We start from the raw sequence: 102,701 nt of genomic DNA on the forward strand, positions 1-102,701 counted from the left end.
AATCATTGCAATTCGACTTTAAGAAGCAGAGCAGGTTAATCCAGATAATTACACTTTATCTGCAGTTAAGTACATGGGAATAGGACTATAATTCTACATGGGCTTATTCAGAAGTAAATTACTTTGAGTTTAGCAGGACGTAGTCTAATATTAGGGAGCTTGTCTTGCAAAGTATTGATCTGGAGATCTAGTCCTCAGTATTCAGCCTTGGTTCCAAGTGACTGGATCCTGTGAGGGCCCGAGTATGAATGCCAGGTTGGTTTGAAATATGTCTGCCCTTGCCCTTGATTGTATTATGGACGAGAGTGCTGATCTGGCATGTGTAAGCTAAATCTGAGTTGGCTTAAAGGGAGGATGTCCCATTTCCCCATTTTAGCTTAGTGTACAATCTGGATATTCTCCTGGACATGCAGCTACTGCTCAAAGAAGAATGGCAGCTTTGACCAGGAAAAGCCTTTGCACAGGTCCATCTTGTGTACCAATTGCAGTTCCTCTGAATTTCCTCAAATGGTAATTAAAAATTACTACAATTACTGAAATTAAAAGCGATTGTTTCTGGATGACATTCAGAGGCCAAGGGTGGGTTTTGCACAAAACTCCCAGTGAAGTCAACCCATGAAGTCCTCAGCTTGTGGCCACAATTGAGCCCCAAATTTCTGTTGCTGAGACAGTTGTTAAGTGAATTTTCCCGTTTTGTGACCTTTCTTGCTGTTGTTAAGGTGAAAGTGCCTTTCACCATTAAATGAATCGCTGCAGCTGATTCACTTACTAACATGGTTGTTAAGTGGCATCCCTATTGACTTTGCTTGACCAGAAGACTGCAAAAGGTGATGACCAGAGGTGGTGTTCAGCAGGTTCTGACCAGTTCTGGAGAACAGGTAGTGGAAATTTTGAGTAGTTTGGACAACCGGCAAATACCACCTCTGACTGAAGATTTTACAGTATACTTCCCCTGCCATGCCCACCAAACAACGCCCACCAAACCAGTAGTAAAAAAATTTGAATCCCACCACTGGTGATGACATGACCACAACCATCATAAATAAGAGTCAGTTGCCAAGTGTCTAAATTTTGATCACAATGGGGATGCTGCAACAGTCATAAGTGTGAAGTGGTCATGTCACTTTTTTCAATGCTGCTGTAACTTCAAAATCGACACTAAATAAACGAGGACTACCTGTAGAATTTCCACTGAGAAATCTACTTTTTTAACAAAAACAACTAAACACAAATTCCAATGAGCTGCCTTGATTCCAAGTAATAATCCTCTTATTATGGTGGCCTAAACTTTCTTAGCCTGATCTCCTCTGATAAGCTTATCTGCAATCATGGACTGTGGTTCCTTCAGCCCATTTTCTGAGTTATTGGGACACCTCGAACCCTAAGCATAGGGGACCATGGGGTTTATCAAGAAAACATAAGGCCAAAACTACGGTTAACTCGTTCCATGTGCTATGTGAAAAAAGAAAACCAATCTCAGCATTGTTGCAATACCGGAACCACAGGTGCAGCAGGTTCTGACCAGTTCTGGAGAACCAGTAACCAGTAGCAGAAATGTTGAGTAGTTCAGAGAACCGACATATACCACCTCTGGCTGGAGATTTTACAGTATCCTTCCCCTGCCATGTCCACCAAACCACGCCCACAGAACTGGTAGCAAAAAAATTTGAATCCCGCCACTGACCGGAACTATACTTGACTTGCATTTTATGAGATCCTTAAATGACCTATTTCCACCTCGGTTTTCATCCTCTAGCTTCTAGGAGGATTTATCGCCTGCGCACATAAGATGGCCTGATACACATTCGATTTTTTAAAAAACCAAAACCCAGGGCCAAGCTCAAGATTTCTACCTTTTCTACACTTTCCCCAATTTCCCCCTCTTTTCCGCGCGCGGTGACGACCAAACGTACGCACTTCCGAAGAAGGATGTTCCTCTGCAAGCTTATCGTTCGCGGCCTGTCTCTTTAAGAGGCGGGAACCTCACCCGCCCGAAGCGCGCGGGGCGGGACGGGGGGGGGAATCCCGGAAGCCTTTGGAATCGGAACGTTGTCGCTTGTTTTCCTTCCAACCTGCTGCCCTCCCGCCAGATCCGATGGAACGGCCGCTCCATTGAAGGCTACCTGAGCTTCTACAGGCGGCGTCCCCAACCCATCCGGCCAGCAACTGTAGGGAAAAATTCACCGAGCCTATGAATCTTCTTTTTTTTCCCCTCGAAAGAAGCCAGAGATGAAAACAGGAGCGCTTTGCAAATTAGCGTAAAGAGAAAAGAAAACAACGATCGGGGAAAAAGAAAAACCCACCTTAGGTGAGCAATCGGAGACACGTGTATTCACAGCTTGAAAGGATTTCCGCTGCGCGCCCTGTGATTACCAAACCCGCGGAGGAGATTGCATATACGCCGCCTTGTTCTGCTTGGGGTGTGATACAAGGATGCAGGAGAGTCGAGGGCTGATGCTCCTTCCAGCAAAAGTCGTAGGCTCTCCGACGGGAAAAGCCAGTCTTCTAATCCTCCCGCGTTAGACGGCCGGCCGGCCTGCCTCTTGGAAAGCTGAGTGCTCCACCTTTACCTTCTCAGATGGTTTCCTCAAGTCCAGGAGATGAATCCGCCTTCTTTCCCAGATCCTTAATATCTCCATTTCGGGAAGGATGAGTATATTTTGTTACTGGACTGCCCGGAACTTCTTTCCCAGTGTCAGAATCCTCACTGTGAAGAAAACTCTGTGTTTTGTAAGAAAATGGAGGAAAACACGGGCGACTCGGTTCACTCGTGTTCATATTCAAAACTGGTCTGAATGCCAGGCGGTGGCAAAGATCTTATTTGTATGCTGGGGGATTGAAGGATTGTCTCGGAAGACAAAGTGCGAAGGTGTCGCTGGTCAAATTACCAACACCAACGTTAGTCAAGCAAGACTTTCTTCAGTGGCTTTCCTTCGGGATCTTGGATTTGCCTTCTCTGTAATTATTCGAGGTTTCATCTTGTTGTTGAAGTTTAGCCCTTTGATTTGGTTTTATCCTTTTATCTATTTTTCCCCAAGCTTTGCTACACTCTGGCTCCACCTACTTCTTAAGTTTACAGAGTCCTCTGGTCCCACGTTCATCAAACTGGGGCAGTGGGCAAGCACCAGGCGGGACCTCTTTTCTGAAGAGTTTTGTGTCAAGTTCTCCAAGCTTCACATTAAAGTGATTCCTCATCCATGGGATTACACCAAACGCTCCTTAGATAAAGCCTTTGGAGAAGTCTGGGAGAAGATATTCATGTTTGAAAGCAGAGAACCTATTGGATCTGGGTGTGTGGCTCAAGTATACAAAGCGTATGTAGATAATTCCACTTTAAGAGACCCAGTGCTGAGTGAACGCACAAAGATTTCTGTGTTGGATTCTGCTCTGGAAGTCTGGAAGATCTCAGGTCTTAAAGGAGTTTTCAGATGGTTCTGGTGGAGGAAGCACAAAGATGTTTTGGGAAGTGATGGTCAACCACTTCACAAATATGATTTCTCTGAAAGCATCGTACAGAATTCCAGCTCTGGAAGTCAAAGCCAACCCTTTTTTTCCAAGGGGAACCATATTTTCCCAGTAGCCATTAAGGTAATATGGCTACAGAACTATTCATTTCTACTTAGCAGCGCATAACAAAATGGATAGATGGATTTGGTGAAGGTTTAAAACATAAAAACAATTTGCTAATTCCCCACCCCACCCCCAAATGCAAATTGTAGTAACAAGTTTAGAAGAACTTGGAGAGCTAAACAGGCTAGGCCCTGTTTGGTGCCTGGTGGAGCTTAGTTATTGGAGGGGCTATCACATAATCCCAGAGTGATATTGGATTGGGAAATTCCAGAAATGGCAATTGGCAACAATTTTTGTTCCCAAGAAAACTACATGGATGTGTTTATGTAGTCACTGGATCTACTACTTTTAAAATAAATTGTAAGCATTTAAAGCAGGGCTGTCAAACTCGCAGCCTGCGAGCCGAATGCATCATGTACTGGCCACGCCCCCACCCGGTTTAGCGAAGGGGGAAAAAGTCCCGATATGTCACGTGATGCCATCTCGACAATACGAGTTTGATACCCCTCATTTAAAGCAAACATTAAAATGCAATAAAATGTCCACCGAGTACATATAGCAAGAACCAAGGAGTAAGTTTCATTGAATATAAGTGGACTAATGTTAACATAAACTTGTATAGAACTGTTGTAACTTGCCCCTTGACTATCATTTCTTTTCTCCATTATGAATCACAGATACTTTTGACCTTTCCTGAATAATGTAATACATCTGCAACTAAAATAAATGTTACAGTTTTAGTATGTAATAATGTATTTAGTGAATGATGTGATTTCAAATACCTATTTCAAAATAAGTTATGATTTAATACTCTGTGTCTGTACTCAGAACTATGTTCTGTTGAATTCAGGAGTTTATATGCCCAAATCAATTGTAATATGAATAAAGCCTTAGTTCATTATCCCTTATGGATCAATTAAATATGCATATGAGTGAAAGGACAAGATGGCTGAGGAACAGAGAGAATATATTTGTTCCTCTGGTATGTTTCATTGTTTCCTCCAAACGTTATCATTCCAGCAATATCTTTTGCACTGTTTTCTGAATGCCCAGCCATCAAAGCAACAGTATTTGTGCAGGTTGTTTATTCTAAAAATTTTGTGAGCATTTGTTGATTTTAAATAAGATATTCTTGAAATCTTCTCGGCTTATTCAGAGGGATCTTTTTAGCTCGTTTTAAACTTATAAATCTATTCCAATAATTCAGACCACTGTTTTTCAGCCTTCCATTGGCTGGACAATTCTGGGACAATTTTGGAAGTCCACACATCTTCAAATTGCCAAGGATGAGAGACTTTGTCCCACAGATAATAAAGACTAGAATTCACAAGAACAGAGAAACTTCCTGACGGCTTTACAATTATATTCCCATACAATAAATAATAAAATCTGGAAGTATCGACTATATCATCACAATACCTGAATTGTTGCAATGAGTAGATGTTTGTTCATAAGAGATTGTCTGCCTTGTGTCTTACTTAGGTGCTGCATCCTGGATTAGTTCAGCAGGTCCAGATGGATTTATTTCTCATGAAAATTGGCAGTCGACTTCTTGAGCTTTTCCCTGGAATTAGGTGGCTCAGTGTGACTGAGATTGTGGAAGAGTTTGAGAAACTCATGATTCAGCAGGTAGAAATAGTTTGCCTTGAACTTGAGCTTATAGTTTTGTTTTATTATTTTATTTTCTGCATTTATGTGCCTCTCTAATCCAACATCTCTCTAAAATGTTTCTCATTTTCAGGAACTTTAAGGTACGTGGATTTCAAATTGGGTTAAAGTTGCTGAGGTTGAGAAACACTAAATGAAGAATTATGCTTCACAACCTTCAATTTGTGGAGTTTAATTTTACATTATTGCAACTGACAGGATTAATATTTGTAATAAGTAGTGCCTATAAAGTTTTAGAAGAATTTTATGTTTGGTATTCCAGTCTCTGTACTCCTTAATTTTGGTTTTCTTCATCTTCCCCATCAATCAGTACCTTGCATAGTATCAACTTTTTGGCTGTTCTTTCCATCCCTATTTATTGGGGTTTTATTAGTAAATAATTACAAATTTGGCCTGCTGAAAACCTGTAACTTCCCCCAGACTGGTTTTAAAACTGCATATTTTATTTCATGTAATTGTGTTTTGAACTTTCCATATTTTTAAAAAACCTTTCAGATTTCAGTGAGAAAATACGATCAAATGTTTTTTTGTGTTTTGTGAGACCAAAACCAATATAAATGTCTCTAGAAAAGAGAAGGGAAGACATTTGGACAATTTTACACTTGTAATCCTGATGTCTCACAAGGCAGATTTTTTGTCGTGCTGCATATTGAATCATTTTTGTCCTGCTGTAGATGGAAACAGAAGCCTATGAATCCAGCTAATGTATTCCACCTATTTAACCTTTTATCAAGATGCATTCTGTTCAGCAATCTGTAAGATAATTCAGCTTTGTCATCCATATTATTACTGATGGTAGCACAAGAGAATACCAGTATTTGATCATAAGATTGTTTTATTTATTTTGTTATTTTTATTAAGTATGAAAGCCAACAATGTTCTAAAGAAGGTTAGACTATTAAGTAACATTGGCCCACAGCTCCTGCATAATTTTAAGACTAAATGAGGATTTGCATATGGTTATCTTAGATATTAATATAATATAATATAATATAATATAATATAATATAATATATAATAAGAACGTGTAATCTTTGTACTTATCCTTTTTTCTTCACTTCTTTTAGATTGACTTGCGCTATGAAGCAAAAAACCTAGAACACTTCCATCTGAATTTCAAGGGTACAGATTATGTGAGGTTTCCCGTTCCTCTTCATCCATTTGTGACAAAAAATGTCCTAGTGGAAACTTTTGAGGTAAGAATACTGGTTAGATGAAGCAGGGAAAGGCCTCTACCCAGCCTAATAAAGACGCCGGGAGTTGTGGTTCAGCAACATCTGTAATTTCGACTGAGACTTTGGGTGATCAACTGTTCCATCTCTGTCAGTTAACAAAAATATATGTTAACCGATTTTATGAATAGTTAGAAACTGTTAATCTCATGAGTCAGGAAAGCTCATTATTGCATTGGTATCAGTGGATTCTCACTTCCCTTCCCCCCAAATTTTGTTACCTGCCTGAGGTAGGAAAGTTTGGCAGGATTGCAGAAAGTTGAGAAACTTAACAAACTTTCCTCTGTTTAAATACAAGAGTGTTGATTAAATGCTTTAACTGTTTCTGCATCCAACTTTGATGGAAGATCTCTCTAAGCTGGAGACGGTTACAAAAAAAGAGACAGCCTGAAAAATAACAGCAAAATAATAAAAAAGGACAGAGAAAATGTTTAATTTAAATTAAGTTTAATTAAATGTGAATAGTGTCTCCCATTATTTAATACTTTTTCTTCTTCTGTCACTTTGATGGCTACTCAGTGGCAACATTTTCAAAGATAAACCAGTGTTGTAATTAAGCTTTTGAACGAAACAAGGTATCCTTGGCCTCAAAGGTTATAACCTTGGCCCAAAGATCTCCGCCCCCAAAGGCAACTGGACTTTCTTGGCATTTTCTCTGAAAATGTTTAGCTTCTCACTCCAGAAGCTGCTTCTGAAGAATTGAAGCAGCTTATTGGAAGAGAAGTGAAACGTTTTCAAAGAAAACACCAGGAAAGTCCAATTTCATTTTTTGGGAACAAAACAGGTTTGGGACAACCATGACCTGGATCAAAGGTCGCCAACCTTTTGGACCTCAGGGACCACCAAACTCATAATTTTAAATCCCGCGGACCACTAATTTGAATTTTGACTGACAGTGGCTTGCTGATGTTGATGGGAAAGTCGGTCCTATATTCCAGAGCTGCAGTCATCACAGGGCTGACCCTTTGGTCATCCCGGAGCAGTTGCTCCTCTACCCGGGTGCACCAGCCTGCCATGGACTGGAGTAGCTGCTCCGGGATGACAAGGACCAGTCCTGTGACTACTGCAGCTCTGGAATATGGGACCGACTTTCCCACCAATGTCAGCAAGCCACCACGGGGTGGATTTCCCTTCCCATTGGTCTTACCTTCCAGTTCTAGCTTGAGTGGCTCTACTCAAGGTTTGTGCTTGGCTGAAGGGTGGGGGCCAGCAGGTGGGTGGGCGATGTGGGCGGTGCAGCCTTGTGTTCCCGTGCAGTCTGGATTAATTGCTTTGGGGGGGAGTGCTTTGGGGAGTACATTTCTCTGTGAACCACCACAATTTTCTTGCAGACCACCAGTTGGTGACCACTGACCTGAATGATTGAGAATCTCCACAGATATTGGTGCACCCTTGGCTTACATAGACTTCATTATGTGTGATTGGGGATTGGGTGTCTTCAGGATGAAATAATTGTTTAGCTCCTTGAAAGAGGATCGCAAGATTAGGGATACATGAAAGAAAAACACTTCTGCAGAAGTAGATCTATAAACAACTGCATTCCCTAAAGGTTCTTAAGCTTTTAAAGGCTACAAAACCACAGTGTGTTTCCACAGTGAAAATGAGTGCCATTATAACTGCATATGTTTAGTGTTGAAAGGCAGCATCCTTGCAGTGCTGACAATTAATGACTTATATTTTGATGAAGAAGCCAGCAGCCCATAGTCAATGATGTTTATACTAGATGAGAGTTTTCGAGCTTATGTTGCATCATAGAGAATATTCTTGAAATATTTGTTGGCAAGCGTGTACAGTTTTTCCTTATTTTCCTGATCTTTGTTTAAGGAGAGCAAACCCATATCCCACTATCTGCACATAGAAACCAAAAGGGAAGTAAGGCAAAAAATAGCCAAGATGGGAATGGATATGCTTCTAAAGATGGTAAGAGAACATTGTTAAGTTAAGCTTGGGCAGTTGTTTTCAGTTTAGCTTGTATTGTAATAAAGCATAGGTTGTATTTTTAAAAAATCAAGTCACCTCAATGATGCAATCTGAATAAATTATATTGCATAATGAATTCTTCTCTTAAAATTTGCTGGCAAGTACAAACCAGGCATGATATATCTTGTCTGGGAGCTGGCATGACAAAGCAGTAATTCCCTATTTGGGGAGGAAAACATTAAATGGATGTTAAAGAAACAGCCCATTGACAATGAAACATGTTGTTGGATGGGGATAAGCACTGAAAGGGCAGGGACTAAAAGAGCATTTGGAATCTAAAATGAAAATAGACATTTTTATGGCTCCCATTTGTTTCCTCTGCTACTCGTGCTTAAGTAGGTGTGTTCTTATGTTGCTAAAACAACTCCACTTTTAAACCCACACTCACAAGATAGAGATCACAGACCTGGAGGAAATTGCTTAATTTCCCAAAGGAAATTTGCTTAAATACATTAAATATTTAGCAAAAAGCCTTAAGAGGGGACTCATCAAATCAACTAAAAAAAAAACAGCATTCAATGGCAGTGGACGTTGTTGAAAACAGTGATTCTATGCTAGATAATGGCTTCTTAATATGATTTACTTGCCATGAGAAGTTATACCTTTTTTTTTTAATAAGGTGTATTTTTCAATCGTTCAGGTGTTTGTTGATAACTTTGTCCATGCTGATCTGCATCCTGGAAATATCCTGGTCCAGGGAGCAGAACACTTTGGTGATTATCCTGAAGAGGGGACAGTCATAGTGGATCTGTTGGATACACTAATTGTAGAATTTCAACCTTCTCCCTCACCACTCCGATTAGTGCTTCTGGATGCAGGAATTGTGGCTGAGTTGCAGAGTACAGATCTAGAGAACTTCCGGGCAGTGTTCACTGGCATTGTATTAGGGCAGGTGAGTCCTGAGTTTAAATGTGACTTACAAAGTTTGGAAAGTTCAGAAGAAAATATCTAGTCTTTGAAAAGTACAGCGTGCTTTTCATGATTCACCTCTCCACTGTTGTACCTCATAAAATTTTTATTATGTTAGAAGCATGGTTCACACATTGTATTGAGACACAGGTTTTTGAATATATTATACTTTGCAGGGCTGGCACACGATAAATCCTGAGTGCCAGAATTATTAGTTGGATTTCCATAACAGTCTAATGAAAAGCAAGCAAATAAATGCATGTTATAATTTACTAAAAGATGAGGATCCAACAAGTATTTGAATGAGTATTAATTATGGTTAAACTAACCTAAAACCCTTCAAGTAGAGTTAGAAATCATGAATTTTGGATCAGGATTTACTCCACAGTTAAAAAAAAAAAAAAATCCGGGGTAGCTATGTTTGTACCAAAACTCTTAAGGTTCTAAAGGTGCTTTTTCAAGAGGCAACTGGACTTTCTGGTTTTTCTTTGAAGACGTTTTGCTTCTCATCCAAGAAGCTTCTTTGGCTCTACTTGGCCTGTTATATTTTGATCTATGTTGGAATAAGAACTCCAATAAAGACAAATATTGGAGAGCAGCAGGGGCTGCGGGAGAAATTCCTTGAAAGTGGCAAGCTTTGCTTAGCAAACATCATGCCTTGAATCCACCTCCATAAAATCTGATTTATTCCATAGGGGGAAAAAGTGGCTGAGTTGATTCTCCATCACTCCCGAGCTAACCAGTGCAAAGATGTGGAAAAATTCAAGGCTGACATGTCAGAGCTGGTGACAAGGGCCAGAAACAATGCTGTCGCACTGGGGAAGGTCAGCTGTCTATTTCAGTGTGGTCTTTTGTTGAATGTATCTCTGAGCACAGTGCGTGGCCTGCACCATTACATATGGCAGAGAAGGCATGCTTTGGGTACAATCTGCCAGAAACCTAGAGTATATTTGGTGATTCCCAGGAGACATGCCTTTTCTGCTGTGGAACATTTCCAGGGGTGGGATTCTACAGGTTCGGACCAGTTTGGGAGAACTGGTAGTTCCAGTGAACATTTGGCCCCACCAACCCACCCCTACTCTTTCCTGTACTTTATTTCCTTGTTTGGAGCACAGCTGATTTGCATAGCAGAGTGGTTTTGCCATGCTTCAGATGTTTTACTAACCGGGCTGCGGTAGAAGGGAAGTATTATAGTTGAAAATGGGCTTTTTTAAATGGCGCATACAATCACCGAACCAGTTGTTACAACAGTTGAATTGCACCACTGAACATTTCCCATCCCCGCCCCCCCCAATTAATTAGCTCCATTCCTTTGGATATCCTGAAAGTCCCTGAAGACCTGATTGCGTAATTAGGCTTGGGCTTCTCAGGGAAACAGAGATAAGCTCAGATGGCTCCATTGCTAGGTGCCAATCCTTATCCTCATTTTGCCTAGGGTTGGTTAATTTGATTTCCTATTTTTTTTTCATACTTTTTCATATTTTCCCCTCTCCCATCTTTTTCTCCTTTTGGCACTTTCTATTTTTTTCTTGGTTATAATCTTAGTTTGTATTAATTTTTTTTATCTTCATAATTTTAAACTTCAATAAAAATATTTTAAAAAGGATCATTGCCAGTCAGTGTCAGTCATACAGGAGCACACAGAGCACAATCTGATAAGAGTGTACGGTAGCTTCCTATAATCTAAGTCAGGAATACAAAAGCACACACCAGGGGTGCCACTTTAGAGTCAGACAATTGCCCATTTTTTTTTTTTGCATTTGAGGAGGGGGATTTAAGGGCTTAACACACTCCTCCCCAAAGAAAATAAAGCCTATTTTGGGCCCTGCTCTGGGAGTTGAGTTCAGTTGGTCAGAATGATGCAGAAAGCCTTCTTTGGCTCTTCGCCTGATAAAAATTACACATACTTAATCTAAACACACTTCAATAATGCTGAAAATCTGCTACCCATGGCATGATTCTAAGCTATATTTGAATTGGTGATTCCTTGTTATGGTGCCTGATTAATTGAATTGTATTTTTAATTTTTTTCTATTAGTTTCAAGTTGGAAGCTTATTGTCCAGTGTTTTCAAGCTACTTATGACCCATCAGGTGAGATCATTTACATGTAAGAACTTTTTCACAGTGGCTTAAAGTCATGTAACAAGCAGGATGTGTATCTCTAACGTAAAGACTGCATAGCCAGCATTTCTGGATTCTGTAATTCAAAATCTGAAAGTACCAGAAAATGTTGACTGTTGAAAATAATCAATACAGGTAGCCTTCAAATCATGACTGGTCGTTTAATGACTATTCACAGTTATGATGGCCTGGAAAAGGATGCCTTAGAGGCCATAAAGCACTTGTGACTGGCATAAAATGTCACTGTACAGCCTCCATCCCATAGTCATGGGATTGAACAGGGAACCTGTTTGTGTCTAGGACAAGTCGCTAAGACCCCCACGATTATATAATTGCTATTTGCAATCTCCCGTTAGTTTCCCCAGAAAGTAATCTACAAGGTACTGTATTTGTTTTGATTCCTATTGTAAACATTTTTACAAAAAGCAGTCTGAACAGTGTGAATATAATTTTTATTTATAACAAAGAGTTCCATTCCCCCCCACCTGTTTATTATCTTTATTTGTGCTTTTAGGTCAAGCTGGAAAGCAACTTTGCCTGTGTTGTTTTTGCCATAATGGTTTTGGAAGGTCTTGGTCGCTCCCTAGACCCGGATCTGGATGTTCTGAAGGCAGCTAAACCCCTTCTCATCAACCCACCAAATTAGAAAGAAGACTCCTCCCCTTAGGGAGAAGCTGCTTTCGGTGTTTACATTTGAAAACTGAGAACCTCTTCAGATGCTAAGCACTTTTGACCTTTGAATTTGGAAATTAAGGTCTAATCCTTTAAGGAATAGTCATCTGCTTCAGTTCGAAGGAATCGGACTGTTCTGGTCATCTGGTAAGAAAGAACTGCAAGAGTTTGATTCAGGATGCTGATATTAAATGCATCTCTAGGTGCATTCTACAAGTTTTTCTGTCAACAGATGATTTGTTCTGACTCCTGGTACACAGAAAAATCCCTTACGTTGCACCAGTGTCAAGGAAATCAAACCCATTTACAGCTTCAATACTTGTCCAGCTCCCATTTCAAGACAATGGAAAACAAGATGGCATGTATCGATCATATCTCTCTCTCCTTCCTTCTCTCCCTCCCTCTCTCCCTCATTCCTATCAGCATTCTGCTTTCTTAGCTGTAGAGAACCTGGTCTGGAAAGCATCAAAGATTAAATGATTATTGTAATTTCCAGTGAATTAGTATGCAGTCATTTATGTTCCAAAATATTATTCGTTAAATTTGTTTTTACTAATAGACAGACATATTTTAGAAGGAAATATGTCTAACTCTATCTACTGATGTTGGGAAAGTTGGATGAATTAATAAAAAATTTTTGGGCAAGAGATGATTTTTCATGGTGCTTCTGGTTTTGGGTAAATGAAAAAAAACCACTTTCTAAATTTTTCCTTTTGAATTTTCCTTTTTCAGGTCAAAAGCATGATATTATAAACTCATTCCAGATATGGCAAGAAGTTAAGGAAATTAGTCTGATACATTTAAATATATGTATTTAAAATGAATATTCCACCTTTCTAACCAAATGTGCATATCTGGTAGACAATAGAAACCTAAAAATGCGCACCCATAAAAATAAGATTAATATAGTAAACTGCAATGAAAACAGTTATAACATGGATACACAGTCTAGTATAGGCCTTAGAACAGAGATTCCTAAACTTTTTTTGCTATTACATCTCCCCTAAAAACCCAAACCCAAAAATGGACACAAGTGAACAATGAAAGCAGTCTAATGAAATTTTATGAACCACTCAGGGACGTGCAGTCAAAGTCCAGGGAAGGCACCAGTATAATATATGTCACATTAGAAATCTTTAATCTAAATTTTGGCTTTCAGGAAACTACTCCAAGGCCCAAAGGACCCACTGATAAGTCCAAACCAGTATTACCCTGAAGAGACAATTGACAACCAGAGCAGCACAATTTCACCTAATTGCTAGGAAATTGCTCTCTATGCTGGCTGGGGAATTCTGTAAAAGTTACTAATACTGAGAAACACTGGCCTATAGAATTAGGGATAGGGCTATGTCTTTTTGCTCACAGTCAATCCTATTTGTGTAGAATTCTGTGTGCTTGGTGATCCTGCTCACAAGTATGGCATGCTCTCCCGTGACAGAGAAGATTTTACTTTTAGCGTAGAAAATAGAGAAAAAGATGAACACTATTAAAGATCTGTAACAATGAAGACAATTCCAACTCAAGAGGCAGCATAAAGCTTTGTTGCCAATAACAGCTTGAGTAATCTCCACATGCATGGGCATTAGACTTATGTCTTGACAGGTGATGAAATTAGTCCATTAGGTGCTTCTAATCTCAAACCATTAAGAACTTTGCAGGTTAGCATCAAGCTTATGGCCTGGCATACCCTGTTAATTTTAGTACATTTTAAGGTTATCCTTTTTTATCTGCTGTTTGGTTGAGAGAAGTGAAACAGGCTTAAGGCTGCTTAATGCACTTAGTGATTGGAAGGGAATATTATTTTTAATCACCCAGTTTTACTCCAGGCAAGTTACTTTAAAATACCTTGATGATTAAAAGGATAATCTGAAGGGGAGAAATAACTTTAATATAGTGTGGGAAGGGAAAAGGAAATACATTTTTAAAAAACTCTTACTTGTACATGTATATATGATCATTCTTCCCAAAAGAATTTTAAAAAGGGGAAAACAGCTGAACTGTATTGGCAGCAAATAAATCTAGTCATATAAATCTGAAATATTTACTTTTAATTGGGATAAATTCTAGTCAAATACATCTGAAGAATTTATTTTTATATTGGGATACATTTGTAGACAAGACTAAATTTCAAGAGGTTGGTGCTATTCTTCCTAAATTTAATATGTATTTCAAAGGTGCTTCAGGTGGTATTGGAAAGAGCAGGAAGTTTTGCAGTTTCTCAAGAAGTAAGCTGAAGCAAAACTGAAATGAAATATGAAAATCAGAAAAAAGTGGCTTGAAGATAACTAAGATGAACCAGAAAATTAAAATTGGGGTGAAAAGCAATGATCATTTGATACATCCTCTCCAGTTCTTAAGCATCAGCTTCAGACTCAGAACTATTTCACAATGCATTGTCTGTGAACACTTTTAGTAGCTTGGTTGCAGAAATTGGTTTATTCTATGGTAGCATAGAAGCACGGAGCAATAAGAGATCATGTTCCCTGAGATACTGTAGGAGTCCTTTCTGCATCTGCATCTCCTTTTCTTTATTCTGTAAAACCTGCTCTCGCTTATGGGACAACTGGCATTTGACAGCTTCCTTTTTCTTATTTTCTGCAATCTGTTCCTTCAGGGCAATTTCTGCATTCTTTTGTCTGACTTCTTTTCTGTTCCTGAGAAGTGCCTACAGAAAAGAACACAAGATTATTTAAGATAGATAGATAGAATTCTTTATTGGCCAAGTGTGGTTGGACACACAAGGAATTTGTCTTGGTGCAAATACTCTCAGTATACATAAAAGAAAAGATACATTTGTCAAGAATCATCAGGTACAACACTTGATAGTCATAGGGCACAATAAGCAATCAAATCATACTAGGAAACAGTCAATATAAATTGTAAGGATACATGATTCTACATACTTGCAGCTCTTCTATCACATCTTTTCAAAAAACATTTTATTGCATCAAACTTGTTAACAAAATAATGTGATTTCATGAGAGGTATGGTTAAGGTGCTAGAAAAAAGAGACTGAATTCTAGTCCTCTTTTAGGCATGAAAGCTGATTGAGTGACTTCGGCCAGCCTCTCTCTCTCAGTCCAACTAATCTCACATAATCCCTACAGAGGAAGGAATATTGGTATGATTGCCACATTGCTTTGTATATAAAAAGGGCAAGATAAAAATCTTTTAAAAATTACTGAAAGAAAAATAAATGAAAAAAAACATAGCATGGAAGCTTAACTGGTGAAGAAGACAACTCATCCCAAATCGGCTAAGCTGCTTCAACGTTCCAAATAATTCAAATGCTGCTAGAACATAACAGAGTAGCAAATTTCAGTAATAAGGTATGCTTTGGAATAGTAATTAAGCAGGAATTTGGTTATGCTTACCGCGCTGTTCCTCCCTTCCTTCTCCTTTCCTTTCTCTTTCCTACCCAACAGGGAAGTCATTTATCCTCAGCAGGGATTATCAGATTGGCTGGGAAACTCACAGAACTTTGAAAATGAAGATCACGTGACTCCAGCAGCAGCTTGTAGCATTGAAATAGCCACAACTGCCTCAGATTTCAATCCCTTGGGAGTCGTGGGTCCTGGATTTGGGATGCATTCTTTAAATGAGTCTATTGGTTAATTTAGGCAGTTCTGTTCAAAAATTGTTGCCCTATGATGCACCATTTTGCATGAGAATTAGAGTACAGATATTTATATACATATTTGTAGTTGTATATATGTGCATCTGTGGGTACACACAAAGACACACACAAACAAAATTTGCTTAGTTCTGAATAATTAACCCTCAACATTTCCAAGCATGGGGTTCTGAGCAGAATTTCTGATTAAAAATTAAGAAAGCCACTTACTTCTTTAAATATTCATATCATTTAATTTCTTTCCAACATTTCTAATCCACCCCACTTTCAACTTCTGAGCCCTCAAATGCACTCAGATTGATCTATACGAATGAATCTGATTCTCCATATATTTACCTCATAATATTTATCTGAGTAGAGAGTTACATTTTCTTTGGCGAAGGTAGCAACTGTTCCTGATTATGCCTGATCCCTAATTTATCCCCCGCTTCCCCCAAGAAAATTTTCAGAATTTTGGAAAAGACAAAACAGACTTGTGCTCTCACCAGCCTCTTTTTTTCCTGACCATCAATCATTCGATTATGTTTTGCCAGCTGCTTCTCTCTCTGCTTGTGCTGTGCCTTTAAGAATTCTCTCCTTTGGTTTTCTTTCTTTCCTTCTTCTTCCTGAAAATGGGATTCCTGCCTTCTTCTCTCTGTCTTTGCCCCTCGGAGCTGCTCCAGATGCCGCTCAGCTCTGTCACTCTGTTCCTGAAGCCTTTGTGAGCTTTGCAATGTCCTCTGGAGAGATTGCTGCCTGTTTAAGAAATGAGCTAGCTTTTTAAAAAAAAAAATAGATCCTGTTTATAAACACATCCTAGCATGCTAAATAAAACACTGAGCTACGAAACTTTACTCCTGAATTCCCATTTTAAGTTTTCAAGTCTTTGTAGTGTTAGGCTCACATGAGATCATTTCAGAGAACATAATTATGTTTAATTTTTCACATGATCTAGATTCATGCAATCCCACCAGGAAAGCATGCATACATAGGAAAATACTAAATAGGAACAGATCAAATCTAACACCATTGGAACCATAGTAACCTTATTCATGGACAGCAATTGAAACAACGGATTACTATTCCTTTAACAATTCTCCATTTTCATATATTTTTACCAACAAATGAATGATGTGTGATGAATACTGTTTCAATTTTTACAGTGAGGACTAAGAGATCTCAAGTTTTTGACTTAGGTAGAACTTAATCTCCCATTCTATGGCTGAAGCAAGAACATACTATTTGTAAAGAATATTATCTCCCATAAGTCACAAGAACTGAAAACAAAAGACACAGAACATCTATGTCAGGGCTGTCAAACTCCCGGCCTGCGGGCCAGATGTGTCATGCGCCGGCCACACTTACACCCAGTTTAGCAAAGGGAAAAAGTCCCGATATGTCACGTGACACCACCACGATGCTGTGAGTTTGACACACCAGATTTATGTAGCTTCAGTTTATTGTCTTCTACCCAATCTGGGAGCTACATCGCTCCATTACCTCTTATTTTCAAGCTGCATCTCTCTTTTGAGAAGGATTTCCTGTTGTTGTTGCTCTTTCCTAAGCTGTCTCTGCTCCCACTTCTGCCGTTTGAAGCCTATCTTAACTGGGTTGGCATTCACTTCTCTGGGACTATCCCAAGGGGCTTCCTTCTCCAGTAATTTCTGAAAAAAAGAACCTTTTATAGCAGGGTAAGTTTTTCCAAGTCTTAGTCTTCATCTCAAAGCAAAGCTAAGGTGTCCCTCAGACCAGGGGTCCCCAACCACTGGGCCGCAGACTAGTACCGGTCCGTGGAACATTTCCTTCCGGGTCTCCGGTTTGCTGGGCACTGCCATCTTGTTTGACAAGAAAGTGCTTCCGGGTGAGCTTTTCTGGTTGGAAAGCGGCGTTTGGGTCCTGAAGGAATCCTCGTGCCTTAGTTTCATTGAATGGGGGGGGCTTCGAACGAAACTAAGGCGCGAGGATTCTTTCAGCACCCGAGGCAAGGCAAGCCAAGCGACTGTCCCGAAGCCGTCCCGAAGCGAAGCCCATCAACAAAGGTACAAAGGAGGAGTTGAAGGTGGCGGGGAGAAGCGGGGGACGGCTGGCTGGCCGGTCGCTCGGCTCGCCTTGCCTTGTCATGCGTGCTGATGCCGGTACCGGGCCACGGATCATTTTTGATGGCGGTACCGGGCCGTGGCACAAAAAAGGTTGGGGGCCACTGCCTCAGACAGTTTAGGCCTAGTATTTCATAAATGAACTGTACACAATTGTGGTCTTCAAAAGTTGCCCTTCCCTGCAATATATAGATGAAAGGAAGAGTGTTCTCACCTGTCCAGATGGTGGTGCACTGTAGCTCCTTCTCATGTGCAAAACAGATTCAATAGCTACACGATCTTTCTTCAGTGACTTGTCCACCCAGTCAAGCTTTGCTTGGAGTTTGGAATTGTTGGCCAAGTAAGTTTTCTGAGAAGCATTTCTTTGGGAAAGCTGGGTTGAAGATCCACTCAAGTTGGGTTGTAAAAAAACTGACATAGAAAATAATTATATTCATTGCACAGGTAAATAACAATAACAGTGTAGATAATATGAAGACATTGATCTGAAAAGGGGAAACATCATGGAGCTATAGATGTCTACTTGGTCTAAGGTACGCTCCTTTTATGTGGTTGATGTCTCTGAAGAGATGAAAAAACTGGCTCCTCAGATATTACTCTGGTAACAACCACCAATATTCCTCCCCTTTGGTTTTGCTGTCTTAGGATTTAGTTGATAATTGAAGGTTGTGTGTCTCCCACTCTTGCTTACAGTAATCCCTTTAGTGTAGTTTCCCCTTTTTTTAAAAAAAAATGAGAGTGCTTCTACAGTACTGGTTATTCTTGAATGTGTTGTGTTTTTAATGAAACATCCTTCCCTTGATGTCTTTTAAAAAACATTGAGGTTAAGGACTGATTCAGCAATAACCTTTTTCTCAGGGATAATCATATCTTATAATTCATCAGAAAAGAAAATGAGTACAAAAAGTATCACATAGGACAGCACTCCAGAGGGTTAATGTCATTGCCCAGAAGATCATTGGTTGCCCTCTCCCCTTTTTGGAAGAGCTTTATAGCTCCCGCTGCCTTAAGAAAGTTCAAAACATTCTCAAAGATCCATCTCATCCTCGGCACCCTTTTTTTGAACTATTACCATCTGGCAGATGGTACAGAATAATAAAAAACAAGGACAAATAGGCTGCAAAACAGCTTCTATCCCAGGGCAGTAGCTTTGTTGTATTCTACTGTATAGTGCAGTGTTGGTGCGGTGTCGGGGGTTTTCAATTCAATGTGTGCAGTATGAAGGATGTGTATTTGTGTTTATTTTCATGGTCATGATATGCACTGAAGATGGTGCTTGATTTCGTTGTAAGAGGTGCAATGAAACTAAACTAAACATCTGCATCAATATGTGATGTAGCCATGGCAACATTATATGTGTACAAATCCAAAGACAAAGGGATGCTCAGGCTAGCATCCCTGGAGCCTCGATACTAGATACACAGAAATATTGTTCCCCTGAGAGAGGGCAATAGAAGCCCTTCTGTTGATTAGTGACATCAACAGATCTCCTGACCTTCTCTTTATATTGGCAGAAAAAAGCTGAACGAGTCCAAAAGATTAGAGTAAAATATGCTGATACGTTAGTTTCAATATCTATCAATAAGTCACCAAAACTCCCCACATCTTTTTCAATATAGTTGCACACATTTCTGGTTTTGTTGAGTCATCCATTTGCCTGCATTGGTCGTTATATCAACCATGGTTCCAGTATTGTTTGTCGTATCTTCTGAATCCATCACTTTCTCATCCTATCAAAAATTAAAAAGCCCCATTGAATACAGCAAAGTTGATAAGGATGGAAATACTTAACTATCCTAGGATGTTCAGCTTAGGAATTTTTTTAACAATATCTGGCAATTAGCTTATAATTGCTTTGGGGAATGGGGAAGTGGGGAGACTTCTTGCCGGAGAAGCGAGCTATAAGCTAACCAACATAATCTTGTACCTCACTGGGTTCTGCAACTTTGGTTTCATTCTCTTCCCAAGATTTGGCACCTGCTAAATTTGTTTCCTTCTTTAGCTTGCTGCAATCTCCTTTTGCATCCTTATCGTTTTCCAAAGTGGGAGGTCTGCCTATTGAAAGTTGGTCTTCTAACTTCTTGCTCGGCTCCTCTTTTGATGAGCTGACTTTTGCTATCCAAGTATCCTCTGCCCGTGTTGAACTTATTGAAGATGTATTATGATTCTGTAGTGGGCAGCAGAAAGACCAAGGAGGGAAACGGGTATTGCTCCCGCAGACTCCATTACAATGGGTTTTTTGAGTCTGAGGCCAAGGCATCCAAGTTAAATGCTTATGCCTGCAAGCTCCAGAAGCCCGGTATCCAGGTGGCACAACAGAAGGATAATCTGGATTCTGCTCCACCAACATCTGCCTGGCTCTCAATGGCATCTGAAGCTCAAGAACAATGCGCTCATATAACGGAAGAGAGATCCTCACAGCGACATCTGCTGATATTGTCTTGGTCCGGCCATTCCAGAAGTTAATCAGCACTTCGCTATGTTGGAAAGCTGTAAAGGGAAACACGGAGCCATATTTTAGAAGAAAACACCATCTGTCTCGTTACTAAGTTAGAGGTGGGCTCCAGCCGCTCCTATCAGTAGATATTACTCCTCTGTGTATTCATCTCTCAGCTGGCAGCTTTCCAGGGATAGTCAACAAGGGAGAGACAGCTGTCTTGTACTGTAACATTTTTTTCCCCTACCCAATATTGTGTCACCAGAATCAATGGGCAATTTGGGGCGAAGTGGGGGGTTCAGAATGAATTGTTTAAGTTTTCACAAGGTTTAAGTTAACTGTTTCAATCATTGACTTGCCAACCCCTTTTCCTCAGCAAGAAACAGGCTGAGTAGTTTTGCCCTGGTGACTATCTACCACTATTTTAGAGTGTAATTATTTTATCATTGGTATTTCCTACCCAAGGATATATTTTCTTTATAATTAAATTATATAATAATAATAACAACAACAACAACAAGAAAAGTCAGCTATTCTACAGTTGGCTATTTTAAAATCTATATAACATTTGCAAAGAAACACCACTGTCCTTTTCTTTCTTTTTTAAAATATATTTTTATTGTTTACACCTATAAATATCAAACAAGTGCAACCATTCTGGCATTTCTCGGCCATACATACAAAGATATTGCTAAACCATGAACATTCATATTATTGGTACAGTATTCACAGTCTAGGTCCGTTTCATCCTAACTATTTTTTGTTCCGACCTTCCCCTCTCTTTTGTAACCATTGATAAAACTTATTCCAGGTAACCGCTGTCCTTTTCTGAATGCTCTTGTAAACTGAATACATTTTGGATGCCTGCGAGGAAAAGTAACAGGAAAGAAAGTAGCAGTTGCAGTCCCATTTCCCCACCTTCCTCTAATTTCTTTTTTCAAGCATAGCCCTCCCCTTTTGGAAAGGAGGCAAGGGTAGTCATGGATTGTTAAAAAAAGTGCAATGGATATTTAATGGAAAGAAGGCAAAATTTTGCCATACCTGAATAATCTGAACTTTCTGCTACTTGGAGAACGATGCCTGGGCCATATCGTTTGCTGTTCTTGTCCCATGGAGCAAGGGTCCCATCTCCTGCAGATAATGGCTGCCACCTGGCATCATCATAATGGATGATGTCATAGAGAGGTGTTTCTTGTCTTCGAAATGGACCCTTACCTTTTCGTGATCGCTGGCATCTTTCAAACTCAACTAGGACATGTTCATTGGAATTCTGTGAAATGAAGCCAGAAATAGCACCCTGTAGACCTGTATAAAGGTAAATCTTTCCCCTGTCCAGTCATGTCCAACTCTAGGGGGGCAATGCTCACCTTCTTTTTTTAGCCAAGGGAGTGAACATTGTCCAAAGACGCTTCCATGGTCATGTGGCCAGCATGACTACATGCTGAGGCACACAGAACATTGCTACCTTTCCGCTGAAGTGGTACCTATTCATCTACTTACATTTTCATGCTTTCGAACTGCTAAGTGGGGAGGCGCTGGGGCAAGTAATGGGAGCTCACCCTGTCATGCGGCACTCAGGTCTCAAACCTGGGCTTTCAGCTTTCCAGCATCTCTAACCATTGAGCCATCGTGCCCCTTAAGCCTGTATAGCATTATACTGACCATCTTCATTTTGAAGCACAAGTCCCCAATATATAAACAGAGATATTTATGATATTTCAGTTTCAAAGCAAAACACACACTAAGTTTATGTCTTTATAGTATATTATTCTTAAAGCGGTTTGCACAGCCCAACCATCAAACTGAAGAAATGTAAACAGAGTAGGTGACATTTCACCTGAGCCTTAGCAAATAACTTTATCCTGTAGTTTTTTCATTGTTGTTGAAGCACTTGGGGGTTTATCTGTGTCCTGTCTACTCAGGTGACCCTGAGGACACAGATAAACCTCCAAGTGCTTCAATGACCCTCTAAAAGGATGCAAATGACAAGCTGTCTGCAAGGAGTATACATCCTTCCATTCCGCACTATCCTGTCAAAGCTGAAGAAGCTTCCTGGATGAGAAGCGAAATGTCTTCAAAGAAAAAAACAAGAAACTCCAGTTGTCTCCTGAAAAAAGCACCTTTGGGACAATCATGGCCTAGATGACTGAGAATCTCTGTAGACTTTTTCTAGAAAGATTATTTCTCTTGAATGGCTCATGGCAGTTCGAGGAAGAGAAAATGTGCAACTTTCCTATTTTACCTTCCTCAGTAGTAGCAAAAGCTTTGTCTAGCCTGGCCTTTAATACAAATACAGTCCCCCAAAGCTTTTATGATATGCACTGTGTTTTATTCATTAGGTTGCTATCCCAAGAGCTCCCATTTCCAATTTGATTTCTATAGTGTCAGGCCTATGAAGAAAGTTGTGTTGTAAAATAATGGCTAATCCAGCACCTTTTAAAATCATACCACCCTGGTTCAAAGAGTCACCTATAAAATGGTACTCTTATATAAGACACAAGACAAATAATTAATCATGTCTGGAAAAAGTGGAAGAAGTCAATGGAGCAGCATCTATAGGTCCTCAACAGAAAACCAATTATGTATTGAGATGATTAAGTGAAAAATATTAATTCAGGCAAACCAGTTTACCTTCACCTTTTGGACAATATGACTGAGATAGTAATAGCCATCTGTCTGTTTTCTGGCAAGAACTCGTGTCCCCCTCAGCAAATGATGGCTGTTTGTGGTACCGTCCCCTAAATTCTCTTGTACGGAACTTCTTAGACGTGTGTTACAAGTATCTGGAGCCCACGCACCCAAAGGAAACCTGTCACAGAGGAAAGCAACAGGCATTAGGAAGTGCAAGATCACTCACCAGAGAATTGGGATTACTGATATAAATGGATTACTAATAAGTATCAACCCTATTGGCTCCATTCTAACAATGATAAAATAATTAATAATAACATTAAAATCCATTGGTGCCCAAACTTACAGTTTTGTGCAATGATCCGTCAGCGGAGGGAAGCCGAGATGATTGCCGACACTACCAGGATGATGAAAACCTAAATTACAGCCAGTCTTATCCTAAAAGGATGGAAGACATTAGAGAGCAATAATTTTGCATTCTTCTGGGAACTGAGATTGGTAAAACTACACAGTATTTGAGTCCTTTCCAACTATTTGATTTCATGTGTTCATTCCTTCGTGACTAAGAATATCAAAGGGTCATATTATGAATGGCAAGACAATTCTTCTCTGCAATATGTCTGAATGCTTTCCTTTGACTCCCTGATGCTTATGAAGGATTTTCTATCACGATTCATAGGATTACTCCTTCAACCAGAGCTTCCTATGGTATTACTATTTTTTTCCTCCTCTTTCCCTCCCATCTTTTAATATACACACAGTATCTTTATATTTGTTTTTTAAATTAAATATGAATTTTATAGCTTTTACCTTTTTTCATTAATTATGATTTTATTTTCTATTTTAGTGATTATTTTTGTTCTTTATTTTTGTTCAGAAAAGCATCAAAATAAGTCAAGGAAAGAAAAAAAAACGAACCTTTGTAGAACTAACTCAACAGATTAAATTTTAATGTTATCAAATGAATGTAGTTTAACAAGTCAGACTACTTTTCTTTCCCTAATCAAAGAGTCACAATAGTTATCACAGTTCCCCCAAATCAAGTGATCTGATTCAGCACGACCACACTTATCTTTTTACCTCACAGGAAGCTCCATCAATTGCTTGGAGAGTACCACCAGACATCTTGGCTACTTTCTCCAATAGCTTTTGACCGCTAATTTTATTGCTGTCTCTATTTTCTATCAATTGCACAATATGCACTGGACACAATTGTTTTGTGTCTTTAAGGTGGCTACAGATTTCTTCCACAGAGCCTTCAGCCAATCCACTGGTGAACAGATATATTGCTTGGCAGCTGGGATTTTCTATTGCTTCTTCAATGGCATTCCAGGCACTGGCTTTTCCCTTGCTATTCATCTGCAGAGTTCTGATCCAAGAAGCTGCATCCATGATGTTGGTGAGGGAACATTCTACCAATTCATTCTGCCACTTTAATACCTGGAGAAGAAATTAGTTGCCTCTTCAATGGATCAAAACAGAAATGCTATTGCAAAGTTGCATCTTTCAAACATTACACCCTTGAATAAAATGTTGTTATATTTTGAACATATTTTTAAGCGAGTCCCCCAACTCCCCACCCTAACCAGAGCCTCAGTGGCGCAGTAGTTAGAATGCAGTACTGCAGGCTACTTCTGCTGACTGCCAGCTGCCTGCAATTTGGCAGTTCGAATCTCACTAGGATCAAGTTTGACTCAGCCTTCCATCCTTCTGAGATCTGTAAAATGAGGACCAAGATTGTTGGGGACAATATGCTGACTCAGTAAATGGCTGTAAAGCACTGTGAAGTGGTATATAAGTCTAAATGCTATTACTATTGCAGTATAAACCCACTTAGAGTAACAGTTATGTAGCAAATGAATTCACAGCACATCCGTATGCTTAGGAGGGCGCTCAGTTTTTCAGCACACTTTTTCTACCAGTTCATGTTATATACATGGCAAAATCCCATTGGAGGGTAAACCCACTTAGGGTTAGAATTAGGTCTCCATGAACCGGGAGAGGAAAATGGATGTTGCCAATGAATTTGCAGCACATTGGCATACTTAGGAGGGCTAGAGATTTTCAGCCCACCTTCTCAATCTGTTCTTCTTAAATACGTTGAAAAATAGCATTAGAGCAAAGTTCCTCATCCTTTCCATCCTTGTGGACCAGCAGGGAAGGAAGAAGAGAGGGGATAGTTATGCACGAGCGGTAACAGCCACACACATGCATTCCCCAAACTTCTTGAGCAAGTGGGGATGTGCGTGCCTGTTCTGCGGCCCGGTTGTGAATGACTCAAGGCCCAGTAGTGATCTGTAGCCTAGGGGTTGGGGACCCCTGCTCTAGAATGAAAGAGCTATTTTGTTCCACTTCATAACTTTTACATTACCTTGCTGGAACACCAGATGATATTGAACATGGAATCCATTAGTCTGCTACCCAGTGAATATAGAGTTCTTATAAGAAGTTCTTTCATGATACATGGATTGCAAGGATTGCATTCTGAAGTATATATGACAAAAACCACATTATGTTCATGAATGCCAGCCAATAATGGTACAGTAGCGTGACAGAGATGAGGCATCCTACATCACAAACATTAATTACAGAAAATAAAAGTTAATGACAAATTTATAAATATGTAAACACTTGAATAATTTTTCAAATATTTGCACAATGTTTTTGCTTCCAAGAATGGGATGAATCCAGGCTTACTCAAGTTCTGCTGAAATTCATAGAATTTATTATAAATGTAACTTAGATTCTACTCATTTCTCTCTGCTCAACTTAAGATTAAATCTAATCCATTACTCTTAATTATCCTAAATTTCCTGCGTATTTATATTATTGCAAATTCTCCCTATTTCCCCTAATAGTTTCACTATAAATTTAAATAGCATTGACATGCGTTTTTCTTCTTCTTCCAAAAAAGAGAATTCCTGTAAATCATTTCGAATACCCATAAAGTAAGGTAACTTGTAATACCAATAGTGATAAAAATTGTCTCCTTTGAATTCATCTATGTAAATTATGGAAACATGGAATGATAAAATAAACTTGAAATTTATTGCCACAAGACAGTAAGATTTTATGTACTGATGTATTTTCAAGTCGGGGAGCAAAAACAGGATTATATTGGTTTAAGTCTGGTGTATTCATGCAGCATAGAAATTAAGCTTCTTCATCCATGCTGAACCATGGATGAAGTCAGCCTTGAATCTGCTGGGAGGGAGACCAGGTCTGTGCACCTCTACACATTCTCTGAAACTATTATAATTAATTTCCTTGTGTTTGGAAATTCTTATCCTGAGTAGCAGAAGCTCATGGGCTGTTTTTGGATCTGTCACTTGATTCTCTCTGTTAGGACTGCTCCATTCATCAGTCAATAACCATCAATCAAGTAAGTGGAGCCTTAGAATCAGGGACAGGACTGCTGTGTGTCAATAGCAAAGAGGCATCTTTCATTATTGTGTCTTGTTTTAAAGCTTCTAAAAGCACCTGCCTGGATGCTTTTAGAATCACTGTGAAATAATCTTCACTGGTCCTGGGTGCTACCAACACCATAATCCTTGACCATTTCTTCCACAGGGAAATGAGGGCCTATAAGTAGATTATACAAAGTAACTTCCATTTAAAGATAAAATAGAGATTAATTTTTTAAAATCCACCAAAAATCATTTCAGAATATACAAACATACTAACTGTGATGACCCAGGATGGGCTACAAAATAAACACAGTCACAAAAAACAGGTAAATCCCCTTTAATTCTATCACTTTGCTTCCAAGCTCCAAATATCCTTGATTGAAGACAAACTCCCACACAAGCAGTTACAAGAAGGAGGAAATGCAGTTTAAATTATAAAGAGTAAAAGACAACACAAACCAGGCAAGCTAAGGGCTGGAAGACGTCCACAGATATCAGGACACACACTGGGAAGGACGCTAAACTCAGAGAGGAAACATAAACTAGAGATATTTCTACGCTTTGTTTCCAGCATTGGCCTGTTCGCAGTTGTCACAGCTGTAGCCCATGAAGAGGATCAAGGCCCTCTCCGCCTGAGTAGACCACATCTCTCCCTTCTCCTCTCCTCCCTGCGTGCCCTAGGATGGATAGGGGATGGGCCTGGGTCCTCCTCTGACTGCTCAGCCAGCCTCTGCCCTTCCCCAGCCTCCTCCACAACCTCCAGAGCCACACTTCCACTCCCTATCGGCTGTTCCTCCTTTTCCTCAGAGTCAGTCTCCACCAGGGGCATGACACTAACTAACTAAGACAGTGTAACAGAATTGGAAGGGACTTTGGAAGTCTACTCCACCTCCCTGCTCAAGCAGGAGACCCCAAACCATTCTGGACAAATGGATGTCCCTCTTTTCTTCAAAACCTCCAGTGACAGAGCACCCATTGATTCATTGTTCTCACAGTCAAAATATTTCTCGTTAGTTCTAGGTTCTCTCCTAGATAATTTTCCATCTGTTACTTCTTGTCTTGCACTCAGGTGTTTTGGAGAATAGGTCCACCCCCTTCTGCCTGTGACAGCTCCTCAGATCTTGAAAGACTCTGCTCTCAAGTCACTCCTAGTCTTTCTCTTAGACTAGCCATCCCCGGTTCCTGCAACTGTTCACCATGTTTCATCCTCCAGAATAACCGACTGACTGACTGATTGACTAAGTAATGCAATGCAATGCAGTGCAGTGCAGTGCAGTGCAGTGCAGTGCAGTGCAGTGCAGTGCAGTACAATACAATACAATACAATACAATACAATACAATACAATACAATACAATACAATACAATACAATACAATACAATAGCAAATGATACTATCACTTAAAAGAAGCTACTGGAAAGTTTCCCTATCCATAACGATTATATACCTATATCTGTATCTTTTTATTTCTAAGAAACAAACCGGTATCTTGTTCTACTGTGCCTACTGTTCACCCATCATATTTGCACATGGCACATTTAATGCTTCTCACCTTCTTGTAGGCTGCTGTTCTCGGTCACCCCTTTGCTTTGCCTGTCTCTCTCCCAACTCACCGGAATCCAAATCACAACCTCGCTGCCTAGCAACCGTCTGGCACCGCGGACTACTAAACCATTTCTAGCGCCTCTGGTGGGGAGGACAACCCGCTGCACGTTTTGCAACACGTCCCGCCCCGCTGCAGAACCAGCCTCTCGACGGATCCCCAGAAAAGCAAAGCCGAATATAGGACCGGGTTAATGGTGGGATGGGAGGAAGTTCTAGGGCTAGAATGAAATCGTATTGAAATGCCTTCGAATATTAGTAGCTCGGGTTGGTAGTTATGTTGTTGGTTGGCAATTTGGTTTTCGTGGAGGAGACCTCTTTCGGCGCGCTTTAAATTTTATTTTTAAAAAAATGATCGGAGGTGGCTTTTAAAAATTTATTCAGTAAAACGACTTGAGCTTCAATGGAGTTTTGTATCCATGCAGTTCCAGGGATCCAAAGCCAACTTGGAAGAAACTTTGCTTTACTTTCTATCACTTAGTTCCCCTGCTCCCTCCAGCGGGACTGGGGGAGGGGAGGGGTGGGGATAACCTCTTTTTCCTGGGCCAGGCTCGAAAAGAACCCGCGCCCAATTCCATCAGAAGGAAACCTTCCCTTCTCTGTTCCGGGACTCCCAGTGGAGCGCGCGCTAAAGACGGGCAGTCCTTCCAGCCAATCAGAGCGAGGGTTACCGGGAGCTTCCGGCAACCTGGCCACCGTAAAGTAACCTTGGCGGCAATAGGAGGTGTCGGCGGCCTCCGGGATGGCCGGGCCTCTGTGCCGAGCGACGGGAGGCCTGAGCTTGCTGAGTCGACTGGTTCGCCCCGGAGGCAAGCTAAGCCCGCGCCCTGGAGTGCGGCGGTGAGTGGGGCAGTTTGGGGTTGGGCCAAGGGGGGAAAAGGGGAAAGGCTGGGGCCCGGGCGTGAGTTGCTCGGGGGCTTGAACGCGGAGGTGGATCCGATGCAGGGCGCCTGAGCTGCCCTTTCCCAAACCCTGCATGAGCTTTTAAGGCAGATTCGCAATTCACTACTAAGGCATATAAAAAATGGCATAAAATGTGGCTTTCATTAAGGAATATTAAAAGGCATCTTTAAAACTTTTTATTAAAAAAACCCTCAATACGTTTTAGTAAAAAGAGCTCGCTGGGCAAGCTGCTACTGGACTCTTACCTGATTTTTTTTTGGTCTTCATAATAGAATAACATGACCATCCCTATAATTTTGAGAAAAGTACTCGAGGTTTCCCCCAGGATCAAAATACCAGTGACGTTGCTATCATTCCCATTCTCCACCCCCATCTTTTAAATCTTGTTTCCCACTTTCAAAACATCTTGCTACTTTTTTTTAATTGCTAAGAATGCTAACGAGATGCTGCCCTGTTGTAATTGGGCAGCTAATACATTCAAATACATTTATTTATTAAACTTCTACCCTGCCCGTTTCATGGAAGCAACTCTAAATACCTGTGGGCCCAGTTTTGTTGAAAAGGGGAGATGAGTGTTAATAATTTCAAATAAATAAATTCTTTGAAATACATTCAAAGAAATACATATAAACTAGGCCTAGGGTTATTGTTGAAAAAAGAAAAACACAATGACAGTAGAGATCAGTGTTCTGCTTCATGGATTCTTCTTTTGTTTCTTGTAAGCATTTGAAGGGATTAATTTTTAACATTTCTGGTGGGGAAGGAAAAAGCCAGAGTAGGGATTCCAGAAATGTATTGTAGATGGTAAACTTGGAAAGCAGGGGACCTAGTTTACTCCCCTTGAAAAAACTTTTTGTATTAAAAGAGGAGAACACCAGTTTTGTGCATGGTTAAAGCAACAGGCTAGAAACTGGGAGACCAGAAGTTTTAGTCCTGCCTTTAGACACAAAGCCAGTTGGTTGACCATGCCAAGTCACTTAGGGGGCTTAGGAATAGGAATAGTACTATATTAATTTAATTTATTTGATTCTTTTTGTTAGTTTTATTGTTTTAAATGTGGTTTTATGTTCTGTAAGCCACCTTGAGTCGCCATAAGCGAATAGGCGGCAATATACATTCAATAAATAATAAATAGAATAGAGCTGGAAGGGACCTTTGAGGTCTTCTCGTCCAGTCCCTTGCTCAAGCAGGAGACCTTATACCATTTCAGACAAGTGATTGTCCAGTCTCTTAACCTCCAGTGATGAAGCACCCTGATTTCTGAAGGCAAGACATTCTATTGATTAATTTTTTTCACTACTAGGAAGTTTCTCCTTAATTCCAGGTTGCTTCTCTCCTTGAATAGTTTCCAACCTTTCTTTGTTGTCCTGCACTCTGATGCTTTGGAGAATAATTTTTAATCTCTTCTTTGTGACAGCCCCTCAAATATTGAAATACTGCTATCATGTCACCCCTAGTTTTTATCTTCTTTAGACTAGCCAAACCCAAATCCTGCAACCCTTCTTCATAAGTTTTAGTCTTCATGTTTTAGAGTTGACAATGGCAAGGCATTCCTGAAAAACCTTGTCAAAAAACCCTTCAGCAACTAGTCCAGGCAGTTGGCAGGAATCAAAGTTGGATTTGAAGGCACACATACACACACACAAATACATCAGTTAATGAATATTAAAAGGCATAAATGTTTTGGATGTCAGATATATGGTGATTGTTTCTCTGCCAAAGTTATGGAGGGAAATATGCATTTAGACCTCGTTATGCATCCAGGGCAGCCACAAAGTAGAAGAAACATCTTGGTTTGCACAAAGAAATGACTTTATATTTGTCTTGTAGGGCAAGTGAAGGTGTACACGTTGATACTCATTACCGCCAATTTGTACCACCACCACTGTTCTCAGTAGTCCTTGGTGAAGCAACCCCTGGTCTTATGTGGTTCTGGATTTTGTGGCGCTTCTGGCATGACTCAGATGAAGTGCTGGTAAGAGCTCTTAGAATGTCTCTAAAGCACCTGTAAAGCAATAGCTTTCTTAACACAGAATATATTGTAATATAATACTTGGGTGAAAAGCCATTCTGTTTTACTTGTGTCACATGTTTATTTTAATACATATGAACCACAGGAACATGTTCTATCTCTCAAGAGCTTTGTAGAATCCTGCTGCTCAGACTAGGAGCTCAATTAATGCAACATGTTATCTATTTAACCTTATCTGGAGCATCAAGCTAATAATCATCCCTATGCACCTCCAATGTAACCTGATATATTCCTCACTAACAGTCTTTCTTAGGAGGACTTTTGGGGCATTAAAGACAATTTTCTAGTGAAGTTTACCCCAATTTAGACCATCTTTGGATTATATTCAAGTCTCATCAGCATCAACAAGGATTGTCTTTTTTGACAATTCTGTTGTCAAAAATTCTAGAACAACTGACATGTTGGTAACATGGTTAAGTGAATTTGGCTTCCCCATTCACTTTACTTATAAGAAAGTCACAAAAGGTCCAGGTCACTTACCCTGGACACTGCAACTGTCATAAATGTGAATCTGTTGCCAAGCATTCAAATTTTGATCACATGATCATGGGGATGCTGCAATAGTTGTAAGTGTGAAAAACGGTCATGTCACTTTTCCCCAGTGCTGTTGTAACTGGTCACTAAATGAACTGTTGTAAGTCAACAACACTCAAGGACTACCTGTATGAGGTCCAGTCATCACTACATGTTCAATGCCATCTTAAGCTTGAATGGTCACTGAGTGAGTGGTCTTTAAATGGGGATCACTTATGTACACACAAGAGTATAAGAAACAGTGACCTGAAGTATACAGGAAAAAAAATCCCAATCAGCTGAAGAGTTTTGTAGTTGCAGGGCATTCTCTTAAGAGATGGCACACAAGCAATTTATTGGTTTACGCACATAAGATTCCTTTTTCCTGCATATCTTATTACCAACAGTGTTAGATTTAGGAAAAGTCTTTTGCTTGATTATATATGGATATTTCTTGCTTCTTTCTCTGGGAATTTGTGAAATACCAAAGCGTGGACAAAGTTTGTTTTCAAGTCTTGCACGCCATGTCTTCTTATTGTTATCCCCATACCAGCTAGTATTTTGTTTTATTCCTCCTCCTACAGTGATGGCTTCTAGCTGCTTCTATGGTGTTCCTTACCTATGGCTTGGATTGTGTTTGCTAATTTTTATTAATGGGAGAATTCAGCAGATAGCATTCGGACTTGAACATTTAAATAATCGTTGCAATCCTAGTTTTTAGACACTTGCAATACTAATTGGAATCGGCCAATAATCCCATTCCACAGACTTTATGTAATGTAGTTTGTTCAGACCAAGACTGACTAAACAAGACCACATCTTAATGAGAGAACTGCTACTGAAACACAAGTTGGAGAATTGTTATGCTTCTAACAATGCTGAATATGGCTTTTTAAGATTATTTAGGCACCCTAAAATTGGAATGCAAAATAGATTTAGACTTTTTTCCTCAACATGCCAATTTTGTCAATACTGAGTGATCTTTTGACAGGAGTTCTAAAAAACCCAATTTTGGTTGGGAGGCTGTATTTGGAAGGGGAACAAAGCTGTATACAAGCTTTTATGGATCTTTGAAGTATTTTTGGATTATAGCTCCAAAGCTAGGACTATCTGATTTTGTCTGCTTTGCAGAAATGCTCGATTCAAGGCTGTGAAACAATTTTCTGTTTGAAAAATAACCTAAAATGTTAAACTTTCTATTTTTCCCTAACAGGGTCACTTTCCTTTCCCAGATCCTTCTTTGTGGACAGATGAAGAGCTAGGAATTCCTCCAGATGATGAATAATAAACATGTGATTTCAAAGTGGCTCTTAAAATAGGATACTTTGCTTAGTAAGAAAGCATTAAGATCTACTGTTGCAAAATAAGGAATATAACATTAAAATTGAACTACACCAGAAATATCTGCAGTGCTATTTCTTATTTCCCACTTGTAGGGGCATATTTCACCATCTTGTTTCACCTTGTATTTTGTTTCATCCTACTTATTTTCCTAATAACACTAGGAATTAGTCAAATGTGGAACATCAACATACATTTTTAAAAAATTTAATAGCAGTAAGCAGACTTAAAAAATACTTGAATCAGTATTTAGAATCTGTCTCAAGAATGGAGTTGTGTCAGACTGTGCCTGTCTTGTTCAAATGTAGTTTGAATAGTTATTTAAATGTACTCAAAAGAGATTCATCTAAATTATTTGTCTTAATTGCTTATAGACTTCTGGAAAGATATATACAGAAAATATTTTGCTTTACGTAAGGGTGTGAATTTTAACTAATAAACTATAAAGCCAGATCATGTATTTTATTTTACACTATGTTTCTACCAATATATTACTATGTTGCATTTAAGAACAAAGACATTCAGAGCTAATTCTCTGATTATACAACCAGTTCCTGCTTAAGAGTTCAGTTTCATTGATACAATTAATGCTCTGAGGTTCCCATAATGTAGTTGCAAATTCTTTTATATTATATGATTTCATGCAAAGTGTTCTCCATGCAGTCAATCTTTATTATAGCAGTATTCACATCAAATACATATAACTTTTAACCTTTTATATAATACAGAGTTCTTTAAATAACTTTACACAAATAATTCTTCAGTCTTAATTTTCAGCTGTCATTTTTTTTTAATTGTATGTCTCCATGCTCGCTGAACCAAACTGGACAATATTTCCCACTGTACAAATTTACATGAGAGAAAAAAGCTCAAAATACAAATGAAAGGAATTTACGCTAGAGGATTCTAACAACTGAAATCTGTATAAGCTTTTACAGTCAACAACTGGAGAAAAGGAAAGGCTGGGTGATGGGAAAACACTGCAGTGATCAATAAAACAAAGCTGAAAATATATTTCCCTGTGAATTAAAAATAAGTGCAGTCCTCATAAACATGGTTTTTAACTGTTACTTAAAAAAAAAATCCGAATATTGTCTCTTCAAGAGGAAAAGAGTCAAAATTGCAGTTTGGGAGGATGAAACATTGTGGAAATTTTTTTGAAGTAATACAATGTTAAGATAAATTTTCACTGCACTAATTAAACACATTTCTCCTTTTCAGTAACTTGTTAGAATAACCTTGTTCAACATTTTTTTTTGGTTGATCTTTGCAGTCACTTCCATAGGATCTAACTTTACAGTATTTTAAGCTGGACAAATTCTACACAAAGGTTCTTGTTCATCACTTTAAAGGTTGTAAGAGAAAGCCTATGGAAAGAACTTAGTTTCTATAACATCTCTACACTCCTTTATAGACATTTCCTATCAATACAACAGTCCTAATCATGAACAACTGTTTTCCATGACTGTAAATCCCTGAAGTGATGATTAACACAGAGAGAGAACACTTAGTGCAAGTGGTAAGAAGTCATTGGAATGAAATTCTCCAACGATGCTCTCACCACCCAGTTAGTGCAATTTCCCTACCTAATTGAAGAGAAGCAGCACAGTTGAAAAGGGGGAAAGGTCAACCGACATAATCAAGCACTTAGCAGTTTTTATATAAATTCTTTTAAGAAAATAGTGTAAAGAAGATAAAGCCTTTTTGTATTCCAGAGACAACAGAAAATCGGGGAATTTATGGTTTTCAGCTTCTTAGAAATCTTTTTACCCATCACTGGTCCCTAATAGCCCAAAGAGGTGCTGGTTACAAAAGCAAACTTCCTCTATTTAGGCCAGAAGGGCTATTGCAGTCCAGTAGTTGGGCCTCTAGTGCTCAGTCTCAATGACTACGTAATTCAGTCACAATATAACCTCATATGCTCTGTACTGAAATATAGAGCAACACTATTTAGGAATACAATATGCTCAATTTTATTCTGTAAAAAATTGGTGTTCAGCACATTCTTGACAACCAACAGGCAACACCAGCTTTACCATATAGCAGTTATTTGGGACGATAGGTGCTGTCATACAGAAACAGATTTTATAAAAAAAAGTAAAAAGCAAGGATTGGGGTGAGCCAGAGTTTGGTTGTCATGAATGTATGAACTCTCCCCAAAGCCGGGAGAGAATGACCCTAAATAATATTGATCACTGCCACTTTAATCACAGAAAACAAAAGGAAAAAAACAATCTGGAAGGAATGAGGTTGATTTCTTTAACCTTTCACAGCTTTAAATTTCAAAGTACACTTATTGCACTTATGTTTTTATTTTTATCTTTTAGATCAAAAGTTATCTTAAACTCAGACTCTGAATGCAAATAATAGTTCCCACTGTTCCCATTCTTTCTCTATTGGTTCATTTTTTTTCCATTTTAGCACAGGCCTGAATGAATGTTTCCCTATCAACTTATCCTCTATGTAGATACTAACATTCTAGCAGAATCCCAACACACTACAGAAAAAAGTAGACAGCTATAACTAGGCTGAACATAAGTAGAATACAGAATCTGGGAAAGCCTAACAGTTCAAAACTGTCACCCATTTAATATTTTTCTAATCCAGAAAGGAAGCAGAAATAATTCTAACAGATTTACTTTTTAATATATTTTAACTGGACTATAATAAACATAATCACTCTGACATTTACAAAATAAATGTCCAGGTTCAGAATTCCATCTGTCAAAATAGGGATTACAATACGTAATTGCTGCAATTTATGCTAATTTATTTTGAAGTAGGTCCAAGAATAGTGGGTCTTACTTTCACATTTTAAGAAATGCTTAAGATTATGTTTCAGAAGGTTTATTTTGTTATTTTAAAATATTTTGGCCTGTTGATATTAAGTATTTGTAAAATTTAATGTCCCAGTGGATTTAATATTTCTTAAACCCCAATGAGGGTGGGTAGGACCAATTAAAAAACTGTGAAACGCCTGTCTTCACAAATATAAAATTTGGAACAGGATACCAAATCACATTAGCTCTTGTCTTGTTTCTTGGCTATTTATCCATATTTGTTCAAGTTTATTATCTCAAAATAGTAACTATATTTAGGTTGGGATTTTCAGATTTCCAGTTCAACAAGTTGCCTGAAGAACAAGTGAAGCAAATCTGTGATGCTTTTCTCACTAAGAGCCTTGACAACTTTCAGCTAAATATAGTAATCTCCAGACCTCCTTTATTTTTGATCAACGTAGTAAGAATTATAGCCCAACGTATTTAGAGGGGTAATAGCACATATAACTGCATGAACTATTTTACCCTTCCTCAAAGGTATGTTTAATGTTCTTTCTTTATAAAATGGTTTTTTTTATTTTTCCTACAGTGTTATAAATAATAAGTTTATTATTTCAATTAACTTTGGATATAGTACTGATTTGGGGAGCAAATACTACACAAACACAGTATATTTGGAACATTCCTGAAAAGACCAATGGCAGTCATGGGGATCCAGTCGCTATTCATTTTATTGAGATTTAAACAGGAGATTTTGCTTTGTGCACAATTTCCTGTATTTCTACCGAAGTTTGAAACTGTAGTGTATTGGGAGTCAAAGTAAATTTGCTGTCCTGTAATATAAGCATCTCAATATTGTGGTCATTTTTTCTTGCTTTTTAAAAGGCACAACCATTTGGCAAATTGTTAAGGAAAATTTCTCAGATTAAACATGAAAGATCCATTATAAAGCAAAATGTATTTACTAACATTTGTGCAAGCATAGACAAGGCTGATACAATACAAAAATAAAGGCAAAATAAATGTTTTGCTGATCATCTAATTCTGCAAATAAAACTTACTGAAACTTCATGAAGAAACCAAGAATAATGCACCAAACATTTTTAGTTATGCCCACAGTTGGAAAATTGAATCAAACTTCAATAAAATAATTCACAATCTACGCACCATCCTGTTCTTTTTGAAAGGCTACTAAGCATTTTACAGTTAATCTGAAAATTAATATATAACTTTCAGTTCTATGTGTTACTGAAATATGTAATGTTTTGATGAGGTTTCTTACTAATGAGGTGAAATAACGACATTCTAAAGGATAAAAAGCTGCCTGGTTTAGCGTACAGTAACTTTGTGGAAAAAATGATGCCTTTCTCCTCCATATACAATTGGTGATTAAACGTGAATTATATTTAACAGTACAAATTCCTATCCAATGTGATATGCTTACAAAAGAAATGGAACTCATAGAATAATTAAATCTAGACTAGATTTAATTTCTCTAGTGAAATAAATTTAGATTGAATCCAGAATAAATTCTCAGGATCAGCTGTGCAGCATTCTCTCTGAGCAATAGTTCCTCTCTTCCAATGGATCAAAAGTTGCTTAGTCTTAGAACGATGTACTAAATTAATGGTTCAAAAAAGAATACAATGAGATAGAAGATGTGCATGCTTACCTAAACTGTTTGCCTCCTCCAAAGCAAAGCAAAAACTGAAACATCTAATTTAAAAAAATAACTAAAAAACAAAACATGATGAAGTTTCGCAGTGAAAATTGCAGCATAAGACTGGAGAGAAATTTCTTTCACAAAGACCACCAGCTGGATGTTAGGATTGATAGCTGTCTAGTGTTTTTTGGTGAAGTACTGCCAGAAATAATATCATAATGTTGGAAAGCCTTTAAAGTACAGTAAGGATGGTAGTCAGAAACATTAATTCACAACATATTAATCTAAGTATTTTCATAGCCAGCCTAAAAACGGTGCTGGGGCTTTGCTGTTTATGGCACAAAAACAAAGGTCAGGTGAAGCCTAGGAATATTATCATTCTATCATTTGTTGTGGAATTTCTCAACTGGATAAGCCTTTGTTGAGGTAAGTGCTGCCCCTGGGATGATTAGCTAATGAACACAATTTCAACACAGCATATTAAGAAAAAAATTAATTCTGGAATGGGTAGCCCTCCATTTTGTTCAGCCACAAGAAAATTTGTATAAGGACATATTCCTATGATCCTTTTGTTTCTTAAGAAATTTTAATTTGGAATTAACGTATTGAATGCAGTTATTCTCATTCAAAAGACCAAGATGATTTCTGTTTAAATGCAATAATGTTAAAATCAATTCTTACTCAGAAATCAGTTTTACTGTTCTTAACTGAACTAATTCTCAGGTTAAGCGTGTTTAGAATGGCATTTCTAATGGCAAATGCTAACAAAGGATTAAAACGATCTTTCAAATGTCAATTGAAGGGGTATTATAATGAATCTCTTGATTAAAGAACAAGATATAATATTATGCTAAAATGATTTTACTGTGTACATTATTTACTGCATCCAGAAAACAGGATCATATTGTGCTAGAAAATTAGAATTTCATGTCTGAAGTAGATCTTTCTGGATGGACAATGATTTCTATAGGAGTTTAGTTTACCAATCTGACATAATTGCTTCAAACTACTCTTTTTAAATGCAGGACCTGAATCATTCCCATATTCCGATTCCAATTTTGTGTTCAATTAGATTAAGTTCATTCAGTAGAAGATAAACATTGGGGGAGGGGGGGAATCAATGGCTTGCATTATGCTTAGATGGACAAAATCAAAGCATACCCATGCTTATAACTCCGTTATAAGCAATGACTAAATGACTTGCAAGGCAGTATCTAGATTACAGATCTTACCTTGCATTGGAGTAAACCTAGAATCTGGTTGTACTTCTGGCATGTATGTTTTGGTCAATATGACTGAAGTATTATGCAGAAAATGGTGCATGCTCTATCTGACTCCATTGCTACAGCCTCAAACCCTCACAGCTTCAAGCTCAAATGGTCTACTGTGGACCTCAACCCATTCTTAAGAGGTCCTTAAAGCGTACCAGCGTGCCTACGGCCCCTGTCTTACTGTCCCCATTTATCTGTATTTACTTCCTTTGGTCATGTTTATGTTCATACCTATACTTGTTATCTTGCACATGTTTGACAAATAAAATTTAAAAAATAAAAATAAAATATGACATGGGCACAATTAATACATTTGATTTAGTCTTATTCTATCACATTATAAGGCATCCTAGATGGTCCAATACTATGAAGGGGATGAACTGCAACTTGGAATTAAGGAGTAAACCGTAAAGAGCATGAATTAATAAATGAAAAGAATGAAAAAATGGTATATTGTTATGTCTTAAGAAAAATGGAAATGATATATTTTTGAGTAATCTGTGTGAACTTGTGGAGTTGATAAAGATGGATTTAATTATGAATTAAAGGGACTAGCACAATCTGGGTTATTGAAGATGTATATAAAACATGGATCCATAAATTTGTAATAACTCCAACTTATGTACCAGTGAATACTCGGAACCAAGGGGAACTGGAGGAGAATATATATTTTCGTTAGCATGAATGGAGGGTGAGAGAATATACAAAAGGGACATCCTTTCTGGATGTCATTATGAATAAAAATGGTGAATATCTACTTAGAAAAAAATATGTTTTGAATACGAGATTTAAACAAAAATCTAAGATGTAGAAGTCATCTCAGATACCTAGTTAAAACAAGTATCTATGTCAGGGAGCAGCAATATAGTTAGATGCTAGAAATACATGAATGATTTAGTGAAAACAACAAACATAATTTCTTTATTATCTAGTCGTAGATGTTGCCACACAAGAAAGGAAAATCCAAAATTGTACAAACAGAATTTCAGTGAGAATATGGAATGTAAAAAGCATGAACATGGAAAAGCTCAACACAGAGTACACACTAAAATCCTAAGCATCAGTGAGTTAAAATGGACAGGAATTAGATTGCTTTAGTCAGATCTATTTATCACCCAGGCCATGAAAAACAAAGAAGGAAAGCAAAGACAGTACTTGGATATAATGCAGTCAATGACTGAATAATACGAGTTAGTCTTCATAGACAGCCCTTTAATAATAACATTATTAAACAGTGATGCAGAAAAGGATATTATGGAATTCCTGCTTGAGCAGCGGGTTGGACTAGAAGATGAGAACGTCCCAACTCTATTATTCTCTTAGAACATGCAAAAAAGTTGTGCTATTTATGGTTAGAACACCATAGTTGGCAACAGTGGGGAAAACTACAGAAGCTAATGGCCAAGAAAACTGAAAACAGAAAAATAATTTAGCAGTTTCTGACAGTCCAGTAATTTCTTTGCTGCTAAGACATTCTTCAAGGAACAAAATCCTCTCCTATGTTTAGGGACATAATCGGAGAGAACACAAAGAAATCAAACTGATTGCATTGCTGGCATAAGGAGGTGAATTAGCTCAGCAAAGACATGGTTAGGTGCTGACTACAGAACAAATCACAAACCGTTGCAAGCCAAGATAAAGTGGAAGAATAAAGACAGCCAGATCTGGAAAAATGATTTTGGGCGTGTACCTATCATTTTCAAGGAGAATATCAGAAATTGCTTCGAAGTCCTGGACCTCACTGATATAGATCTAGAGGAATTGTGGAGTGAAATAAAGTTACTGAACATGAAAAGAAACTGCCCCTCCCACCCCTGGTAAAAAAAACCAAAAGGAAAAAAATAAAAAAGGGGAAGGAAACAAAGAACAATTTTTTTTAAAAAAAATGAAGCGTCAAAACAAATGGTGGACTTGCCAAGAGAAGTCAAAGCCAAGATAAAAATCTCAGAAAACTTAACAAAGAATTTTAGAAAGCTTTTTAAAAAGATAATGAGTGTTATTGCTATACTTGTAAAGACAATGAAGATGGAAACAAATACAAAAAATAAGAAAAGTTTTTCAAGTTCGGACTCCAAATAGCTACACGTAAAAGATATCAGTGGCAGACAGTAATTTATTTAGAGAAGATCTAACGAGGATGGAAAGAATATACTGGAACCCTGTATAGAAGAGATGTCAACATCCAATATTTTAAAGAAGTTTATGGGAATGACATGGATATGCTACTTGGAGGAAGCAAAACAATTGCTCTAAATCCTAGCACCTAAAGATGAAACAAAACACATAAATGCAGGAAAAGATAAGGCTGTAAGTACAGCCAGCCAAACCAACCAACCAACTGAAATGTGATTGGTGTATAGTGCTGCTTCTTTGTTTTTTTGATGCACACAGAATATCTAAAATCAAACCATTTGGGATTCAAGAGTGAAGAGGCATTGATAAATGTTATCTTAAATTTATTCTTTTGGAGCAATAATATAGTCAGTGTAATTAGAATTTTCATGAACTGCTTTTATCCTCTAACCCAGTGTTGCATAATTTGATGAAGCAACTAGATTACTTATATTTTTCAGACTTCTTAATGGCATGTAAGCAAAACATGGGTATTTTTATTCATGCCAATATTTAATAACCCCCACAAATCATAAACCATAAACTACTGGCCAGCTTTCCTCGGGAAACACAGAATATTTAAGGAGGAGGAGGAGGAGGAAAGAAGTCTGAAAGAATGTTGGTTTTGCCAGCCATCAATCAACAGAATATGAGTGGGCTGAATATTCTTTAGCAAATGATCCACACTGGTCTGTATTGAGTGTTATGGAGCCAAAAATGCTCTTTGTTACCTAGCATGCTATATGTCATCTTGAGCTGTACAAAATAAAAGTAGGATATAAATCTAATAATAAATAAATGTTATTGGGATCTGAGAAAAATTGGCTTCAAAGAGTTTACTACCTTATCATGTTTTCTCTGCATGAATTTAGGACAGCAAAGATTTCTTGTAGTTTTCCTCTCTTCAAAACACAATATACTGTAGATGCTTCAACATACTGCATATGATGTTCACTCTTTAGGACAGATTACTGATGGTGGGGGATGGTGAGGTGGGCTGAAAAGAGAATCTGTATTCTGAAAACTTAAAAATTACTGCAGACCATCATTAGAGTTGTGCTTTACATTCGTAACAAACCTTGTATACTTTTTGCGAGATATCACAAGTTGTTTTAAAAATCTCGTTCTGAATAAATTCTTAGGAAGCTTCCTCAAAGCAGACCAATTACTGAAGTGAAAAGGAGTCATTCAAGAAAACATCTATAACTTCCTGCATCACTTCACTTCTTATGCAGAAATGCACCTTCCCTGAAATAATGACAATTTTTTTCACTATCCTATTAGTGTCTGAACTCACAGTATTTTTTCATTACGCTTCTTGCTCCCATTTCTTGGTTCAAAAATAAAAATAAAATACACTACATAGTTCCTTGACCATGAAGTAATTTTTTTTTTAAAAAAATCCAAGTTTTATGAACAAAGCTTTACTAAAAAATATTTCATTGGCTTTTTTAGTAACAGATCTGCAGTATTGGAGAATCAAAATGTGATTTCTGAATTTTGACTTTTTCATAGATAATCTAGTTTCATCCATCAGAAACTATACTAGCACAGGGGTTGTTCCAGCCTCCTACAGGGGCAGGACAGAGTAATAAGGCTTCTTTTCTTATGAATTTTGTTCCAGTGGCATGCAACTATCCTTTGCCAAAAAAAAGAAAAAAAAGAAAATCACCACACCATAGAGAATTCTGCTTACTTCATAATTCATACAGCTTCATAATTCTGCTAGACATAACCTAATGTCTGATTTTTGTATCATTTTCTCTCGTTTGGATAACAACAAGAAGTGGAAACCATTTTGCAAATTAGATTTAAGGGCAAGGCATAAAGAGAAAAGCAAAATGCAATCACCAAGGATACAAAATAAGGGTAAGAAAAGAAATTGCATGGGAAAAGGTGAGGATAGGCAAGGTGAGTGGTGTTGATCCAGCAAGTACCATTTGTATAGAAAAACAACAAAAGAAACAGCAAACTGCCATTAAAGCCAATTTGCTGCATTTTCTCTCTCTCTCTCTCATGCACACAATGTTCATTCACAGTTTGCTGAGTTAACATGATTAAAAGTTCTGCTTTTTTTTAAAAAAAAGTACCAAAGCACATTTTTTGGAATGTCTAATTTTTGGGAAGGTTGTGGCTGGGTTTCATTTTTGAAATGTATTCAATTCAACCTGAGAATGTCTGCTTATGAAACGTTAGGTACCTCTCACTACCTTGTACCTTTTAAAATAGGTACACTTGTTATTCATAGTCTGTATTAGACTTTCTGGGCATCCCCAAAAAGTTCAACACACAAAACATAGATTCAGATTTGCAATACAAAATGAAAAGAAGCCACGCGTGTTGAGCTTTGCTACAGTTTTGTAAAAACACTTGTTGCTGGACCGACAAAAATATAGCTCCTAACCCGTTCCAAAAGTATACAAAAAGGAAAAGATGTGGAAAAGGATGGCTCTGAATAGGAGGTTAAAGCAATTCTGGAAAGTGCAGAATCTCCTTTCCTTTTCAAATGACTCTGACTGACTCTTCTGAATTTTCGTTTTGTGAAATCAAAAGAGCGAAGTTCAATTGAAAAGGAAATGCCGCACTTATTTTGTTGATCAGTAAGCACACCAGGAAGGAAAAACACACACAAAATAAAATCAAACCAAAGGATGATTGTTTTGATTAGCTCTGTCTCATCAGACGTTCAGCCTCTGATGAATCGTAGTTAGAGGGAGAAAGCCGGCCAGCAGATCATTCCAAGCCTATGATGCAGAAGGAGTTCCAACTTCATCATGCCACAGCACCAGAAAGTCAAAGCGCAGCCCTCCCTCTTTCCTGGGAATGATGCCAACGGTACAGGCAGCCACTAGAGATCTTCAAATGCACATGACTTTTGTTGGAGCGGGACACAGAGGCAGCGGAAAGCACTTGTCCCAAACAAGAGCTTTTCCCTTCCACCCAAGGTTGGATTGGGAGCTCCCTTCTGATCTGATCTAAGTGTACAGATCTATAGTTTTTCTAAACTGCAGTGTTTAGAGGAGCACAAGCGAGTCTGAATATTCTAAAAAGAAATGGCTGGAACACAAGACTTTAAAAATAAGAGTGGATTTGCTGCCAGTGATGCTGTGGCTACTTGAACGCTGCAAATTCGCCTGTAGAGGGAGGATAAGAATCAAGTTTTAAAAGTTAGGTTTAATTCATCAGGAAGACAGAAACTTTATCCAGTATAAATTTGATGCCATACACCAAGACATCTTGTTAGGGAGAAATGAAACTGTTAATAGTTAATTGTGCCAAAGGATCTTTTGGACTTATGGAATAAAAGCATACTCAAATAGAATCTTTTTAAAAATCAGTAAAATAAGCCTGGCCCATTTTACAAGTTTGTAAAAGAGGTTCTATTAATCAATTTGCAAGCAGACAATGTTAACCTATATATTTCTACGATTCCTATTCATGTGTTTTTAGCTTACAAAAGTTAGGAGATTTAACCTAATGGTAACTGAAGCCTAAAGCTCAAATATTAAAAGGAATAGTAGGAGCTCTCTAAAGTCCCAACATTTTGGTCAGTAATTTAGGAGTCGGAAAATAGATGGAATATCCCTTCATCTATATTTATGCAAACTTAGAAAGTGCACCTTTAACAGCTTGATTCCAGAATGGCAGTTACCTATTAGCATAAATGTAAATAGTTTGCAATGTTACTAGTCCATTAATAATACAAAAACACAAGAATGCTTTACATATACGTGCTACTTTTTAGTTTATTACATGACTCCCTGCTGCCATTTTTCTTAAAAAAAGATAAATGTTCATAAATAGATTTTGAATTTATTGCTATTATTAATAAGGAGCAAATAATATGGAGCAAATAACATTTATGGTCTCCTACCCATTTCCACTGTATTTTTTCAATCATCTTGAGTCTGTATAGAGGCTTATGGTTAATAATTAATTAATAGTAATAATTTTGATCCTGCTGCTCTTCTATATTAACAATTCTGAATGGTGATAGGAAATGGTAAGGGCAAGGTTGCAGAACAAAAAGCTTCATATTTCATCTAGTCATATAAGCGTGGCATGCAGTGTGTTCAGTTCCTCCTCTCAAAGCACGAGGGCCATTTCAAGTCATATTAAAAGCCATTTTGGTTTCAGATTCAAGAACAGAATATTTGAGAGTTTAATTTTATGGTGGTTCACAGATAATCAGACCACTGTATTCTGATATTTCCTGAACTATACAAGAAACAGTTTCTTAGAAACTCCTTCGGTTATCTAATGGTGTCCTACAGTAAGAATAACTTAACCCAATATTACCAAAATTTTGTACATCCTGTTCACTAAGCAGGCATAGGAAACTACCCTGGAATCAAAAACTGCCAATACTTCAATAAACATTTCTTAGGCGATATAAGAAAATGAACAGCAACGTAAATTTAATATATGTTCTGTAAAATGTCATGAAAAAAAAAAGGCACCACAAAGTTGGGTGACTGTTGCATGATTAGAAGCCCAACAACTTCTTATAAACATACCAAGTTTCTTTCCTTTTATTCTTTGCTTAATTGCAATTGCACTTAACTGTTGTTTTGAACTTTCACTGTTCAATGTTGCTAAAGTATAAAGGTTTGCAACTGCCGAGAGAGATGATTTGCCTCTTTTATAAATTAAATAGATCCAACAAGGAAGGAACATGCTAGTGCATGCCATCGGTAATCCCAACCAGGTCATATAAGCTTTATTCTACTATAGGATTTTTTAAAAAAACAACCTTAAGCAACTTTTTACTACTATCTCAAACCAACCACATACAAAATAGAAGAAAGGGGCAGAAAGGGGCATCAGGTCAGCAAATGTCTTAGACAGATGGCTCCAAGTCTAAGTGGCCATTTAATATGCCACAGAGGGCTGCCTACTATGGAAGACTTTCCCTCCTCCTAGCAAGCATGATGAGAAATCAACACTATTTTATTAGCACAGGGTCTACCTATCTCCCAGTCTCTGAGAGTAATGCTCACCTTATCCAAACCCCAGATTTGTTAGGATTGCAACTCTCAGAAATCCTAGCCAACATGATCACTGCTATATTATGTTGGAAAACCAAATGCTTCTGCTCGACAGAAAAAATAAGGCAGCTCCTAAGAGATATAGGAAGGTACCGAATTCTTTGTCATGAACAATAAAGTACAGCAAATATCAATCCACCTGGAACCTTTCTCAGTTTTCCTATCTCCAAGATTTATCCTGGAGATCTTAAGGGGGCACAAAATTGAGAAAGACAGATCTAGACAAAAAGTTCAATGCTGAAAATAATAAGGGTTATTATTTAAGCCAAGGGCAATGTAACAATGGCAATATGAGGGTTTACTTTTGGAGATAGATATTCCAGCACAAAATATCATTTAAAACAAAAAGGTGGGGAGGAGAGAAAAATGAAATAATTTTGTCCAAGAAATCCTGAATTACAATTTGCTTTACTGGAGATCTGAACTTAACTGGATAAATTCCATACAAAAGCATGAAACATTTTCTCCACAGAAAGGAGATTTCAGAGGAAACATTAACACACAAAATATTGAGCAGCAACAGCAAAGCCATTGACTTTTGAGAGAAAACTGGTGGTAAAGCTTTTGTATCCCACCTTTAAACAACTTTTAAAGTTTACTATTCTGCTTTTACAAGACTATTTTACCCCATTATGGGCATCATTGTTTTAATAAATAGCAGCCATTTCAACACACTTGTAGAGACAAAAACAAGACATATTTCTCTTTCTGCTTTTTAAAGCCCCTTCAAGTATTTTAGCCTCATGATGCTCTACACTCTTTTATACTCTTTTATTTACCGTTTTTTACATTGCCATCAATATTGCTGATCTAAAATTGTTGCCATCGAATGACAAAATACTTTTAAGATGCAAACACAAAATTCTACTTAGAATCAAACTGAACTACAACAATGAAGCAAACAAAAGAAACATTTCACCTATAACCCAAACACAAATGGATACATATTAGTTTCTGAGAATCATTTTACTGAAGAGGCCTTCATGAGCTTGTCTAGGATGGCAATTCTGAGGACCCTCTGTTGCCAGCAACAGATAGCTAATCTGAGCAAATTTAGCAAGCCCAGGATTAGATAAGCCCCTAGTCAGCCAGTCCGTCTTTGTCAATGATTTTAAATTGCTTAATGAAATTAGAAATCAATTCTCAATTTGTTTTCAGTTTACCAAAAACCCACCGTATCCCCCTGCCTGGATAGGTGTTTTTGGAGACGTGCAAGCATATAAGCTAAAATCTTCTGTTTGGAAACCAGCCCGGTTCAAGGAGGGTTCAGATGCGCTGCGGTGTATTTTTGGCAATGACCGGGCCAGAAGCTCAATAGAGGCAAGGATCTGAAAACAAAGGAAAACCTAGAATTACTTATATGGACACAATGTTCACAAATAATATTTAAAGTTGCAATCTGTTAGATGTACTGTATTTAATGAATCTTGTCAAATTTAATAAACAGAGAAGTTGCCATTTTATGAATTAACTCCATTCTCCTACAAACATGATGGAGATAATACGGCTAATTACCATATTTTTCGCACTATAAGATGCACCTAGGTTTAGAGGAGGAAAACAAGAAAAAAAAAATCAGGCAAAGCCTGAGAGGACCACAGATAGGTGTCCTCTCATGTGCTAGGTCTGCCTATTGACCCCTGCACGGAAAAGAGACAGAAGAGGTGGAGTTCAGCACTGTAAAAGGACCCCATTGCCATGGTCCAGCTGCTTTCATCAAAGGACCAACACCAACCACACAGATATTTCCATCCACTTTTTTGGGGGGGAGGGAGTGCATCTTATGGAGTGAAAAATATGATACTTTACTGCCTCTTTTCAATGAAAAAGTCTTTTGAGACAGTGTACTGCCTAAAGCACAACTGGAATGCTACAAAGGCAAAACCCAAGGGAAGCACTAAAACCATTTAAAAGCTCATTCCAAATAACCTTGAAATTGTAACTGCTGCTTTTATAAGAATTTCAATCATAAATATTTCACAGACTATTCTTTGGTGGGGAATCCTTCCTCAGTCTCCTCTCCTGATGTCAGAAAGGCAAGGCAGGAGTTGGAAGGTGCCATATTTTGCTGAAAATCTTGACTGAAAAAAAAAAGGGGGGCATTTAAATTATTTAAATCTGATTGTTTTCTTCCTAACTCTGCAGGATTTCCAGTAAAATCCGAAAGATTCTAACCTGTGGTTTTTCACTTTGGGATTCATTGTCAAAATATCTGGATAAGAAACATACATTTTCAGAGTGGAGACAGATGTTTATTTATCAAAGCAGCCTCTTCTAAATAGAACAACACTTTAACTATCAAGGAGGGATTAGTCGAAGATTAAAGTCAAACCTTGGTTCCATTATCATGGAACCTCATACTTCTCCATCACTGGACTAAAACTAGCCCTGTAACAATAGAATTATTTAAACTAGAAAGCCCTACCTCTATATATGTCTGTTACACCATTTTGTTTATGGGCCTAAGATTTCAAAGATTAGACTATTCTTGACTGGAGTTGCTGTGAGATGCAGAGCTAAATATGTATCTGATGTGCATACTGTAGGATGTAAGTATGAATGCTCTCCTATTAGTATCATAGACAAAAGGGGTATGAGGTTGACATTTCAGTTGAGAAGAAAGTCTAGATAATGTGTGCCTGCTATTATCTTCTAACAGGCCAACCTAACTGGATGAAATCCAGCTGCATTGTCAACTTGCTCTTGTAATGCTCTTGTGCTACTGTTGCTAAACGCTAACTCAAATTATGAGAAATTTTTACCTGGGGGAAGAGAGGCCTTTCATCTCTCTTTTTTTTCAAGCATTCTGCCATTAGTCTCTTCATGGCTTTGGGACAATTGCTTCGCACTCTGCTGAGATCCGGAGAAAGATAACCTCGTCCCACCATAAATATTATCTTTGTAGAAAGGAAGAGAGAATGAAAAAGGGGAAACTAAATTTCATCTATTGTGATTTTTTTTTTAAAAAAATATGGCTGCTTAATGCTTTGGATTTAAAAATCTCAAAAGAAGTGCTTCAGAATGCATGGGACTGTGAGTTTGGCACCAAACTGTAACATCTTAAAGCAACTGCATCTTTTCCTGGGAAGTCTGTGTTGCTACATGTTGCAAAGCACTTTTCAGACACTGAATGTAAATGCTGCACAAACTTAATACTTTTAGGTATATTTCAAAAGTTTAATAGAACCAATTTAGTTCTTTTCCACGCGGAAAGGTAAAAGGCTGACAGGAAATCTTAACATGTCTGTCAATTTTAGTTTTGCATCCATTGCATAATTCCCAAAGTGGCATTTGTATTAGATACATTGGTCCAATATCTCAATAATTCTAAATAAGCAAAGATAGACACTACATTAATCTATGCCTTCTCTACAGCAAGTACAATAATTGAAACAGGAAGGACCATTTAGGTAGTCAATACCCACCACCATTCACTACAGTACTCAGAAAAAATTACCAAATGTTACTAAGTCTCAAAATTATTGTTACAATTTAGGTGCCTACTTGGTACTATTACACAAAAGAAATACACTGTACTATATGTCAGCAACACTGGGATTCACATTTACTTAAAGCAAAATCTAACTTGAGCATACTCACTTGACTTTCAAGGTCTTATTTAAAAAGCAGGTAGCATGCCCAACATTGCTAATTATTTTGGAAATCTTCTCAATTTCAAAGACCATCATTTGGAATAGGATGGAAGTTGCTACTGTTACAAGTAAGCCACATTTCTTTCTCCTGGCATACTGAATTAATTGCTCTGTTCATTAAATCGGGAGATCATGTTGTTCGATTATCATACACTCAAAAGAAATCTACAATTCAGATTCCCCAGACCTCAAGATGACTGAAGTATCCCAAGAACCAAGATCTCAATGCAAAAATATATTAAAAATCAATACTCCTTTTTTTGATCAGCCTTCTGCAACTTGGTACCAGATTCCGGCTAAAAATACTGAAGCTTTGGCTAACATATCTAGAAGGTACTAGTTGGGGATTTCATTTTTTGGTAACAGGATTACAGAGTTGCCTCAGTTATATTCAACTCTTATCCTTTTTCCCCAGAATATTTAAAAACTATTCTATTTTCTTTAAGTAGCCTTGAAACCTGTATATGTCTGAATAACCCAGATAATGTTACATAATTAACTATCGTGCTGATTCTCAAATGAAGAAAAAGTTCACTGAAAGTTGTCAAATAATTGCAATTTATCACATTGTTTTGTACAAAAGACATACTGATCTCTGAATGTAGATATTTAAGTCACCTAACATATACCAGCAGATTATGCCACGCCTAAAAAAAAGTCCACCTCAAACTGAAAGCAGTGAAATATGTACAAGACAACATTGCAAAGACTGAAACAATCTGTCAGTACCACAGTACTACAATATGAAAGGATGGGTACCGGTAATCCTCAATTTAAATAAACCATCTGTTTAGTATTCAAAGTTACAACAGCACTGAAAAAAAAATACTCATGACCAATCCTCATACTTATCATGGTTGCAACATCCCCACAGTCATGTAATGAAAATTCATGTGCTTGACAACCAGTATGTATTTATGATGGTTGCAGCATCCTGGAGTCATGTGATCACCATTTGCAACCTTCCCAGGTGGCTTCCAACAAACAAAGTGAATGGGGAAGCTGGATTTGCTTATTGATCATATAATTTAATTAACCACTATGGCAAAAAAAGGTTGTAAAATTGGGCATATTCATTTAATAATCAACTTGCTTAGCAACAAAAATTCTGGTTCTAACTGTGGTCATAAGTCGAGAACTTCCTTTAACTTAGAAATAACACCTTTCCCAACCCCAACTTACCTGGTCCCTATTGTTGATGTTGGAATATGGCAACTGCCCAGTCATCAGTTCATAAAGGACAATTCCAAATGCATACACATCTGATTGAAAGCTATATGGATTTTTATCTTGCATTCTAATAACCTCAGGTGCCTATGACATAAAAAACAAACTGCTTTAATCTGTTGCAATCGCAGACTTTATGTATATATCTCAGATCATCAAACATGAAGTTAGTATTTAAAAAGATAAATAAAAGGATAAATAAAAGCTATATATTTATCCTCACTGAATCCTCATTAATAGAAATTAAGTAATTTCTAAGCAGATACTGAGTTGGTCAAATTGTATGCAATACAGTCATGACCTCCTTGTAATGATTATGGTAGTTGATAGTCTTTCACTGACATTAAGGGGATTGATATTATGAGAAAAAACATAAGACAACTTGAGTAGTGATCGCATTCAAACGTTCAATGAGAGGACAAAGTCTTGGATTGAAAGCAAAAGGTTTCCAACCATTCCATCTGGGGTGATATTCTGCTACACATTTATTTCCATCCTAAAGATATTGGAAATGTTCCTTTCTCTGCAAAAGGGATTAGTGCAATTTTGCTGAAGAATTTGGAAAATACTTCCTTCACCTACCATCCATAGAATAGATCCAGACAACTGTTCAAACTGGTGGGATCCACTCCATCGTGACTTCACTGTTGCTAGACCAAAATCACCTATTTTTACCGTGAGGTCCTCATGAAGAAATATATCTGACAGGAAATGTAAAGGAAAAAAAAAAACTAAGCAGGATCTGACCTGGCTGGCAGTTGGATGGGAGGCCACCAGGAATTGAAGTTTTATAGAAAAGATGGGGAAAAAAAACCCATCCTGAAAAAAGACGACAACAAATCACTTCAATATTGTTACCAATGAATAAATGGCTATGGCTATGAAATCAACCAGCATTAAGCTTTCCTACGATAAACGTTTTAGTTTTAAAAGCATGTTTCAGGCCATATGACACACCGATATACAGCTAAGAGGGCTTTTAGACTGCATTTCTAACATTGGTTAGTGATGATAAATTAAAGCAATGTGGTTACAAAATGGACGTCCATGCAGACACTGAGACTCCAAAGCTTCTGAAAGTTTCATACAGATCACATATTTGTATGAGAGATAGCTGATTTTATGTAATGAAATATATAAACTTGATTTAGGATAGATACGCCATTCACACTCTTTCCAAGACATATATGAATCTGGATGTCCATCTCCAAACATATTTAGATGTACAATAATTAGTTAAGCACAGAATATATATTTGCTTTCTTTAATAATTAAGGTTGACCCTACTCCAATATCTACATATGAACCTTTAACTGACCACAACTATTTTCCCCCTTCTTTTACTCACTCTGAAAATAGGAAGGTGAATGATAAAAGTTAGTGTTTTTAAAGGATACTATTACTTTTGAGGTCTCTGTGGATGATAGACTTGGCATGCAAGTAACTGCAAAGTAACAAAACAGGCAGTGAATTGATCATGCCACTTACTTAAGGAATTATCAAAAAGCCAGGTGAAATTAAGTCGTAATATAGATAATTTGTTACAGCGAAGTAATCAGCACCTGCCACTCCTCACAATTTCAGACTTGGATTGTAATCCTATGTATATTTACCATGAACATATTTTGTGCTCTTTCTACAAACTCCTTTTGGAAGGAAGAACCTACAACTTGGATTAAGTTACAAAAGGTTGCCATATACACACTTCTACTCAACTAATACAGTACTGCTTTTATCTTGTGAAATTAGGATTTAAATTCCTGTTGCCGTTAGAAAACCTTTGGTATGTTTAACAATGAATACAATTTAGACTCTGTTCTATACTTGCTTTTTATGAAGCCTAACCAATGTTGCCTACTTTAAAATTTCATTAATCCCCGCATAAGCTATTTGACTTGTCACAGCAATTCTCGCTAAAAGATAAAATTTATGGTTTTAGTTGTTTCTATATGTCTCTTATGTTGTATGAATTTTTATTTATCATCTATTTGGTCTTTGACCATCTAGGAATCAATCAACATATTGCACATAATCAAACCCTCAAGCACTTGTGTTTGTGTTCTATATTTATAGATTGATTTCCTTAAACTCAGCAATAATTTGAAAAATCAACATATTTGATTGTTTTTATATCATCTTGAACAAATGTAATTTTCACTGGTCCACTGAAACGCCCTATGAATTATTTCACTATAGTGAACTAGTTCAGGTTTCCTGGTCCATATTACTCAGCAAATCATACCCAACTTACTCCATTCCTTGTGCTGTCTGGCGTGCAATATCAATCAGCTTGATCATTTCAAATTTAGTCTCAATGATGTGTAGATGGTGATAAAGACTGGACCCTTCACACCACTGCGTAACTATAGCCAGCTGTGGCTTCGTTGAATAACCCATGAAAAGTAATATATTCACATGTCGTGTTTTCCTATGGTGTTGGAAAAAAGGAAAACTTAAAATTACTTGGGGGGAAAAAAAATCCAGCAATAACATGCTATTTCTAGAGATTAAAACTTTACATGAGTGCTCACTTAAATATCAAATCAGATACAGTTTGACATTTTAGTCTTCATTAGACTGAATTAGATGCCACTAGAATGCCAGCAAACGAAGTATGGAAGAATAAAACTCTCCTACTGGTGGTTATAGAACTCTACCACTGTTGTTTTCAATGGTTTTCATTTCTGGGCATACTTGATCTGTTTTTCATTGTTCCTTGCTTTTAAAAGGTCACCACCCATTTTTTCTTGTTCTAAGTAGCCCTGTTTTTACAAAGTACCTGATGGACCAGAAGGACAAGATCCATTATTAGGAGTACATGTATGGAGCAATTGGGCAGGAAAGGCAGAGGTCATTTCTGATTAAGAGCTGTGGTGCCTCAGAAGTTAGAATGCAATACTGCAGGCCAGTGGTTTGATTCTGAATGGCTCAAGCTTGACTCGGCCTTCCATCCTTCCAAGATGGGTAAAAAGAGGACCCAGACCATTGGGGGAAATATGCTGACTCTGTAAACCGCTTAAGGAGGGCTGTAATGCACCGTGAATCACTATATAAGTCTAAGTGCTATTGCTATTATCTAAATGAATTCTTAAGTTAGTGGTTTTTCTGGTTGTGTCATCTGTATTTAATTAATATAATCTTACCTGAGAACTCCTACTTCATTTTTAAAAGCCTGTAGCTGCTGAGGGGTGGGAGCCGTAACATTCAACATTTTCACTGCAACATCACCTTAGAAAAGAATTTCAAAAAGTGAACTATGGATATGTTGCTCAAAAATTAAAGTGAGTTAAGCATGCCACTTATAAAATGACTAAGTGTTTAGCATATAAGAGGGCAATACTGACTGTCCCATAAAATCTCATTATACACACGTTAATGAAAAATAGTTGCTGTGGTAGTTACATACCATGCCATTTCCCTTTATAGACTGTCCCAAATGAACCAGAGCCTATCCTTTGTCCAACTGTGATCTGGCCATCTGGTATCTCCCAGTCATCACTTGAATCTCTTCGACCTAGGGTTTTCTGCAAGAAAAGCACATTTATAGTTCCGTAAATCTTTTTAGTAAAAATTGTATGCATGGTGAATGTGAAATGGCCTTACCTTTACGTTTTTTAAAAGCCTCAATTAGCCCAAACCCATTTTATAAAAATAGCACATTATGTTATATGACATCAAGATTTGAACATTTCAGGCGAATCTGCATACACAAAGAAGGAAAGGCTGTGGGCCCACTTTGATCTCCTATCCATACTTAAAGAGATCAAGAAACTTGGCTTACATGGTGAATCTCAAATGGGTGGTAGTTCAATAAGCTAATTTTGTTCTTACCATTCTAGTTCGGTCTTCAGAAGATGACGAGGACTTCCTCTCTCTCTGAGGCCCTGGGGATTTCTGTAATGCTTTCACATTAGTGAGAGATCCGGGTAAAGATGCAGGTGGTGTGGCAGACAATCCTGTAGTTGAGCCTATATTTGTAATTAAAGGTCAAAAAACAGCTCCAGGTTTTTAAGATACATTGACTTAATTAGCAAACAGTAATTGCAAAGGTTGTGTATAAGATGCAGTATTTTTAAACACAACAGACAATTAAAGTGTAAGGATTAAGACTTGCAAACCAGGTGCATTTAATAAATATTACAGGGTGCAATTCTAGTTCAATTTAATTATAAAACTTTTGCCAAAAGATGGAGTTAGAATGTGACTTTAATTCATAAAAAAGGGAAAGAACTAATTTGCACCCTATAGAGTTTTCAGAGGCTGCTGAATTATAAAGAGATACTGGATTCAGTATCTTTTTATAATTTAGCCACTTCTGAAAACTGTATAGTTCTTTACACTGTTTTTAAAGGGTTCTTACTTGTTATATTACTTTGCTTTTTCCTGAGCCTTGTTTTTATTTATTTCCTTGTTTAAAGTATTATAAACTCCAAAGAGGTATATATAATAAGCTAGGTGTATTAAAAGAAAATAATGTAAATTTTAAGACAACAGTGAAGGAGATATTTTTGGTGGCTCATATTGAAGGAGCTAAGTAGATCTCCTAAAACCTCAGACCTCTCTCTTATGCTTTTGACTGAACATTTGGAAAGCGATTTTTCACTGGTTTCCTTTCCTTTTTCATCTTCTTTTAGCTTATTTTCCAAATGTCTATGTAGCAAAAAGGGAATTTTCTTTCACCCCAGATATTTTCAGATTTCAAGAATATATCCTGCAATGCTTGTACAGATGTTAATTTGCATGTGTGTGCTTTTTATAATTGTAAAACAGGGTTTAGTGAAATTTAAAACTTTAAAGGAATTGTAGGGAAGAATTATTATCTTTCTCCTTTCCAAATCATTTAAGCTGGCAGTAGAACACAAGCTTAGTTTCCTAAGCAGTCATACTGATATTTCATGGAGAAAAGGATATAAATGTTGGAATAAGATACAGTACAGGTTTATCTATGCCACTTTTCCTCAAATGAGCATCTTCCAGATGTGCAGAAAGCATAACTACCAACATTTCTGGACAGTAGTGTTGGACCACACTTTTTGGAAATTCTTGGATACAGCTTCAATAAATCTGAAAGATGCTGTGTTAATAAAGTCATAGTCAAATGCTAAAATCAGTAAATAAAAACTACAGTAGCTGAAATCTGTTTATATTAATTTATTAAACAAAGCTGTATCTTTTCCAACAATATAAACCAGAAACATTTTAATCTATGACAAAACAAGAAAGTATGCTAACATAATGCCTGTTCTTGGTTTAATTGTGTAAGCTGGTTTGTTCTAAAAGGTATTTATTTATTTTTAATTATATAACTTATAAGGTGAATAGTTTCCTAGGAAATAAATTGTATAAATTGAAGAACTACATTTACAAGTTTTTCTTTGTACAAATTGTATTGCAGTGAATCTTTCTATTGACATTTTATGCTTCAGTTTAATTTCTGGACTATAATTCAGTCAAAGCAGGGGGGAAATTGTTTCTGTGTCTAATTCCAATCCTGAATTGTGGTTCCGGTGTTTTGCCCAGAAGAAAATATTTTTTGTATCAATAATCTCAGGAAAAGTGGAATATTACTATATTTTAGTTTTCAAAGTGATCTTGACTTTAGCTGAACCATACTAAACAATAATATATATCTTTTTAATTTACAGATTAGTCACAGCAGCAATATATATAATTGAGGTAAATCATATTCCAGATAATTAACAAAATTGCTAGCAGAATCATTAGCTCTGCAACAGATTTCTGAAAAACAGTGTTAAATAGGATTTTGCTCAAGCATTAAGTTAAAACTGACAGACAAGAAAATCAGGAATGTCAATCTACTCCAAACCCCTGCAAAGCCTCAAGATCATACACAACAGTATGGTCCTGCTGGAATCCAGGCAGAGTTGTCAACTTCTGCACTGAAGTTCACTTCAGGATCTATAAATTAATTGGTTGGAGGGCCAGCAAAATGGCATAAGTTTTATCTTACAAAATAAAGAAAGCTGGCCAATTTGATCCCCCCATTTTGCATCGGTTGGCAACCCTACTTCAGAAAAATCTGAATGAAGTTTTGCACAGATGTTAATTATCTGTAGGACTTGTCCTGTCCTTGTTTTTCATACTGTAACTCGAGACTTTGTAAAACAAGCAATACTTCGAAAGAAGATAGTCCAAAAAACCTTATCTCTATAACGTAATGCTCCAGCAGCTTTATGACAGATGTCCAACACAGAATAATTTGTGAGTTAAGAGTGAGTGACTATTAAGTGGAAAAAAGCACATTCAAAGCATTCCAGCCAGGCTAAGCCAAAAAATAAATAAATAAATAAAAATGATAATGTTTTGATAAACTCACACACTTACATACACACGCTGTGAGGGTGAGGCACAAACAGCATCTGTGGTTTTATTTAGTTTGATTTGGGTGAAAATGAGAAAGAAGAGCCCAACTACCTCTGAACACTGGGCCAGGCTCAAAATCAAACACTATCTCACTGGGGACAGAATGGAGGAGGGGACTGGGAGTCCGGGATTGGTATTTCCGAAGGCAGCGCATCAGCTGGTTCATAGGGGCTGTTAGAGAGAAAGAGACGGGCAGGCAGAGACAGGAAGACAGACACACAGAAGAAATGAAAGTCATGGGACATAACTGAGGTGCTTAAGACTTCTATGCACAGACTGCTTATGATTTTGCAGGGCAGAAACTTGTGATTCCATTTCAAAAACAAAATACAGCATATTATTCAAAAGGCTGGGAATCGGTAAGCCCCAGAGAGAGCCTATTGACCAGAATTTAAAATGACATACTAGTACACAACACTTAAATGTTGGACAGAATGGGCAAAACGGTTCCAAAAGCCACAGCTCCCTAGACATATGCAATTATCAAATGGGCAATGTAATGGGCAGCATTCATGGCTTGAAGTCATACCTGTAGTCTCAGATTTGCAAAGTAGTAGCCAGTTTGTTAGATGTAACTGGGAAAGGAGGGGAGGGAGAAGAAACAAATCCTGACTAAAAACTGAGTCTCTCCTAAATGTTGTAGTGAAGGCATAGGTTGCAAATGTATTAAAAAGAAAGAAAACAAACAAACAAATGTCATGGAAAGCAAAAGGGTCAGCTGATTAAGGAGACATGCTTTCCTGTACTGCATGGTACAGCCTGCACCATATATTCAAATGATAGTAGCCAAGTCAAAGCATTAAATGAAGCTTATCCTGAACAGGATCTGTAGCTATTGCAGCAACATCCACCAGGTAACATGGTGGGGAAAATACACAGTTCTGCAGTTATGACTTTTGCCAGTGACATTTCTCTTTACTAGAACTGCTGATAAAACTTGAAGTGACTTTTTCCAAATTGCCAAAGTTCCAGCCTTGCCTGACCATGGATCCTGGCACTACAATCTGGAAGCTTCTTACACCATGGGAGCATCATACATGTCCACATATTTTAAGCATATCAAAGTCAGAGGGGACAGCAAACATGATGACTGGATTGAAGACATCTGCATTAATTAACATTTATCATTCATTCTACAGATGAATGAATTCATAATCATAATTCATAATATCATTCATATCATTCATTCTATAAATTAAAAGCACAAAAAGTATAAGTGGATCTTTCTTTATCCTGCATACTTATTATTTGGTAAGCACCTGCAACTGATAAATGTTTGCTAGGGAGTCTTTTTGAAGGGTTGTTCAGAACTGTTTTTCACTGATTAATTGGCCAGTTTAAGTAGTGGAATTTATCTAAAAATATGCAGTTTATACATATGTGTATAGATGCACGCACACTCTAGTAGCCTGGCAATACCCAATTCTTTTTCAGCAAGAATGTACATAATATCTCCAGATGTTGTGTTTTTGGGAAATATAGGTATCTTTCTAGATGCTCTTGTTGTATATTAAGTTGTCAATTGAGAAATTATGCTAGCTGACAGACATCTTAAAAAAGAATCAGATGGCAGGTTTAAGCTTTTTATGGAGGAGGAAGAGGATCAGCTGAAGGCCTATTGCCTTCTTTAATTTTAATTAATTTTAATTATTTGTTGTTGTTTTTTAAAATACTGGCTACCACTTTGCATATTGTTTTCATCTTCCCTTCACCCACATTCAAATGGGAATTGGTGAATTTTTTATAAGACAATGCTAAATGTCATGGACAAGCAAGTACAACTGAATTTCATTGCACTAGTTATATTTCTCTCCTGTGTCTGTATTTTGCATAAAGGAGGTTGTATAAAGGGGAGGAGGCAAAGCAATGCATTGAGTATGCAAGAGAACAAAGTAACTTACCTCCCTCTCCTCGCAACCCTTGATCTCTAATCAAGTCCTACAAACCAAAAACAAAAACTATATGCACCTTATTCATGCGTTATATATGTTGCTTGTCATTAGCAGGACTGGTGATATAGCACCTTTTTTTCATTTAACTAAGAAAAGCATACTGAAAGCAGCTGCAAAGATACAGCATACTTTACTATCAACCTATAAAACATCTCCTTATCTGCCAATAACTGAGGTTTCTAATAAAGAGTGCTTGAGCTCTTTTGGGCCTGGAAGTGAACTATCAAGCAGCAATTTAGAGGAGGCTACGTCTAATGGATACTTTAAACACTGTTTTAGAGAGGCAAGGAGGAAAATGAAGCCTACTGATTGGAGATACAGGGAAACAGTGATAATCAATTAGCAGTGTTAAATAGCCAAGGTGTTAGCATATGGACCAACTTCCATTAATGGAAAAGTAGCAAGCTTTTAAATAAAATACTGAATTATCAGGCAAAATAAAATCAATAGTTAACTTGGGGAGAGATACATGTAGCATTTAATAATGCCAGACAAAGATAAGCCCTTTACTCTTATTTTTTCAAAGAAGTCCTGTATTCTCACTAGCTAGATTGCATTTGAGAAACTACAATGATTGGTTGAAGTTGTTTAAATAAAAAATCATTATGATTCTTATAGTATGTGATGTATCAAAAGACATTCGCCCATATCAAGACATACTTGCAGTACTTTGAAGAAAGTACTCAGTTGTCCGTAGAATTTTTCTTGCTACACCTGCCTCTAAATGTTCGGGATAAAGAAATAAATACACTAATGATTAAAAAAATGGTTAGTTTGGGACTTACATCAATATTGACTGGCTCTATTGTATTGATGTGCACATTAGGGGCAGATGACGAGCGATCACGTTGACCAAACTGATTTCGATGGTCTTCATCTGCAGGTCGGAATGGCTGAGGTATTGGAATGGATTTTGAAGGAGATGGACTGGGGAGAATTGGTGGGCTGAGAAAGACATTAAAAAAAAAACCATAAGATCTACAGGGCTTCATTTCACAGATATGACAAAAACAATTCCCACGGATCCGTATCTTACAGCAACTGTAATAACCTTCCATGCATTTTACAGGCTTCTGACACAGGACCATGACCTGTGTACTACTTATTGTACATCATGAAATAGTTGGTGAACACTCCTGTGTAAGTTAACCTTATTCCTTCACCTGCTTAATTGCCTGACTAGAGATTTTAAGTATAGGATGCCCTAAAACACCAATATTCTTACATCTTGTTCTAAGGAACAAATATTTACAAGCATATGATATACACAGATATAAAACACAAATCCATAGGACATGAAATTTACTAGAAGCATGCTTTAGAAGTAGTCCAAAACGTGGAACCAAAGCACACATTAGTCAAAAGAGAGGTTACTGAGGGGCTTTACTGATGATTAATACGATTTGTTGAATTAACAGGGTGAAGAGAACATATATGGTAAAAACATTGTGTATTCTCTGATAAAGAGAAGTTATTAGGGAAGCACTTTTAGGTCTGAGAAAAGAGTTTTCTTCAGAAGTCAAATATTGTTTGATTATCAAAGTGGTGCATTTGATTGGAGATAAATTTTATCTTGAAAAGAAGCCATAACTGACATTCAAGGTTACCTGTAACTTGTATATGGAATTAAAACAATAGGTGGAATTTAAAAATTTAAAAAAAAAATAAAAATTTAATTTAAAAAACCTGAAACAGTAGCTTAGATATTTCATTCAGCAGGCCAATATATTATATGGTTTTTGATTCTGTGTATGAGAGACAGCAATAGCAGGACTCTAAAATCCAGCTTTTCTTTCTTTACATTCAGCTTCTACATAGTTATGATCTACATCGCCATTGCCTTTTTTGAATGATGGGACTGAAGCACGGGTGGGATTGTACTAGTTCTGACCAGTTCTATAGAACCCCTTGTTAACTTTCTAAGCAGTTCGGAGAACAGATAGTTAGAAGAAATCTCCTTTTGTTTTTTTCCACCCTTATTACATTCTTGGCAGACAGCCTAGACCAGCAGTCCACTGGTGGGCCGTGAGAAAATTTTGGTGGGCCGCAGCATGCTGAGGTTGGGAGGTGGGGCAATCCTGCAGTCTCCCTAGCAAACCTGTGTCGTGGCTGCTGCCTCCTGCCTCAGCGCATCAAGGAGGCCAAGCAGCAGCGGGAAGAGCGCGGACCTCCTGAGCTGCAGGAAGCAGCTGCCCACAGGTGAAGATGTTGTGAGGAGGAGGCTCGACCCCCTCTTCCTCCTTGCCAGAAATGCTCACATGCTCAGCGGGAAGGAGGTGACTTGTCAGGGGCTACAGGGGCGGTGAGCACTTTGAGTGTGAGCGCTTCTGCCAAGGAGGAACAGAAGCTCCAGGGTGGGGCAGGAGATCGCACCCTCCCCTCGCAGGCCAGTAAACACTCAGGAAGCGCTCCAATGTCGCAATCTTCCATGCCCCTGCCCTCAGGAACTTCTCTTCCTACTCGCCAGAAGTGCTCACACGCTCAGCGGGAAGGAGGCTTGTCGGGGGCCAGAGGGGCAGTGAGCGATTTGCATGTGAGCGCTTCTGCCGAGGAGGAAGAGAAGCTCTTGGTTGGGGTTGAGCGTCCCCCTTGCAACATCTTCCCCCGAAGGCATCGCTGGCAGCCGCTCAACCTCCTCAATGCACGGAGGCAAGAGGCAGGAGGTAACACCAGTTTAGAGGTTCCTTTTCCCCCACCCCCACCCCTCGCAGTACAGGCCTATGCCGCGATCTCTCAAGTGTATGAGTCATCCACAGCCAGTATCACCCCTATTGCCCCACTTTCCCAACAGCCATCTGGTCTTCAGCATGTGGCTCACCATCACAAACTGGAGGTTGCCCGCTGTGCTGAACTGTCCGCACACTCTCAGATTGGACTCTGGGTTTGTGACTGGTATATCTTAACTGGGACCGGAATGACTTCGCCTTGCCCACAGGACCACCAAGTAGCACCTGCCAGCTCCTTTCTCCACACACTAGTCTTACCACGGGAGAAGGAGGTGCTGGAGAAGGAGGCAGTAGTGGAGAAGCAAGCCAGGTGTTAAAGACCCAGGGTGGGGGTGAGGCTTCCAGGTGGAGGGAGGCTTCCAGCCTTCCTTCCCTCCCCCAACTCCAGGCAGCCACACCTGGCAAAGGAGAGAGAGGTTTCCTCTGACTTGGGAGATATGAGATGTCAGGAGACCAGATTGTGTGTGGGGGCTCTGCTTTTCTTGTTATATATTTTTTGTTATAATTAAATAAGTATTTTTATGTCATGTCATGTCATGTTTTTATATATATATATATATATATATATATATATATATATATATATATATATATATATATATATATATATGTGTGTGTTTTCTGAGGTTCTCAGGGTATTTGTATGTGGATCTTTGGTTGTTCGGGTTTTCTCCCGCGTAAGATTCAAGTATCTAGGCAACGTTTCGATGAAGTCTCATTCATCATCTTCAGGCTTCTGTCTTCAGCTCTGTGCTTCTCAGAGTGATGTGAGATTGCAGCTGCTTCTTCCTTTTAACTGCTAGTGGGGGTGTGACTTGGTTGGGTGGGGGCTTGGCTGTGTTCTGATTGGGTGGGGTGTGTTCTCATTGGTAGGGGTTTGGCTGTGTTCTGATTGGTTGGGGGTTGGTGCTGTGTTCTGATTGGCTGGAGGCGTGTTCTGTTCAGGTGGGGGCTTGGTTGTGCTCAGGTTAGTCTTAGTTGCTGGGGGATTTGAGTTGGTGAGCTGTGATCTTGCTGTTTGGCTTCGAGTTCGTGGTCGTGCTGCATCTTCATAGTGGGTGTCGGTTTGCTTCATGTATGGCTCGGAGGGGTTTGAAGTGGGTAGTGATGCAGCTGCAGTGCGGCTTCTGGTCCGTGGTCGTGTCTCATCTTCTGAGTGGGTGTGAGTCTGTTTTCTACATGGAAGTGTGGTGGTGGCATCTTGTGTGGCTCTCATGGGTGTGGGTCTGGTGTCATTCTTCATGTTAGGTACTCGTCTGTTCATGAGGCGGGTTTCCAAATGGCTGGAAGGCGGGAGGTGTCATCTCGTTTGTTCATGCTGTGTGGGCGTTTTCTATCTCTATGGCTTCTCTGATTATTCTGCTGTTGAAGTGTTTGGTTTTGGCGATGGTTCCGGTATTTTTAAAGTCAATCTCATGTCCTGTGGTTTTGAGGTGTTGGACCAGGGAAGAGGTCGTTTCTTCTTTTTTGATTGAGTTCTTATGTTCTTCAATGCGTGCACTTATTCTTCTGTTAGTTTGTCCAATGTATGTGGTGGGGCAGGCAGTGCAGGGGATTTCGTATACTCCTTGGTTTTCTAATTCGATTTTGTCTTTGGGGTTTCTTAGGATGGTGGATATTTTTCTGTTTGTGCAGAATGCTGTTTTAATGTTGTGTTTTTGGAGGATCTTGCTGATTTTGTCTGTAGTGCCTTTTATATATGGGAGGAGGGCTTTGCCGTTTTCTTGTTCTCTGTCTTGGATTTTGGTTGGGGTTTCTTTTTGGATTAGGTGGGTAATCTTCTTTCTTTGGAATCCATTGGCTGTTAGTACATTGGTGAGAGTGTGTAGTTCGGTTTTTTGGTGTTGTTCATTGGCTAAGCATTTTGTTCTGGAGATGAGTGTCTCGGCTACGGAATTGATCTGTGCTGGGTGGTGGTGTGAGAGTGCATGTAGATAGCGGTTTGTATGTGTTTTCTTCTGGTAGATGGTGTGTCCTAGGGAGCCATTGGATCTTTTGTATACCAAGACATCTAGGAAGGGAAGTTGATTGTTGGCTTCTGTTTCCATGGTGAATTGTATTTTGGGGTGTAGGCTGTTGAGGTGTGTGAGGAAGTTGTTCAGTTTTTCTTTCCCGTGTGGCCAGATTATGAAGGTGTCATCTACGTATCTGAACCAGAGTTTGGGTTTGTGGTCGTATTTTTCTAGAGCTTGTGTTTCAAAGTGTTCCATGTAGAGGTTAGCGATGACAGGTGAGAGGGGTGATCCCATGGGTGCTCCTTCTATTTGTTTGTATTTTTGTCCATTGTAGGTGAAGTATGTATTGGATAGGCAGTGGTTGGTCAGATCTAGGATGTGCTTGGGGGGGTTGTATTTGTTTTGGATGGCTGTCAAGGCTTCTTTTATTGGCACTTGGGTGAAGAGGGATATGACATCGAAGCTTACTAGTAGGTCGCTGGGTTGTAAGTTTTGTTTCTTTATGATCTCGATGAACTGGAATGAGTTTCTTACGTGTGAGTTGATGGATTCTGCATAGGGTTGTAGTTGTTTGGCGAGAAATTTGGCCAGGTTTTGTAGAGGTGAGCCTATGGAGCTGACTATTGGTCTGAGTGGGGTTCCTTCTTTGTGTATCTTGGGGAGACCATAAAGCTTAGGGCATCTGGATGATTTATCTCTGGGTATGATTCTTTGCTGGATTTCTTCACTGATGGGGGAGGCTTTTATTTTGGATTTGGTAGTTTTTTCTAGGTAGGTGGTGGGTTCTGTCTTTAGGGGTTTGTATGTGGGGTCTTGGAGTAGGTTGGTTAACTTGGTTTGGTAGTCAGATGTGTTCATAACCACTGTCGCGTTGCCCTTGTCTGCTGGTAGGATTATTATGCTGGTGTCTTCTTTCAGGTTAAGTAGTGCAGTTTGTTCTTCTTTGGATAAGTTGCTTTTGGGTGGTTTGCTAGTGCAGAGGATGTTGGTGATTTTGAGTCTGATTTTGTTAGCATCATCAGGGTTGGTTTTGGTCAGGCTGGTTTCAACTCCACATATGATGGTTTCTGTGGGGATGTGTTTGGGAGCGACAGCAAAGTTGAATCCTTTTGAAAGGACCTTGGTTTCAGCTTCGGTGAGGATCTTGTCTGAGATGTTGTGCACTGTTTGTTTCATGTGTGGCTGTGGGGGGAGAAGTTGGTTTCTGGCGTTGTTGTAGTTTTCTGAGTTTGTTGGTGCGTGTGTCTGTCTTGAGGGTGGTCTGTGTTTCAGCTCTCCAGACAGCGAGTTGTTTGGATTTGTCCCAAAGTAGGGGGTGAATCTTGTTGCTGAGTCTGAGGTGGAGTGTGAGGAGATCTTTGTTGATTTGGTCTAGGAGAAACCTTTTTGTGTGAAGTTCGTTTCTAATTAGGGCCAATTCTGTTCTTTTTAGGATGCGTTTGGTGGCTACTGTGTTGGTGTGGAATTTCAATTTAAAGCTTGTGGGAATTAAATTTTGATCTCGGCAGTTGCATAGGAATGCAAGGTCACATAAAATGGAAGCTCTTTGGACTTCAAGTTTTTCATAAGTCCTGGTCAGATGGTGGGTTTCCTCCCCGTAGAGGTGCAATATTTGTTTTCTGAGGTTCTCGCGGGTATTTGTATGTGGATCTTTGGTTGTTCGGGTTTTCTCCCGCGTAAGATTCGAAGTATCTAGGCAACGTTTCGATGAAGTCTCATTCATCATCTTCAGGCTTCTGTCTTCAGCTCTGTGCTTCTCAGAGTGATGTGAGATTGCAGCTGCTTCTTCCTTTTAACTGCTAGTGGGTGTGTGACTTGGTTGGGTGGGGGCTTGGCTGTGTTCTGATTGGGTGGGGGTGTGTTCTCATTGGTAGGGGGTTTGGCTGTGTTCTGATTGGTTGGGGAGTTTCCCAATGATCTGAAAGGATGTTTTGTGGAACATATTGTTGACCTCTGGAATATGCAGGGAATGAAGGCAAACAGGCTGTTCGATAAGATTGACTATGATGTATCTCCTTATTTGGACCTCTAGGAAACAAAATGGGTGAAGAAACACCTAGAGTGATGCTGGTGGGAAACAAAAAACAAATGTGTGTCTGGATATGAGGAAGAGCTGAGATGAAAGCCTACCTCGTAACAATAAAAGCAATGAAGGGTAATTACTCCTCAACTCTTATTGTGCCTGCAGAATTTTAGACAGCTGCACTTTTTAAAAGGGTACAGAAAACACTATGGGGGAAGGATGGAACATAAAATCCAATCAATTTAAGTCGTGATTGCCTGGCTGAACATTTGGTGGATTAAAACACTCACTTTTGAGACTGAGGATCACAAGGAAATAGGCAAAGACCTCTGTGATCTTTCTTGGCTCTGGTATTTGGGAATTTGGATTCTGCCGTACCTGGTTACTAAAAGCAGCAGGGAGTGTAGAAACTGGATCCAAGGAGTAGTCAACAACTCTCTGAGAGAAGGGGAAGTGATGGAGGTCAGGTCTGAATGCAACAAAACTGGAAAACTACTGTCCTATCTCTTAGGGAGAGGTAAGTTATTGAGAAAGGAGTGGAGATGCAGTTTCAGAGAGCTTAGTTGGAGATACATGACCACGTTTGTTCTCCTAGAACTCTCAGCAGCCTTTGATATAGTTGACTACAGTATTCTTTTGGACCTATAAGAGTTAGGAGTTGTGGCGGTTCTGCTTTTACCTGAGCAGGCAACTCCACTTGATAATTGGGGAGGGCTGGGACAGGAAGACGTCAGACTCCCAGGTACTTTGGTATGGAGCACCTAAAAGTTCAGTCTTTTTCCCCAGCCTACTCAACATTTCCATGTAATCCTGGGAGAGGTCATCTAGATGTTCAGGGTGAGATATTAACCCATTTTCTCCTACAACTTGAAGTTTTATTTTCAAAAATAACCATCTTCTGTAAAGTCCCCAATTTCAATCCAGATGCTCAACTTTTAAGAACAAAAGTAGCAAACCACAATCTACCAAATCAAGATGCAAAATAGGATTTTGAAACAGTCAACTTGTAAATAAAATCTTAGTATGAGTAGAATAGCCAAGATTTAAGAACGTACCTGGAAGAATCTGAAAGGGCCACTGAAAGATATGATCCAGTTGCTGGTGTGGTCTCCCCTATAGAGGTCTCTTCTTGTGGTATTGGATGATGTTCAAAGAATTTGGAGACAAAAAGTAAACTGTGGAATAAGAATAATAACATAAGAGAAAAAAAATATTATAAATTTATTATCAAACCCCCCCAAATAATGCAATAGAAAATTATACCCAATTAGGAAACTTAAATTTAAATAGTTTGGAATTCTCACTTTATTAAACTCCTTTTATTAGACAGAATAGTAGAGGTCTGGTTTCTGCTTGATATAAGCAACTTTCTGCTTTTCTGTGTGATAGAAGTAAGGCTAAAATGTTACATCTGTAATGGAGATAAATTACCCCATGCACATTTTAAATCTCTCTTTTGCCACACCAGCATGTCTTTGGAATAATGTTATTGGTCTCAGCTTGATGGAGAACAAGATGTATTAAGGTAAAGGAATCCATTCTGCCCAAGAATAAGCCAACAACTGAATGGATATATGAGTTCATTATGGTATCCTTTTACTGTATATCTGTGTTTATTAAATCATTGAAATACCATCAATAAACATTTTGTTTTTTAAGCACTGCTTCTGATTTTTAAAGACTATTCCTCAGATTAATCTGAACAAAATGCATTCTTTCATTAACAAATCTTTGTGCTCTAAGAATGAAAGTTAAGCTTTTCTCAGTATTTATATTAAGTCTTGTATTAAGACTTAGCATTTTCTGCCACAACAGTTTAAATCCTTTTATTTTACGATGTGGTGAATAAAGGTAGGATAGGAATTTTATAAATAAATAATTACACAAATTTTGCCAACGTAGCTCTATTTTATACAAACTCTATTTTATGCAGTAGTGCAAATGACAATTCTATTGTCTGGCCAGTCACGCATTATTGAATGCAAAATTTTATGGGCTTGTCATTTTGCCCTGGATTTTGGGACCACTGCATATGAAATATAGCTGGAGCAGAATGGATCCAACATAAATCTTTCCATGATACAAAAACATGTATGCACTTGATCACTTCCTTTTAAATTAGGATTTGTACTCCTCTGCACCCTTGTTATTGTTATGATTTATTGCAGTCAGCCAGATATTTAGTATAATTTTATTTATATCCCATCTTTATTTTTTTTACAAACAACTCAAGGCGGCAAACTGATCTAATACTCCTCCTTCCTCCTATTTTCTTCACAGCAACAGTCCTGTTAAATGAGTGGGGCTGAGAGACAGTGACTGAAAAAGGACCCAAAGGTCCTTTTTTCAGGAGGCAACTGGACATTCTTGTTTTTTCTTTGAAGACGTTTCACTTCTCATCCAAGAAGCTTCTTCCATCTGACTAGATGATGGGGAATGGAAGGATTTATATTCCTTGCAGACAGTTGGTCATTTGCATTCTTTTTAGAGATTTGTTGAGACCACGTGGGAGATTTATCTGTGTCCTCAGGGACACCTGATTAGTGCAAATGTGTGCGGAGCCTTGTTGGCTGCAAGATGTTTTCTGCTGTGTCCCTTCAATTGTTGAAGACAGACTCAGGCAGTTGGGGATGAGAGTGTGTTGTCTGCATCTCAAACTAAAGTGCAAATGGTTCCTGTAGTCTGCAATTTTTCTGGAAAATCTATTCATATTCCCACACCATTCGAAAGGTGTTCATCTCAAAATGCATAGATAAAAGTCCATGGAGATTCTCAGGTCATAGTTGCCCCAAAGGTGCTTTTTTCAGGAGGCAACTGGATTTTCTTGTTTTTTTTTTTTTTTTTGGTAGGACTAGAACTTACAGTTCTTGGTTTCTAGTCTGATGCCTTAACACTAAACCAAATTCGCTCTCAATTATATTGCAAGCACCTCTCTTTATGGAAAAGACATCATCAGAAGACATAGTTTATTTTTGTACTACAAAGGATGCCACTATATCCCATTAATTTTTCCTAGAGTTCTGCACTGGCAAACATCAATGCTTTAGGGCATTTAAATGCAATGAGGTTCCAGTTACTTACTCAAGCTGATCATAATTCACACACATTAGTGGCACTTCAGTACTGCAACGCTGGTGAAATTTGTAACCACAGGTCTGGCAACGGAATCCCTGGAAAAGCAACTTTCTGCAGAAGTCGCAAAATGCTAAAGTGAAGAATGTCTTCCGTACCTATAACATCAAAAAAATAAGAGATAAAATGCTATTTTGTTCAATATGATTTTGCCAAAGAAGAACTGCCTACATTTTAATTTGATTATGGTTCTTTTCAATATTATTCTATAAGTAGTGTACTTGTGAAGATCATAGTTCGTTTTTGAAACACTGAAAGCAAAATCTAGAACATATCAGGTGTATTAGTTCACAACTCCAAAAATCCCATAGTCTTTCAGCATGTTGATTAGGTGATTCTATCAACTGTGACAACAAAGTTATGAAAAGTGCATTATGATGGCACGGTGCAAAGTTCATTCTTTTGTACTTGTATTGCAACATCACCCAGAAGCATTTAGAGGAAAGAATTTGCATCATGCCTTCTCTTCCTTCCTGCCAGCAGATGCCATTGGCATGTTAGGAAAGCTGCTTTAGAAACAGAAGAATGTATGACTAAATAAAGCATGCTATTATCGTTAACAAAATTTAGAGCACATTTGCTTAAAGAAATGCTGTATCATTAAATGTTTATTTGCATTAAAGCAAAATACAATTTTCATTTATACAAGATAATGAGATATTCTCTCTTACCGTTAATTAGTTATTTGCCTTCAGGCCTAAACTAGCAACTTCATGTTCTGACTTTTTATTGTATTTTATTACAAGGTATTTTATTAAAGAAAATGGGTTCAAGAATTGAAGACAATCACCCATACAAAATAATTCAGTTAAACAGTTTAATTGCTGAAATTTTATTCAGACACTGAAGAAGTCATACAATGATGGAAAAACAGGTATTCTTGCTATTCCTTTCTGTTCTAATGTAAACACTTTGCCTAGCCCTATTTCCTTCTACTTCTCTGTACAGAGGTGGACATCACTATTAAGAAATATGGGTTCTAAATGCTTAGTAGGACTTTAATCTATGCATATTAAAGCCTACACACACACACACACACACACCCATACACACACACAAATTTTTATGAAAGAAAAATGAGAGCGATTCCATATGCAATTCTAAATATATCTGTTTGAACTGCAATTATCTCGTAAATCAATGCAACCTAATTGTCAGGGAACTTGGTAAGAATTAGGGATGTCAAATTTTTGTAGATCAAGAACTGACCATGAATATCATACAGAAGTAGAATTACATTCTGCTAAATTTAAACACTACAAATTATTATATATCTAGATTATGTTAGGCAGATTGCAAGCAAATTGGTACATATTTCCACCAAATGTGGCAATTTCTAATTAGGGAGACCTGGTTGCAAATTTTAAAAGAAATAGGGAAAAAATAATCCAATAATCTTTCACAATTAATTCTGCTGTCAGCTTTCTGGCTGTGCTTCCTAAGACATACACATAAGAAACTGACACAATTTTGATCAAGAGTGTGCTATGACTGCAGTTTGCAAAAGTTACCAGAGAGAATGTAAATACTTTGCTTGGAAGAGTTAAGACCAATGTGGTTTTTAAAAGTTGCAAGACTTACAAAATTATGTGTCGTAAGAGGCACATTCTCCAAGACTTCCACATGAAGTTCTTCTCCCGTCAACCAGGATATGTCTGTGTCCCAACCAATGGGCTTCTTTTCCCTACAGTGTAAATAAGTTTTCTGAAGTTAAACACAATTTCTAAACTCCAATCTTAATGATGCAGATGTGCGTATCAGAGGACGGTGATACCAAATATTTGTTTTCCAGCCCTTTCGTCATAGAAACTTAATATAACTCTTTTTAAAGGAAACTTCGTTCTGATCACATGACAACTTCCAGCATGTCCAGAATGTACCAGTTTAGTGCCAGAGTAGTCTCCACAGAAAGCCAGAGAGACAGAAACAATTTGAAAGCTGATACACTATAACGTAAAGGAGAGATCACATTAAACCATCCTCCAGTAAATCAACTAATGAATCCAGAGAATGAATTCTTCTTCTCTTCCTACCATTTGCCCTCCCACAGTCTGATCAGCTTTTACTGGGAGGCTCTCATATTTCTGAAGTTGCTTTGAAATATTGAAAGCTAATATTCTCAGACACCTGGAAATAGACCCTTTAGTATTTTTCTCTCAAGTGATCACCGCCCATAAAGCCATATTGCAATCAAACCATACCCATCCTGTATACGGTAAACAGCACAGCACTCTGGGATAAGACCTCGCATCATCAAAGCTTTCTTTAGACTCTCCCGGACTGTTACTCCACATCGTGCTGGAACCTATAATTTTTTTAAAACAACAACAGCAACAAATTTCAGTGTAGTATGATGCAAGATATTTTGAAACTAAAAAAAATGTACTCTCTTTAGATTTATATATATTAATGTTTACAAGCTTTAAGAATTCTGCTGAAACAGACCAAGCAGTGTTTAGGAATCTGCTGGTTCTGAATATAAAGAATCAAAATCATTTTGTAATGGATAACAGATATTGGAAAAACTCCTCTGAGAGTTTTGTGAGCTCCTTGGAATGCTTCCTGAAGATGGTTTACAACAAATCCCAAAGCATAATTATTGTCGATCAGTATAATTACTATTACATATGCATTTACCGAAGTTCTTAAATATTCCTGTAATACACATCAAATGATATGCCTGACATTTAATACAAACATCCTTTTAAGAGACTTGTGTCCATTTCTTTCCTTCTTACTTATAACATTAAAATAGATTAATAATCCTTACAATACTTTTTTCTTCAATTCTGCTGGAACACAAAATAACCAGAAACCATAATCCTGACAACCGATTTGCAAACAAAACAAAACAAACACACTGTCATTATTATCACTTTCTATTTACATATTTTTGTTCGCAAGTTATTTTATTTATTCAGGAAAAAACAGCTGGGTGACTTGAATGGAATTAAGGACTAAACAAGAGTCTTCTTCTTGAGGAAAACAGAACATACTTGTATTCAGATGTCCTACATACATTCATGGGTTTTAACTGAAATCATGACACTAAATAAATAAATGGAGAAGATATGTTAATCTGAAAACTTTGCAAAGCTTTGTTGTGAACAGGCATTTGCCTCTTTATATTAAAAATTGTGTAGTTATTGTTAACTGGAAACTGCTGAGAATGTGAGGAAAGAAAATAATTCTATGCAACTGTAGCAATAATCTTTTCATTCTTCTATACCTGTTCAAAAGGTTATTTTCCTTTAAATAGCTTCCTTAACTTTTAAAATTCCAAACACTTTTGCTCAATTTTTAAACTATTTGCTATAGAAAATAATACACATGCAATTATACAATAATAACACACAAGCATATAAATATACAAATAGCATGAAAAAATACCTAAATGGACAGAACAACATATGTTGTAAAGGATATAAAATATAGAGCATAATATGAAAGCAAGATGACTTCTTACTTCTGAGAAAAGATCTTACCCTATCCATCTAGATTTTTCTTAATATTCTGAATCTAGTCTTTCATTAATGGAAGGATAAATTGCAAACATTTTATCTTTAATGCTTTACCTAAATTTTATCTCTAAGGGCCCAGATGCAGCATGGCAAACTTTTAACATAATCAAGAGATTCCTAGGCTGCATATTTATGAATCAGAGTAGATTGCATGTTAGAACTTAAATTTTGTGTACTGTATACTTATTTACATAATTATGAAATTTAGAGAAATCATGTCAACTTCTATCCTATCTTTGAACAGTGCCAAACAGATAGATAGGATGTTCAGAAGATAAAAGGAGAAGAAAAATTAACCATACTGTCCTGCTATTGAAATCATCACTTGTTCCATACATTAATTCCTCTGAGGTATGTTGGCTACCTCACACTCATCTACATGCAAAGCATAACTTACAAGTACTGAAATCTTAACTGCTGAGATTCCAATACCAAGGCTACTGAAAACAAAACATTTTTCAATTTTTTTAAAGTAAATTTCCTAGAAACATTTACCCTCAGTCTGCCTGCCCTATTCTATTGTTTATATCTTTCCTATCAAGTACATGACTCTGCTACTGTCAGGCTCCAAAACAAAAAAGATGGTGTTTCTTCCAAAGGACTTATTTATTGTTTCACACCAATGGAATGAATTTTGCTAGACTGAGTATCCTACTATCAGCATCTATAGCAAACTCTGGGAACTATTAGGGACGGGATATCTTTACCCTCTTTATCTCACACATAACATCTAGATTGAGTTCCCCCTTACTCCTCTGGAGGACATCTCGTCCTCCTGGGAATCTACCTCCTTACTATAAGCTGCCATCGCTGCTACTATATATTGCCTACTTCTAGAGGGCAAGAGAAGAATTTTGTGCTGGGAATAGCAATGGTATACAGAGTATTGCAGAAGACAGTACTAATAGTATGTTGCATAGACAATTTTCTAATGGTCAGGGAATTGTTTGTGCTCTGCAATTGCAAAATACTCTTTTTAGGGTAATTTATTTTGGCACATCTTCTCTTCTCAGCTTTTATTTTAGAAACTAGTAATGGGAAGAAACAAATTTTAATCTGGAAAACCAACTATTGCATCACGAAGTATACATATTATATACCTGAAAATATATCAGATTTTTAAAGAGCGTTTTCAGAAGTTTTCAGAAGTTCTAAGTCCTAAATGGTCTTAAGCTTTAGTTTTCAAGTGGTAAAATTAGTACTTGAAACTTTAATATTAGAAATGGGCGTTGGTAGAAGTTACTGTGAACGCCCTTTCTATCTACGCTGCGAGAGAGCCCAGGATGGGTTGACTCCTTCCTATGATGTCATTTAGCTGAGTCTGTACTAAGATATAAAAGCCACCCCCCGGGAGAGACCCCAGCTTTGGCGAAGATACTTGACAGACTGAAAGGTGTCTCTGAAAGCACAAAATGAATACAGAAATATGTCTTACCCTCTCCGGACGAATCAAGGGAGGGGCTGGGCTCTCTCGCAGCATAGATAGAAAGGGCGTTAACAGTAATTTCTACTAACACCCATTCTCCTCCATGCTGCATCAAGAGCCCAGGATGGGACATACCAAAGCTTGCATGTCTACGGGCAGGTCCTTGTCTGGCTCATCACACCAACTGTGGAACCACTCGTTGAAGCACCCAACTGCCGAAGGCTGCAGTTGCCGAGACAAAGGCATCCAGACAGTAGCGTCTGATGAAAGGAGACGGGGATGTCCACATGGCTGCACAACAAATTTCCTCCAAGGACGCTTGGGTCGCCCAGGCAGCAGAAGTGGCCGCACTTCTGGTAGAGTGTGCCGTCAGACCTCGTGGACCAGAAGGGCCGCAGCTTTGTAGGCCTGCTCAATGCAAGACCTGACCCACCTGCTAATAGTAGGAGAAGAGGCCTTGTGCCCCAAGTGAGAAGGGAAAAAGGAAACAAACATGGCTTCCAACTTCCTGAAGGAGGAAGTGCGCTTAATGTATATTCTAAGAGCCCTTCTTACGTCTAGTGTGTGCCACTGCCGCTCTAAGTCATGGTGCGGGAGAGGACAGAAGTCAGGCAAAACAATGTCCTGGGACCTGTGAAACCAGGTGTTAACCTTTGGAATAAATGAGGGGTCCAGACGAAGAACAACCCTATCATCATGAAAGGAACAAAGGTCCTGTCTGATGGAAAGAGCAGCAAGCTCGGAAACCCTCCTCGCAGAAGTGATGGCAACAAGGAACACTACCTTCAGAGTCAGGAAGCGGAGAGACACTGTTCTAAGGGGTTCAAAGGGGCGCTTTGTACGGGCATTAAGGACCAAATGAAGGTCCCAGGAATGATGGAGGAATGGACCATTCTGTCTGGTCGACTAGGCTCCTGCTGAGCCAGTCGGCCTGGGAGTTGCCGATCCCGGAGATGTGGTCCGCCGAGATCGATAATAGGTGTTTCTCTGCCCATAACCCCAACCGTAGAGCCTCTCTCATGAGGGCTTTGGACCTTGTCCCCGCCTTGCCAGTTGACATGAGCCTTTGCGGCCATGTTATCCGTAAGGACTAGAACATGAGAGCCAGTCACTGATTGCCTGAAATGCTTGAGAGCCAGAAAAATGGCTCTGAGCTCTAGCCAATTTATGGGAAGGGTCTGTTCGGATCTGGACCAAACGCCCTGAGCTATCTGGCCCTCCATATGGGAACCCCAACCCAGGAGGCTGGCATTGGTAGTTATCACTAGCCTGTCTGGGTCCCTGAACAGGAGTCCCCTCCAGATAGATGGGGAATGTCACCAATTGAGAGATCTCCGGATTTGTGGCGGGAGTGAGACCTTGATGGATGAGTGGCTGGTTCCTGCTCGTTGGTTGGGAAGCAGGAACCATTGGAGGGCTCAGGAGTGGAGCTGAGCCCACGGGACGATGCCAATACAGGAAACCATCTCCCCCAGAAGTTTGGACAGCAGCGATAGGGGGACAATTTGATGTTGCTGGAGCTGGGGACAGGAAAACCTGGCATGACATGGTATCGATGACCGCTCCCAAGTGTTGCAATGTGGTTGTAGGAGAGAGCTAGCTCTTTTTGGTGTTGATGGAAAATCCGTGGCTCTGGAGACATGACAGGGTAATTTGCAGATTCCGATGGGTCACAAGGATGGAAGAGGAAAGAATCAAAATATCGTCCAAGTAGCATTGGATCCTCACTGGAATAGAACGCAGAAATGCCACCAATGTTGCCAGAACCTTTGTGAAGACCCTTGGAGCTGATGAGAGGCCGAAGGGAAGTGCTTGATACTGGTAATGGCTATTCTGATAACAGAAACAGAGAAACTGGCGATGATGAGGCCAAATTGGAGGTGGAGGTAAGCCTCAGTGAGATCAATGGAAGAGAGGAGGTCACCATCCCGAACGCTCTCTAAAATAGAATGCAGAGTCTGCATTTTAAATCGCCTGTATTTTACAAATTGGTTGAGAAATTTTAGATCAAGTATGGCTCGCCACCCCCCTGAGGCTTTGGGAACGATGAAAAGGCGAGAGTAAAGTCCACGTCCCCGTTGAGATGAGGGAACAGGATGAATAGCCCTGATTTCAAGAAAATGCTGAATGGCCTGATTCATGAGGGCTTGCCTGGAAATGTCCCGAGACACAGGACAGATCAAAAAATTTTGGGTGGGGTGGGGTAAGGAAGTCTAATTGTAACCCTGACCTAATAGTGCTGAGCACCCAGGCGTCCATCGTTGACTCCTCCCATTTGGAGGCAAAGAAGGCTAGGCGACCTCCGATGGGTGGGGAGAACGAGGGATTACTTAGAGCGACGGAAGGAACGACCCTCTACCCCCCGAAACGGCAGTTTACAAGCAGAAGATTGTTGCCTGCCAGATGTTTCCATCCGTTGGTCTTGGCGTTGGGAGTATGGCCTGTGAGGGCGGGGGAAGCGAGATGAGGTCTCCGCTTGGAAGGCAGGAGGGCGATAAGGAGCAGGGCAATAGTCGGCTTTCTTCCCAGAGGAAGAGAAAAATTTACGTTTATCTCTGGTTTCGATAAGGTTCCAGAGCATCGCCAAAAAGCTTATCGCCTGCGAATGGAACTGAAGCCAGCTTCCATTTTCGGCGTGACTCCGCCTGCCAATTTCGGAGCCATAAAAGTCTTCTTGCTGCTACAGAAGATGCCATGGCTTTGGATGCAAATTTGGCGGAATTGAGAGTGGCATCCGCAGTGAATTCCGCCACTGCAATAATCTTATTAAGGTCTTGGTGAGACCGAAGGTCAGAAGCAGGCAATCTATTCTGGAGTTGGTGCAGCCATCGTATGGATGCCCTGGTGAAGAAGGATGCTACTATTGAAGCCCGAACAGCCCAAGCAGCAGCCTGGTGATTGCGGTTGAGGGTCTGTTCGGAACGTTTATCATCCGGTTTCAGGATATCTTCTGGGAGTGCCAGAAGATGAGAACGAGGCCAGAACCGGAATGTCAACAGAAGGCACTGCCAGGGTATTGTCCAGAGCTGCGCTGACATTGTAGAAACGCTTATCTAGAGAAGATGGGCGAGGACCTGCTGAAGGAGAAGCGCACTGTTCCTTGACCATGTTCAGGAACAAAATGGGAGAAGGCAAAACTTCTGCATGCACTACAGGCTTGGAGAAGAGCGAATCCCCTTGGCTAGAGGGATTTCCTTGTGGCTCGGGAGCCACTTCCTCTGGCGACAGCTTGGCAGTGACCAAGGCCTTGCTGAGTAATGGTCTGAAGAGAGTAGGTTTGAAGACCAATGCAGAGGATGTCTGCTCTGGGCGAGAATCCTCTTCTTCTGAAAGATTTTGGTCAAAAATCTCTCCCTCTTCACACTCTGCATGCGAAGAATAACTGTGTTCAGATGGTGAAGCCCTTCCTTCCGCATCAACCTCCTCCCATTCTGGTAGAGAAGAATGGACCCTGAGGTCCTGAGGCCTATGTAAATCAGGATGATGAGGCAAAGAACTTATAGATTGAGAAGGGAGAAGGGCCTGAACCCTTTCCAGAGGTTGAAGAATTCACTTGAAGCCTTCAGCCAATCCCCGCCTAATGGCTGATGAGACTACATCTTGGATATCCCTTGGTCTATGCTCAAAGGTAGAGGCAGAAGGCCCGCTGCTGTGGGAGTGAAGGTGGCTTCAGGCCTAGATTGAGGAGAGGTTCGAGGCCTGGAGGGAGGGGGAAGAGCATAGGGCACAGAAGCCTATTGGAAATAAGGCCCAGATCTGCTTAAATCCTGAGGATCTGACTGTACAGCAAGAGCCTCAGGAGACCAGGATGGAGGATGGAAAGGCTCATAGATAACCTCTCCTCCCCTGGGAGGGCTTGGTTGGGGCCCATGAGTATCACCTGAAACATGCTGTAGTTGCACTCCCTTCTGTTGAATAGTTCTGTTGAACTGCCTCTCTAGAGCTGCATGCCTGCACTTGTCTGCCCTCAATTCAGCCTGAGTTGCCTTCTTAGGGGCTAGAGCCTTAGCTTTGATTTTAGCAGCCACCTCCCTCTGGACTGATTGGATGCGTTGCCTATGTCTTTTTCTCCTATTGGGCTTAAGAGACTGTTCCACTGGGGGAAGGGGAGCTCTGTCTGAGACTTATCTTGCTCCATTTGTAAAATAAAGGCTCTTGTGTTGGAAAGAAGCTGTTTAGAAATTTTTCTATTAAGCCCCTTAGGGTATAAATGGCCCCCGGGCTTACAAAATGGCCGCTCACCTCGTGGTGGAAGGCTTGAATCCAAGATGGCCACTGACTACAGGAAAACAGACTCCAAGATTGAAGAATCGCTCCTTAGGCTATACAGAGCCCCGAGCGAAGTCAGCAAGGGAAAAACACAGCAACCAGCTACACAATCAGCTGGCTGGAGCTCTTATCAGTTTGCCGATCGTGTTTATGATCGCTCCAAACTGCAGGTGTGGGGGAGGTCTACAGACGCTGCCCAGCTAGCCTGCACAGAGCTCTGTGACACTGCTCCCAACGTTGCAGGGCTCTCCTGAAAGAGCAGCTGCCCAGATCCCTGGGAGCTGCTTGAAGAGAGGAAAAAAGCACTGAAGATTGCTGGTGATTGCTATCTAACAGAACGCTTTCAGAGACACAGCTACTGACTGAAAGGAGCTGAGTCAAAAGCTGGGGTCTCTCCTGCGGGCTGGCTTTTATATCTTAGTACAGACTCAGCTATGACATCATAGGAAGGAGTCAACCCATCCTGGGCTCTCAATGCAGCATGCAGGATAATGTATAGGATCAATTCTCATACTAAGGAATTTGGGAGCATAATTCCCAAAGACTGGAGAACAGTTTTAGTTCACTTGATTGCTTCTCTAGATACTTAGCTGGTTAGAAGTTTGATGTTAAAAAATTAGGTTAGACAGCAAAACTATTCTGTAACTTTATTACTTTTCCTTCTAATACAATGTGATATTTTTAAACCATTTTAAAATTCTGGTTAAGTTATTAAGGAGTTGTAAAAAAACCCTCACCCTTTATTGTAAAATATAGCATTATATCTATCCCCCCCAAAAAACAGATCAAAATTTGATATGCACATGATATGAGATACATTAAAACTATAGCAGAAAACTAAAACAATTGACAATTAAATACAACAACTACAAATCCAATTTAAATTATATTGCACATCTGAAATTCAATCTCATTAAATTGGGTGGATGCTACATTTGAATAGACATCTACAGGATTGTAGTACAGTCAAGTACTGCTAAGTTATTCTGATTTCAGGGAAAGGGTTAAACACGCTCAATTCTCCCACTGAAATGAACTAGAGGTAAAGGGTGCTTCTGCTAGACTGTGCTAAATTGAAATTTGCATTTTGAATTGCCTTTGCATTTAATATTCCTTCTGCAGTCCCCTTCTATTTTGTGCTGCTATACTTAATTTTCTCATTCCTAAAATGACACTGTTGCTATACCACCCCCTTTAATTATGTGTTCTCCTGGTAATTATGCACACTCCTGGTAATTCCTGTTTCAGATCCTGTCATCTCATATTTTTAGTGTAGCCTGTCCTTCCTTCTCTTCCCACTGAGGAAAGAAACTACAATCTCTCTTAACTCCTCTCCCATGTTCCTAGTCTCCATGGTGACCTTGGTAACAAGCCTAAATACGTGCAAGAAATTATTAGAAAGGAAGGTAAGATTATCACTGGGCATGATGTCATTGCTGTGTATAAAAACCACTTCCCAATTAATACTTAAAAGTCCAACACAGATATCCCAAGTGTGGCACCTTCAACATACATTGTATTACAATCCCTTCTTCCCACAAGCTGGCTCTCTGTTGTTCTGCTCAAGGTTATCAATGGTTAGGTTCTGCTCTAAAAAAATACTGTTATCCCATATGTTGGAGTTTGGGGTTAGTGAGCCATATTGGATTGCAGAACTCTTCAAAGATTTACAAATGCAGCAGTAACACATTTTTATAATGTAGTCAGTCAGTCAGTCAGTCAGTCAGTCAGTCAGTCAGTCAGTCTGTCTGTCTGTCTGTCTATCTATCTATCTATCTATCTATCTATCTATCTATCTATCTATCTATCTATCTATCTATCTATCTATCTATCTATCTATCTATCTATCTATCTATCTATCTATCTATCTATCTATCTATCTATCTATCTATCTATCTATCTATCTATCTATCTATCTATCTATCATCTATCTCACATCCCAGGAATGGAATACACATAATTTTTAATTGCTGGGCAGAGAGGCTTTAATCTCATCATCATCTAGGCACTATTGGAAGTACGATGATATTAAAAAGACAGCATGCAAATTTCCTCAACATGTTTTTTTCCAACATACCTGGAGCAGAATATGACAAGAACTTTATAGTTTGGCCCTTTGAGCATACATACATTCATTCTACATGCTGCACAACACCATTAGTGATCATAAGTAAACAAATAAATGAAAAAAGAAAAAAAAACCAACATATACTGTACAAAATAGAAGTTGTTAATGTTGCCCCTTTTTCACAATTTTTTGCCAAGCTACCACTGATAATGTATTGCAGCCCTTTATTTGCATTTCTAATCTAGTACAATATTTGGGATTTTTTGTGGACAATACTTTCCTTATTTGACTACGTAATAATCATCATTAGTACATGAATGACATATCACCAATCCTGTGACTCACTTTGTTTTAGCCATAGACATGTATCTTTGGCAATATTAGAAAGAGAAATATTGACAGCTGTTCAGGTCTTACCACAGTCCTCTGTTTGTTGGGCAGGAAAACTCTAACAGTAGGCTTCTGAGGAGATTTAGGGTTACTCCGTGATAAATCTATAGGATTCTGATACACAGAGAGAGATGAAGGTGCTACAGAAAGACTAGAAGAAGAAGATGAAGTAACTGTTTCTGTTGAGGCAGAACTGGAGACTGAGAAATCAGTTCCATTTCCCATTGATTCCAATAACTGTTGCTCTCTTTGTTGTAATGCATCTAACTTGCTGGTGTATTCCTCGTATGCCTATAAGAAAAAAATTGAATAATTAAGTAATTCTCTAACCTAATTTGCAAATCGACTGCTAAACCTACGATAGTACTAACTCTTCTCAATTTGGCATCTTCATATGTGCTAGAACACAATTCTCATTATCTCCTAAGACCTGTTGACCACTTCTGTTGAAGTGATGACAGCAAAGTTGCCTGGCATCTTGCACATCAGTCTAAAGAAGACAGTGCTATGCAATCCACACATGTAGTACAAAGCTTAATGGGAAACTCAGCCAATTAATCAGATATGCATTTTATCCAATGCAAAATTATGCATTACAATAATATGCAGATTTATTTTGTACACGACAACACAACACTAATTTAAGGGTGGATGAAGATGTTTTGGGGACAATAAAAGTTGATCAGTCCTTCCCAATCTCCTATTTTTTCCTTCCATATTTTATCTCCAGCCAAGTCCCATCACCCTGACTCCCGGTAGGCTTTGAGACTGAAAATAGATCCATCTGGTAAAAACGTTGGTGTAGAAACCACTGGAAAGGATCACTTAAAAGGGAAAGGTGAAGCCCCTCTTCTATATATGAAAATTACATTACTATTATATAGTACAGATATTTGCTGAGGATTAATTTATTTTACCTTTTATAATTCTATTCTACCCAAGTAATGTACATGCACTAGAAAATTGGCTTAGAAAAATCAATAAGGATTAGAAATCATTACTTCTACTCACCTTTTGTCCCCTATTTAAAAAATTATCTGCCCAAAGTTGACATTGTATTGCTTCCTTCTTTTTTTATGTTTTATAAAACCACTGGCATAAGCTACTCCGATTTAAGCCTCATAATCACATGCACCTTTCTACAACTGGAAATTGCAAATAGCATATTATGGTTTGGAAACTTCTAATCCGCTTGGAAAGCTGGGTGCATGGAGGGTAGGAGAAAATGTATGAGCTTAAATAGTTCATAATGGCAATATAAAGTCCTATATAAATGCAGTGTATCAACTAGGGAAAATCTGGATTGCGACACCAACGTGCAATCTAGCAAATAATTATGCATATATGGAAAATTAATTTGCCTAGAACTGTGGTGCTAAATAAGGAACAATGAGCCCTGTGAAAAACAAGTAATGTATACGGAATTCTTAACTGGGTAAAACTAAGCATCTAGAAGCAATGAAAATGCAGCCCGCAATATGGCTTATCACAACAGACCATCTTCTAGCACCTTCTCTACTTCTCTTAGCCACTGCAGTCACTGATATCCACATAACAAAAGGGGGAGGGGGGGACTCTATAACAAAATTTCCCTAATATTAAAAGAGTTATCACAATTTAAGTGATTCCTACATCCTATTTTATTTTGTACACAGACTAAACTTTATGAAAGTTTTTAATGGACCAACCTAAACCTACTCTTTTGTGCACCAGACAGCATATATAGAATGTTTTACAGAGGGGGGGGGGGGGAAGGAGGGAGAGAGAGAAATAAGAAATATAGATTCAAGAAAAGGAATTCTACAATTACATTTACTTTATACTAGCACCAGTTACTAAACTTCTTCATATTTTTCCAACATTGCCAAATAGTCAAAGTACATATGCTGATTCATACTACCTTTTTTAAAAAAACTTTAATTTCTCACTTTTTGAAGATCTCATTAAATTCATCCAACCTCAAGGTTTTTGAACTGCTATTCTTCCCAACCCATTTATCCTTCCATTTATTTAGTAATTCTGCCTCAATTCATCATTATTTACCTCAATACACTTATTTCATATTAGTAATTTATATTTAATATAAATTTACTGAGCACCCATTCTTTCTTGGTTTTATTCTTTTTGTTTAATTTCTTAAATGTTTGTTCAATTTCTTAAATAATTTCCATTGTATTCAACTTACTTTGTTCTTTCCCCCGATTATATTCTTACCTATATTATAAAATGGGCATGTATTCTTACATACAACAATTTTTACTTCAGAATTTTTTATTTTTTTTTACTATAGACTATATATAACCAGTGGTGGGATTCAAATAATTTAACAACTGGTTCTCTGCCCTAATGATTTCTTCCAACAACCAGTTCACCAAACTGCTCAGAAAGTTAACAACCGGTTCTCCTGAACTGGTGCGAACTGGCTGAATCCCACCACTGCATATAACCAACTACTACTCTAGAACTATTTGCATATCAGAATTAATTCATGAATGTACTTGTCTGTACTAAAAATTCATCTAATGTTCTAGCTTTTCACCATTTATGTATAACTCAATTTTGTCTTCCAAACACAATTGTTTTAGGATATCATATTTGTTCATATTCTTTGCCACATTATACATCACACACAATAAACCATTTGGGCTTTCAGCCCAAAACTCAGCATTGTTTGCATGCTGCTTGCAAGTACATACACATTTATATTCCCAACCAACAAATTATAAGGTCACTACCAGCTTTACAAATCCTTGTCTTAGTGCTCAGTGCTGATGCATTCAACTAACCATTATTAAGCATCCATTTACCTTATTTATTTGCTCCTAATTATTCTAAATCAACTATTTATTCCAAATTTTATACAAAAAGGTCCATAATCCAACCTATTCATTTTATCACATGCTTTGTCTTACTTTTCTTTTTCTATGCATACATTTATTAATAACTGATGCAGGCCAAAAACCTAATTTTCTGCCTAACATAAATCTATACCAAACAAACGTTATTGTCACTTTTTATGCACATTCAATGAGGTGCTACCAAACATTCTTCTCAAGCATGCTTAACAAATTAATATTTTTTGCCTTTACTGCCTTTTTGTACAAGGAAAGAATAATAGTATTCTTTCAATTGTCAAGCAGATAAAGTTTTAACACAAACATTAAACAAATCATTCACTCTTTTTGTAAACAAACATTTGTAGTTTGATATTTTTCTATGTAATCTATAGTCTTTAACATTTCCAACATTCAGCAACTGAATCAATATTTTTCTTGCACCAGTAATACTTGCATCATTCTAAGTCCCTCAAATCCACACACTACTAAAAGCTTCTTCTAAGCATTTCCTGCTAGAATGAAGAGACTGATATGTGGGCTATGTCACCAACTGTCAGACACCAGTAGGGGCATAAACAATTAAGAGATGTGTAGCTATTTTACGGCAGCCTTTCCTAGGCACTGAAAGTTGATTCCTGCTGCAAAAGCCCTGACTATGGCAACGAATATTTGGGGGATATATACAGACTGCATTTTTAAAAATATATATGTTGGATTCAAGTCAAACACACACCACAGCTAAACAGATAAATGACTGATGATTTTCATTCTCTACTGCCTAAAACATTGTTAAATAGCTACCAACTCATATACTGTTTTCCCAATAAACATTCTTTTTCCACCCAATTCCTGATTGTCTGTAACAACAACTAACTTACAAGCAACATATAAGAATACACCAATCAGAAGAATGAAATACCCAAGCCAATACAACCCAGGCTCCACATTCACCTTATTCCCAAGGCCTGGGGAGAATAACCAGGTTTTCAATAATTTCTTCAACAACATTAGAGGGGGAAATTACATTAATTTCTGGGGTAAGATCATTCTAGAGAGCAGGAATTGCAACATAGCAGGCATGCTTTCTGGGTCCGGCAAAATGATATGCTTTAATTGATGGGACCAATTATTCATCTTGTTTGACCTTACCTGAAAGGCAGAGAAAACTGCAAATAGATAGTCCCTCAGGTAGCAAGATCCTTTGCCATGAAGGGTGCTAAAGGTGATAAACCTGAATTACATCCAAGAAGCAAACTGCTAGCCACTATAACTCATGAAACAGTGGGGTGTCTCCAACATTTCCCACACTGCCACATTTTGGCCTAGCTGTAGTATTCAAATGATCTTCAAGGGCAGTCCCAGGTAGAGTGCATGGCAGTAATCCAATTGTGCGGTGACTAGGGTAATATGTATACTACCTGGGTCTGTGCAAACCGTCTTGGTCACAGCTGCTACCTGCTCTATAAGTAGGAACTGAGGATCCAAGAGGAACCCTAGACTGCACATGTCTCAAATGTGGAACTGTGCCCCGTAACGGTATGTTGGAATGACTTTGAAAGACAAGATAAAAGGCAGCTTAGCCCACATCAGGAATGTGGGTGGAACAAGAGGCTCAAAAGCGACCTTCCCTAGTGATGGCACAGTGGTTAGAATGCAGTACTGCAGACTAATTCTGCCGACTACCAGAAGTTCAGCATTTTGATCTGACTAGCTCAAGGTTGACTCACCTTCCATCCTACCAAGGACAGTAAAATGAGGACCCAGATTGTTGAGAGAAATATGCTGCCTTTGTAAACTGCTTAGAGAGGGCTGTAAAGATATAAATCTAAGTGCTATAGCTATCTGGGCTATAAAGGGGACAGGGGAAGGAAGTATTTTCAGACTTACAAGTTTCTATAAATATAATCTTACAATAAAGTAGAATTAGCTCATCTGGTCATGTTTCTATCTGGTCTATTTCATAAGGCTGATATCCCATTGAGAATAATCAATGGAGTGCCCCTGGGTTTAAGGGCTCAGATAGACATAGCCACTTAGTCTGATTGTGCTTTATCTCCTTTCCTACTTATACCCATGTGCAGCGTTTCTGAAAGTCTTCTCTGGACCCTAATTCATTTCTAAAAATTACTGAGGACCCTACAGAGCTCTTGTTTGCATGGGCTACATTTATCAATATTTACAGTACCATATAAAAAATTCAAACTGAAATTATCTGTAGAATATTTATTGAATCATATAAAAATATTAAATAATTATTTTTCATAAAAAAACACAATACTTTTTTAACAAGAAACAATGAAAAGAGTTGAGATTTTTTTTTAAAAAATTGCAAATATCTACAATATTTGGAAAATAATTTTGATTTTTTTTGTGCTTCCTTGATAGGGTCTTGGGAGATCCCCAGGGGTCTTCAAGAATTGGTGCCCTAGTGAATCAGGGAGGCATTTGTTAGACAAACTTCTGAATAAATATCTTGCCCCGCTGCCTCTCCCCCCACCCAGGACTTAAAGAATGTTTCATCCTTCTTCACTTAGATAACAGTTGTTGCATATTTCTGTCAAGGCCATCTTCCTTACTCTCTACCAAAATGGACCATAGCTTCCTTCAACGCTGAGGGGATCACCATCTTCCTCAAAGAAGCTGATGTCACCACATGGACCAGACTACAATAACGAAATGAAATGTGTGGATACTTGAGGGACGAGGGGAAGAGATGTTGCCTAGGAAACAACCAGACAAGGGAGCCAGAAACCCTAGTGATTTAAGGGTCAGAGGAAGAAACTTAGGAAAAATCTGCCCTAATTAAGCAGGAGGTTCAAAATGGTTGTTTGCACCTTTAAACTTGCAGGATTCTGTTATGTAGCTGTACAATACAGTAGAATTAGTTCATCTAATCATAGTTCTTGTATAGTTTATCTAGGAGGGACCTGGATCTAACAAGCAGTTGGCTTAGCTGACAGACTGAAAACTCCTGTCCATCTCCTTGAGAGTCACAGAATAAAACTTGCTCTCTTGTTTTGGGTACTGTCCAGTCAGAATCCAACTCTGAGTGAATCCAAGCAATTTTATCTGCCAAATAGCAAAAATATTCCTCACAATAACCCTGCATATGCTCTGCAATCTGTCCCTCCTCAGCAGGGATTTGTTCTCCCTGAACTGGGTTGCTGCGCAGCTACCAGCAAAAACAATAGGAGCAAAGAAAACACAATTTTTCTGCCTTTACTGCCACAATGTAAGCCCTAATATAAGTTCTTACTCATGCTCAATCAGATTCACTCTTCATCTTCCTCTACTAGTACTCCAGGCATTTCTTCTTTCTCCTTTGCAGAAACTATGGATTTTGCTGAAAGGCAATATCCACATCAGCAATTTATCTTCAAAACCAGAAACAAAACCAGAGCCAGAAATATTCTATCATGGTTTACCAATTCAGATGATAAGAGTAAACAAGCACAAAAGAGCATTATCATATGTTAATTGGAGGAAAGAATGTACATTTTAGATCTTTGAACCATGATTGGAGGATTGTCAGAAGCACATCTAGCATTAACATCATAACCTTCAGAAAACTCTCAGCATCCATCAAGATTTTGAGACAAACCACCTTAATAGGTCCACTGCTCTCACGAATATCCAGATTGTTCAAAATGTGCAGCCTGACCCAGGGGTGGGATTCAACTGGTGTTACTACCAGTTCAGTAATGATGTTTTGCACAGTTTCATCTGCCCTGGAGCAAAAACTAATTAAAGCGTGTATCTACCTTTGTGAGCTGGAACTAAGATTACCAGGACAAGTTCATGGTTGCCACTCTAAAGCCAAACCAAACTCCGTATCTAAAGGATGGAGGCTGAAGTCCCCCCAAAACATCAAGTGACCTCAGCATCAGTCCAGGAAGAAAGTCTAAAAGCTTCTGAAGGACAATTGCTAGATAGCAGAGTGGTCAGAACATGTACAGAAGGCTAAGCCCTGGCATGTACAGACACTCACATCCAGTTATTGCCAGAAGTGTGCTCTCACTCACTGCTAAAGTCTTCTGAATGATCACAGCAACACTTCTCCAGATCTTAGCATTGTGGCTACTGCAGGACCTGAAACCCAGGAAGGCAAATCTATGACAGGGCATATCCCTATTGCTATGAAGCCAAGCCTTAATAATACATATAAACTTATCCAACATTAGATCATGACTGGATGCCATCTTAACTTGCATTTTAGCAGCAGCCTGAAACTCTGGTTTTATCCTACCGTGTTTCTCCAACAATACGGCCTCCCCCAATAGCATGTTTTATAGGCATGAAATGAAATTAAGCCCCTCCCCCCCAAATTAAGGCCTATATTAAAACATGCGAAATGGGGGGGGGAATGGCGGGGGGGCTTGCCATTACGAAGTACTTTTGTTGCACACCCGGATATGGTGCTGCCTGCGTTGACCTCAGCATTGGTGGGGCACTTCGTATTGGGAGAGCTTCCGCCACTGTTGCTTTCCTTTCTCCCCGTGCTGCCACGGCGTTTAGAATGCCACGGCGTTTGGCGCAGCCACGCGGCGTTTGGCACAGCCACGCAGGGCCAGCCAGGGCTCCCCACTGCAACTGGAGCCCAGCGGAGATACTCGGCTTCAGACGCTCCTGTTGCTGCCTTCCCGGGCATCGTTCGAAGGCAAAGCCCATTCTTTTAAAAACGATGCCCTACTACCAGTACAACCAAGCCTGCCCTGCCTGAGAGGGCAGCCCAACCCCACGTGGGGAGGCGAATCTTCCAGGGCTGCAGCACAGGATCGGCCCACCCCGGGAGAAGTGCCTAGCCGCCACCCCCACCTGGAGCCGAGCAGAGCGCGAAGAGTTTCACCTGAGGTGCCCAGTGCAGCTGACAGGCGGGCCCTCCTGCCTGGCGGCAGAGCTCTGGCCAAGGCAGCGAGTGCTTCCCCGCCAGGCCCTCCGCTCATCCTGCCAGGGCTATGCCGGAGCCGGGCGGGTTGGGCAGAGCCGGGAAAGCAAGCCGCGGGTGCGTTCCCACCTGCCAAGCGAAAGAGCCGGGCCGACCCGAGCTTGGCTTCCCAAGCCCCACCCCGAAGGGGCCACTGGGAGAGGCTGCCCGACGCAGTGATAGTGCCCACCTGTCCACGGACAGGGAGGCGAGGCAATAGCAGCGCTGCTTCCCTGGCCAGCGGGTCCAGCAGAGAGAGCCCAAAGCCGCCCGTCCTTCCCACCCCCCGCCCAGCCCATCCATCCCCACGCATCTCCAAATGCGCCGGCAGCTCCAAATGCTACAGCGGCACGGGCATCGAGCAGAGGCGCTCACTCAGTTCAGAGGAGTACGCAGTGCGGGCTGTCGCCTTGCCTTCCTGTCCACGGATGGGTGGGCGCTATCACTGCTTCGGGGTCGGGCTGGAGGGACTTGGGAAGGAAGCCAAGCTTGGGTCAGCCCGGCTCTTTCGCTTGGCAGACAGGCGCGCACCCGTGGCTCGCTTTCTTGACTCTGCCCAACCCGCCCGGCTCTGGCGCAGCCCTGGCGGGATGAGTGGAGGGCCCAGCGGGGAGGTGCTTGCTGCCTTGGTCAGAGCTCTGCTGCTGAGCAGGAGGGCCTGCCTGTCAGCTGTGCTGGGCGCCCCAGGCGAAGCTTTTTGCGCTCTGCCTGGTGCCAGGCAGGGATGGCAGCTGGGCGCTTCTCCCAGGGTGGGCCGATCCTGTGCTGCAGCCTCAGGAGATTCGCCTCCCCATGTGGGGTTGGGCTGCCCTCTCAGGCAGGGGAGGCTTTGTTGTACCAGTAGTAGGGCGTCGTTTTTAAAAGAATGGGCTTTGCCTTCGAATGATACCCGGGAAGGCGGTGACAGGAGCGCCTGAAGCCGAGTGTCTCCTCTAGGCCCCGGTTGCAGGGAGGAGCCCTGGCCGGCCCCACGTGGCTGCGCCAAATGCCGCGTGGCTGTGCCGAGTGCCATGGCATTGTTCCAAATGCCGCAGCAGTATGGGGAGAAAGGAAAGCAACGGTGGCGGAAGGTCTCCCAATATGAAGTGCCCCACCAACGCCAAGGTCAACATCCAAGCCGTCACCACCCACCCGAGGATGCAAGGGGGGGAATTAAGCCAGACCCGAAAAGATGGCCTAGCCGTTTTTTCGGGCTCAAAAAAAAAAAAAAGACCCGGCCTTATTATATGAGAAACATGGTAGTTCTGTCAGCCATACTTTCCTTTGTACAACATTGAATCAATGTGGTTTCCAGTTCCATCCTTCTTGCACTTGTATCTCTCTGCATTTATATGCTCATCAGATCATAGTATGTGGACCAATTTTGCTACTCTACTGAACCCATCAAACCCAACAATTCTCTGAGTTCCCAGTCATACAATATATAAGCATTACCTTTATTCAATTTCATCAACTGCATTTTCAATTTCATTATTTAAAAAATCCTCCATGTTTCTCATTTGGAGGTTCCTTCCCCTACTGTCACAGTCCAAGAATCCATTCTCACTTAGTGTTTTTACATTGTATTCAGTTTGTTTTTGCTTCTGAACAGATCTTTTGGCCAACAGATTTGATGTTCTGTTTATGCTCTCTATGCACAACCTACAGATCAGGTTTGAGATAACTTTGCAGGCACAAAGTTTTCCAGCTAGCACACCTCCACTGTTCTTACATACATTCCAGGTCACCCATATCTGCCACGTCAATCACCTTTGTTTTTCTAATTAGCTTCTACTTCTGTTACTGCTTTTCACAAGACTCTCCAGTCCATGGCCTCCCTTCTCCAGCAGATGAGATAAAACAGCAGCCATTCAGCCACAAATGGCAGCTGCTGCTTTATCTTATAGTTCCTAAAAGATACCGGCCAAAGGCAATAGTTATTTCTACTTCTGTGTCCTTGCCAATCTTTGCTGTTATGGAAGAACAACTCCATGTCAACCCCAAATCACATCACTCACCAGTTGTTGTTTTTTTAACCATTTTAAAATTTTGTCCTTATTATCCTATTCCCCCACCTATAGAAATGGTTTTATACTATTTAACTTTCTCTCTATCCTTCCTTTTAATTCCAACTCGTCCAATTCTTACTGCCTTCATTTTCTGTCCTATTTTTCTTTCATCATTCATTCTACACACTCATTTCAACATTTAAATCCCTTGGTAGGATGCCATTTCACAAGAAGAATAAACATGGGAAGTTGCCCAAAACCTGTAAATGCTCAGAATTCACTAGACAGTAGGAAAGAATTAGCCTGTGATAGCTGGCCTTGGAGATTTAGGCTAACCCAAACCTGATTCATATTTGAATCTTTTCTTATATCCTTTGGTGTGTGGAAGTCTCTTGCTAAACCTTAAACCAGGGGTCTTCAAACTTGACAGCTTTAAGACTTGTGGACTTCAACTCCCAGAATTCTTCCTCCAGTCATGTTAGCTCAGGAATTCTGGGATTAAACTTGCCAAGTCTGAAGACCCTGTTTTTAGGCTTTGTCTCCGCTTCATCAGTCATGCATACCCACCTCCTTTTACAATATAAACTTATAAGTACTCTGAAATTTTTTAATAAGCAGAAAATCTATGTAATAATAGCAACAATAATAATTTCCAACTTAGTACTTACCTCCAAATAAATCGAGGGTGGATTGTGTTCTCCTCCAAATTTGTCTAGCAGAGCTTCTATATGTTCTTGAGTTAACTTAATCATCTGTTTGATATTCCACACCTAGAAAAAAAATGAGAAATATTTCAGTATTCTTAATAAAATATATTTAAAAGTTTTAAACTTAATATCTCAAATATATGCTGACAACCAATTCACTTACTAATGTTGTTAGCTATGATGTGTGTGCACCTATGCCGAGTCACTACATATATAATGCAACCTAAAACAACTGCTCAATAATTTTCTATCTCTCAAACTTCACTTGTATAGCACACAACAAAACCAGCAATATATTTAGTGGCTGAGAGCAAGATTCAATGCCTGCTCATAAAAGTGCATAATGCAAATGTGTGGCACAGATGATCAAGAGCATGGGTAACTATTGGAAGGTTATAGGAAGAAGTAAAAATAAAACAAACAAAAACCCCAGAAAGTAACTTTGGCCAATTATTTCCCTGTTGCCAAGATCACTATAGAGTAGTCCTCGACGTACAACCACAACTGAACCCAAAATTTCTGTTACTAAGCAAGACAGTTGTTAAATTTCTCCATTGCATGATTTTCTTGCCATAGTTGTTAAGTGAACCACTGTGGTTAAGTTAATAAAATGATTGTTAACTGAACCTAGCTTCCCACTGTCACTGAAGGTCACAAAAGGTGATCACATGACTCCAGGACATAGCAGCCCTCATAAATTGTCAGACATTCAGATTTTGATATGTGACCACAGGGATGGTGCAATGGTCTTAAGTATGAAAAATGGTCGTAAATCACTGCTTTCAGTGCTGTTGTAACTTTGGCTGGTCACTAAATGAATGGTTGTAAGTTGAGGATTACCTATACAGATATATCCATGTAATCATTGAGACTAGATTTGAGAGTCCAAGACATGGATAAATGTGTAACTGTGTTGCAAATAAACTTCTGTAAGAAATAATGTAAACCATCTTATCATGTCTACTTCTATTCTCTTGTCAACTTTAATATGATTATTACTTTGGTACTGTAAAGGAACTATTTCTAAAATACATGTAAAAACAGTAACTATTAGCCAAAAAACAACACCTAAGAATTTAAGTACTTGCTTCTGGGGGAAAAAATGACAGTACACTGAATGTTCATGCAATCACCAGAGACTCAACCATCTGTCCAAATTATGGAGAACAGAACTCTAAAACTATTTATTTATTGGAATAATGTCTTATCCTTCAGTTCTGGTGAGCACTAAAGATGGTTAGTAATTATATTAAAAGAAAACATAGCTTTAAACTGCAGATGAAAATTAATGGAAAAATCATACTAAAATCAATTATTTTAAAAAGCCTGGAAAAAGTACTAGCATTGGTGATGTTATCTAATTTGGTAGTTACCTAGATGATGTTACCTAGTGCAAGAAAACAACCAAACTCAGAGAACACCAAGGACCCCTCATTTCAATCCTGAGCTACAAATATTCTCCTTTATTGGTACTTTCCACATTTTCAAAACCCTGAGAGTGGCCTTCAAACCAAATTTCTGACCGAATGCCATCTCTAGTCCAAGTGCAATGCCTGAGGCTGCCCTCTCCTCCTATCGGGAAAACTGGCCACTGACAAGCAGCACACATCTTTCAGTACAGGAATTATTTTATTCATCTATCTTAGCAACATTTACTTAGTATTAACTTATCTACTACATACTCTACACCTATTCAACTTTTATATATTATTCATGACAACCTCACAGTTGCCACAGCTATCTCTTCTGTGGCACAGTGGTTAGAATGGCTACTTCTGCTGCCTGACGCCTGCCTGCAATTTGACAGTTTGAATCTCACCAAGTCAAGGTTAACTCTGCTTTCCATACTTTTGAGGTCAGTAAAATGAGGACCCAGATTGTTGGGGCCAATATGCTGTCTCTGTAAACTGCTTAGATAGGGCTTAAAGCACTGTGAAGTGGTATATAAGTCTAAGTGCTATTGCTATTTTGAGTCTGGTATCAGCTGAGAATTAAAAAGTGCTTCCACACTAAGAACCATGCTTTTTAGGATGAGTGTAAGCCATCCTTGATCTTTGAGTTCAGTTTTCTATTTGTCAACCTCCATCTCATTCAGATTTAATATAATCTTGTCTTGTCTTCTCTGACACATTAATGAGCTAAGGCAACTTTCAAGGGGGACAAATAGCTTCCTTGGAACCGAATGGGAAACCCAATACAGCTGCTGTCATTAACATACCGATGGCACTGTTTACCAAACTACTCCAACAGCTTCACTTAGACGTTAAAGAGCATGAAGGATAAGATGGAACCCTTTGCGAGACCATACCTCAATGTTCTAGGTATCAATTAATAGTCTCCTATTCTGGGGATGTGGCCCAACAAAAAGGACCAGAAGAATGGCAAAATTCTAGCCCACAGAATTTAGGAAGACCTGGAGAGAAGCCAGATCTTTGTGGTATATGAAAGTTCAATGATTTTACCATTGTTTAAATTCTGTATAATAGATGTTTTATCAGCAACTGGCTAAAAAATAAGGTTAATAATGTGAGGGGTCACATTATTATTATCTTGACTTTTCTTAGATGGCATCTGAAAGGAAAGAAGATGAGCCACAAAAATACTTAAACATATTTTAAGTAGATTCATATTTATTCTTTCCTGGAAATCCACACTGAATAATATTTGATCTTCTTTTCAAATCACAATTTAAGAGCTAGGTTGTCATACTTCATATCATCACACTGTTTTACTGAACTTAATGGTGAAAATGAAGGTTTATTGAAGTATGGCTGTAAGCTAAAGTAAATGTGTGAGAGCCTATAGATTTCCAGAATTTGCAGAAGTCCAGCTCCTAGTTTTGTTGTCCAATTCAATAATCAGTCAGAAGCATTATAAATTTTAAATGTTGCATATTGAGGCATTTTAATATAGCCAGAAAATATGTAAAACAAAATGCAGGGGGACTTTCCAATAATACTTTAAAAACGTAAACACTCACTTTTTACCTCAGTAACTAGCACTGTTCACTTCTACTGCAAGGACATGCCATGTGACACTCTTACCATGATAACTTAGAAAGTAGTTATTTAAATGTCTATATTGCAGTAAACATCGATATCATTATGAGAAAATGTGGGCATTTAGAAAACGGAACAGCTGTTGCAGGAAGAAAAATACTTTAACCCTTAATTATACAAGTGTGGACTACATAACTTGCTTGTTTTGATTCACATGTTTTATTACTCTTTCTATATGCTAGGCAATTAGGGAAGCAAAGAAACCTTTAAAACGGAGGCCTCAATAAATGTGTGGCCAGCAATTTTATCAAAACCTCAATAATTATTTTGTTCAGTGCAATTCATTCTGTTAGCAGTCTCAAATATGTTTAAAAGTATACATAAATATAATTTTGCTTGAATTTTACTGTAACCACATTTACATTGCAAGGTATTTAGAGAAATCCAGAAATAATGCTTTCTATGAAAGGCACAAATATATATTCAGTAATGATTCATATTTTACCCCAGGAATAACATTTGAGCATGAAGAGTTACAGTAATTGGAAGCAGAACAATAAAGTATTAAAAATGGAAATTTATTACCTCCACTATATATCAATTTACAATAAACGTCTTAGGTATCTTAAAGATTCAAGATTTTAGTGATCCATACCAATTCTGTTGCAAGAAACAAAAAGAGTTTACCACTCGGGACCTGTATGACGGGATATTTTTAAAACTAAACATTTTCTGTAAAGAATAAGAAACTCATATTTGAAACAAACTATGGAATTTGCTATGAAATAATGTGCAGAGCTAATTGCATAATGAGGAAATGATGACAATCTGTACTGGGATAAGGATCTTAACATTTTCAAAACAAAGAATAACTTAACTACAACAAATAGCATTACGATTTTCTCAAGAAAACTTTATAGCATCCATAACACTGTATTTTTAAACCTGTTCTCCTTGATATTGAGATAGATACGAGAATTTTATATTCATCCCCCTTATGTAAACCTGTTCTCTTTGAGATTTGAGATAGACATCAGTATTTTATATTCATCACCCTTATATACTATTTTTAGAATCAAAACTTAATCAGACCAAGCAAGATTCTTCTTTTCATAGGTGAACAATCAATGTACACACATAAACAAAGCATTCTGCCACATAACTATTCTACTATTTTCTACATTTCCATTGTCTTTGTAGAATGTGTATGTGAGAGACCATGCCAAATATTCTTGCATTTTACTAAAGTGAATAAGGAGTTAACTGGACACTTCCTAATATGGAAATTGGGGCATGGTTCTAGGAGAAAAGGAGAAGGTGTGAAAAAAGAAACAGTTGACATTTAGGGGAAAAAAGGAAAGGAAAGGACCAAGACATCAACCGCTTTTGTGAAAAGATAACTTTCTTATTTCTATAGCTCTAAATTTCTATCCCATATTATTTGTTCACAGGTTATTATTAAAAATTTAACTGTTTATAAATGGTTGTTAAATAAATGAGCAACACTACATTACACTCCCCTCCCCTGCGTATAACACTACCAGGAGGTGAAAAAAAAGACAAAATTGTAAAAGAACAGACTTCCATCATATGAGGATGGTGGCAATAATATTTAATATTTATATTTATCCCCAAAATAAATGTGGAAGAAATCATGTCAAAATAAGCACAGTCTCAAAACAGCTGGTATAAAAACATAAGTTGGACCAAGGGACTTACAGCCATTGCTATTTAGTCATTGAGAAACACCTGCTTTTTTTCAAAAAGAGTACAACCCCTTCCCAAACAAGTGTAATATTTTCAATATTGAATCAGTAGTTGTTATATTTTTATACAAGTTACCATTTATCGGAAGGGTATACAAGGCACGATGACAAGGTAGTCACATTTTTATATTACATTCAAGTCTGATACAACAATCAAGAGTTTACTGAATTATTAGTTATTAGTTGACTGTTACATCTCCACATCTAAAACACTCATTTTATTAAATAATCGGAATGAGATAAAGAGAATTTATATTTACACACATTTAGTTCAGAGTAAGAATGGCTGTAGGAATTGGGTTTGTCTAATCTAATGAAAAGAAGGACTAGGGGTGAGATGATAGTGTTTCAATATTTGAAGGGCTGCCACAAAGAAGAGGGGGTCAACCTGTTTTCCAAAGCAACATAAGGCAAGGCAAGAAACAACGGATGGAAAGTAATCAAGGAGAGGAGCAACCTAGAACTAAGGAGAAATTTCCTATCACTGAAAACAATTAACCAGTGGAATGGCTTTTAAAAAAGAGACTGGATAGCCACTTGTCCGGAATGGTATAGGGTCTCCTGCTAGAGCAGGAGGAGGCTAGAAGGCCTCCAAGGTTCTTTCCAATTCTATTATTCTGTTCTCCAAAATATATATTTGAATCCTAGACGAAATTCAGTTAGAGAGAATTGCTAAGAAACAACTGTTCACTTTTAATGGCATGATGGACTAGCTCTATCCATTATAATTGCATGTAACAATAAATTAGTTCCCCCAATCATTGCAATAATTTCCATCATGTGCATGGCAGGTTTATTATGAAATAGTAACTGTATACTTATTACTTGAATAATCCTACAGTATCAAGATGAGTTGGCAAGCTTTCAATTACCAACCCAGTTCAGACATTCTTCAGGTGGTGTCAACTAGAAGAAATTCATTCCAAGACATACCGTAGGTTATTGAATGCTCTTGGTCCTTCAATAACTGTCTGGCTGAGCTCAATCAATTTCCAGCTATATTCTGTTTAATAAAGGTTTCCCAAAGGAGACCATCATGGATACACTACTCATAACTATCAAGCTAAATGAAAACCACCAACAGAAGCATCCTGGAAACTTGATAAGCCTCCTGGCTTTGTTGACAAATCAGGGCTAATCAAGTAGATTATCAAACACCAGGCCGACAACATTCCATCAGTGGTACATCCAGACAGATTAATCCTTAGTTACACAGACTAGTTATAGAATCCACATGCAAACATTCTTTAGGCTCCAATCAAGATGTCCTTTTCAAATCATGTACTGCATGTTGTTTACTGTTAGTCCTATTGATAAATCAAGCCAAAAAACAAACATATAACATCACTAAACATAACTTAAACAGCAAAATTATCTGGAATCACATGCCTTTATTACTCAAATAATCCACCCACAGCTTCAAAATAAAAGTAGCTGAATTTATTTGAAAGGCATAATAACCCTGATATAGGGTCATATGGAAAGTATTTATGGATAATTATAAATTGGTTTACCAAAAAAAGCCCTACACTAGTCAATAGGTTTTATCTCTAAAACAACATGAATCAATAGTTTTCCTCAGCCAACTAACATTTGAAATTATACACCTGTTAGTTTAACATCAAAAAACAAATAAGCTAGCCACATAGAAAAGTCTTGCTTAAGGGAATCAGCATGGAATCTGCAAAACTAAATCTTGCCTTACCAATTTCTAATTTTTTTAAAGAATATGATTTTGCAGACAAACATTGTGCACTTGGAATTTCAGAGACTCTTTGCAAAAGTTCCCCATCAAAGGCTGTTAAATAAACTTGGCACTCTGGATATAAGATGATTTGTTATTTTATAAATTTCTAAATGGATAAAACAAAGCCAAGAGGCAGGAAGAAATAGGCATTTTTTTCAAATGAGGGAATTAAGAGAGAATTTTTCAAGAATCTACATTGAGCAAATGCTTTTTAGCTAGTAGATAATTTTGACTGATGAGAAAGGAACAAGTTAGAAAACGATCGATCAAACAGCAAACATGATTCAATTTATCTGTAGAGTATGGTATACATAGGGGCAAAAGCCAATTCACGTTTTCTGTTCTAAAAAACAGGAAAAAAATCCTGAAGTAATGTTGGATATCTCAGTGAAGATGCTGATCAATTTGCAGCAAGATTCCAAGCAAATTCCATATGGAAGAGTTCATCAGGAAAGGAATTGAAAACAAAACTATCAACAATATAGTGCAAATATACAGAAGGGTGGAATAATTTAAAAAACATTATAACAAAGTGGAAAAAATGCAGAAGAAGGCAATGAAAATCATCAAGGAACTCAAGCATCTTCCTTACAAGAAAATCTAGATCATCTGGAACTTCAGTTTAGAGAGAAGATAACTAAGGGCAGACATGATTAGTTTGCTTATTACATTTGCGGCCCATCCATCTTCTTTAGAGACATGGTTGAATTGTATAAAATCATACATGTTACAGAGAACCTGGAAGGATGGACAGAAATTTTTTCTTCCTCTTTTAAAACACTTAGAAGCAGGGGTTATCCAATGAAACTTAAAGGAAGATATTTTGAACAGAAAAATTACTTTCCACAGTGCATAATTAACCTGTGTTTATAACCATTTATCAGATGACTTTAAAAATAGTTTGAATAAATTCAAGGACAGGCCTACTGAGAGCTATTAGCCTTGAAGATTTAATGGGACCACTGGGCTGGGGCAGCATGGATCCAAATATTACTTTGCAGAAGAGAGATATGTCTGCTATTGTTTAGTACCTCAGAGACTGGTAAGCTTCTGTGAGAAAATGCTGGATGAATATTGTCTTTAGCCTATTACAGTAGTTATTATTCTGTTATTAAATTATAATTAAAAATATCAAATATATAAAACCTGAAGTAATTCTTAGGGAACTGTATCACATCTAAAAAGATATTGTACTGCTTTATTATACCTTTATCTTCAGGTTGCTATTATTCCTATGGAAATGAAATGATTAGTACAGCAATTGTGGATATTCATTCAAAAAACTCTATTTAAGCTTAACCTTTTTCCAACCACATTCTGCATATAATTTAAAAGCTATGTTGGTTTTCTCCAGAGAAACTTCACAGCACAATACAAAAATAACTGATGCATATTTGGAAAATGAAATTCATACTAAGTAGTTATGCAAAAAGTAAACTGTACCTAAAAATAATTCAGCAAATCACACTTGCATGTATTTATAAAACTATTTTCCTTTATTCCTGCCCCAGTATGTCATTTTAAAGCTAGGTAGTTAGTACTTAGTAAAAATATTCAGATGAATAAAGTATTAATGTTTGCTTTAAAAGGAGCAATACAGGTTTTTGCACTGAATCCAGTTTTGGGTACTAAGAACAATCTGCTACATCTTTTGCCAACAAGAATGCCAAGAGGTTTGTCCCATTTGTGCTAAGGTCCTGTTCAGAGGGCACCTGAGAATGCTTGCTTGTGGGGGAAAAAATTACGCAATCCACTGGTAACTTTTAATGACTGAGTTAGAAAGGTAGCAATTCCACCTTTTTTGGATTCTATAAATTGTTGACAGACAGCCCCACCCCTGCCTGTTTATCTGAAGCAGATACACAGAGCTGGAAGGGACCTTGTAGGTCATCTAGTCCAATCCCACCCAAGCAGGAGACCCTACACCATTTCTGATAAACGGCAGTCCAATCACTTCTGAAAAGTCTATACAAAACACAGACAGGTATCTCTTCTCTTCTTGCATTTTCTTGGGGTAATGCATTAGGGTCAAAAGAAGTCATTATGGCAAGTGTGGGGAAAAGAGATGAAGGATAATGTTATTGACATAGTTCCTGCAGTTACATCTATCCTTGGCAGACAATTACTGCTAAGAATCAGGCAGAGGGAAGGGAAAAAAAGTCTGAGAAGACAAATCCAGAGCATTCTACTGTGTAGCAAACCAAACAAATCAACAATATTTCACTTGGCCTGGTGACAAATTAAACTTTTGTGAGGGTTTCACTACTGTATTTTCACAAAGCAGCTTTTTTCCAAGGTTACCGGGGGCTATTGATGCTGCACCTGTAGCAACAGTTCAGTGGGGGCAGCAACTAACTGCTGCCTTCCCCAACTTGATGCCCTCCTGTGAAACTGGACGAGAGCTTCCACACATCCCTGTCATCCTGCAGACAGCTTAATGGAAACTGCAGTGCAATAAAAACGGGACGGCACCAGGTCGGGAAAAGCTTGTATTAGCTGGAGACGGTTTTTCCTGGCGACGAAGGTTCTGTAAATCAGGCCAGGGAAGTTTTGTCGCCCCTTCCCTCCGGGCAAGCGGGCAGCTTACGATATCGACCCCCCGCTCCCGTCTAAGCATCTCCGGCTGCCTTAACGTCTTGCTTTTGGCCCCAACGCCTCGCAGAGACGTCCGGGGCTTCGGACAAACATCCTTCCCCCGGGTTATAAACTCCGACTCGTTACGCCTTATCGCCGCTCGTCAGCTTAAGCCCCTGCAGACGGGCTTCCACTCTCGGGACTCCCCGAGCACAGAGAAAACGGCGCGCTGAGATGCCAAGCCCGGCCTTGCCTCTCCTCGCCTCCCCCTCCCCGCCACTCCGCGCACCTCACAGTAAGGGAGCCCTCACCTCCTCCGGGATGGCAGAGTCGCCTCCGGCGCTGCCGCTACCCCCGGCGTAGGAGGGTCCGGGCGGAGGCGGCTCGGGTTCCATGTCCCCGTTGAAAAGCGATGCCTCCTCAGCGCTGCCGCTGCTGCTCAGCGCCGCCATCTTGGATCGAAGCGCTGAGGGAGAGGAGGAGGAGGAGGAGGCGGGGGCCAAGAGGGGGGACGGGGAGGAGGAGGGAGAAGGGGAGGCCCGGCCGTGTCGCTCCTCTCGACCCGGCCGCCCCCAGATGCGACCCGTAGCGAAAGGAAAGTGTGTGTGGGGGGGGGGAGGGTGGAACGAGGGGTGGGGGGGCACAGAAGGACGGGGCAGAAGAAGCTCAACCAAGCCACCCAATCCTCCACACAGGGAGGCAGCGGCAGCAGCAGCAGCAGCGCCAACGTCACGCCCTGAGCGTGACGTCACCCAGAATCGCCGCGGCGCGGGTGCGCATGCCCAGCGGAACGTCACCAGGAAACACCCTGACATCACGACGCGCCCCCTTCTTACGTCATCAAGGGAAACCTTTAGATGCGAGGAACGGCTTCGCCAGCCCCCACCCTCCACCTGGGCACGTTTGTTAGGAGATAGGTGGCTTTTTTGTTTCTCCGATCGGCTGAATTACACCGTTTAAAAGCGAACTGTGGTAGAACTAGCAGATCTGGACTGCGGAAATTTGGGCGACCCCCGGATGGCAGCAAGAGTTTTTTGAGGTGTTCGTATCGTATCTCTTTGCTGCCATTTAGCGATCGTCCGAATCTTCGCAGCCCGCATCTAATCACCCCAGATGCTGCTGGAAGTGAGGAAGTCTGGAAGTGCTGCTTTAACTAACGTTTAACAAGTTAAAGCTAAGAAATGAGCATTCTCCCAAAACGTAGAATCGAAATAAGCATTGTTCTGAAACATGGCAATCAAATCTCCCACGCTCTGAAATGAGAATAATATTAGTGAACAATCTGAGTTTTCTTATATATTGCCTCAACAGCCTCCTAGCCTAGTCTCCGTAATTTGAAGAACTGATTTTCAGCTATGTGGAAATAAAACATTTTAGATTGATTTCTGACATGTGTGTCCTATTCTTATGAATTAATGAATATAGTAATATATTATGTTTAAAAAGCATGAAAGTGTGAGAAAATAATTTAGTCACCTAGTTCATAATTATTTCTCATTTCTGTACTTGATTATCCTAGATAAACTATAAACTATTTCGAGATGAATTGCTTATTTGAAAAAATACTGTGTTTGAGGTGATACTTTAAATACATTGCTAAGAAAGTATGCATGCATGCATGCATGTACTGTATGTATTAGCATTTTGCAGATCTTACAGGTTACTCAAGATGCAAATGTCCCTGAATGGCATTCCATATATTAAGTAAAACAATACAGAATATCATCTTTAGGCCTCCATATATTTCTGCATACTCCACTCTCTTATCTGCCTGGCAAGGAACGGAAAAGTAGCAAGCGATCAAGATATCTTTGCTAAGCAAGAACAGAAGAAAGGAAATGCCAGAGCAAGGGAGAAGAGAAAGGGGGATGGGGGGAGGTTGCTGATCAAGGTAGTGGTTGTGATGATGAAGAGATTGAACCAAATGTTGGGCCATATTGTTCTCAGTGGTTATTCCACCAGGTCTTTGGGAAATTAAGAGTTTGTTTCTGAGGAAGCAGTTGTTGTAGTTGTTTTTACTTAATAGAATTCATTAATTTGATTATCCAGGTTCTGTATAGCCTCCAAATAATATTTGGATATTATTTTTATGCATGGTTTTATTGTATTGTTTTACTTAATTTACTTAATTTAAATTACTCTGGAAGACACCACTCTTTATTCTGTACCTTTAAATGTTTTAATAAACGAAACAAAATGATAAAACATACCTTGCAACCTAATGATGCAAACTTGAGTCTTTTGTACTTGTAATCTCAACACTGGACAAAACCATCCCAATCACAGCTTTGCATTGTGATGATATGACATACATTTTGTTACTTTCCCTCTCTTGCCTATGCATAGAAATGGATGGAAACTTGTAGGCAAGTAAGGATGTAGGTGGAATTATAAATGTGTGCAAAGGTAGATGCTGTGGCTGGGGAACTGTTACCAATCTTTAGGTGGTGTACCAGTTGTAGCCCCTACCTATAGCATGAGACCCTGGGGCAGTAATTCACACATTATTCCTCTTGTACTCATATGAACCATTTCAGTGTGCTAAACATAAGGTTGCTTTTGAAGTTAAAGCTGCAATTTGTACAAAATATAATAACATGAATATTGACAGGTGAAAGCCTATATGCTACATAACACTTGTGCTACAAATGTAAGAGTTCGTCTTAATGTCCTATATGCCTTAAGATATTTAAGGGCTGTTTTTTCCAGTGAGAACCTACCATCCTTAATCCAGGTGGCAAAGCTTAGGATACTTTATTTGGTCAAGTGAGATGCAGGGAGGATCCGGAATCTCCCCAAGCTCTTTCATAGGCATTTGGAATCTAATAACT

The 102,701-nt window shown here is 38.8% G+C and overlaps 4 protein-coding genes across 11 annotated transcripts; 2 read left to right on the top strand and 2 right to left on the bottom strand.

Moving 5' to 3' along the window:
* Nucleotides 1-1,749: 1,749 nt before the first annotated feature.
* On the top strand, nt 1,750-12,369 carry ADCK2 (aarF domain containing kinase 2). 2 transcript variants are annotated; one of them, XM_026723487.2, is made up of 8 exons: nt 1,750-3,588; nt 5,053-5,199; nt 6,306-6,434; nt 8,295-8,390; nt 9,091-9,342; nt 10,055-10,183; nt 11,398-11,451; nt 11,996-12,369. In XM_026723487.2, exons 1-8 carry the CDS (start codon nt 2,650-2,652, stop codon nt 12,125-12,127), a joined length of 1,878 nt encoding a protein of 625 aa, XP_026579272.2. In that variant the 5' UTR covers nt 1,750-2,649; the 3' UTR covers nt 12,128-12,369. The 2 variants fall into 2 exon arrangements, with proteins under 2 accessions (XP_026579272.2, XP_087791098.1); XM_087934972.1 differs by lacking the exon at nt 8,295-8,390 and having other exon boundaries at nt 1,952-3,588.
* Nucleotides 12,370-14,459: 2,090 nt separating this feature from the next.
* Nucleotides 14,460-28,014, bottom strand: LOC113438040 (uncharacterized). 3 transcript variants are annotated; one of them, XM_087934966.1, is made up of 12 exons: nt 27,890-28,014; nt 25,302-25,497; nt 24,011-24,370; nt 23,277-23,368; nt 22,931-23,108; nt 21,341-21,569; nt 19,790-20,352; nt 19,490-19,592; nt 18,077-18,273; nt 17,267-17,430; nt 16,273-16,522; nt 14,460-14,818 (listed from the first exon to the last, which is right to left on the bottom strand). In XM_087934966.1, the coding sequence occupies exons 2-12, from the start codon at nt 25,494-25,496 to the stop codon at nt 14,594-14,596; spliced, it is 2,556 nt and encodes an 851-aa protein (XP_087791092.1). In that variant the 5' UTR covers nt 25,497; nt 27,890-28,014; the 3' UTR covers nt 14,460-14,593. The 3 variants fall into 3 exon arrangements, with proteins under 3 accessions (XP_087791092.1, XP_087791090.1, XP_087791091.1); XM_087934964.1 differs by lacking the exon at nt 27,890-28,014 and having other exon boundaries at nt 22,937-23,108; nt 25,302-25,600; XM_087934965.1 differs by lacking the exons at nt 14,460-14,818; nt 27,890-28,014 and having other exon boundaries at nt 16,456-16,542; nt 25,302-25,600.
* A 68-nt stretch (nt 28,015-28,082) lies between these two features.
* Nucleotides 28,083-32,788, top strand: NDUFB2 (NADH:ubiquinone oxidoreductase subunit B2). The gene is made up of 3 exons (XM_026723597.2): nt 28,083-28,779; nt 30,673-30,817; nt 32,601-32,788. Exons 1-3 carry the CDS (start codon nt 28,682-28,684, stop codon nt 32,670-32,672), a joined length of 315 nt encoding a protein of 104 aa, XP_026579382.1. The 5' UTR covers nt 28,083-28,681; the 3' UTR covers nt 32,673-32,788.
* Nucleotides 32,789-40,897: 8,109 nt separating this feature from the next.
* BRAF (B-Raf proto-oncogene, serine/threonine kinase) lies at nt 40,898-100,610 on the bottom strand. Of its 5 annotated transcripts, none has more exons than XM_087934970.1 (20): nt 100,182-100,610; nt 90,746-90,847; nt 80,356-80,619; nt 70,856-70,959; nt 70,236-70,338; nt 68,604-68,752; nt 66,578-66,697; nt 59,604-59,763; nt 58,768-58,804; nt 56,918-57,037; nt 54,314-54,450; nt 53,889-54,006; nt 53,626-53,710; nt 52,734-52,910; nt 51,880-51,926; nt 51,065-51,183; nt 50,438-50,569; nt 48,365-48,499; nt 46,777-46,930; nt 40,898-43,688 (listed from the first exon to the last, which is right to left on the bottom strand). In XM_087934970.1, the coding sequence occupies exons 1-20, from the start codon at nt 100,320-100,322 to the stop codon at nt 43,666-43,668; spliced, it is 2,427 nt and encodes an 808-aa protein (XP_087791096.1). In that variant the 5' UTR covers nt 100,323-100,610; the 3' UTR covers nt 40,898-43,665. The 5 variants fall into 5 exon arrangements, with proteins under 5 accessions (XP_087791096.1, XP_087791093.1, XP_087791095.1 ...); XM_087934967.1 differs by having other exon boundaries at nt 40,898-42,193; nt 100,182-100,414; XM_087934969.1 differs by lacking the exon at nt 56,918-57,037 and having other exon boundaries at nt 40,898-42,193; nt 100,182-100,586.
* Between the last annotated feature and the right edge of the window lie 2,091 nt (nt 100,611-102,701).

Source organism: Pseudonaja textilis, chromosome 5 (genome assembly GCF_049901715.1).
Source record: "Pseudonaja textilis isolate UNSWEBS1 chromosome 5, rPseTex1.2, whole genome shotgun sequence".
Classification (NCBI taxonomy): domain Eukaryota; kingdom Metazoa; phylum Chordata; class Lepidosauria; order Squamata; family Elapidae; genus Pseudonaja; species Pseudonaja textilis.

Coding starts and splice junctions, on each gene's coding strand:
- LOC113438040 (XM_087934966.1), bottom strand. CDS start 25,496: ATGCCTCATCTCTGTCACGCTACTGTACCATTATTGGCTGGCATTCAT. Junction 23,109..23,276: donor ACGGATCATTGCACAAAACT/GTAAGTTTGGGC, acceptor CCTCTGTGACAG/GTTTCCTTTGGGTGCGTGGG. Junction 17,431..18,076: donor GTGCACCACCATCTGGACAG/GTGAGAACACTC, acceptor TCTTTTTTTCAG/AAATTACTGGAGAAGGAAGC.
- ADCK2 (XM_026723487.2), top strand. CDS start 2,650: ATGAGTATATTTTGTTACTGGACTGCCCGGAACTTCTTTCCCAGTGTC. Junction 10,184..11,397: donor ATGCTGTCGCACTGGGGAAG/GTCAGCTGTCTA, acceptor TTTTTCTATTAG/TTTCAAGTTGGAAGCTTATT. Junction 11,452..11,995: donor AGCTACTTATGACCCATCAG/GTGAGATCATTT, acceptor TTGTGCTTTTAG/GTCAAGCTGGAAAGCAACTT.
- BRAF (XM_087934970.1), bottom strand. CDS start 100,322: ATGGCGGCGCTGAGCAGCAGCGGCAGCGCTGAGGAGGCATCGCTTTTC. Junction 59,764..66,577: donor GCCCTTTCAGATTCTTCCAG/GTACGTTCTTAA, acceptor TGTCTTTCTCAG/CCCACCAATTCTCCCCAGTC. Junction 51,927..52,733: donor CAGACAGCACAAGGAATGGA/GTAAGTTGGGTA, acceptor GTTACTTTGCAG/TTACTTGCATGCCAAGTCTA.
- NDUFB2 (XM_026723597.2), top strand. CDS start 28,682: ATGGCCGGGCCTCTGTGCCGAGCGACGGGAGGCCTGAGCTTGCTGAGT. Junction 28,780..30,672: donor CCGCGCCCTGGAGTGCGGCG/GTGAGTGGGGCA, acceptor TTTGTCTTGTAG/GGCAAGTGAAGGTGTACACG. Junction 30,818..32,600: donor ATGACTCAGATGAAGTGCTG/GTAAGAGCTCTT, acceptor TTTCCCTAACAG/GGTCACTTTCCTTTCCCAGA.